At 50.0% G+C, this 144,179-nt stretch overlaps 1 protein-coding gene across 2 annotated transcripts; it reads right to left on the reverse strand.

Moving 5' to 3' along the window:
- Positions 1-20,594: 20,594 nt before the first annotated feature.
- mthfd1b (methylenetetrahydrofolate dehydrogenase (NADP+ dependent) 1b) lies at positions 20,595-110,648 on the reverse strand. Of its 2 annotated transcripts, none has more exons than XM_072494257.1 (28): positions 110,540-110,648; positions 98,062-98,146; positions 93,047-93,106; positions 91,324-91,377; positions 89,944-90,080; positions 88,406-88,506; positions 86,207-86,343; positions 84,033-84,144; positions 81,010-81,137; positions 78,826-78,923; positions 76,931-77,104; positions 76,680-76,816; positions 72,984-73,030; positions 71,806-71,913; positions 71,648-71,722; positions 69,108-69,210; positions 67,002-67,078; positions 66,153-66,293; positions 54,004-54,072; positions 52,083-52,194; positions 42,614-42,753; positions 40,893-40,934; positions 40,483-40,583; positions 39,547-39,724; positions 38,077-38,184; positions 31,536-31,688; positions 23,541-23,650; positions 20,595-20,864 (listed from the first exon to the last, which is right to left on the reverse strand). In XM_072494257.1, exons 1-27 carry the CDS (start codon positions 110,575-110,577, stop codon positions 23,561-23,563), a joined length of 2,805 nt encoding a protein of 934 aa, XP_072350358.1. In that variant the 5' UTR covers positions 110,578-110,648; the 3' UTR covers positions 20,595-20,864; positions 23,541-23,560. The 2 variants fall into 2 exon arrangements, with proteins under 2 accessions (XP_072350358.1, XP_072350357.1); XM_072494256.1 differs by lacking the exon at positions 110,540-110,648 and adding an exon at positions 98,238-98,452.
- Between the last annotated feature and the right edge of the window lie 33,531 nt (positions 110,649-144,179).

A 144,179-nucleotide genomic window follows, 5' to 3' on the forward strand; every position in this document is an offset into this window, starting at 1 on the left:
TGAAGGTGCTGACTCTCACTGGGGAGGGTCCCCCTCCTTTCCTGAAGGTGCTGACTCTCACTGGGGTACGGGGTCCCCCTCCTCCCCTGAAGGTGCTGACTCTCACTGGGGAGGGTCCCCCTCCTTTCCTGAAGGTGCTGACTCTCACTGGGGTACACGGTCCCCCTCCTCTCCTGAAGGTGCTGACTCTCACTGGGGTACAGGGTCTCCCTCCTCTCCTGAAGGTGCTGACTCTCACTGGGGTACGGGTCCCCCTCCTCTCCTGAAGGTGCTGACTCTCACTGGGGTACAGGGTCCCCTCCAGATTGACCATTCTTAATGTCCCTGGATGGGGGGTGTGGGAAGGCTAGTTGACCGTGAAGGGTTTGGGAATGGAAATCCACCCCAGACATTAACTCGGGGGTCTCTCTGACAAAATTCAATGGGGGAGGGTTTGAAAGTCTGGCTGCTTCTCCTCAAAGTTTCAGAGTTCTGAGGATGATGCTTAATCATTTATATATCAACAGAACTGTCAACAACTTCAAATAGTGAAAACAAATTAAATATTTACACTGTGGACACAGAGGGAGCGCACGTCTCTCAGTGTCGTGAGTGATCAGCACGCTCCTCGCTTCACTCACCCTCACTCCACTCACCCTCGCTCCACTCACCCTGACTTCACGCACCCTCGCTCCACTCACCCTCGCTCCACTCACCCTCGCTTCACTCACCCTCGCTTCACTCACCCTCGCTCCTCTCACCCTCGCTCCACTCACCCTCGCTTCACTCATCCTCGCTTCACTCACCCTCGCTCCTCTCACCCTCGCTTCACTCACCCTCGCTCCTCTCACCCTCGCTTCACTCACCCTCGCTCGACTCACCCTCGCTTCACTCACCCTCGCTCCACTCACCCTCGCTCCACTCACCCTCGCTTCACTCACCCTCGCTCCACTCACCCTCGCTTCACTCACCCTCGCTTCACTCACCCTCGCTCCTCTCACCCTCGCTTCACTCACCCTCGCTTCACTCACCCTCGCTTCACTCACCCTCGCTTCACTCACCCTCACTTCACTCAAGGATTTATACCCATTTGGAAGCAAATGGACTTATAAGCGATAGACAGCACGGTTTTGTGAAGGGCAGGTCTTGCCTCACTAACTTGATCGAGTTTTTTGAGGAGGCAACAAAGATGATTGATGAGGGGAGGGCGGTGGATGTTGGATGTCAGTAAAGCCTTTGACAAGGTGCCCCATGGCAGACTGGTACAAAAGGTGAAGTCACACGGGTCAGGGGTGAGGTGGTAAGATGGATACAGAACTGGCTCGGTCACAGAAGTCAAAGGGTAGCAGTAGAGGGTGTTTATCTGAATGGAAGGTTGTGACTACTGGTGTTCCACAGGGATCGGTGCTGGGGCCTCTGTTGTTTGTGGGGTACATAAACGGTTTGGAGGAAAATGTAGCTGGTCTGATTAGAACACCAAGGTTGTTGAAGTGGCAGATAGGGTTGAGGATTGTCAGAGGATACAGCAGGACACAGAGAGGTTGGAGGCTTAGGCAGAGAAATGGCAAATGGAGTTTAATCCGGATAAATGTGAGATAACGCATTTTGGGAGGTCTAACATAGAGGGGAAATATACCGTAAATGGTGAAACTCTTAGGAATATAGAAAGTCAGAGAGATCTGGGCATGCAGGTCCACAGATCTCTGCAGGTGGCAACACAAGAGGACAAGGTAGTCAAGAAAGCAGAGGGAATGCTTGCCTTCATTGGAAGGGTCATCGAGTATAAAAACTGGCAAGTCATGCTATAGCTGTACTGAACCTTGGTAAGGCCACACTTGGAATATTGCGCACAATTCTGGTCGTCACACTACCAGAAGATGTGGAGGTTTTAGAGAGGGTGCAGAGGCGGTTTACCAGGATGTTGCCTGGTCTGGAGGGTGTTAGCTATGTGGAGAGGCCGAATAGACTCGGACTGTTTTCATTAGAATGACGGAGGTTGAGGGGTGACTTGATAGAGGTCTACAAGATTACGAGGGACATGGATAGAGTGGATGGGTATAGAGGGATACGGCACAAGGAAGTGCTGAGGGTTTTGGCAAAGGTTGATAGCATGACCAGTACAGGCTTGGAGGGCCGAAGGGCCTGTCTCTGTGCTGTATTGTTCTTTGTTCTAATGGGACTAAGATTTCACACTGTGGATTTTTTACAAACTATATAAATATCCTTATCGCTACTTCTAAAATGTAAAAACTTTTTCAATGGGTGTAGCCATGTTTGTCTGTCATCCCTGAACAAAAGGAGCTACCATGACAGGAACGAAGAAATTGCACCTCGTTATCTCCGAATCATAGAATCGCCGCAGAGCAGGAGAAGGCCATTTGGCCCATTGAATCTACATTGACCCTCCGAAAGAGCATCCTGCCCAGGTCCACTCCTATGCCTACCCGTCCTATCCCCGTAACCTGACCTGTACATCCCTGGACACTAAGGGACAATTTAGCGTGGTCAATTCGCCATATCCGTACATCTTTGGACTGTGGGAAGCAACCAGAGCACCCAGAGGAAACCCACGCAGACATGGCGGGAACATATGAACTCTACATGGATAGTCACCCAAGGCCGGAATGGAACCTGGATCTCTGGCGCTCTGAGGCAGCAGTGCTAAATGATCCCCTCTGGGCCGCAGAGACCAAATTCAAAGGGAGCTATACAAAGGCCATTTGCATTCCATAACCCAGACTGGGTTAACCAGAGTCTACTATTCTGCTAGGACAAAAGGACCACGGCGTTCCTTTCCATCCTTAATGGCTGGGACTTGGTAACCCTCTTGGGAACCCAGAGGAGGGAGGCACAACCTTTGTCAAAGACAACGTGGAGAGATCTGAGGCATGTGACATGGACCAAGCTTGTGGAACCAGTAATATTGCCTTGTGGAGCTGCCAAGAGATTTCACACAGGGCGAAATGCATTGCGTGCCTGGATCCAAATGTGCGCAGTCCGACCGACCTCAGTCACTATCCCAGGTCAATGGGGGAAGGTAGGTGCCCATTGCAAGGAGGGCCCCAACCTCAGCAAGTGGGAGACCATTCATTCCATAACTGTTATGTTTGTGGGGGCTTTACTCTTATTCACAGTCGAGACAAAGGATAACCAGGTTGCCACACCGTAGGTCACTTAACCAATTGTCAGAGTTTATTTACAGAAGTGTTGTTGCTCGCAGTCAAAGCCGGGAGAGAGAGAAAATCTCCCAAGCGGTTGTGATGATGTCACCACATAATCATGTGACACACTACACAGAGGATATTGGTCTAATGAAAACAGTCCAAGTCTATTCAGCCTCTCCGCATAGCTAATACCCTCCAGACCAGGCAACATTATTAATAATAATAATAATAATCTTTATTGTCACAAGTAGGCTTACATTAACACTGCAATGAAGTTACTGTGAAACGCCCCTAGTCGCCACACTCCGGCGCCTGTTCGGGTACACGGAGGGAGAATTCAGAATGTCCAATTCACCTAACAGCACGTCTTTCGGGACCTGTGGGAGGAAACCGGAGCACCCGGAGGAAACCCACGCAGACACGGGGAGAACGTGCAGACTCCGCACAGACAGTGACCCAAGCCAGGAATCGAACCTGGGACCCCGGAGCTGTGAAGCAACAGTGCTAACCACTGAGCTACCGTGCCGCGTACACGCGTACAACGAACACACAAAGTTAGTATGCAGTTACAACAAGGCACGTTGGCCGTTATTGGCAAGGGACAGGAGTACAAGAACATACAAGACTTGCTACAATTGTAAATGGCTTTGGCGAGACCACAGCTGGAATGCAGCGTGAAGATTTGCTCTCCAAATCGAAGGAGGAATAGACTTGCGTTGGAGGCAGTACAGCGAAGATTCACTAAATTGGTCTGTGATGGGAGTGATGTCGTTTGATGGGAGGTTGACTGAATTGGGTCTATATTCTCTGGAGTTTAGAAGAATGAGAGGTGATCTCATTAAAACCTACAAAACGATAGGCTGGACACGGATAGATTGCTGCCGTTGGTCGGGGAATCTGAAGCACGGGGCACAATCTCAGAATAAGGGAGCCGATTGTTTAGGACTGAGATGAGGAGAAGGTTCTCCCGCTCAAAGGGCTGTGAACACAACGATGGTCCATCGTTGAATATATTGAAGGCTGAGGACAGGCTGATTTTTATTCTCTCCAGAATTAAGGGATACTGGGAGTGGGCGGGAAAGTGGAGGTGAAGCCCAATACCACACACAATCTTATTGAATGGCGGAGCAGACTCGATGGGCCGAATGGTCTCCTCCTGCTTGTATTCTGAGGAGTGTGCCGCTGTCAATATCGCTTTCAAGCAATGAAATTGATATTCAGTGTCGGGGATATCTGTAACGTCTTGTTTTAAAGGCTTTAGTTACACGGCACAATTAGGACCTGACACAGCTGTGCTTTCTGGATGCGGCTTGACAACATTTCAGATTAATTCACAGCGTGGGCAGAGGCAGCGTTTAGTATGAAATGTAAGTTAATGAGTCAGAACTTCCAGAAAACAGTCATTTATATTAAAAAACGTTGCTGCAACACAGCTGGTTTGTTCAAAGCAGAAGCAAAACTTGTATTGCAATACCACCTTTCACGAACTCGGGACATTCCGAAGCTCTTTGAAGTAGAATGAGCCCATTCGGCCCATCGAGTCTGCACCGACCCTCTGAAAGAGCACTCTACCCGTGACCCACTCCCCGTAAACCCCACCAAACCTGAACATCTTTGGACTGTGGGAGGAAACTGGAACATCCGGAGGAAACCCACACAGTCACCCAGGAAAAGAATCGAACCCGGGTCCCTGGCCTTGATGAAGTACAGTCACGGCAGAAACCAGCTACCAGGGCGCCAGGGCGGCGCAATGATTAGCACTGCTGCCTCATGGCGCTGAGGACCCGGGTTCGATCCCGGCCCCGAGTCACTGTCCGTGTGGAGTTTGCACATTCTCCCCGTGTCTGTGTGGGTCTCACCCCCACAACCCAAAGATGTGCAGGTTAGGTGGATTGGCCACGCTAAATTGCCCTTAATTGTGTCATGTGAGAGTACCTTTAAGACATGGATGTTTAAGCAATGTACTTTTAAGAAAACAGTGATGTCAGAGCGTGGGTGGAGCTGAGGTCAGGTCAGCCATTTTGCAGTTTAGTTTTGCAGTTTTTGAAAAAGAGCTGATGTGTGTCTGTGTGTTTCCAGAGAGCTGCAGGTTTTTAGTTTCAGTTTGAAAAGAGCTGGGTGTGTGTCTGTGTTTTTCAGTGAGCTGGATTTGCTGTGATATCTGCCATAAAAGACCATCTCTGGATCATTTGGGTGATTTAAACTCATCATAGTAAAACCTTTAACCTGATGTGATTTTGTTTAAAGGTGTTAAGTCTCTTGGAAGTTTGAAGGAACATTTTAAGGAATTATTTACTGTTGCAATATTTTCGGAGTTATCTTTGAAGTAAGGGGTGTTAAGAGATCAATGTTTATTTAAGATGTTAAGTTGAGTTCATGGAATAAACAGTGTTTTGTGTTTAAAAACCCACGTGTCCCTAATTGTAATCCCCAACACCTAGGGAAAAAGCCGTGTGCTAGAAAAAGCAACAAATCCATTAAGGGGAGAGGTTGGTTGAACTCCATGATACATTTTGGGGTTCTGAAAACACCTCGCCCATAACAATTGGGGGCTCGTCCGGGATAAAAGTCTATCTATTGGATTGGCTTTTGTGAACTTAAAGACAGTGAAGGATTGTTGCTTTTCCGGTATTTTAGTTTAAGTGGGGAGAGTGTTGTGAACAATGGCTCTTTCAGAGGCTCAGAAGTTTTTGGGGGGTGGAGAATGTCACACGTAGTACCTTACGGACAGAAACGAAAAGCAGACTGTTAGATTTGGCAAGAACATTGCAGTTAACATTACCTGACAAAATGCGAAAAGATGAGGTAATTATGGCAGTGGTTAAGCATTTAAAGTTGCCTGAGATACAGTTTGACTCATTGGAAATGGCAAAAATTCAGTTGCAAATTAAACAAATGGAACATGAGAAAGATTTAAAGTGGCTGGAATACGAGAGTGAGAGAGAGGAAAAAGAATGAGAAAGAGAGAGAGGAAAAAGAAAGAGAAAGAGAGAGAGAGGAAAAAGAAAAGGAGAGAGAAGAAAGGAGAAAAGAAAGAATAGCCCTAGCAGAACAAAAAGAAAAAGAAAGGGAGATACAGATCAGGGAAAAAGATAAAGAGAGGGAGTTTGAACTTCAGAAAATGGCCATGAAACATGACAATCAGTTAAAATTGGCAGACGTAAAGGGAAATGTACAGTTGGATTATAGTGATGAGGATAGTGAGAAAGAGCGTCATAGTCGAAGGCTTGGTGGGAATCTATTTAAATATGTTCAAGCATTGCCAAGGTTTGACGAGAAGGAGGTAGACACCTTTTTCATTTCATTTGAGAAGGTAGCTAAACAAATGAAATTGCCACAGGATAAGTGGGTGTTACTGATTCAAACAAAGCTGGTAGGTAGAGCTAGTGAAGTGTTTGCATCGCTACCGGAGGAGGTATCTGGAACGTATGAGGAGGTGAAGAAATCCATCTCAAGTGCATATGAGCTGGTGCCTGAAGCTTACAGACACAGGTTCAGAAATTTAAGGAAAGAATTTGGTCAAACATACATGGAGTTTGAAAGGCTCAAACAGAGTAATTTTGATAGGTGGATAAGGGCTTTGAAATAGACCAAACGTATGAAGCTCTCAGAGAAATTATACTTTTGGAGGAGTTTAAAAATTCAATTCCTGATGTAGTGAGAACTCATGTGGAAGAACAGAGGGTTAAAACTGCGAGATTAGCAGCGGAAATGGCAGATGATTATGAATTAGTTCATAAATCAAAGATTGGTTTCCGACATCAGTTTCAGCCGGTGAGGGATAGAAACTGGGGACATGAGAAATACTCAAGTGGTAAAGGTAAAGGTGATCTGATGGGAGACAATAAAGAGAGTGTACCTCAGATTAAAAAAGAAATCCAGGAGGGTGGAAAAGAAATGAAAAGTTTCAGATGTTTTCACTGTAATAAACTAGGACATGTAAAGTCACAGTGTTGGTGGTTGAAGAAAAGCACTGGGAAGGCTGATGTGGTAAAACAGGATAAGACAGTGGGGTTTGTTAGTGTGGTAAAGGAAAGCCCAAGGGAAGCGAAGGAGATGCAAACGATTGTACAGCCTGTTCAAAAAGTAATTGTTAAGAAGGTGCCAGATGTATTTAAAGAATTTACTTGTGTGGGTAAAGTTTACTCATGTGTATCAGGAGGAGCAGGTAAAGAAGTCACAATTTTAAGAGATATAGGGGCTAGTCAATCTTTAATGGTAAGAGATGAGGAATTATGTAGTTTGGGAAGAATGTTGCCAGAAAAGGTGGTGATATGTAGAATTCAGGGTGAGAGGAGTAGCGTTCCATTATGTAAGGTAAGGTTGGAAAGTCCAGTGAAGAGTGGTGAAGTGGTAGGAGGAGTAATAGATAAACTATCTTGTCTAGGAATACAGTTTATCTTGGGTAATGATGTAGCTGGATCGCAGGTGGGAGTGATGCCTACAGTGGTTGATAAGCCAGTGGAAAATCAGTCAACTGAAGGGTTGAAGGACGAATATCCTGGGATTTTTCCGGATTGTGTAGTAACAAGGTCGCAAAGTCACAGGTTAAGACAAGAGGAGAAATCAAAGAGTGAAGATGAAGTTGAAGTGCAATTATCAGAAACAATTATTGATCAGATGGTTGAAAAAGAACAAGAACAGGTGGAGGATGAGGCGGATATTTTTAGTTCAGGAAAATTGGCGGAGTTACAACAGAAAGATGTAGAAATAAAACGGATATATCAGAAAGCATATACGGAAGAGGAATATGAGAGTATACCAGAGTGTTATTACTGTAAAAATGATGTCTTGATGAGAAAATGGAGACCTGTACATATGCAGGCGGATGAAAAGTGGGCAGAAGTTCATCAAGTAGTATTGCCGGTAGGGCATAGAAAGGAGGTGTTTCGAGTTGCACATGAGGTACCAGTGGGAGGTCATTTGGGAATAAGGAAAACTCAAGCTAAAATCCAGAAACATTTTTATTGGCCTGGACTACATAAAGATGTCGTTAAATTTTGTCAATCATGTCACACATGTCAAGTGATAGGGAAACCTCAAGCAGTGATAAAACCAGCGCCCTGAATACCCATTCCAGCATTTGAGGAACCTTTTACATGGGTCCTAATCGATTGTGTAGGACTGCTTCCTAAAACAAAAAGTGGGAATCAATATCTTTTGACTGTAATGGATGTGTCTACTAGGTTTCCAGAGGCCATTCCAGTACGTAATATTACAGCTAAAAGGATTGTGGAGGAGTTACTTAAATTCTTTACTAGATATGGACTACCCACAGAAATTCAATCGGATCAAGGAACGAATTTTACTTCAAAGTTATTCAAAGAAGTTATGGATAGCTTAGGAATAAAACAATTTAATTTAACTGCGTACCATCCAGAATTGCAGGGAGAGTTAGAAAGGTGGCATCAGACATTAAAGACAATGTTGAGGGCGTATTGTCAAGATTATCCAGAGGATTGGGATGAAGGAATCCCATTTGTATTGTTTGCAATTAGGGATGCACCTCATGAGTCAACCAAATTTAGTCCTTTTGAACTCATTTTTGATCATAAGGTAAGAGGACCACTTAAATTGATTAAGGAAAAATTGGTGGGTGAGAAATCGGAAATTACACTATTGGATTATGTGTCAAATTTTAGGGAACGATTAAATAGAGCAGGTGAATTGGCCAGACAACACCTGAAAGTTGCACAAAATGTGATGAAACGGGTAGCGGACAAGAAATCCAAAGTTCGTAGTTTTGCCAGTGGCGATAAAGTTTTAGTGGTGTTACCAGTGGTAGTTTAAAAGCTAGGTTTTGTGGACCGTATCAGATTGAAAGGAAATTAAGTGAGGTGAATTATGTGGTAAAAACACCAGATAGAAGGAAGACTCACCGAGTGTGTCATGTGAATATGCTTAAAAGGTATTTTGAAAGGGAAGGAGAGAAAAAGGAGGTTTTAATGATTCTAACTCAAAGTGACGAACCAAATCCAGATGACTGTGAATTTGACATACCTCAAATTAAATTGGAAAATGAGGATGTTCTTAAAAATTGGGATGAATTGTTAAGTTACCTTCCAGAGGAAAAACAAACTGACCTGAAAGAGTTATTGATATCACATGGGCAAGTTTGTAGAGATCAATTGGGAAGTACTAAAATGGCTACACATGATGTAGATGTGGGAAATGCTGTTCCAATCAAACAACATCCATAATAGACTTAATCCTTTAAAATTGGCACAGGTTAACAGAGAGATTGAGAGTATGCTGAAGAATGGCATAATTGAAGTGGGTTGCAGCCAATGGAGCTCACCCATAGTGATGGTACCTAAACCAGACAGTACCCAACGGTTGTGTGTGGACTATCGAAAGGTGAATGCAGTTACAAGAACGGACTCTTATCCTGTCCCACCATTGAAGTATTGCATGGAGAAAATGGGACAATCTGCTTTTATTTACAACTTCCAGACATGGAAAGAACATTTAAAACATCGTATGGAGTTCTTCGATTGACTTCAGGAGGGGGGTTTGGTGATGAACCTAGCCGAAAGTGAATTTGGAGAAGCCCGAATCACTTTCCTTGCGGAGTTTCCGATACCCTCAAGACGATGGGAGGCAATGCAATTTCTTAGCATGAATGAATTTGATCGAACCTTTGTGCAAAGGTTTTGTGGCGTGATTACTCCACTGATGGACTTGCTAAAGAAACTTCAAAACTTTCAAGGAACAGCGGACTTTCAACAGGCATTTGACTGCCTGAAAGCTGTGATCACCAATGCTCCTGTATTGGAGAATTGCAAGGGGCTCTGTGGTCAGATTGAACTAAAGTATCTGATTCTAAAGAGAAATGGCGAGGAGTAGAGGAATGGATGGATCGTGCAGAGACTTTGTTCAAAGAGACTGTCAATCGAGAAGGAATTTGGTTGGAGGAAGAAGAGCAAAGAAAAATGGACTATATTATTACACCTGTTTGAGTGTGTTGGTTTCTTTAAATGAAAATGTATATTCGCGGTGCACATTTCTTAGTGGATGGGGCAAAAGTGAAAAAATGAAACCATCTTGAAGTTGATGGTTTATTTATTTTTCTTGGGGGGGAGGTGTCATGTGAGAGTACCTTTAAGACATGGATGTTTAAGCAATGTACCTTTAAGAAAACAGTGATGTCAGAGAGTGGGTGGAGCTGAGGTCAGGTCAGCCATTTTGCAGTTTAGTTTTGCAGTTTTTGAAAAAGAGCTGATGTGTGTCTGTGTGTTTCCAGAGAGCTGCAGGTTTTTAGTTTTAGTTTGAAAAGTGCTGGGTGTGTGTCTGTGTTTTTCAGTGAGCTGGATTTGCTGTGCTATATGCCATAAAAGACCATCTCTGGATCATTTGGGTGATTTAAACTCATCATAATAAAACCTTTAACCTGATGTGATTTTGTTTAAAGGTGTTAAGTCTTTTGGAAGTTTGAAGGAACATTTTAAGGAATTATTTACTGTTGCAATATTTTCGGAGTTATCTTTGAAGTAAGGGGTGTTAAGAGATCAATGTTTATTTAAGATGTTAAGTTGAGTTCATGGAATAAACAGTGTTTTGTGTCCATAATTGTAATCCCACATCTAGGGAAAAAGCCATGTGCTGGGAAAAGCAACAAATACATTAAAGGTGGAGGTTGGTTGAACTCCGTGAGACATTTTGGGGTTCTGAAAACGCCTCGCCCATAACAATTGGAAAAAAAAATAATTGGGCACTCAATTTAAAAAAAAGAAACACAGCAACCAATCTGTACAGAAGATCCTAAATATAGAAATGAAATAGAACAAAGAACAATACAGCACAGGAACAGGCCCTTCAGCCCTCCAAGCCTGCGCCGATAGATGTCCTACGTAGACCAACCTCCTATACCCTGTCTGTTCATGTGCCTACCCAGATAAGTCTTAAAGGTCGCTAACGTATCTGCCTCAACCACCTCACTGGGCCGTGCATTCCAGGCCACCACCACCCTCTTGTGTAAAAAATCTTCCCCTGCACATCTCCACTGAACCTTGCCCCCCTCACCTTGAACCTGTGCCCCCTTGTAATTGTAATTTCCACCCTGGGAAAAAGCCTCGAACTGTTCACCCTATCTACACCCCTAATAATTTTATAAACTTCTATCAGGTCGCCCCTCAGTCTCTGTCTCTCTAGCGAGAACATCCCAGTTTATTCAATCTCTCCTCATAGCTAATACCCTCCAGGCAACATCCTGGTAAACCTTTTCTGTACTCTCTCCAAAGCCTCCTCGTCCTTCTGGTAGTGCGGTGACCAGAATTGGACACAGTATTCCAAATGTGGCCTAACCAACGTTCTATATAATTGTGACATAATTTTCGAGCTTTTATACTCAATACCCCCTCCCATGAAGGCAAGCATGCCGTATGCTTTCTTTACCACCATTTCCACCTGTGCTGCCAGTTTTAAGCATCTGTGGACCTGCACGCCCAGATCTCTCTGTGTCTCTCTGCTCCTGATGGTTCTGCCATTTATTTTATAGCTCCCACCTGAATTGGATCTACCAAAATGCATCACCTCACATTTGTCCAGGTTAAATTCCATCTGCCATTTCTCCGCCCAATCTTGCAGCCTATCTATATCCTGCTGTATTCTCTGACAATCTTCATCACTATCCGCAACTCCTGCAATCTTAGTATCATCCGCAAACTTGCTAATCAGACCCACTACGTTTTCTTCAAAGTCATTTATATATATTACAAAGAGCAGAGGGAATGCTGTAAAAAAATTCGATAGAACATTTCACAGAATAAAACATCTCCACCTCATTATAGGATGTGGAAGCATTGGAAAGGGTGCAAAGGAGATTTACCAGGATGCTGCCTGGTTTGCAGGATAGGTCTTATGAGGAAAGGTTGAGAGGATCTCTGGCTTTTCTCTTTGGAGCGTAGGAGGATGCGAGGCGACTTAATAGAGGTTTATAAGATAATGAGGGGGATAGATAGAGTGGACGTTCAGAGACGATTTCCTCGGGTGGATGTAGCTGTTACAAGGGGGCATAACTATAAGGTTCAGGGTGGGAGATATAGGAGGGATGTCCGAGGTAGGTTCTTTACTCAGAGAGTGGTTAGGGTGTGGAATGGACTGCCTGCTGTGATAGTGGAGTCGGACACTTTAGGAACTTTCAAGCGGTTATTGGATAGGCACATGGAGCACACCAGAATGACAGGGAGTGAGATAGCTTGATCTTGGGTTTCGGGCAATGCTCGGCACAACATCGAGGGCCGAAGGGCCTGTTCTGTGCTGTACTGTTCTATGTGTTTCCCAGGAACATTAGCAAACAGAATTGAACACTGAGCCACATAAGGAGATATTAGGTCAGGTGACAAAAGCTGGGTCAAAGAGGAGTTTCAAGAAGCGTCTTTAAGGAGGAAAGTGAGTTTTAGAGACGGGGGGTGGGGGGGGAAAGAGGTAGGGAGGGAATTCCCGAGTTTATGACCGAGGCAACTGAAGGTAAGGCCTCCAAAGGCAGAGTGATTCACGTCAGGGATGCTCAAGAGAGCAGAAATCTTGGAGGGTTGTGGAAATGGAGGAAGATTGCAGAGGTAGGGAGGGGTGAGGCCACGGCAGGAGGCGAAGAATTTAATATTGACGCGTTGCTTACCCAAGAGCCAACCTCGGTCAGTGGACTCGGGGATGTTAGGGGCCAGGACTTGGCATGAGCTAAGTGACGGGCAGCAGAAATCTGGATGACCTCAGGTTTACCGTGGGTGACAAGGGCAGAGAGCGTTGGAATAGTCGAGTCTACAGATAAAAAAGGCGGATGAGCTGAGACAAGGGGCAGTGATGTCAGAGGTTGGAAATCAGTGGCCTGTGTGATGGCGCGAGTATGAGGTCAGAGTTCATCTCGGGGCCACATGTGACAGCAAGGTTGCGAAGAGACTGGGTCGGAGTTTGGAGAAGATGCAGGAAACAACAGCTTAAGTCTTCCCAATATTTCATTGGTGGAACTTTCTGCTCAGCCGGGACTGGATGTGGGATAAGCAGTCTGATCATTTAGCCACAGTGGAGGAACGGGGCGAGGTGGTGGTACGGGGCGAGGTGGTGGAACGGGGTGAGGTGGTGGAACGGGGCGAGGTGGTGGAACGGGGCGAGGTGGTGGAACGGGGCGAGGTGGTGGTACGGGGCAAGGTGGTGGAATGGGGCGAGGTGGTGGTACGGGGCGAGGTGGTGGTACGGGGCGAGGTGGTGGTACGGGGCGAGGTGGTGGTACGGGGCGAGGTGGTGGAACGGGGCGAGGTGGTGGAACGGGGCGAGGTGGCGGTACGGGGCGAGGTGGTGGTACGGGGCGAGGTGGTGGTACGGGGCGAGGTGGTGGTACAGGGCGAGGTGGTGGTACAGGGCGAGGTGGTGGTACGGGGCGAGGTGGTTGAACGGGGCGAGGTGGCGGTACGGGGCGAGGTGGTGGTACAGGGCGAGGTGGTGGTACAGGGCGAGGTGGTGGTACGGGGCAAGGTGGTGGAACGGGGCGAGGTGGTGGTACGGGGCGAGGTGGTGGTACAGGGTGAGGTGGTGGAACGGGGCGAGGTGGTGGAACGGGGCGAGGTGGTGGTATGGGGCGAGGTGGTGGTGAGGTAGAGCTGGTGGTACAGGACGAGGTGGTGGTACGGGGCGAGGTGGTGGTACAGGGCGAGGTGGTGGTACAGGGCGAGGTGGTGGTACAGGGCGAGGTGGTGGTACAGGGCGAGGTGGTGGTACGGGGCGAGGTGGTGGTACGGGGCGAGGTGGTGGTACGGGGCGAGGTGGTGGTACGGGGCGAGGTGGTGGTACAGGGCGAGGTGGTGGTACAGGGTGAGGTGGTGGTGAGGTAGAGCTGGTGGTACAGGGCGAGGTGGTGGTACGGGGCGAGGTGGTGGTACGGGGCGAGGTGGTGGTACGGGGCGAGGTGGTGGTACGGGGCGAGGTGGTGGTACGGGGTGAGGTGGTGGTACGGGGCGAGGTGGTGGTACAGGGTGAGGTGGTGGTACGGGGCGAGGTGGTGGAACGGGGCGAGGTGGTGGTACGGGGCGAGGTGGTGGTACGGGGCGAGGTGGTGGTGAGGTAGAGCTGGTGGTACGGGGCGAGGTGGTGGAACGGGGCGAGGTGGTGGTACAGGGTGAGGTGGTGGTGAGGTAGTGCTGGTGGTACAGGGCGAGGTGGTGGTACGGGGCGAGGTGGTGGTACGGGGCGAGGTGGTGGTAAGGGGCGAGGTGGTGGTACGGGGTGAGGTGGTGGTACGGGGCGAGGTGGTGGTACAGGGCGAGGTGGTGGTACAGGGCGAGGTGGTGGAACGGGGCGAGGTGGTGGTACGGGGCGAGGTGGTGGTACGGGGCGAGGTGGTGGTGAGGTAGAGCTGGTGGTACGGGGCGAGGTGGTGGTACGGGGCGAGGTGGTGGTACGGGGCGAGGTGGTGGTACGGGGCGAGGTGGCGGTACAGGGCGAGGTGGTGGTACGGGGCGAGGTGGTGGTACGGGGCGAGGTGGTGGTACGGGGCGAGGTGGTGGTGAGGTAGAGCTGGTGGTACAGGGCGAGGTGGTGGTACAGGGCGAGGTGGTGGTACGGGGCGAGGTGGTGGTACGGGGCGAGGTGGCGGTACAGGGCGAGGTGGTGGTACTTGGCGAGGTGGTGGTACGGGGCGAGGTGGTGGTACAGGGCGAGGTGGTGGTACTTGGCGAGGTGTTGGTACGGGGCGAGATGGTGGTACAGGGCGAGGTGGTGGTACGGGGCGAGGTGGTGGTACGGGGCGAGGTGGTGGTACGGGGCGAGGTGGTGGTACGGGGCGAGGTGGCGGTACGGGGCGAGGTGGTGGTACGGGGCGAGGTGGTGGTACGGGGCGAGGTGGTGGTACGGGGCGAGGTGGTGGTACGGGGCGAGGTGGCGGTACGGGGCGAGGTGGTGGTACGGGGCGAGGTGGTGGTACGGGGCGAGGTGGTGGTACGGGGCGAGGTGGTGGTACGGGGCGAGGTGGTGGTACGGGGCGAGGTGGCGGTGAGGTAGAGCTGGTGTCATCGGGGTTGTGTGTGAAAATGAACGCTGTTCTTTCGGATGAGGTCACCGAGCGGTAGCATGTGGATAGGAAATAGGAGGGGCCCTGGAGAGAACGTTGGGGATAGCAGAGATAACGTCCGGGAGCAGGAAGGGAAGCCATTGTACTTTCAGAGGAGTCATGGTCCAGATAAGACATTAACCGCAGGCATCGCCTCCCACTTCAGGTGCACTGAAAAGATTCCGCTGCACTATTCGGAAACAAAAGGGGGGCCTAACCCTGGTACTCATCCCGCAACAAACATGGCCAAAAAAAAAATCCCATGGCTTTTTGTGGGAGCTTGCTGTGTACAAACGGGTTGCCACAATTGTAACATTACAATGATAACTACGCAGTGACCAACCTATTTTTAAAAATTCATTTATGGGATGTGGGCGACGCTGGGCCAATTTTCTTAATCAGAATTGTTGTTGAACTGAGTGTCTCGCTCGGCTATTTCAGAGTCAACCACATTGCTGTGGGTCTGGAGTCACATGCAGGCCAGACCGGGTAAGGACGGCAGATTTCCTTCCCTGAAGGGCATTAGTGACCCTGATGGGGTTTTACAACAATCATACAACCCCGACAGTGCAGAAGGAGGCCATTCGGCCCATCGAGTCTGCACCGAGCCTCTGAAAGAGCACTCTACCCGTGACCCACTCCCCGTAAACCCCACCAAACCTGAACATCTTTGGACTGTGGGAGGAAACTGGAACATCCGGAGGAAACCCACACAGTCACCCAGGAAAAGAATCGAACCCGGGTCCCTGGCCTTGATGAAGTATCTGGTTTACTAGTCCAATGACAATACCACTGTGCCCTTGTCTCACCTTGATTGCAAAGCACTTTGGAATCCTTCCTTCTGCAGAATTGTGGAGCCTTGCAATCAATGTTCACTCGAAATTGTTTTGGAGTACGCTGACCATTTATTTAAGTGAATTTTTTTTTGATGTGTACACCTGGCTGAGTGGATGGCTTGTGCATGGTCTGTGTGGGGGCTTTCGGGTTGCTGTACACAAGCCCATCGTATTGCTGACAGATAAAGTGCTCTCAACTGCTTCTTCCAGGGCGGGATAGAGGGGCAAATGCCCCCAAAACCTGCCTTGTGGCCCAGCATAGCTGAAAAGAGGATATCTGAAGATATCGATTGTGACGGGCACAGGGCTAAATCGCTGGCTTTGAAAGCAAACCAAGGCAGGCCAGCAGCACGGTTCAATTCCCGCAACAGCCGCCCTGAACAGGCGCCGGAATGTGGTGACTAGGGGCTTTTCACAGTAACTTCATTGAAAGCCTAATTGTGACAATAAGCGATTTTCATTTGATTTCATATCAGTCTCAGATTTTACTGGATAGGTTTATTTGGAGGATGTGCACTGTCGATCTACATCTGTCCAGTCATCATCTCCCAGGGACATTCTGCGGAGAGGTCTTAGGGGAACAAAACTCCAATTCAGGTTCAGCAGATGACATTGAGGACACGTCCAAACAGTTCTCCTTCATAGTTTCAAACTCTGGGGTGCGATTCTCCGAATCCCCCACTGGGTCGGAGAATCGCTGGGGGCTGGCGTGAATCCCGCCCCCCGCCGTGTCCCGAATTCTCCGCCACCAGAGATTCGGCGGGGGCAGGAATCACGCCACGCCAGTTGGCGGAAATCGCGCCGGTCGGCGGGCCCAACCCCCGGCGATTCTCCGGCCCGCAATGGGCCGAAGTCCCGCAGCTGTCAACCCATGCCAGCCGGCGTGGATTGAACCACCTTTCTTAACGGCGGGAGCAGACGGCACGGGCGGGCTCCGGGGTCCTGGGGGGGGGAAAGAACGCGGGGCGATCTGGCCCTGGGGGGTGCCCCCACGGTGGCCTGGCCTGCGATCGGGGCCCACCAATCCGCGGGCGGCCTGCGCCGTGGGGGCACTCTTTTCCCTCCGCCTTCGCCATGGTCTTCACTATGGCAGAGGCGAAAGAGACCCCCTCCACTGCGCATGGATGCCGTGAGTGGCCGCTGACGCTCCCGCGCATGAGTCACCCGGCGAAGTCATTTCGGCACCAGCTGGCAGGGCGGAAATCAGTCCGGCTCGGGCCTAGCCCCTCAAGATGCGGAGAATTCCGCACCTTTGGGGCGGCCCGACACCGGACTGATTCGCGCCGTTTTTGGCGCCGGGTAGCGGACATCGCGCCGATTGCGGAGAATCCCGCCCCTGATCTCTACAGTGGAAATCCTTTTCTGGCTCGCTGGAACACCCAGCTGTCTGACAAAATGGGAGGGAGCTGCACAGGAGTCCAGGTGTGAATATTCACAAACCATCTCACGCTGGGCCCGACTCTTTGCCAGAAGATTCCTTGTGTGAGAGGACCCGGATAAAGCAAATAATGATGAGGATGTCCGCGGTGTGGCATTGGTCTTGTCAATATCCACGACATGAAGGTGCTGGAATGTCTCCAGCAGTTTTTCTCTGCATCTTTTCATTGTGTTGAAGACCACAAGGGCAGAGGCAGCTAGTGTAGATATATTTAAGGATAAAGACAGTGAGTGTTCGGAATGGTAGGATAGCTTTGATTGAACTCTGGGATCAATTAGATAGACCAGGGATCTTTCCAACCCTGTACCACTGAGTTGGGCTCCTTTAGCACACGTGTTAGCAATTAGAGATTAGTTATAAATACACGCACCTCCCATGAACAAACATAAGAACAATTTGATACCTCTTCATTATCTACTTCTTTCATTCTCTTCACACAAACCCACCCTCCTCTGCCTACGCCAGGTCCCACAGCCTTTCTTTCTCTCCCCTCAGGCTCCACAGCACCCTCTCTTCTCTGCCCTCTAAAATCCTCCTTCTCTGCCCCGCACACTTTCCACTGCCGGTGTTTGCTGCTCACCCAGAGACCCTCTCCAACACTTGCTGTTGTAAGTGCCTGCATGCCCTTTTGAAGGGGCTTGGCCCAGCAAGAGTCAATGTGGCACTGGAGAATAGCACCACCCACAGTTTGATGTATCGAGTCGCATGGTATGGCCTCAGAACAGAAGCGGCAGAGTGCATATTAACTGGGAATAGTTAAGGATGAACAATAGTGGTTTATGTTTACATATACAAGTCTCAAGACCTCATCATTAAGACATACAAAGAAGGATATTATTTAAAAAAATATTTTGATAAGCAGGTTCTGTTTTGATTAAAAGCTGGGAGAAGGTTAATAGAGACAGCTTGTCTGGGACTGTTGAGAGATAAAAGGGTAAAGGTGCTCGAAGCATGGATTTGTAACGAGAGGCTATGGTGAAGTGGATTTACAAGATTTTTAAAAATTTGCATGAGGACATAGAACATAGAAAATCCAGCACAGAACAGGCCCTTCGGCCCACGATGTTGTGCCGAACCTTTGTCCTAGATTAATCATAGATTATCATTGAGGAGATGGGGAGGGACTTGGCTTTTCAGCTGTGAATAAGTAAACAAGGGAAGGTTATTACAGTTTATTTGACCCGAAAGCAATAGGAAAACATGAAAGATTCGTCAATTTTGGAAAAGTCGAGTTCAAAAGAGGTGCTGAAGACAATGAAGTCGGAGCTAAAAGGGGTGAAGGAAACATGTTGAGCTGAGTTGTGAGACGGTGTGGGTGAGATGTCCTGAGAGCAGCTCTGTGCTGAGAGGTGCGAAACCTGAAACAGACGTCCAGTCAGAGCAGAAAAATCTTTTGTTTCAGAAAGCAGTTTGGTTTCTGAACTTACTTGATTTCCACAGCAGGTGGAAGTGTTTGAGGAGTCACATGGTGTATATTTACTAAAATAACATCATTTTTACCCTGGGTAACATTATGGTAATAGCTGGATTGGATTTGTTTATTGTCACGTGTACCGAGGTACAGTGAAAAGTATTTTTCTGCGAGCAGCTCAACAGATTAAATACATGGGAAGAAAGGGGAATAAAAGAAAATACATAATAGGGCAACACAACATACACAATATAACTACATAAGCACTGGCATCGGGTGAAGCATACAGGGTGTAGTGTTAATCAGGTCAGTCCATAAGAGGGTCATTTAGGAGTCTGGTGACAGTGGGGAAGAAGCTGTTTTTGAGTCTGTTCGTGCGTGTTCTCAGACTTCCGTATCTCCTGTCCGATGGAAGAAGTTGGAAGAGTGAGTAAGCCGGGTGGGAGGGATCTTTGATTATGCTGCCCGCTTTCCCCAGGCAGCGGGAGGTGTAGATGGAGTCAATGGATGGGAGGCAGGTTCGTGTGATGGACTGGGCGGTGTTCACGACTCTCTGAAGTTTCTTGCGGTCCTGGGCCGAGCAGTTGCCATACCAGGCTGTGATGCAGCACGATAGGATGCTTTCTATGGTGCATCTGTAAAAGTTGGTAAGGGTTAATGTGGCCATGCTGAATTTCCTAAGTTTCCTGAGGAAGTATAGGCGCTGTTGTGCTTTCTTGGTGGTAGCGTCGATGTGGGTGGACCAGGACAGATTTTTGGAGATGTGCACCCCTAGGAATTTGAAACTGCCAACCATCTCCACCCCGGCCCTGTTGATGCTGACAGGGGTGTGTACAGTACTTTGCTGCCTGAAGTCAATGACCAGCTCTTTAGTTTTGCTGGCATTGAGGGAGAGATTGTTGTCGCTACACCACTCCACTAGGTTCTCTATCTCCCTCCTGTATTCTGACTCGTCGTTATTCGAGATCCGGCCCACTATGGTCGTATCGTCAGCAAACTTGTAGATGGAGTTGGAACCAAGTTTTGCCACGCAGTCGTGTGTGTACAGGGAGTAGAGTAGGGGGCTAAGTACGCAGCCTTGCGGGGCCCCGGTGTTGAGGACTATTGTGGAGGAGGTGTTGTTGTTCATTCTTACTGATTGTGATCTGTTGATGTTTATAGTTAAAAAATCTATAAGGGAGTTACTGCTCAGTAGTTTACTTGTGTGTCCTAACACCAAGTGGGTATTTTTTGTGGAAGCTTTGCAAGATTGTTCTGTGTAACTTTAATGTTGTGTTCTCAAGTTTCTTTTTTCAATAAAAGTCCTAAAAGTAATATTACTAAAGTTCCATAGTAGCTTTATTCTCCTAGTTTTTAAAATGCAAAAGAAAGGGTTATGATCAGTCAGACAATTTCCCTCTGGGATTTGACTTGCTCAGCAAGCTACGTCTGCTGTGGTCACACCCATAAATGACACATGGTGGTCAGTGGCAGCATCAGAACACAACAATTAGCAGCAAACGTGGGGAGTAATGGGCGATAATTGGAAGAGCAATCCCTTTCAGAATTTTCAAATTCACTAACCTATCTTACCGGCATTTTGACCAGTGGCTTCGGGGGCCACAGTCTGACCCACAGGGCCAGGCAAGCCTGCTCTAAACACGATCAGCTTTGAAACAACGGGAAAAAAAACCCAGATGTATGGGTGGGGATGGAGGCAATGAAACCAACAGAGGAGGAGGAAAAGTTATGAAGCCAATTGTTTATTTTGAATTAGAAACATCAGAACAGTGACAATATATTTTACCCGCACTATATATTGATTGTCAGCGTGAAATTTAAAATTTCTGTTACAGACTTGGTGCATGATCAGTCAGACCACAACATGGTAAGGCAGATTCAGGTATCACATTTTGTACCGCCAGTGTGTCCTCTAGTGCAGATATCGGTCCATCAACTGCCCTCTGGTCTTGCAGCAGCCCATCACAGCACTGGATCATTTCCAACCTCCTGGATACTGTGGGGTAGAGAAACGGTGTGAAAATTACCAGCCGCAGCAACACCTAACCCATCTAGAGTGTCCTAGCTTTGAATTTTCAATACTTGATTTTCCTTTGGTATCATAGAAGAGACAAAATGAAGTGGTAGATAAATAACTGGCATTTGCACTCGTTCTCCTCGGTGCAGAAGAGCCGGGATAAAAAGGTGTTCAGAGTCAAGAAGATTTTTTGTGAATAAGGAGGAACTGTTTCTGTGGCAGAAGGATCGTTAGCAAGAGGACAGGCATTTAATATATTTGCAGAAGAACCAGAGGTGGGGCAGCACGGTGGCGCAGTGGTTAGCACTGCAGCCCCACGGCTGCCGAGGTCCCAGGGTCGATCTCGGCTCTGGGTCACTGTCCGTGCGGAGTTTGCACATTCTCCCCGTGTCTGCGTGGGTTTCGCCCCCACGACCCAAAGATGTGCAGGGTAGGTGGATTGGCCACACTAAGTTGCCCCTTAATTGGAAAAAATTAATTGGGTACTCTAAATTTATAAAGAAAAAAAAAAAGAGGTGACACAAGGAGACTTTTAAAAATATATACAGAGGAATTAACACTAAGAATGACGCCATTTATTAACTTCCAAAAAATGAAATTGGATAAATTTCGAAGGATACAAATTCACAGGGTTGTGGAGAAAGAGTGGGAATGATTGGCCATCAAGAAGCCAGCACAGCTAGATGGGCTGAACGTCCTCTTTCTGTACTGTATCATTCCATGAATCGCAGCAAATCCCAGAGCTCTTCATATATCTATGACATTTTTTTTTGAAACGATGTTGGTTCAGGAATGATCCAATAATGACGGAGTGTTAAACACGCGCTTTGTTAAACACTGGAGTGCTGGTCTAAGTGGCAGGTGTACGTACTCGAGTGGGGCTGAAACCCACAACATTACAACAGAGGGAAAAGTGCTCCCAACTGAGGCAAGCTGACCGTTATCACAACATTCAATACTAAATCCGAAAGGTTGGTTTGGAAGCAAAAGGCCCCTGGGTCAAAGAACCAGCAGAAAGCACAATGACCCAAATGACTTCCTCCGGTGCCTGGACCAGGCTATCAATTGGTTCCGTAGCCGTCACAATTATTGAATTAATAGCCTTGTGGAACCTGAAAGTATTGCCTTGCTTTCTCTACCTCCGAGGACAGGAGGGGCCCTGCTTTGACTTGTCCAATGCACAGTATTAGAATCATTCAACTTACAGTGCAGAAGGAGGCCATCCGGCCCATTGGAAAGGGCACCCTAATTAAGCCCACGCCTCCACCCTATCCCTGTAACCCCACCTAACCTTTTGGACACAAAGGGGCAATTGAGCATGGCCAATCCACCTGACCTGTACATCTTTGGACTGTGGGAGGAAACCCACGCAGACATGGGGTGGGAACGTACAGACTCCACACAGTCACCCGAGGCCGGAATTGAACCCGGGTTCCTGGCGCGGTGAGGCAGCAGTGCTAACTGGGTAAGTCTACAGATTTAATTCCCCTCTCAAATGCACGGTTCCAGCGAGGAACCGAGATGAGGGTTTTGGCCAAGGTTGGTATCGTGACCGGTACAGGCTTGGAGGGCCGAAGGGCCTGTTCCTGTGCGGCATTGTTCTTTGTCCAGAGGCCCAGGCCAAATTTAAATTCAATTAATAAATCCAGAATAAAAAGTTTGCCTCAGTAATGGCGACCATTAAACTGTTGTTTGTTGTAAAAACCCATCTGGTTCACTAATGCCCTTCAGGGAAGGAAATCTGCCGTCCTTACCCGGTCTGGCCTACGTGTGACTCCAGACCCCACAGCAATGTGGCTGACTCTTAACAGTCCCTCACTGAAATGGCCGAACAAGACACTCAGTTCAAGGGCAAATAGGGACGGGTGACAAATGCTGGCCCAGCCAGCACGTCGCATGGAGGAATTAAAAAACGTTCCTCCTTTTAGTTGGGAAAGAACAGACAGCATTGGTCTGCTGTTTCCGTTGCTGGAGATACAGAGCCGTTGCCCTGTCCCATGAACTAGTAATGCAGACAGCGCGAGTCCATCTCCACCGTGGCAGGTGGACAATCGAAATTCCGTTCTGATAAACCTGGAACTGAAAAGCTAGTCCACAAAGCAGGTTTGATTGCTGTGTCACTGCTGTACAGCAGAAAGGAAACCCGCTGTCCTTAACCTCGCCTGGATTCCCAGACCCTACGCCATTTCCCCACAAACATTCCTAACTTCCCGGTGCCCCAGAGAACCACGCAGTTTGCATCAAAACAAAAGCAAATTCCCGCGGATGCTGGAATCGGAAACAAAAACAGAGAGAGGAGGGAGCTAGCGTTTCGTGGCAGGAGGTCTCATCGCCAGAGCCATTCAGACTCGAAACGTTCACTTGGACCTCCCGCCATAGTTTGCATCAAATCTGTGCTGCCAGTGGTTCAAACAGGTGATTCACCAACACCTTCTTAGGGGCAAAATAATGCCAGCCTTGACCAGCGTAAGGAGAGGCGGATGCAACCTTCACACTGTCTGCTTGGGTAGGACTCATCTTTCTGAAGCTTCATGATGGATGCTTCAGGACCCACTTCAGGACTTGTCAGCGTTTCAGTGAGATTCTCATGGAGTGCTGCATTGCCAGAGGTGCCATCAGCAAGTGGTGTGTGAGTGTCATGGAGTTAACCCTTACCTGTCATTCTGGTTTCAGTGTTAGAAAAGTCCATTCACTTCTTCCGTCTCTGGGTCCAAATCAATGTCGTAAAAGCAGGGCCTGGTAGGCAGTCCCGGCATGGTGCTCATCTGCATCACACACACACAGACTGACTCAGAAGATAATTCGGTACAAACACAAAGGGCCAAATGATTCATCAAAGGGAGACAGTGGTGTAGCAGCAATGTCACAGCGCCCGTAATCCAGAGGGGCCCAGGTTAAGTTCTGGGGACAAGTTCAAATCCCTCCGTAGCTGCCCTCTGAAATAACCTGCCAATGGCCTGCATTGACTCTGAAGTAGGCCATTTTCCAAGATCATATTTTTATCTCAACTCATCAAACATTCTTCATTCATTGGACTGTTTTATTGGACCGATTGGCACTGTTTATAATGTGCCCACAATGCAGAAGGGGACACCTGGATGGACATTCGTTTAAATCCCCTTCTGCACAGCTGAGAGACCTTTCATTCGAAATTGATGGAAGACCCTTGTTCTGCCCAGCAACAGCACAAAGCTGCATCTTAAAACGGCCCCCTGGCCAGGAGATCGGGATATCTGCGAGTCAAGACCCTGGCAGTGGGATATATGGCACAACTGTATTGCAAAGAATGAAATAATGTATTAATAAAATGGCCAAGGCAGGCAAAGAAACCAGAATAGGAGGAATAAAGGAAATGTATAAATTAGATTAGCGTCCCCCACACACACAGCAGGACAAAGATGACATTAACACCTCATCTAACAAACACAGAAATAAACGCATAGCACAGCCACAGACATTGGAGGTCAATTTAGTTAAGGAGACACATCAGGGGGATAATGGGAAACACATTAAAGAGGGGAAGGACACTCGGAGCAAGCACAGATAATCTCATCAACACGAACACACTCCATACAGATGCAAATTGACAAAGATGCATATTCTCAGTTTAAACCTGTCCGAGAGATCTAAATCAAAACTACCCTTTAACTATTATGTATGAGCAAATGTTCCCGCTCGAATTTGGATTCCTATAAAAATCCAGAGCGAATGTGTAATTGTCGAGATCAACGTGGGCCAAGCCACTGTTTCTGAGCCGGCTGCGTGGGTCTCCCTGAAGGCTTCAGTAATTGTACAATAAAGAACAACGCTTTGAACCTTGCCTTGAGACTCGGCCTCTTGACTGCACTGGTTCCCTACAACAACTCATTTTAAGAAATCAGCTGAACATCACCTTCTCAGGCATTGGAGGGGGGGGTTGTGGTGCGAGGTGCTGCAGAGGGTGAATGCCTCAACCTCGTCTGCGAGGCTGGGGTCAATACATTTAAAGGTGGTGCACAGGGCAGAGCCGACAAGTTAGGAGGATGAGCCGGTTATTTGAGGGGCTGGAGGACAGTTGCGATCAGTGTGGGGGGAGCACAGCCAATCACATACACATGTTCTGGTCCTGCCTGAAGTTGGGGAAGTTTTGGGGGTCGTTATTCAGCACCACTTCGGTGATCTTGCACTTGGATTTGGAGCCCAGTCCCCTGGGGGCCATATTTGGGGTGTTGGGCTTGCCGTAGTTGCTGACAGGAATCGGGCGGCACGGTAGTACAGCGGTTAGCACTGTTGCTTCACAGCGCCAGGGTCCCAGGTTCGATTCCCGGCTTGGGTCACTGTCTGTGCGGAGTCTGCACGTTCTCCCCGTGTCTGCGTGGGTTTCCTCCGGGTGCTCCAGTTTCCTCCCACAGTCCAAAGATGTACAGGTTCGGTGGATTAGCCATGATAAATTACCCTTCGTGTCCAAAAAGAATAGGTGGGGATACTGGGTTACGGGGATGGGGGTGGAGGTGTGGGCTGAAGTTCCAAGGGCCAGTGCAGACTCGATGGGCCTCCTTCTGCACTGTAAATGCTACGATTCTCCGCCCTGCGCCTCAGTATTCGGGGAGTTTCCGTATTTGGAGAAGGTTAAGGTTACCTTGGAGGGGGGGGGGCGGGGGCGGGGGGGTGAAGGGTTCCAAAAGAGATGGGGTCTGTTTATTCTTATTTTAAAGAGTTGATCACCGTCAGTTGTGGGGGAGGGGGTCTATTCTTTGAGTTTTTGGGGGTGTTGGTTGGTAGAGTGGGGGGGGGGGGGGGGGGGGGGGTCTGAATTGTTTTGGTTTATGTACAAAATGTTAAAAACAGAATAAAAATATTTTGAAAAACACCACTTTCTCAAGGGCAATTAGGGATGGATAATAAATACTGGCCCAGTCAGCGAAACCCACATCCCATCAACGAATAGAAAACAGACTGCACGATGCACAATGACTGCAGCATGATCACTAGATGCTTCCTTACTTGTATTCTCCAACCAGGGAGTGGTGACAAAACCTAACATTTCACACCGTCCTCCTTCTCTCCCCTCCTCTCGTTTCCCCCCCACCCCCTCTTCTCATTCCCTCCCTGCTCCCCTCCCCACCCCTCTTGCTCTCCCCACCTTCCCTCCCCTCGTTTCCCCTGCCTTCCCCTCTTCTCCCCTCGTTCCCCGGCTTTCCTCCCCTTTGTCCCTCTCTTCCCTTCCCTTGTTCCACCTGCTCCTCTCGTTCCCCTGCTTCTCTCTCTTCCCGATTCCCTGCCTTCATTCCCGTACCTCTTCCCTTATTCCCCATGCCTCCACATATTGTTCTCGATAGAGGCAGAGGGGCTGATTTGACCCCATACGTTGAAGCTGGGAGGCTAAATGCACAGACCACGATAAAGGCAGGAATCTGCCCAGTAAGTTAATATCAGTAAATTGCTCATCTTCAACTGTCTTTGGGGGGGGGATTCTCCCTCCCTCCTGACTGTAGGATCGAGGGGGATGGAAGAGGGTTTCTCATCAATGTACTAGCAGTAAATAGAGAATCAAAAATCCAATGTACACCGCACACCTTGTAATCTTAGAACATAGAACATTACAGCACAGTACAGCCTCTTCGGCCCTCGATGTTGCGCCGACCTGTGAAACCACTCAAGCCCATCTACACTATTCCCTTATCGTCCATATGTCTATCCAATGTCCAATACTATTGCAGGCAGGGCATTCCACGCCCTTACTACTCTCTTGAGTAAAGAACCTACCTCTGACATCTGTCCTATATCTATCACCCCTCAATTTAAAACTATGTCCCCTCGTGCTAGACATCACCATCCAAGGAAAAAGGCTCTCACTGTCCACCCTATCTAATCCTCTGATCATCTTGTATGCCTCAATTAAGTCACCTCTTAACCTTCTTCTCTCTAATGAAAACAGCCTCAAGTCCCTCAGCCTTTCCTCATAAGATCTTCCCTCCATACCAGGCAACATTCATGCTAAATCTCCTCTGCACCCTTTCCAATGCTTCCACATCCTTCCTATAATGCGGCGACCAGAATTGCATGCAATGCTCCAAATGCGGCCGCACCAGAGTTTTGTACAGCTCTTCACCTGTCATCCCTTCACCAAGTTCCCCACACCCTTCCTCGTGTAGGTGTGGGCTAGACACGACAGCAAAACTGGAGACTGAAATGCATTATGCTATGTAATAGATACAGAAAGCAGGAGCCCATTATACGATTAGTTTGGCCTGTGTCCGAGAGGTATAAAGACAGTTTTGAACAGCGGATCCAGTTTCTCAGGGATGAATAGGGAATCTCGCGTGGAATAAGTGGCATCAAGTTTAAGTTACGCCATGACTCTTAAAACAGAGAGTGTGACTTTCCTGATCCATTGTCAGTAAAAGGATACCCAGGCTCTCGCGTCACTGCCCAGACAGCTGGCTCCCTCACGCTTCAACAATGCCCATCAATCACTTTGAGCAATGGAATTAGCAAGCTTTTTAGCATGTCTGCTCGAGCCACTACCTGTCTGTCCGTGAAACAGGAGCCTCAGTCCAGATCAATTTGTGCAGCGACATTTATATCGTAACTTAACCTCCTGTCTGGTGTCATCTAATTTGCAGCTGTCTCTCCATCGCCCCCACCCACCCACCCTGGGCGAACAGCATTGTGCTTGGCCAATTAACAACTTTCTGTTCCGTTTTCTCGGTGTGGTAATTACAAGCGATTATAAGTACACAGCTCGGTTCCCAAACCACCCACTCCGGTCAGCTCATTCCTCACTGCCACTGCTCTCAATAAAACAACGTGCATTCACACAGCCCACAGTGCTTCACAGGGATTGGAATCAGAAATTATACTGAATAATGCAAGGAGATAATAGGACAGATTGCCAGTGAAAGGAGAAGTTTAAGGAGCTGAAGACATGGGCCTCCAATGGTGGAGGAGGAGGTTACGAAGGTAGGGAGGAGTGGAGTTATGTAGGGATTCAAAAACCAGGATGAGAATTTGTGTTTCGAATTCCACATTCCCATCTACCCCAGATAATCTTTTGTTCCCTTGCCTAACAAGAATCTATCTATTTTCACCTCAAAATCCACCGGCTCCGAGACAGAGTTCCAAATTCGCACAACCCTCAGAAAATAATTCACCTCATCTCCTTCCTAATCGGGCGACCCCCTAATTTTAAAACACTGCCCCCCTAGTTCTGGACTCACCCACAAGAGGGAACATCCTTTCCACATCCACCTTGTCAACACCGTTCAGGATCTTATAAACTTCAATCAAGTCACCCCCTCACTCTTCTAAACTCCAGCGTAAACTTCTTCTTCGGCGATCACTCGCTAACGAGTTTGATTGCCCACCTGAGAAACTGTGTCGCTGGCTACGGGTTTTGTGGGTCTTTTGTGTGGCTGATGAGCCCAATCCTAGAGCCACATCTTTGACCGCACACTTGGCAGGTGTTTCCGGGAGGTGGGATCGGTCCTTGGACTCTATAATCGCTGGGATTCCTTCCTCAGGCTTCTTTCCCTGGCCTCCTCTTGCCGTCTGGTGTCCTCGAAGAATTGTCCCCTTTCAATCAGGAGTTTCCTCCAAGTAGGTCTCTTCTGAACAAGGGTCTCCCAGTTGACATCTATGTTGTATTTCTTGAGGTAATCCTTCAGGGTGCCTTTGAAGCACTTCCTTTGTCCTCCTCTGGTTCAGGAGCCTTCCTTGAGCTGGAGCAAGAAGATTTGCTTTGGAAGTCGGGACTCTTGAGGCCCAGTGGAGTTGGATTTGGATGATCATGGCCTCAAAAGTGCTCTTGGCTCCTTCAAGGACACTGATGTTAGTACGCCGGTCACCCCAGCTGATGCAGAGAATAGGTCTGGCAGCGTTGATGGTACCTCTCCAGGGCTTTGAGGTGCTGTCTGTATGTTGTGCAGATTCCTGAGCCGTATGGAAGAGTTGGGAGGACCACAGTCTTGTACACGAGGATCTTGGCGTCAGCACGGCTGTCGCGTGGTCAAAGACTCTCTTCCTTAGGTGTCCGAAGGAGATGCTCGCAGACTGGATACAGTGTTGGATCTCTGCATTGATGTCAGCCTTAGAGGAGAGGTGGCTCTCCAGGTATGGGAAATGTTCCACGTTTTGTTTCTCTGTTGGTCTTGGAGGGTGAGATGGGATCTTGCCCTGGAGCGGGTTGGAAAAGAACGTTTGAGGTTGATACCGATTATTTGGGATGTTCCGCAAAAGTGTCAAGCATGGTTTGTAGATTCTCTTCTGGGAGAGTGGAGATGGCGATGTCCTCTGCATAGACGTTCCAGAGCGATGTCCTCTGCCTAGACGTTCCAGAGCGATGTCCTCTGCCTCGACGTTCCAGAGCGATGTCCTCTGCCTAGACGTTCCAGAGCGATGTCCTCTGCATAGACGTTCCAGAGCGATGTCCTCTGCCTAGACGTTCCAGAGCGATGTCCTCTGCATAGACGTTCCAGAGCGATGTCCTCTGCATAGACGTTCCAGAGCGATGTCCGTGTTGTTTTCTTCTTGGATTTCAAATCGGCTGAGGTTAAAAGGTTTTCTGTCCATCCTGTAGACAATGTCCTCCACTGGGAAGCTCGCTCTCAACAAGGTGAAGGATGGTGACGATGAGAAGGGTGGGGGCGATGCCACATCCTTGTTGGACTCCAGTCTAACCGTGAAGATTTCTGTCTGATTTCCGTCGGTGAGGAACGTCACCAACATCTTGTTGTGGAGTCGGAGAGGGATGTCGATGAATTTCTCTGGACTGCTGGCCTTTGACAGTTTCTCCCATAGCACTTCCTGATTGACTCGAGTCAGAAGCCTTGGTCAGATCGATGAAGGCCATGTAGAGTGGTTCCAAACCCCAGCGTAAACATGTCCAGCCAATCCAATCTATTTTCATAAGACAACCCACTCATTGCAAGTTTCAATCTGTTAAACCTCCTCCGCACTGCCCCTAATGTATTTAATCTATCCTTAAATACAGAGACCAAAGTCGGTATGCAGGTATAGCATGTGTTTTATTACACTATTACACAAGTTCAAACAATTGGGTTTAGTAAGTCTCACCGATTAAGTCTAAACAGCACACCTTCATCAGACTTTATAATATAGGAGCGTGGCACTGCTTGTCGTATCACTGTTGCAGCATTCGTTGTCTGACCGTGACTTTTTCTTGTGCTTGTGGTATTGATTCTGTATGTCATCCGCCTTGAAAACCGTTTTGCTTCTTTGTCTTGGAGCAAATACGAATTTGTGAAATTCGTTGGCATGACGTTTGGTTTGACTGAACAGTGTCCATGTTATGTTTCTACTCTTGGCATTGCTTTGGACTGTGCTGTTACTTTGTCCTTTTTTGTACCATGTTATACAGGTTGTTGTTATGCTCAATAACTGTTCCTTGTGGATAACTGGAGTAATTTTTGAAAGTTGTTATCGTCATCAGGTGTCCTTTGTGGTACCGGATGTTTTATTGAGCTTTGTGATTTGAGGTTTGTGTGAAGATCTGATGATTTCAGTTTCTTGCAGGTTGTTTAGAGTAAATGAGGTTTTAATTGATACGGTCTCACTGGACTCGTGTAGTTTTACTTTGATTGCTATGTTCTTTTGTAGTCGAGCTGAGATCTGTCAGTCTCGCTGTGATCTTGCACACCTCGTACGTTGATTGTGATCATATTGTCACTGTTCACATTGTCTTCTTGTTGTTGATTAAATGAGCTGGGTACACTTTCATAGTCTGCTTCTAGTTGCTCAAATAAAGTGGATAGACCTTCATAGTCTTCATGCATGGTTGTCGCTCTGGAGTCTTTAATTGCTTCCATTCTGGAGTCTGTCAACGATCTTTCTGTGGAGGCTTCCATCGCTCTCTGTGGAGACGCGCAGTGTTCTCTCGGTGGAGACGATCAGCGCTCTCTCTACAGAGTCGGTCAGTACTCTGTGTGGCGTTGTTTTCTTCTTGGCTTTGTGACAGGTTGCTGTCATCCAATGTATCAATGATCTTCCATTCCACCATGGTGTTGGATTCATCTACCATGAGTAGAGTCGTATCGCGCTTTTCAACCGTGTTGCTGAGTGATTATCATATCCAAATAACTCAGCCATGTCAGAGTAGTATTCCTCAATAAACAAATCACATTCTTCAGCTTTGGATTTGTTATTGCGATCTTCATGTTTAGTTAACAAATCATCTTCTTTAGCTTTGGATTTGTTAATGAGCTCTTCATGTTGGATGCTTGTTCCAGGGTGCTGCCGAAGTTATTTTCAACTGTTGAAATTCAGGCATTGTTCTGCCGTTCGAGGTAAACAATTTGGGTTTTGTAGCTTTAAAACTCTTATTTTTAATTTTCGGGCAGTTTCCCTTTAAGTGGGCGTGGTCTGAGTCTTCTGACGTCATGGCACTTGTGATGTCATGCGTAGTCATCGACTGTGCATGTGTAAATCGATCTTCATCCAGAGTGCGCTCTTTTTTCAACTGCGCATGAGCTTCCTGGCGCTATTTTTAAGGTTATTCCCCCTTCTTCGAAATAGTTATGCTCGGTGTACCTGACTGAATCCCTTTGAACAATTAGATCACCCCATAAACCTTTAAATTGGAAGGAATCAAAGCGCTACATCTAAACCACCCTCCCTCGTGATTTAACCCTTTTAAGCCCATTCAACACTCACCGTGCCCACGAGGGGGTACAGGAACCCGGCACCAACACTTGCCCGGATGTCCCGGATTGGCAGAACGAACCCCATTGGTGCTCCCTTCTTCTCTGGCATGTGGGATAAGGACAGATGAGTCTTGGCCATGCAGATTGGTAAATCAGCGAATCCCTGAGTGTGAAGGACAGAAGACCAGTTACATTGCGAGAGGTGGAATCGCTTTCACTCACTCACTGCTGATCTAAATACAGATCCCTGACCCTTACACCAGTCATGCTCATCACAGCCTCCGCCACCAGGTAAATGGCACTAACTATCTGCAAGAACCGTAGGACTCAATGATAATGGCACCATTTGTAACGTGTTGAGTGCATTAGCTAATTCAAGCAGTCTCCATGTCTGTAGTAATAGAGATGCGCTGCCAATCAACCGATCGAGCAGTAAAAAAAACAAACAAACAGGCAGACAGTGCAGGGATCCCTCGTGGCCGTTCCCCTTCAAAACAAGTATACCGTTTTGGATGCTGTTGGGGGGGGGGGGGGGGGGGGGGGGGGGGAGATGACCTACCGGGGGAAGGTGCTAGCGGCCAGGTCTCTGGCACTGAGTCTGGCTCTGGGGCTCAGAAGGGAAGGGGGGGAGAATAGAAAAGCAATAGTTGCAGGAGATTCAATGGTTAGGGGAATAGATAGGAGATTCTGTGGTCACGAGCGAGACTCCCGGAAGGTATGTTGCCTCCCGGGTGCCAGGGCCAGGGATGTCTCGGATCGTGTCTTCAGGATCCTTAAGGGGGAGGGGGAGCAGCCAGAAGTCGTGGTGCACATTGGTACCAACAACATAGGTAGGAAAAGGGGTGTGAAGGTAATAAACAAGTTTAGGGAGTTAGGCTGGAAGTTAAAAGCCAGGACAGACAGAGTTGTCATCTCTGGTTTGTTGCCGGTGCCACGTGATAGCGAGGCTAGGAATAGGGAGAGAGTGCAGTTGAACACTTGGCTGCAGGAATGGTGTAGGAGGGAGGGCTTCAGGTATTTGGATAATTGGAGCGCATTCTGGGGAAGGTGGGACCTGTACAAGCAGGACGGGTTGCATCTGAACCAGAGGGGCACCAATATCCTGGGAGGGAGGTTTTCTAGTACTCTTCGGGAGGGTTTAAACTAATTTGGCAGGGGAATGGGAACCGGATTTGTAGTCCAGCAACTAAGGTAGCCGATATTCAGGACGCCAAAGCGTGTAGTGAGGCAGTGGGGAAGGGAACACTGACAAAGGAGAGTACTTGCAGGCACGGAGATGGGTTGAAGTGTGTATACTTCAACGCAAGAAGCATCAGGAATAAGGTGGGTGAACTTAAGGCATGGATCGGTACTTGGGACTACGATGTGGTGGCCATCACGGAAACTTGGATAGAAGAGGGGCAGAAATGGTTGTTGGAGGTCCCTGGTTATAGATGTTTCAATAAGATTAGGGAGGGTGGTAAAAAAGGTGGGGGGGTGGCATTATTAATTAGAGATAGTATAACAGCTGCAGAAAGGCAGTTCGAGGAGTATCACCCTATTGAGGTAGTATGGGTTGAAGTCAGAAATAGGAAAGGAGCAGTCACCTTGTTAGGAGTTTTCTATAGGCCCCCCCAATAGTAGCAGAGATGTGGAGGAACAGATCGGGAAACAGATTTTGGAAAGGTGCAGAAGTCATAGGGTAGTAGTCATGGGCGACTTTAACTTCCCAAATATTGAGTGGAAACTCTTTAGATCAAATAGTTTGGATGGGGTGGTGTTTGTGCAGTGTGTCCAGGAAGCTTTTCTAACACAGTATGTAGATTGTCCGACCAGAGGAGGGGCAATATTGGATTTAGTACTGGGTAATGAACCAGGGCAAGTGATAGATTTGTTAGTGGGGGAGCATTTTGGAGATAGTGACCACAATTCTGTGACTTTCACTTTAGTAATGGAGAGGGATAGGTACGTGCAACAGGGCAAGGTTTACAATTGGGGGAAGGGTAAATACGATGTTGTCAGACAAGAATTGAAATGCATAAGTTGGGAACATAGGCTGGCAGGGAAGGACACAAGTGAAATGTGGAACTTGTTCAAGGAACAGGTGCTACGTGTCCTTGATATGTATGTCCCTGTCAGGCAGGGAAGAGATGGTCGAGTGAGGGAACCATGGTTGACAAGGGAGGTTGAATGTCTTGTTAAGAGGAAAAAGGAGACTTATGTAAGGCTGAGGAAACAAGGTTCAGACAGGGCATTGGAGGGATACAAGATAGCCAGGAGGGAACGGAAGAAAGGGATTAGGAGAGCTAAGAGAGGGCATGAACAATCTTTGGCGGGTAGGATCAAGGAAAACCCCAAGGCCTTTTACACACATGTGAGAAATATGAGAATGACTAGAGCGAGGGTAGGTCTGATCAAGGACAGTAGCAGGAGATTGTGTATTGAGTCTGAAGAGATAGGAAAGGTCTTGAACGAGTACTTTTCTTCTGTATTTACAAATGAGAGGGGCGATATTGTTGGAGAGGACAGTGTGAAACAGATTGGTAAGCTCGAGGAAATACTTGTTAGGAAGGAAGATGTGTTGGGCATTTTGAAAAACTTGAGGATAGACAAGTCCCCCGGGCCTGACGGGATATATCCAAGGATTCTATGGGAAGCAAGAGATGAAATTGCAGAGCCGTTGGCAATGATCTTTTCGTCCTGTCAACAGGGGTGTTACCAGGGGATTGGAGAGTGGCGAATGTCGTGCCCCTGTTCAAAAAAGGGGCGAGGGATAACCCTGGGAATTACAGGCCAGTTAGTCTTACTTCGGTGGTAGGCAAAGTAATGGAAAGGGTACTGAAGGATAGGATTTCTGAGCATCTGGAAAGACACTGCTTGATTAGGGATAGTCAGCACGGATTTGTGAGGGTGAAGGAATCTTTAATTTATAAGTATCTTAACCTGTCGAACTACGCCAAGTTTGGGGGAAACTTAGTTGATGAATCAAGTCCTGGCGCAATACGACAAGTTGTAAGATTTGTAATATTTATAGACTGTGTTAAGTTAGTTATTCGATTCCTTGTATTATTCGACTGTGTAAAGTTGAAGGAATTTATATCATCTCTGCTATTCGGTTATCAGTAGCACTTTGCGAATACTGGAACTCAGCAGAAATTTGCAGTATAAACTCCTCAGGTGCCAAAAAGAATTGTTTTATTTGTAGTCGCTTGATTACAATTTGAAAGTCATTTAAAAGGCAATTCGTAGACAATTCGAAGCTTTCAGAGAATTACAGACATTATCTTTCTTTGCTTAGGCAGACAGCTCGAAAGTAACTTTTTAAAGGTCAAAGTCTGGCAATGAAACATGAAGAGAGAGAGAAAGCTAATCTTCAGCTAAACTCAAACTCAAAGTCAAAAGTGGACTAACATCACTGACACAGACTGTTAAACTGACAACCCCCAAAAGACATAAACTAAAATGGAGACTAGAATCAAAGGACAAAACTGACTAAACTAAACACTAAAACAAAACTTAAGCCACAAAGACAATACTCACAAAGACAACAAAACCCAACCTAACCTAAAATGGCCGGGAGAAACTTTTTAGTTATACACTTTCATATCTGTCTTAAGTCATCTAATTACACCCCAATATAATCCTAATTGGTTTGGGTTAGACTCAAACACATTTGATTTGATGGCAAGCCGTCCATCTTCAATGTGCAACATCAGCTTTTCTGACCTAGCTGTTATCTGCATTGTGAATAATGGTGCCTTCATGTTGCTGTGTATTCAATCCCTTGGCCTTGACAATTAGCACAAGCAGTGTCAAATTGTTTTGCAACTGTGCTTTTTTTAATGTCACACTGTCTTTGAAAATATGCATTTGCCAGAACAACGGACTTCAGTATAAGTGAATTATGCTGTATAAATGGGTATTAAAAACTGGGGCTCAACATTTATGCTTAAACAGCTATCTTTTACCTATACTAGTTGTATTTGAAATACTTGGCTTCTACAGAGGGGTAGGTCTTGCCTTACAAGTCTTATTGAATTCTTTGAGGAGGTGACCAAGCATGTGGATGAAGGTAAAGCAGTGGATGTAGTGTACATGGATTTTAGTAAGGCATTTGATAAGGTTCCCCATGGTAGGCTTATGCAGAAAGTAAGGAGGCATGGGATAGTGGGAAATTTGGCCAGTTGGATAACGAACTGGCTAACCGATAGAAGTCAGAGAGTGGTGGTGGATGGTAAATATTCAGCCTGGATCCCAGTTACCAGTGGCGTACCGCAGGGATCAGTTCTGGGTCCTCTGCTGTTTGTGATTTTCATTAATGACTTGGATGAGGGAGTTGAAGGGTGGGTCAGTAAATTTTCAGACGATACGAAGATTGGTGGAGTTGTGGATAGTGAGGAGGGCTGTTGTCGGCTGCAAAGAGACATAGATAGGATGCAGAGCTGGGCTGAGAAGTGGCAGATGGAGTTTAACCCTGAAAAGTGTGAGGTTGTCCATTTTGGAAGTACAAATATGAATGTGGAATACAGGGTTAACGGTAGAGTTCTTGGCAATGTGGAGGAGCAGAGAGATCTTGGGGTCTATGTTCATACATCTTTGAAAGTTGCCACTCAAGTGGATAGAGCTGTGAAGAAGGCCTATGGTGTGCTCGCGTTCATTAACAGAGGGATTGAATTTAAGAGCCGTGAGGTGATGATGCAGCTGTACAAAACTTTGGTAAGGCCACATTTGGAGTACTGTGTACAGTTCTGGTCGCCTCATTTTAGGAAGGATGTGGAAGCTTTGGAAAAGGTGCAAAGAAGATTTACCAGGATGCTGCCTGGAATGGAGAGTAGGTCTTACGAGGAAAGGTTGAGGGTGCTAGGCCTTTTCTCATTAGAACGGAGAAGGATGAGGGGCGACTTGATAGAGGTTTATAAGATGATCAGGGGAATAGATAGAGTAGACAGTCAGAGACTTTTTCCCCGGGTGGAACAAACCATTACAAGGGGACATAAATTTAAGGTGAAAGGTGGAAGATATAGGAGCGATATCAGAGGTAGGTTCTTTACCCAGAGAGTAGTGGGGGCATGGAATGCACTGCCTGTGGAAGTAGTTGAGTCGGAAACATTAGGGACCTTCAAGCAGCTATTGGATAGGTACATGGCTTACGGTAAAATGATATAGTGTAGATTTATTTGTTCTTAAGGGCAGCACGGTAGCATTGTGGATAGCACAATGCTTCACAGCTCCAGGGTCCCAGGTTCGATTCCCGCTTGGGTCACTGTCTGTGCGGAGTCTGCGAGTCCTCCCCGTGTCTGCGTGGGTTTCCTCCGGGTGCTCCGGTTTCCTCCCACAGTCCAAAGGTGTGCAGGTTGGGTGAATTGGCCAATGATAAATTGCCCTTAATGTCCAAAATTGCCCTTGGTGTTGGGTGGAGGTGTTGAGTTTGGGTAGGGTGCTCTTTCCAGGAGCCGGTGCAGACTCAAAGGGCCGAATGGCCTCCTTCTGCACTGTAAATTCAATGATAATCTATGATTAATCTAGGACAAAGGTTCGGCACAACATCGTAGGCCGAAGGGCCTGTTCTGTGCTGTATTTTCTATGTTCTATGTTTAATCACAGCCTTTCGGCCCATCTACATCCTTCTTTGCTCCTGTTCTCTCTGACAAGCACCATACTGGCTTGGGTCGGCCCTGGGAGGGACAGACTAGATTGAATCACAGAATCATCGGAGACACAAGATGCTACTAATTTAGCCCAGGGCTGGGAGGACATAGAACATTACAGGCCCTTCGGTCCATGATATTTTGCCGATCACTTATCCTAATCTAAGATCAAGCTAACCTACACCCCTTCAATTCACTGCTGTCCAAGAGTCCCTTTAATGTCCCTAATGACTCTGACTCCACCACCTCTGCTGGCAGTGCATTCCACACACCCACCACTCTCTGTGCAAAGAACCTGCCACTGACATCTCCCCTATACCTTCCTCCAATCACCTTAAAATTATGTCCCCTCGTGACAGCCATTTCTACCCTGGGGAAAAGTCTCTGGCTATCCACTCTATCCATGCCTCTCATCATCTTGTACACCTCTATCAAGTCACCTCTCTGCCTTCTTCGCTCCAGTGAGAAAAGCTCGAGCTCCCTCAATCTTTCTTCATAAGACATGCCCTCCAGTCCAGGCAGCATCCTGGTAAATCTCCTCTGTACCCTCTCCGAAGCATTCACATCTTTCCTATAATGAGGCGACCAGAACTGGACACAATATTCCAAGTGTGGTCTAACCAGGGTTTTATAAAGCTGCAACAAAACCTCACGGCTCTTAAACTCAATCCCCCCGTTAATGAAAGCCAACACACTATACGCCTTCTTAACAACCCTATCAACCTGGGTGGCAACTTTGAGGGATCTATGTACGTAGACCCCAAGATCCCTCTGTTCCTCCACACTTCCAAGAATCCTGCCTTTAACCCTGGTATTCAGCATTCCTGAATGGTCACGATCTGTACTTGGTAACGTGTTCAACTGGCCTATACCATTCTGAGTGTGGTCGGTGGGGGTGTGACAGTGCTTGACCAGCTCTCTTACCTGTTTGGTATAAACCTCCACTTTGTACTGTGCCTCAGGGCTGAGCTCCACATCAGCTGCACCATAGATTTTCTGGGCAATGGTTCGGATTTTGTCCACAATGGGGAGCTTTATAAAACAAACAGATCGCAGTTAAAGACTCTTTTGATAAAAGGTGCAGATTTTAAAATGCGTGGAGACAAGAGATAAGTGAACACCTCTGACAACGTTCTTTGTCGGGGCTCTGAACACAAAAGGAACAGGGCGGCACGATGGCACAGTGGTTAGCACTGCTGCCCCACAGTGCCAGGGTCCCGGGTTCAATTCCCACCTTGGGTGACTGTGCGGAGTCTGCACGTTCTCCCAGTGTCTGCGTGGGTTTCCTCCGGGTGCTCTGGTTTCCTCCCACAGTCCGAAGATGTGCAGGTTAGGTGGGATTGGCCGTGATCAATTACCTCTTAGTGTCCAAAGGTTAGGTGGGGTTACTGGGATAGGGCAGGGGGTTGGGCTTAGGTAGGGTGCTCTTTCGAAGGGCCGGTGCAGACGCAATGGGCCGAAATGGTCCCCGTCTGTAGTCCCAACAAATAGTTACTTAAACAAAACAAACCAGCAGTTGGACCCATTGCTGCACTTTCTGTTCTAAATCCACTGACCTTCCCCAGTAACACCCATTCCTTTAGCCCCGGACTGAAATGCTTCCTAAAACTTTGTATCTTACTCCTAACTTCCTCAACAGAATGCTATGGTTGGAAGCAAAGTTAATGCACCGACTCTGTCAATATTGAGTTGGATACAATCTGAAGAAAGAAAATCCAGGCACCACTTCTTGATCTTCAGCAGTATTGATACCATCACCCAATCCAATCCTTTAGAGTTTAATTGGAAGAGCCATGACAAGAGGCTGAGCACTGCCCATCTCCTGACCACCTCAAGTCCTCTCCGCCATGTGCAGGGCTCCGGAGTGCAATGGCATGCTCACAATGCTGCCTGGTTTTATCGAATCACGGATACAATAAGTAACGATTATCAGCATCTTTAGTTTTCTTCACCTTTCCAAATAACTGAAGCATCTTTCCAAATAACTGACCCCCATCCCGGGCTGACCAGGGAGTATAACAGCTGCCCCGAGGCTCCCCATCATTTATATCCGGAGGACAAATAAACATGAAAATAATTTTCTTTCCATGATTGAGTAAATTGCGTTTAATTGTCTGCAGGGGAGGGGGGGGGATTACCTGTGGATTCACTTGTGATGGGACACAGACCAAAAACCTGGAGATTGACAGGGTTTTGTTGGGTAAGGGCTGTGGAGCCAAGGCAGGTAGATGGAGCTCAGATAAGGTCAGCCATTGTCTAACTGAGTGTTGTCACGGGCTCAAGGAACTGAATAACTTCTGCTTATATGTTGCGTTTGAAATTTCACCCAGTTACTCTTTGCAGCAAAAGGATGTTTGCCCAAAGACAACAAGCAGCAGCAAAATGAATTTGTACCTCCAAAGGGTAGAGGAATTTGAAGTCACTCTCCTGCTGAGAAGCTCTCTGTACAGCTTTGGCCAAGTCCACAGCTCCCAGCCCTCCTTCAGCCCAGTGGGTGCATTTCACAGCATCAAACGCGCCCATCTCCTTGGCCGTGCTGCAAACCAGGTCGAGTTCGGCTTCGGTGTCTGATCTGTCGGACGGAAGGAACAGCTGTTAACACAGTGCAACTCTGATCAAAGCAGAAAAGATCAGGCGGCAGAGAACTGGATATTCAAAATCACAGGCGGTATGGTGGTTAAGCACTGCTGCCTCACGGCGCCAGGTACTCGTGTTCGATTCTGACCTCGGGTGACTATCTGTGCGGAGTCTGCACGTTCTCCCCGTGTGCGCGTGGGTTTCCTCCGGGTGCTCCGGATTCCTCCCACAGTCCAAAGATGTGCAGGTTAGGTGGATTGGCCATGCTGAAATTGCCCCTTCGTGTACAAAAAGGTTAGATTGGGTTACAGGGCTAGGCCTGGGTAGGGTGCTCTTTCAGAGGGTCAGTGAAGACCCGATGGGCCGAATGGCCTCTTTCTGCACTGTAGAGATTCTATAGATTCCAAGTCTGACAAGTCTTGTAACAGCAAGATATCAATGAACGTGGCCTATACAGAACAATAGTCTGCACCCTCACCTCCCAGCAGTAGCGGCATACACAAGTACACCCCCCCCACCTCCCAAGAAATTCTCACAAGTTGACTATTCACATCTTTAAGTTCCGCTAGGCCAGGCAGGCAACGCCAGGGTTTAACATGTCATTTGAAGGGTAGCACCTCTATCAATGCAGCAACGTATTTCGTGCTGCAGTGGAGAGTCTGTCTCAGTTCCTGCTCACTTTGTAGAGCAGTCTCAAACTACCCCCCCCCGCAATGCCTCGTCTGTGAACGCTCTTAAGGGGTGAATGCTTACTTGAAGCCATTGACTGCCACCACCACTGCAACTCCGAACATGTTTGCGTTCTCGATCTGCTTACGGAGGTTACTGCAGCCTTTCGCCAACAAGTCCAGGTTCTACACAAAATAGAGGAGAGCTCACAGTCTGGATCGAATAACTCTGTCGCTCAGAAAAGATGGAGAGTGAACTTATCAGCAATTCTGTGGCCTGATTAATCCAGCGTCTGTTTAAAGTTCAACCCTCTCATTTGTAAGACATTGCACGCTGATAGCATTAACTCAAGAACGTTTAAACACTTTAACCTCTACCCACTTCAAATTGTCCCAATTCCCTTTGCCCATCCCAAGAAACTCCAATTTGTTCACCCTTGTCTGCCGAGAGGCCTCAAACCTGGACACGGAGAAATGTAATCCATCAGAATTTACCTCTTCAATATATTCCTTCGGCAGGGGAACGCCTGCTGTCACCTACAATAAAAATGTTAAAACTTGTTTAGAAATATGGCCATGAGACCAAGATTTGTATTTCATCACCAAAGTCCAAATTGCCCCAAAGCACTCTGCAGTCAATCAAGATAATCTGTGAAACGGACTCACTGCTGGGGGAGAAACAACCGCCAATTTGAGAATAAAAAGTTCTCTAAAAACAGCAGTGAGATGATAATCATACCATTTGGTTTTTTTTAAAGTGATGTTCAGGGATATACTTTGGGCAGAAACACTGGGGAGCTCTCTCCACATCCTCTTTGAAATAATGCAATAGAATCCATGATGTCTCTCAGCAGAAAGACAGCACCACAGACAGTGCAGTTTTCCCCCAGTACTGCACTAGATTTTCCACTCCAGTTTCTGGAGTGGGGTTTAAACCTAGGGCCTTCTGGCTCGGAGACGCGCGTGCTCCCCCCCCCCCCCCCCCCCCCCCCGAGACATATTTATAAACGCTATTAAAACCGCTTTTCTGATAAAGCAGCACTTCGGGGTTATGAGCTTAACCCCTTCACTGCTGACTGTCACCCTTGCAGGCTGCTCACAAGCCAAGAATTCTATTAAATCCCAAACTGAGCATTCAACCTTAGTCTCCATCACAAAGGTCACCAAATTCCACCTCATTAATATTCACTCATCATCTGCATCTTCCTCAGTTCACGTGTCGCTGAAACCCTCATTCACACCTTTATCACCAGCACACCCGACTATCCCAATGCTTTCCAGGCCATTCTCTCATCCTAATCCTCCTGTTAATCTCCTCTAAATCTCAGCTACCCAGCACCATGTCTCAGTCACCCCCACTGTGCTCATCGATTGTCGGTCTGGCAATGCCTTGATTTTAAAATCTTCAATCTCCAGTTTCAATCCCTCCATTGCCTCATCCCTCCCCTCCTCGGTGACCTCCTCCTTCTAGCGCAGGAATACCGCTGAATTCTCCATTCCTCTGACCTCTCCATCGTGAGCACCCAGCGCCATGCTCACCTCAGCCCACCGGTGGCAGCCGTGCCAGACTCCACTCACTGCTATTCCCTCCTCGAGTCCCCTCTCCAGCTTTAAGGCACTATTCATGGGCGGCAGGGTAGCACAGTGGTTAGCACTGTTGCTTCACAGCGCCAGGGACCCGGGTTCGATTCCTGGCTTGGATCACTGTCTGTGCGGAGTCTGTACGTTCTCCCCGTGTCTGTGTGGGTTTCCTCCGGGTGCTCCGGTTTCCTCCCACAAGTCCCGAAAGATGTGCTTGTTGGGTGAATTGGACATTGTGTTAATGCAAGCCTACTTGTGACACTAATAAAGATTATTATTATTTAAAACCCACCGTCTGTGGCCAGTCTTTCTGTGGGCATGTTAGGTTGCATCGCAGATCTGGGGAAAAGCCAATAACCATATTAAACCTCACAGCCGTGTTGATGCCGCCGCGTCAAAACTTCTAAAATTGGGCTGTTCGGCCGGGAAAGGCATCGTGAGCTGGAGTGTGCAGCTCGCACTGCCATGTGGCTATTTTCACAATGACCTCAAGTAGCTGCCTGAAATGTCCCCCAAGAGATCGAGTGAAATGGTCAGTATCTCTGGGATCACTGACCATTTATTTCCCTTACACCTCGACGATGTTATTCTACGCTAAAGACAGTACAAAAACAAGTCCCGCTTGTCGCTCTTACCGTGGGTCCACCGCCGTGCATTTTCAGAGCCCTCACCGTGGCAACCAGCACGACTACATGAGGACGCAGGCCCGAGTACCTGCACTTAATGTTGAAGAACTTCTCCATTCCGATATCAGCGCCAAATCCCGCCTCGGTAACTATGTGCAAACAGGAAAATAAAGGAGGCCCGTGGATCGTGAGAAATACACCAAATGAAAAGAGAAATGGGGAGATACATCAGATCAGTGGACATGAGACCAGGAGTTTATAAACCGACGTCATGCGTGAAAGGTTCAGGGCAGCACGATGGTGCAGTGGCTAGCACTGCTGCCTCACGGTGCTGAGGTCCCAGGTTCGATCCCGGCTCTGGGTCACTGTCCGTGTGGAGTTTGCACATTCTCCCCGTGTCTGCGTGGGTTTCGCCCCACAACCCAAAGATGTGCAGGGCAGGTGGATTGGCCGCGCTAAATTGCCCCTTAATTGGAAAAAATGAATTGGGTACTCTAAATCCGGAACGTGGCGACTAGGGGCTTTTCACAGTAACTTCATTGCAGTGTTAATGTAAGCCTACTTGTTACAATAAAGACTGCTTATTTATATTTAAAAATACGCGTGAAAGGTTCTCCCTTCTGATGTCAAGGCCGGTTTGAGTAAATAGCAGTGCTGCAGCAGCAGTTTCCGGCCACCAAGCAGTGTTGGTTGTGAGACGTGCCGACGATCCACAGCACCAAACTGACGGTAAATCTGCCTGGTCTACCCCCGACGGTAAATCTGCCTGGTCTACCCCCGACGGTAAATCTGCCTGGTCTACCCCCGACGGTAAATCTGCCTGGTCTACCCCCGACGGTAAATCTGCCTGGTCTACCCCCGACGGTAAATCTGCCTGGTCTACCCCCGACGGTAAATCTGCCTGGTCTACCCCCGACGGTAAATCTGCCTGGTCTACCCCCTCTGAACCATCATCTTACTGAAGTACGGAGCAGGTTTGACGGGACGAACGACCCATTCCTACTTCTTACGTGGTTATGACTTAGAAGAGCATGTCAAAACACAAAATGGTGCAATTGACAAGTTCCTACCACCCGATCAGATTCTTTGAGTTTAAGATGCTTAAAGGAGTTGGATAGGATTAAAAACGCGATCATTAAATACTTGGCAGTGCCGGTGGGGTGGGCGAGCAGGGCGGCCGCGAAAAAAAAGAGCTCCCGCCGGTGGCCGCGATTCGCGGAAATCCCCGAGACCCCACGCACTCCCCGGCTATCGTCGGCCTTTGGGGCCGCCACGAGCAGCCAGCGGGGCCGGTTTAAAAGCCGGCGAAGAATCCCGCGCGGGTGTCGGGCGGCTGAGGCGCCGGGTCCGGCAGGTCGGAGCAGCGGGGGCGGAGCTACGAAGAGGTCAAGGCGGCAGGCCCGAGCGCCATGTAGGGAGGGTGCTCCATGTCGGATGGCTCCCACCTAGGAAGAAGGAGGTTTGAAGCCTGGTCCCAGGTGAATGTAGAGGAGAAAGAAAGAAGATTCATGGAAGTTTGGTAAAAGTTTTTTTTTCTCAAAAAAGAAGAATTTCAGATTGATGAAGGGCAGAAGGGTGAAGGGGGAGAGAGGAGAAAGGAAAGAAGATAAAAAACAATAAGCCGCTAAAAGATGGGAAAAGCAGCGTCAAAGAAAGGAGGAAACGCGGGTTCGCCGCCGAAGGAGAAGACGAGCAAAAGCAAAAGTGTTGACAGGATGGCGGAAGCCGAACTGCAAGGCGGGGCCGCACTACTTACGGTGGAGAAGATGACCGAGGTGATGGTGGTGGAGCTGGAAAAACGTTTGGTGAGGCACATGGAGATCCTGAGGAAAGAGATGGTGGTCGTGGTGAGGTCATTGTTGGAGGAGGCAATCGGCCCGATGAGGGTGGAGGTGGCAAAGGCATCGGCCGAGGTGAGAGAGCAGGGCGAGAAGATGAAGGAGGTGGAGGAGGCCGTGACACGACACAGCGACCAGGTCACCTCGATGGGGGACGAGCTGTGGAGGGTGGTGGAGGTTAACAGAGGGCTCCGAGCAAAGCTGGAAGACTTGGAAAACCGCTCAAGGCGGCACAATTTGAGAATTGTGGGCTTGCCCGAAGGGACAGAGGGCCCAAGGCCAACGCAATACTTCGCCAAGAAGTTGGCGGAGCTGATGGGGGAGGGCGAGAACCCCACCTTGTACGAGCTAGACCGAGCTCATCGGTCATTAAGGCCGAAGCCCAAAATGAACGAGCCGCCAAGGGCAGTAATTATCTGCTTCCATAAGTTTTGCATGAAGGAGAAAGTATTAAGCTGGGCAAAGCAGAAGCGTGAGGTGCTGTGGGATGGTACTGCGGTTCGGATCTACCAGGACTGGACGGTGGAGTTGGCAAAACGACGAGCAGCGTTTGGGCGAGTGAAGGCGGCTTTGTACAAGAAGGGGGTGCGATTTGGTGTGGTGTACCCGGCGAAGTTGAGAGTAACATATAAAGCCAAAGACTTTTATTTTGAGACAGCGGAGGCGGCTGAGGCATTCGTGAGGGCAGAAGGCTTGGGACAGACGTGAAGAGCGGAACTGGAAGAAAGACTGTGGACTGTGTTTGAGCGGCTGGAAAATGTACAAATGTAACAACTTTCTTTTTACTGATTTGTATTGAAATTTACTTCTCTTTGCATTGTTGCAGAGTTCAAGTTAATGGTGTTCTGTGTTGCGACGGTTAAATGTTATGTTAGTGAATTGTAGGGGTTGGATTGTTGGGTTTGTTTTGGTGTTTCTTTCTCTGGGACTGGGCGGAAGGGGGCGAGAGGTATTGGCGGGGGGAGCCACCCGCGCTAGCTAACTAGAGTCAGTTAGTGAACGGGGGTGAGGTGAGAGGAGGACTGCGGACGTTGGAGCCTGGATAGCAGGCTTCAATGGGCCTACGAGGCGAGCAAGAGGGGGTGGAGGGAGGGATGTTGGGGGATGTTTTGGTAGAGGGGGTTCTTGGGAGGGGGAAGGGGTTCGATGTTAACAATGGACAGGGGCGGGTCAGGCTTGTGGGGCAGGGCCCGGTGGTATGGTGATGGTGGATAAGAAAGGTGGGGGGGGGGTGAGAGACCCCCAGTTAGGATAATCACGTGGAACGTGAGCGGGCTAGGAGGTCCGGTCAAGAGTGCTTCTTGCACATCTTAAAAGTTTGAAAGCCGATGTAGCAATGCTGCAGGAGACTCACTTGAGGGTGAAGGACCAGGTGAGACTTAAAAAGGGTTAGCCAAGTGTTTCACTCCGTATTTGATGGAAGGGCTCGAGGGGTAGCGGTGCTGGTCAGCAAAAGGGTACGCTTCTAGATGGAGGTGGTGGTGGCAGATCAGGGGCGTAGATATGTGATTGTGACAGGGGCATTGGAGGAGAGATTAGTGGCGCTGTTAAGTGCATACGGTCCCAATTGGGACGATGTGGGATTCGCGAGGAAGGTGGTTGGGGCTATTCCTGACTTAGACACGCATGAGCTGATTGGGGGGGGGGGGGGGGGGAGACTGGAACCTGGTGCAGGAGCCAAGGTTGGACAGATCACGGCCGCGCTTGCTGGTCCCATCAGGGGGGGGGGCGAAGGCGCTGGCTGGGCTAATGGTGGAAATGAGAGGGGTGGACCCTTGGAGGTTCCTGCACCCAAGGAAACAGGAGTATTCGTTTTTCTCAGCGGTCCATAAGGTATACTCGCGGATCGACTTTTTTGTGGTGGGGAAGGCTTTGCTGACTGGAGTCAAGGGGTCGGAATACTCTGCAATTGCAGTGTCAGATCACACTCCACATTGGGTGGATATGGTGCTAGAGAAGGGGGCAGCGCAGAGACCGGGGTGGAAACTGGATGTGGGGCTTTTGGGGAACCAAGTATTCTGTGAGAAAATTGAAAAGGTAATTAAGGAATATGTAGATTTTAATTGTACGGGTGAGGTGTCGAAGGCAGTCGTCTGGGAGGCTCTAAAGGCGGTGGTGAGAGGTGAGGTAATTTTGTTTAAGGCTAGGGTGGATAAGGAGGAGAGGTTGGAGCGGCAGAGGGTGTTGGAATCTTGTATTTGAAAGAAGGTTAACTCCTGGCTGGCTCGCCAATTGTTGAGAATCTTTAATTTAAAAGGGATCTCAACCTGCCGAACTACGCCAATTGTTAGAATTTGCAACTGAAGGAATGTTAACTCCTGCCTGACAGTACGCCAAGTTTGGGGGAAGCTTAGTTGATGAATCAAAGTCCTGGCGCAATACGACAAGTTGTAAGATTTGTAATATTTCTGGACTATGCCAAGTTGTTCGATTCCTTGTATTATTCGACTGTGTAAAGTTGAAGGAATTTATATTATCTCTGCTATTCGGTTACCAGTAGCACTTTGCGAATACTGGGACTCGGCAGAAATTTGCAGTTAAAAATTCTCAGGTGCCAATAAGAACTGTTTTATTTGTAGTTGCTGAATTACAATTTGAAAGTCATTTAAAAGGCAATTCGTAGACAATTCGAAGCTTTCAGAGAATTACAGACATTATCTTTTTGCTTAGGCAGACAGCTCGAAAGTAACTTTTAAAAGGTCAAAGTCTGGAAATGAAACGTGAAGAGAGAGAGCTAATCTTCAGCTAAACTCAAACTCAAAGTCAAAAGTACACTACATCACTGACACAGACTGACACAAAGACAAGAATCCCCAAAAGACAAAACTAAAATGGCGGGCGGAAACTTTTCAGTTATACACTTTCATATCTGTCTTAAGTAATTTAATCACACCCCAATATAATCCTAATTGGTTTGGGTTAGACTCAAACACATTTGATTTGATGGCAAGCCGTCCATCTTCAATGTGCAACATCTGCTTTTAATTGTTTCATGTCTACATGTTATGGAATGTGATATTCTGCTAATCTTTACCAGCAATAGACTGGTTTTAAGGTAGCTTAGCTGTTATCTGCATTGTGAACAATGGTGCCTTCATGTTGCTATGGTATTCAGTCCTTGTCCTTGACAATTAGCACAAGCAGTGTCAAATTGTAATGTCACACTGACTTTGAAAATATGCATTTGCCAGAACAACGGACCTCAGTAAAAGTGAATTATGCTGTATAAATGGGTATTTAAAACTAGGGCTTAATATTTATGCTTAAACAGCTATCCTTTACCTATACTAGTTGTATTCGAAATACCTGGCTTCTACAGAGGGTAATAGATGAGATGTTGGAGGTAGATAGGAGGTATGCAGAGGATGGGGATCCGGCAAAGCTGGAAAAGAGGAAGGAACTACAGGCGAGCTTCGACCGACTACCCATCAGGAAGGCGGTGCGCCAACTGAGATGAGCAAGGGGTGCAGTTTATGAACATGGAGATAAGGCGAGGATAGGTCAGCTCCGGAGGGAGGCAGCGGCAAGGGAAATTCTTCAGGTGAAGGATAGGGCAGGGAAGTTGGTGGTGGCCCCAGTGCTGATTAACAAGGTTTTTGAGGAGTTTTATGAGAGGTTGTACAAGTCAGAGCCACCCGGGGGAGACCGTGAGATGCAGGAATTTCTAGATGGGTTGGAGTACCCGAGGCTAGGGGAGGGGGACAGGGCTACATTAGAAGGAGCAATAGTGGAGCAGGAGATAAAGGATGCGATTGGGAGGATGCAATCGGGGAAGGTGGCAGGGCCGGATGGGTTTCCGGTGGAATATTATAAAAAATTTAAGGATAGGTTGGCACCCCTGATGGTGGAGATGTTTGAGGGGGCGATAGGGAAGGGGGTGTTGCCGCAAACCTTGGGGCAGGCATCGATTTCACTGTTACTAAAAAAAGATAAGGATCCGACGGAGTGTGGGTCGTATCGGCCCATATCACTTCTGAATGTCGACGTAAAAGTGTTGGCGAAGGTACTGGCGGGTAGGCTGGAGGAGTGCCTCCCGAAGGTAATAGGGGAGGATCAGACGGGGTTTGTGAAAGGGAGGCAGCTGTTTTCAAACATTAGGAGGGTTTTGAACATTGTTATGGCACCGGCGGAAAGAAAGGAAACAGAGGTAGCTGTGGCATTGGATGCCGAGAAGGCGTTTGATCGGGTAGAATGGGGGTACCTGATGGCAGTGCTGGAGCGGTTTGGGATTGGACCAAGGTTTGTGAACTGGGTAAAGCTATTATATAAGGAATCGAAGGCGAGTGTCCGCACAAATAATATCAGTTCGAGATATTTCTCTCTCCACCGTGGGACTAGACAGGGATGTCCTATGTCCCCCCCTGCTGTTTGCACTTGCGATTGAGCCGTTGGCCATCGCATTGAGAAGTTCGGGAGCATGGAAAGGATAGAGCATAGGGTGTCCTTATATGCCGACGACTTGCTGCTGTATGTGTCGGAGCCGAGTGCGTCGATAGGAGGAATATTGGAGCTACTGCGGGTATTTGGGTCTCTCAGGGTACAAGTTGAACCTGGACAAGAGTGAGTACTTTGTGGTGTCTCGGCCGGGGGTGCGGGCAGGGGTGGGGGGGCTGCCATTCCGTAGAGCAGGGACTCATTTTAGGTATCTGGGGGTGCAGGTTGCCCGGGAGGTGAGGCTTCGTAGGTACAACATCACTAGTTTGGTGGGGAGAGTGAAAGCCGATCTGGCAAGGTGGGACGGCCTTCTTCTGTCACTGGCAGGTCGGGTACAGGCAGTTAAAATGAATGTGTTGCCGCGATTCCTGTTTATTTTTCAATACCTACTGATTTTCCTGCCAAAGACTTTTTTCAGGGAGATTGAGGGAAGGATTACCACATTCATATGGGGAGGGAAGGTGGCCAGAGTGAGAAAGGTGCTGCTACAGAGGGGAAGGCAGGCAGGGGGTTTGGGTCTCCTGAACCTGTTGTACTACTGCTGGGCGGTGAACGTGGAGAAAGTGCGGAGCTGGGTCAGAGGGGTGGATTCTCAGTGGGTCAGAATGGAGGAGAGTTTGTGTAGGGGGTCGGGGCTGAAGGCACGAGCAACAGCGCCGCTCCCGATAGCTCCGGGGAAATATTCAGGGAGTCCAGTAATAATAGCTTCATTGAAAATCTGGAGACAGTTTCGCCAACACTTCGGGTTGGGTTTAGGGTCAAGGGAAATGCCGGTTGGGAGAACCACAGATTTGAGCCAGGGAGGTGGGATGGAAGTTTTCGGAAATGGGAAGAGAAGGGGATTAAGACGCTAAAAGATTTGTTTCTTCGGGGTCGGTTTGCAGGATTGAGGGAGCTGGAAGCGAAGAATGGGCTAGAGCAGGGAGAAGGGTTTAGGTACATGCAGGTTCGGGATTTTGCCAGGAAGGAGATACAGAGCTTCCCAGAGGAACCGGCCTCCGCATTGCTGGAGGAGGTGTTGACGACAAGGGGACTGGAGAAGGGGGCAGTGTCAGCGGTGTACGGAGCTATTCTGGAAGAGGATAAGGCACCACTGGAAGGGATCAAAGCAAAGTGGGAGGAAGAGCTGGGAGAGGTTATAGAGGAGGGGGTCTGGTGTGAGGTGCTCCGGAGAGTGAATGCCTCCACCTCATGTGCGAGGTTGGGGCTGATACAGCTGAAGGTGGTATATAGAGCACACCTCACGAGGACAAGGATGAGCCGATTTTTTTGAAGGAGTAGAGGATGTGTGTGAGCGTTGCGGGGGGGGGGGGGGGGGCCTGCGAATCACGTTCATATGTTTTGGTCCTGACCAAAGCTAGGGGAGTACTGGAAGGAGGTATTTAGGGTAATTTCCAAGGTGGTGCGTGTGAAACTGGACCCGGGTCCCCAGGAGGCCATATTCGGGGTGTCGGACCAGCCAGGGTTGGAAACGGGAGCGGAGGCAGATATCATAGCCTTCGCCTCGTTGATCACCCGAAGGCGGATCCTGCTGGGATGGAGAGCAGCCTCTCCACCCAGTGCCCAGGCGGGGGGACCTGTTGGAATACTTGACCCTTGAGAAGGTTAAGTTCGAACTGAGGGGAAGCTCGGAGGGGTTCTACAAGTCATGGGCACTATTTATTATGCACGTTCAAGAACTGGATAACATTGAACATTAGTTGGGGGGGTGGGTGGGTGGAGAGCTGTGTAGATTAAGGGTGACTATGGGTAATCCCTGATTCCTATTTGTCATTTGTTTATGTAAACATGCGGCTGAGGTTTGGGGGTTAGTGGGCAGATGGGTTTGTTGTTATTATGGGGACTGACATATCTTGCTGATTATTGTTTATTGTTGATGGGTGTAAATGTGGGAGAAAACGTGAAAAAGGAGAATAGAAATATTTTTTTTAAAAAATTAAATACTTGGCAGTCATTGACCTGGAGGGTTTCGCTCTTCACAGTTGGTTCTGGACCTGACATTTCCAGCATTCTCTGTTCTTAGTTTCATATTTATAACCGTCGCGGCTTTTTGCTTTTCTTAAAAGGCACTGACGGGGTAGATAGAGAGAAACTATTCCCTCCGGTGAGGGAGTAAGGAACAAGAGAGAGTGACTGTAAAAATCAGAGCCAGCCTATCTCGGGAGCCCGTCACGCGAAGAGCAGTGGGAAACTGGCATGCTCGCCCACAAAGATCTGCTGGAGCGCCATGCAAAATCCGGAGCACAGACGGATGAGATTTTTTGCAGAGGATTCACACGGACCCGACACGTTAATTCTGTTTCTCTCGGGACAACACGGACGACGCAGTGGTTAGCACTGCTGCCTCATGGCGCAGAGGTCGGTCCAGGTTCGATATCGGCTCTGGGCCACTGTCTGTGTGGAGTTTGCACATTCTCCCTGTGTCTGCGTGGGTTTCACCCCCACAACCCAAAGATGTGCAGGGCAGGTGGATTGGCCACGCTAAATTGCTCCTTAATTGGAAAAAATGAATTGGGTAAACTAAATTTAAAAAAAAGAACAAAAATTCTGTTTTGCTCTCCAGACGCTGCCAGACCCGCTGGGCTTTTCCAGGGAGGTATATATCGATATTTATTGTTGATGAGATTGTTGGCTGTTTGGGATGTAGGAAGTCAAGGCCTGCTTGGTGGAAGTGAGATACAGATCAGCCATAAGAACATAAGCAATAGGAGCAGGAGGAGGCCATTCGGCCCCTCAAGCCTGCTCTCCCATTTGATAGGATCAGGGCGGATCTGATCCTGACCTCAACTCCATTTTCCTGCCTGCTCTCAATTTCCTGACAGACCAAAACTCTACCCAACTCAGCCTCGAATATATTCGCTGACCCGGCCTCCACTGCTCACCGGAGAAGAAATGAATTCCAAACATTAACAACCCTCGGCAAGAAATCCATCCTCACCTGCGTCTTCAAGGGGAGACGCCTTACTGTGAAACTGTGACCTCTACTTTCAGATGTCCCCAACGTGGGGGGAAATTATCCAATTGAACGGCGATGGAATGGGCCAGATGGGCCGAATGGCCTCCTCCTGTTTCAAAAGCTCAAGCTACAGATAAGGAGGGTTCTAGCTGAAGCAGTTGTCGTCTTTGTGCAGCCATCGGGCTGGACAGGTTTCCAATCAGTTTACAAAGAATTAAAACAGGTCAGCCACAAACCTGCCATTACTCACCTACAAAACCACCAGGCCCAACAAGCTTCAACGCTATCTTGTCAGCCAGGATGGAGGAATTTCCGTGTGCGATGTTGGCAAAAGGTCCGGCGTGAACAAACACGGGGGTCCCCTGTGAATAACACGTTAGAAAGAATGAGTCGGTGGCTGTGCCTGGCTGAAAACACAGATACCCTGGTCTAGGAGAACCCTGACCAGACAGACGGCCTGCTTCTTGTGCTGGGAGCTACGCAACGGGTTATTTCCATAATCCAGAGATCCGAAAATTCGACCACAAACACAGGCAGTGATGTGAAAGCAACGACAACTTATATTTATACAGCATCTTTGAACATCATTAAAATACGCCAAGGTGCTTCGGAGAGAGTTATGAAACAAAGTAAAAGGCCGAGCGATGTAAAGGGAAATCAGACGACGTAGCCAGAAGCTTGGGCAATGGGGAAGGTTCTAACTAAGGACAGTCAGATAGAGGGAGAGACGGGGAAGTTGCAGGGAGGGTAATCCGGAGCTCAAAACCCAGGCTACTGAAGGCACCAAGCCACCAATGGTGAAGTGATTAAAAATCAGGGATATCAAGAGGCCAGAAATAAAATAAGGTGGAAATCGCGGGAGGATTGTGAGGCTGGAGGAGATTACAGAAAGAGAGAGGGGGTGAGGCCATGGCAGGGATCTGAAAACAAGGATGATAATTTCAAAATCTACTGGCCCAAAGCTAGCCAGCAAACTGCTCTCATCATTAGCAGCTTCATTTCAAATGCAATGAACTAGGGAAATTACAGGAAAAGACCATCCGATCCATCTCCCCTATCCAGTAAAGCTCTGTGGATAGCTCCGTTTCTCCGGCCCCGCACACACGCCCCCCGGGTTTCCCGACGGGGTGGGAGTGGCCACGATAGGAAGCCCCACTGGCCAGCTGCGGGAACGGGGAATCCCGGTGCCGGCCGGGGGGGGGGGCGCTCCGGAATACGGGGCTGGCGGGACAGGGAATCCCACCCAGGATGTCGGAGTAACTTGCACCCAGCACCCGCTCCTTGGCATCATACATCAGCTGCTCGGTGTTACTTTGTGCTCCCGGTGTCACCTGGGATTGAGGGAGTAACATTGCCTGAGTCAGAAGGTCACGAGTTCGGAAGTCCCACTCCAGAGGCACGAGCGCCAATCTAGACGGATGCTCCCTCTGCAGTACTGAGGGAGTGCTGCCAGGGCACAGGGACCTTCTCTCAGAGAGGGATCTCAAACCCAGCTCTGTTCGGCATGGAAGTAAAAGATTCCACAGCCACTACTTTGAAAAAGAACAGGGGATTTGTCCCTGATGAATATTTATCCCTCACCTGGTCATTCACATTACTGCTGTGGGATGTTGCTGTGTGCAATTAATGCATTGACTACACCCACTTCATTGGTTGCAAAACACTGTGGGACATCCTGAGGTTGTGACAGATACTGTTTCTATAGTATCTGTCCCTCTTGGACCTCATCCTCAAAAAAACAAGAGTAAAAGTATTATTCCACCTTGATCAAAAGGTACCACCTGCCTTTTTTATCCATTTAATATTCCCCCTTAGCTCCAAGTCACTCACCACCCTGACGTGGAAATATATCGGCCATTCCTTCACTGTCGCTGGGGCAATATCCTGGAGCTCCCTCCCTAACAGCACGGTGGGTGTACCTACACCACAGGGATCACAGTGGGGATCAGGAAGACAGCTCACCACCACCTTCTCAAAGGGCAATTAGGGATGGGCAATAAATGCTGGTTTAGCCGGAGGCCCACATCCCGGGAACAAAGAAAGAAAAAGCTACACTAACAGAGAAAGTTACACTTAACTTGGAATTTTAATTAAACATTACTCTCACCCCCACCCCGTCCATGTGACTTTGGCAGCTTCATGTTAGCAGATATGAATGAAACAGCACAAACCTCCAATGTCTGCATGAGGTTGGGTTTGATGGCATCCTTCATTAGAACAGCTAGAGCTCCACTGATTCCCTGGGAGAGAAAAATAATTGATCAGAATCTTTATTAGCATGAGGCAGACTTCCAACACCGAGAAAGGCAGTGTGACTAACTTTCACTGCTACTTACAAACAGATTTGCTTTTAAATATCACAGCACCTCCATTTCCAAGTGTTTTGTAAAATAAATTTAAAGTACCCAAATATATTTTTTTCCAATTAAGGGGGAATTTAACGTGGCCAATCCACCTACCCTGCACATCATTGGGTTGTGGGGGTGAGACCTATGCAGATACGGGTAGAATGTGCAAGCTCCACACGGAGAGTGACCCAGGATCGAACCGGAGGGGATGAGGCACTTCCTAGGGGGGCTGAATTTCCCGAAGGTGGACGGGGAGCTGGTAGAAAGGCTGGAGGCCCCGATCAGGATCGAAGAGATAGCGGAGGGGCTGAAGGCCATGCAGTCGGGTAAAGCCCCGGGGCCGAACGGGTACCCAGTGGAGTTTTATAAAAAGTTCTCTGGGATATTGGGGCTGCTGCTGACGAGGACATTCAATGAGGCAAGGGAAAGAGGGGTGCTGCCCCCGACGATGTCACAGGCCACGATCTCGCTGATTCTGAAGCGGGACAAGGATCCGGAGCTGTGTGGGGCCTACAGGCCTCCCTATTGAGTGTGGACGCCAAACTGCTGGCCAAAATGTTGTCCTCTAGGACTGTGTTCCGGACGTGATTGGGGAGGACCAGACAGGGTTCGTTAAGGGTGGCCAATGTAAGAAGGCTGCTAAACGCGATCATGATGCCCTCAGAAGGTAGGGAGGTGGAGGTAGTAGTTGCAATGGACGCAGAGAAGACTTTTGATCGAGTAGAATGGGAATATCTGTGGGAGGTACTGGGACGGTTCGGATTTGGGCGGGGCTTTATTGACTGGGTCAGGTTGCTGGATCAGGCTCCTGTGGCGAGCGTATGGACAAACAGGACATCAAACTATTTTAGGCTACATCGGGGCACGAGACAGGGATGCCCCCTCTCCCCACTGTTGTTCGCGTTAGCTGTAGAGCCGTTGGCAATTGCACTATGTATTGGACACAGTAGAGGGATGCAAGAAATCATGAGGATTCTGGGGGAATTTGGCCGGTTCTCAGGGTACAAACTAAATATGGGTAAAAGCGAGATGTTTGCGATCCAGGCAAGGGGACAGGAGAGGCGATTGGGGAGCTGCCGTTTAGAGTGGTCGGGGGAAGCTTTGGGTACCTAGGCATCCAAGTGGCGCGGGAATGGGAACGGCTGCACAAACTAAATCTGGCCTGACTAGTAGAACAAATGAAGGACGATTTTTGGAGGTGGGACGCGCTCCCATTGTCACTAGCTGGGAGGGTACGGACGGTGAAGATGACGGTCCTTCCGAGATTCCTGATTGTGTTTCAGTGTCTTCCCATCTTTATTCCGCAGACTTTTTAAAAATGGGTTAACAAAGTTATCACCGGCTTTGTGTGGGCGGGCAAGACCCCGCGAGTAAAAAAGGGGATGCTTGAGCGGAGCCGGGCTGCCGCTGCCAAACTTCAGTAACTACTATTGGCCGGCGAATATAGCCATGATCAGGAAGTGGGTGGTGGGGGAGGGTCAGCATGGGAGCGTATGGAGGCGGCTTCATGTAAGGGCACCAGCTTGGGGGTGTTGATAACGGCGCCTCTACCGTTCCCGCCGGCACGGTACTCCACCAGCCCCGTGGTGGTGGCGGCCCTGAGAGTCTGGGGGCAATGGAGGAAACGTGGGAGCAGAGGGAGCATCGGTCTGGTCTCCAATTTGTAATAATCACCAGTTTGCCCCGGGGAGGCTGGATGGAGGGTTTCGGAGATGGCGGAGGTCAGGAATTGAGAGGATGGGGGATATGTTTATAGAGGGGAGCTTTCCTAGCTTGAGGGAGCTGGAGGAGAAATTTGGATTGGCGAGGGGAAATGAATTCAGGTACCTGCAGGTGCTGGACTTCTTACGTAGGCAGGTCTCAACCTTCCCGCTCCTACCGCTAAGGGGGATACAGGACAGGGTAGTTTCCAGAGGGTGGGTGGGAGAAGGGAAGGTCTCTGACATCTCTCAGGAACTTATGGTGTCAGAGGAGACACAGACTGAGGAGCTGAAGCGCAAGTGGGAGGAGGAGCTGGGAGGAGAGATAGAGGATGGTCTCTGGGCGGACGCGCTGAGTAGAGTCAACGCGTCCACAACATGTGCCAGGCTCAGCCTGATACAGTTTAAGGTTGTGCGGCTCACGTGACAGTGGCCCGGATGAGCAGGTTCTTTGGGGTAGAAGACAGGTGTGCAAGGTGTACGGGAGGGTCAGCGAACCATGTCCACATGTTCTGGACATGCCCAAAGCTCAGGGGATTCTGGCAGGGGTTTGTGGACGTCATGTCCACGGTGTTAAAAACAAGAGTGTCACTGAGTCCAGAGGTGGCGGTTTTCGGGGTGTCAGAAGATCCGGGAATCCAGGAGGAGAAAGAGGCAGACGTCTGGCCTTTGCTTCCCGGGTAGCCCGGAGACGGATATTATTAGCTTGGAGGGACTCAAAGCCCCCAAAGTCGGAGACCTGGCTATCGGACATGGCTAGCTTTCACTGTTTGGAGAAAATCAAGTTCACATTGAGGGGGTCACTGTTGGGGTTTGCTTGCAGAAAATTGTTAGCAGAAAAGGGGGGGGGGGGGGGGTTAGTTCAGCTTAGAGTAGGGGGTTAATAAAGGTGGGACTTGTAAGGGAGGAAGCAGGCTTTTTGCACTATGTTTATAGATTCATTTACATTGTTCATTTTGTCGTTGTTGTAAAACCAAAAATACCTCAATAAAATTGTTTATTAAAAAAAAAGAAAGTGTGAGGAACTTGAAGAACGGCCGATTTGGAAAAACAGAATGATTGGTATAACTCCAGGCGTAGAGTCAAGACGCCAGCCTCCCTTAATACCAGGCCAGAAGATCTGGATTCAGGATCGAAGATCTGAAGGCACAGTCCTTGAATGGACGAACAGCCACGTTCCTATTTCGTCCAAAGGCCATTGGGCATTTTCAGAAGATTCAGGAAAGCCCTGACCTGGTTAGTGCCCATGAGAAGATGTTTTGATCACCAGATGCTTTAGGATGAAGGTCCAGAGAATACACCAATCAACACACAGAATCTTGACCCATCCAATAAACTGGCCCAGGTCATCACCTCTGTTCAACTCCACCAACAAGATCAGGGATAGTTGCGACGGCACCTCAAACACTTAACCAGTGAACATCAGATTTTGGGAGTGGTAGTGTCAATAGTTTACCATTGTTATGAAAGAAGTTGACATTATACTGGGGGGGGGGGGGCAGTATAATGGGTTAACAGGCGTGGTAATCAGTCAGTGATGTGCATCATGATGCTGCAGTTTCTGTGTCGGGCAGGTGGAACAGTTGGCACCCAAGAGGGATGCGCCAAATGATAGCTCATCATGCATATAGTGTAAATAAAGGAGTAAACTTCCTAAGTCAGACCAGAGTTATTCACGACCAACATACAAAACAATCTGCCTCTTAACTCCAGGTGTACGACCAGCGTCAATGTGGAGAAACCGATCTTCTCCTCTCATTTCCTATTGGTACACTCATGCTGGGATGTATCTCTCCTCTTGGTCTACTCTTCCTGTGTGCACCAAGGACAGTAACACAAAGAGGCCATCCCTTTGCCAGGGCCATCAGAGCCCAGCTCTTATCCATCAAAGCCCAGGTGCCAGCCCAAATGATCAACTCAGAGAACTTGGGAGGATAAAAGCAAATTACTGCGGATGCTGGAATCTGAAACAACAACAGAAAATGCTGGACAATCTCAGCAGGCCCGACAGTATCTGTATAGAGAGAGAGAAGGCAGCGAACGTTTCGAGTTTGGGTGACTCTTTGTCAAAGCTGGGGAGAACTGGAAATGGGGTCAGATTTATCCTGGAGAGGGGGGGGCATGGGGCGGTGGGGCTGGATGGGGGGGACGGGGGACAGCGATAGGTGGAGATAGACAGAGATGTAGAAGACAAAATAATGTAATAGTAATAAAAATGGGGATGATTAAGGCCAAGAAGGGTGGGTTGTCACATGAAGAAATTAGAATTACAAACCCACTGACCATTACAAACCATTACAAACCCACCGACTCCCACAGCTCCCTCGACTACAGCTCTTCACACCCCACATCCTGTAATGTCTCCATCCCATTCTCCCAGTTCCTTCCCTCAGTCACATCAGTTCCGATGATGCCACTTTCCAAAGCGGTGCTGCTGACATGTCTTTGTTCTTCCTTAATCGTGGTTTCCCACCCACTCTGGTCGACAGGGCTCTCAATCGTCTCGGACACATCTCCCGCATCTCTGCCCTCACCCCCTCCCTTCCCTCCCAGAACCAGGAGAGGGTCCCCCTTGTCCTCACCTTTCACCCCACCAGGCTCTGCATTCAAAGGATCATCTGCAACCCGTTCCTCCAACTCCAGCGTGATGCCGCCACCAAGCACATCTTCCCCTCACTCCCCATCAGCATTTCGCAGGGACCGTTCCCTCCGGGATACCCTGGTCCACTCCTTCATCACCCCCAACACCTCAATCTCTTCCCACGGCACCTTCCCATGCAATGGCAGAAGGTGTAAAACACCTGCCCCGTTACCTCCTCATCATCTCAGGCCCTGAACACTCTTTTCAACTGAGGCAGCGCTTCACGTGCGCCTCCTTCAATCTGGTCTATTGCAATTGCTGCTCCCAATGCGGTCTACTCTACATTGGAGGGACTCAGAGGAAACATGACATGGTTTGGGCGGGTAAGTGTCGACTCAGCATGTCTGATCCTTGAAAGAGATAGCACGGGCACAATGTTTGAATGGCTTCGTCTGCTGCAAGTTTCTAATGTTCTGCACAAAACAAATGTTATAGGCTAGAGTGGAGAGCATGGTGCAAATTGCTGCCATTTCACCCTCTTTACAGACATACAGTTGTTAGCCGCTGCTTTGTAATGAAATTTCAACTCTTCAAAAATATAGAACAATTTACTAATTAAGTCAGAGATAGAATCGTATTACAAACATCGCAATCACGCTCACTTTCTGCTCACTCAGCCACAATGCAATTGAATTCAGAGACCTGCACAAACCTCACATCAGGACATGGCCCCAAGATTACATTTTGTCAAAGGTAATTGGTTTTGATTGTCTCATTTCCTCGGTCTCTCGCTCTCTCTCTACATAAAAAGATAAAATCCACTTGTGCTACGGTGGGGCAGCACGGTAGCACAAGTGGCTAGCACTGTGGCTTCACAGGGCCAGGGTCCCAGGTTCGATTCCCCGCTGGGTCACTGTCTGTGCGGAGTCTGCACGTTCTCCCCGTGACTGCGTGGGTTTCCTCCGGGTGCTCCGGTTTCCTCCCACAGTCCAAAAACGTGCAGGTTAGGTGGATTGGCCATGATAAATTGCCCTTAGTGCCCAAAAGGGTTAGGAGGGCTTATTGGGTTACGGGGATGGGGTAGAAGTGAGGGCTAAAGTGGGTCGGTGCAGACTTGATGGGCCAAATGGCCTCCTTCTGCACTGCATGTTCTATGATTAACTACTTACTTACCTTGCAGGTCAGCTGTTTAGTTCGGGAGAGAGAGCCGGGACCTTAGAAACAGCGCGGGAATTTGAAAAAGCGCGGGAGCTGCGAGGCAGAGGGGACCGTTTAAAAGGTCGCTGCCTGGGTGAGGTAAGTACTGATTAACTACTTACTTACCTTGCAGGTCAGCTGTTTAGTTCGGGAGAGAGAGCCGGGACCTTAGAAACAGCGCGGGAGCTGCGAGGCAGAGGGGACCGTTTAAAAGGTCGCTGCCTGGGTGAGGTAAGTACTGATTAACTACTTACTTACCTTGCAGGCCCAGTCGACTTCAGCAGGAGCGGAGCAGGCTAGTCCATTTCAGCGGGGGCAGTGCGGAAGTGATTTCTGGGAGGTAAGTCTCTCCTTTAAATTTTAGTGTTTAAGGTGGGAACAGGAAGTCGACCCGCAGACTTCTGGGAAGACCCTCACCAATAAATTCTGGTGGAGAGGAAACCCGAGACACTACACGTGTAGTGTCTCCCACCCGCCCTCCTCCTCTAACCTAATAATAAAACCCATTGGTGTGAGGTAAGTACCATATTTTATTGTTATTAATTTTTTTATTTTTTAAAAAAAATTTAATTTAGTTGTCAGCCAGATCTTGGTAGAAAGTTAGAGGGATGGCAGGGAAGGGAGTGCAATGTTCCTCCTGCAGGATGTTTGAGGTGAGGGATGCCGTTAGTGGCCCTGCTGATTTTACCTGCAGGATGTGCTGCCTTCTCCAGCTCCTCCAAGACCGAGTTAGGGAACTGGAGCTGGAGTTGGAAGAACTTCGGATCATTCGGGAGGCAGAGGGGGTCATAGATAGCAGCTTCACGGAATTAGTTACACCAAAGATTGGAGATAGATGGGTAACTGTAAGAGGGACTGGGAAAAAGCAGTCAGTGCAGGGATCCCCTGCGGTCATTCCCCTGAGAAACAAGTATACCGCTTTGGATACTTGTGGGGACGACGACTTACCAAGGGTAAGCCATGGGGTACGGGCCTCTGGCACGGAGTCTGTCCCTGTTGCTCAGAAGGGAAGGGGGGAGAGGAGCAGAGCATTAGTAATTGGGGACTCGATAGTCAGGGGCACAGATAGGAGATTTTGTGGGAGCGTGAGAGACTCACGTTTGGTATGTTGCCTCCCAGGTGCAAGGGTACGTGATGTCTCGGATCGTGTTTTCCGGGTCCTTAAGGGGGAGGGGGAGCAGCCCCAAGTCGTGGTCCACATTGGCACTAACGACATAGGTAGGAAAGGGGATAAGGATGTCAGGCAGGCTTTCAGGGAGCTAGGATGGAAGCTCAGAACTAGAACAAACAGAGTTGTTATCTCTGGGTTGTTGCCCGTGCCACGTGATAGTGAGATGAGGAATAGGGAGAGAGAGCAATTAAACACGTGGCTACAGGGATGGTGCAGGCGGGAGGGATTCAGGTTTCTGGATAACTGGGGCTCTTTCTGGGGAAGGTGGGACCTCTACAGACAGGATGGTCTACATCTGAACCTGAGGGGCACAAATATCCTGGGGGGGGAGATTTGTTAGTGCTCTTTGGGGGGGTTTAAACTAATGCAGCAGGGGCATCGGAACCTGGATTGTAGTTTTAGGGTAAGGGAGAATGAGAGTATAGAGGTCAGGAGCACAGATTTGACGTCGCAGGAGGGGGCCAGTGTTCAGGTAGGTGGTTTGAAGTGTGTCTACTTCAATGCCAGGAGTATACGAAATAAGGTAGGGGAACTGGCAGCATGGGTTGGTACCTGGGACTTCGATGTTGTGGCCATTTCGGAGACATGGATAGAGCAGGGACAGGAATGGATGTTGCAGGTTCCGGGGTTTAGGTGTTTTAGTAAGCTCAGAGAAGGAGGCAAAAGAGGGGGAGGGGTGGCGCTGCTAGTCAAGAGCAGTATTACGGTGGCGGAGAGGATGCTAGATGGGGACTCATCTTCCGAGGTAGTATGGGCTGAGGTTAGAAACATGAAAGGAGAGGTCACACTGTTGGGAGTCTTCTATAGGCCTCCAAATAGTTCTAGGGATGTAGAGGAAAGGATGGCGAGGATGATCCTGGATAAGAGCGAAAGTAACAGGGTAGTTATTATGGGAGACTTTAACTTTCCAAATATTGACTGGAAAAGATATAGTTCGAGTACATTAGATGGGTCGTTTTTTGTACAGTGTGTGCAGGAGGGTTTCCTGACACAGTTTGTTGACAGGCCAACAAGAGGCGAGGCCACATTGGATTTGGTTTTGGGTAATGAACCAGGCCAGGTGTTGGATTTGGAGGTAGGTGAGCACTTTGGGGACAGTGACCACAATTCGGTGACGTTTACGTTAAGGATGGAAAGGGATAAGTATACACCGCAGGGCAAGAGATATAGCTGGGGGAAGGGAAATTATGATGCCATTAGACGTGACTTGGGGGGGATAAGGTGGCGAAGTAGGCTGCAAGTGTTGGACACACTGGATAAGTGGAGCTTGTTCAAGGATCAGCTACTGCGTGTTCTTGATAAGTATGTACCGATCAGGCAGGGAGGAAGGTGACGAGTGAGGGAACCGTGGTTTACCAAAGAAGTGGAATCTCTTGTTAAGAGGAAGAAGGGGGCCTATGTGAAGATGAGGTGTGAAGTTTCAATTGGGGCGATGGATAGTTACAAGGTAGCGAGGAAGGATCTAAAGAGAGAGCTAAGACGAGCAAGGAGGGGACATGAGAAGTATTTGGCAGGAAGGATCAAGGAAAACCCAAAAGCTTTCTATAGGTATGTCAGGAATAAGCGAATGACTAGGGAAAGAGTAGGACCAGTCAAGGACAGGGATGGGAAGTTGTGTGTAGAGTCTGAAGAGATAGGCAAGATACTAAATGAATATTTTTCGTCAGTATTCACTCAGGAAAAAGACAATGTTGTGGAGGAGAATGCTGAGCTCCAGGTAAATAGATTAGATGGCATTGAGGTACGTAGGGAAGAGGTGTTGGCAATTCTGGACAGGCTGAAAATAGATAAGTCCCCGGGACCAGATGGGATTTATCCTAGGATTCTCTGGGAGGCCAGGGAAGAGATTGCTGGACCATTGGCTTTGATTTTTATGTCATCATTGGATACAGGAATAGTGCCAGAGGACTGGAGGATAGCAAATGTGGTCCCTTTGTTCAAAAAGGGGAGCAGAGACAACCCCGGCAACTATAGACCGGTGAGCCTCACGTCTGTAGTGGGTAAAGTCTTGGAGGGGATTATAAGAGACAAGATTTATAATCATCTAGATAGGAATAATATGATCAGGGATAGTCAGCATGGCTTTGTGAAAGGTAGGTCATGCCTCACAAACCTTATCGAGTTCTTTGAGAAGGTGACTGAACAGGTCGATGAGGGTAGAGCAGTTGATGTGGTGTATATGGATTTCAGCAAAGCGTTTGATAAGGTTCCCCACGGTAGGCTATTGCAGAAAATACGGAGGCTGGGGATTGAGGGTGATTTAGAGATGTGGATCAGAAATTGGCTAGCTGAAAGACGACAGAGGGTGGTGGTTGATGGGAAATGTTCAGAATGGAGTTCAGTCACAAGTGGAGTACCACAAGGATCTGTTCTGGGGCCGTTGCTGTTTGTCATTTTTATCAATGACCTAGAGGAAGGCGCAGAAGGGTGGGTGAGTAAATTTGCAGACGATACTAAAGTCGGTGGTGTTGTCGATAGTGTGGAAGGATGTAGCAGGTTACAGAGGGATATAGATAAGCTGCAGAGCTGGGCTGAGAGGTGGCAAATGGAGTTTAATGTAGAGAAGTGTGAGGTGATTCACTTTGGAAGGAATAACAGGAATGTGGAATATTTGGCTAATGGTAAAGTACTTGAAAGTGTGGATGAGCAGAGGGATCTAGGTGTCCATGTACATAGATCCCTGAAAGTTGCCACCCAGGTTGATAGGGTGGTGAAGAAGGCCTATGGAGTGTTGGCCTTTATTGGTAGAGGGATTGAGTTCCGGAGTCAGGTCATGTTGCAGCTGTACAGAACTCTGGTACGGCCGCATTTGGAGTATTGCGTACAGTTCTGGTCATCGCATTATAGGAAGGACGTGGAGGCTTTGGAGCGGGTGCAGAGGAGATTTACCAGGATGTTGCCTGGTATGGAGGGAAAATCTTATGAGGAAAGGCTGATGGACTTGAGGTTGTTTTCGTTGGAGAGAAGAAGGTTAAGAGGAGACTTAATAGAGGCATACAAAATGATCAGGGGGTTGGATAGGGTGGACAGTGAGAGCCTTCTCCCGCGGATGGAAATGGCTGGCACGAGGGGACATAGCTTTAAACTGAGGGGTAATAGATATAGGACAGAGGTCAGAGGTAGGTTCTTTACGCAAAGAGTCGTGAGGCCGTGGAATGCCCTACCTGCTACAGTAGGGAACTCGCCAAAATTGAGGGCATTTAAAAGTTTATTGGATAAACATATGGATGATAATGGTATAGTGTAGGCTAGATGGCTTTTGTTTCGGTGCAACATCGTGGGCCGAAGGGCCTGTACTGCGCTGTATTGTTCTATGTTCTAAAAAGCTGCAAATGCAAACATCAAAACCAGAAAAATGGGAAGCATCTCATTCTGGTTATTATAGAGCAAGCTTAATTGCATCTTAAATGCCCATCCCATTGATGAGAGCCAAGATCAAACTAGGAGAGCCCAAGCACATCCTATAAATTAGATCCCAGGCATACAGACCAGATTGACGATAATGTGCTATCATATCTCTCAAAACGTTCCACGGAATGATTTACTGTGGATCACAGTTAGCCGGTGCCGGAGGTCAAGATTACAGGAGAGTGAATATTTTTAGGGAGGGGAGACGAGTATTGGGAAAGATGGACACAACATTTGTGCCAATAACAGGCCATTCAGCCCGTCAATCTCTGTCTGTCTGGAATCTATGTATTATCTTCTTGTCTTGCCACTCCCTTTCTCCACATGATTCACAACCACCATCCCATTCGGTGCTGTTAAATATTAATGGAAGGCCCAGATTACATTGTTGGGAAGTATATAAAGCTGTTCACATTGGAGACAATGGCAGCAACATCTGTAGTTACAGTGGTTCGACTACTAATCTCCAAAGTCACAGGAAGTTGTTGAGACTGTCAAGTTGCAAACAGTTATGTTTTAAACTGTCCATTTAATTCCAAGAATGAATTGGGGTCCAAGGAATAACTAATCAGTATTTCATCCCAGACACAAGGCTCATGTGATTCACATTGCCATGGAGATCGACTTTAAGGGGTTTCTAGGATATCCCTGAAGTTACAGAAATAGCTGGTCTGCCAAGATCCAGGAGAGAGGGAGCATTGAGAAGACAAAGGTCTCTGCGGTTCACCACACGGGATCACGGGTGGGAGATCGGGGTGAGGAAACCAAATTCACGAGGATTTGAAACAGTCTTGGGATCCGGGGAAGGCCATTTAGGACGGACAGGAGGAGAAATTCCTTCATTCTGAAGGCTGTGGTGGCCAAATCACGGAGTATACTCAAGAAGGAAATAGATAAGATTTCTAGACTCGAAAGGTGTCGAGGGGTATGGGGAGCGTGGAGTACGGTGTTGAGATAGAGGATTAGCCATGATCATAATGAATGGCAGAGCAGACTCGAAGGGCCAAATGGCCTGCTCCTGCTCCTATTTTCCGTGCTTCTATGAGACAAGGCTGGTAGATTTTCCTAGCTTGGTGTAGAGGAAGAATCTCCAGGAAGAACCCTCACTGTGGAAGACAGTTCTGGGGTTAAAGGTTACCAGGCTGGGAAAGGAAAGGAACCAAAGTGAATTGTTGAAAGCCAACAACAACTTTGTACAGGGTCAAGGAAAATCGAATGTCTACTTAAGGGACAACGTAACGTATATTGCGAAGTGGGTTTTTGGGTGTGTTAAAAGAGACAAGTTCTGTTTTGCATTTTAAGTATAGGTTGCCAACAAAAATTTAGTGAAGTCATTTGTGCTTTTACAGTAAAAGTATTAACACCTAAAATCTTGTTGCGTCCATCTTTCAGCTATTAACTGGAAGTTCAGATTTAAAAAAAAAGTTATTGGTCTGTACAGGGGATCGTAACAATCGAAATCCAACAGTAGATAAATCAGCAACTGTTGGGCCCCCACCTCATTTCCAATTTCCCTTCAGTCTTTTCCAAGGATGTGCGCGGGGGGGGGGGGCTGAAAGGACGTTTATTTAATGGAGGTATTGGCCGTTGGATAGGAGGTTAGTCCAAGATTTCAAATCTTGTGGGCGTTAAAACTCCTGTGGCACTGCTCAAGAAGCAGAAGCGCCCTCCAGTGTCTTGGCCAACATTCTACCCTCAACCAACAAATAAACCAGGTTGATTGATCATGTACTGCCTGGCTGCTTGTGGGGCCTTGCTGTGTGTAAAATGGCTTTCCCACAATCATTGTTACTCTGCTTGAAAGCAATTAGCTGTTTGCAAAATGTTGAAAGATTATTACCGGGGGGGGGGGGGGGGGGGGGGGGGGGGGGGTTGGCCAGTTTCCGATCCAAAGTGACATTGAATATTGACGTACCAAATCGTCTGTGGTGACTGGCTCTCCTTTCTTGCTAGAAGCAACCACCATCTTCCCCAGTCGCTCCCTCATGTCCTTCAAACTATCGGTCAATGCCAGCACTGCCATGATCTCACTTGCCACTGTGATGTCGAACTGTGTCTAAAATAAGCAAACAAAAAAGCATCCCACTCATCAATCCTTTGACTTAGCCCAAGACATTGCATTAAATAAACCAGATTTTTGATGACACACGCTCCTTAGATAAGACGTTATCGGAGAACATGTAACAGTTAAGCTGTGGGCCTGGGGTCAGCTGTAGGCCACACATGGCAAGGACAGCACTAACTTCCTTTTGGGAAGGAAATCTGAACAATCATAACTAGCTTTCATTTTTAAAAAAAATTAATTGAATTTATTAATGTAATTTAAATTCTGCCAGCTGCCTTGGAGGGATTTGAACCCGTGCCCGCACAACATTGGCCTGGGCCCATGGATTATTAGTCCAGTGACATTGTCACTCTGCCCAAGCCTAGCCGCCTCGCCAGATTTAAGGGGAAGCTTTAAGGGGAAGCTAAGTCAATACGAGGTTGAGAGGGATAGAAGGATACTCGGATAGAGTGAGGTGAAGAGGTGTACATCTGCGTGGAGCATAAATGCTGGCATTAGAACAGTTGGGCTGGAGTCCAGTTTCTGTGCTGTCGATGAGATTTATGATGGGACACCCCCTCTTCATGAAATGCTCCACCTATGACTCACCCAGACAGAAATGGACAATTTGGCGGCCGACCCAAGGAGCAGGCTGGTCTCTCTTGAGCCTGCCTTTCACCGTGAGGAGGGTGAGGAGAGGGAAGAAACTAAAAGGCTTACCGTTCTCGTGTATCCCTTCTCGGTACTGGACTGGCCAATCGTGATCTTCCTAAGGAACCTGTCGTTCGTATCCATCACTTGAAAACACAAAATTGGCGTGTGAGAGACACTGACACGGTGAACGAGCATGTCCCAGTGCTGACAAAACATCGCTGATCTACAACGTTAACTCGGTTTCGCTCTGCTCAGTTGCTGCCAGAGCTTTTGAGCATTTCCCCTTCTTATTTATGAATGAACACATCACACTGTGAGGCAGAATCAGTAGCTAAGCCAATGCTCCTCGCAGTAAAATCACAATTTAGGAGCAAGCAGGATTTTTTAAATATATAAATTTAGAGAACCCAACCCCCCCCCCCACCAATTAAGGGGCAATTTAGTGTGGCCAATCTACCTAACCAGCACATCTTTGGGTTGTGGGGGTGAGACCCACGCAGACACGGGAAGAATGTGCAAACTCCACACGGACAGTGACCCAGGGCCGGGTTCGAACCCGGGTCCTCAGCGCCGTGAGGCAGCAGTGCTAACCACTGCGCCATCGAGTCGCCCCAGAAAGCAAGATTCTATCGCAGACTGCAGCAGCGACAGAGTGAGTGAGAAGAAAACCCTGGTTAGATTTCTCTGATTAAGTCCCAAATTTCAGCTCTGGCCACAACAACAACTTGTTTTTTTTAATAGCACCCAAAATCTGATAGATATCCCAAGGAGCTTCACAGGAGTGTATGAAGTGTTATGGGCCAGGGTTTAGGGAACCCCAAAGTGTATCATGGAGATCACCCGATCCACAACATTTAATAGATTGTGGTATGGGGAGCACACGGCCCACTCTACAGGTGTGGTACAGCAAAAATGGAAAAGTATTTTTTAAAGCAAAACAATGTTTATTTTATTAACTCAGTCAACCTTTTTAAAACATAGTGAACATCTTAGCAACCATTAATTCAAATACAACCCCCAAAGAATACAACACGCTAAGTAATCCTTACACTTTCCTTTTAACATCCATAAGACAAAAGACCCTTTTTAACAGAGATCAGGTTTAATTCTCTACTGAGAGCAGTTAGCACTTTGAAATCACCAAATTGATTTGGAGACAGTCTTTAGTTTGCAGAGAGAGATCCTTATGTAGCTCCTTGCTTTGCCTGCAGCTAGCCAGCTCTCAAATCGAAACGAAAACACAGCCTGTAGCAAACAGCCTAAAACGAAAGTAAAAGCAGACAGACAGCCCAGCTTCACCCTCTCGGACATCACTGCAGCTCTCTAATAAACACCCATTCCTTAAAGGTACACCCACTACAGCTATTCGATTAAAAACCCATTTCTTAAAGGTGCTCTCACATGACAGAAGCAAAATCCAATATCGAGCCACAAAAGGAGTTTTTATGTCAGGTGGTCATACGGATAGATCTGAAAGCAGGAAAGTGAGGTGAGGAGGTGGAGGGGTTTAGTGATGGAATTACAGAATTTAGAGCCGAGGCATAGAATGGTTATGGCGCGGAAAGCCACACGGCTCATCAAGTCTGTGCTAGCTCCCTCCAAAGATGATTTGTAGCTAGTTCCACTGCCCAACCCCTGAAATAAATTCCAAGATGAATATGTGACTGGATACAGAGAATGCTCAGATACACATGCCTGGCTACATAAAAAAAAAAAACTAGGATACAGAAAAACCTGCCAGTAAATGGGAAATAGAGGGGAGGCAATAGCCAGGTAAGTGCAGAGTCGCAGTCAGGTGATCTGGTGCAGCCAGGAAGGAGTATCGACAAAATATTGTTCACAGTTAAGGAAGGGTTCAGGAGAGGCAATTGTGCTTCGGGGGGGGGGGGGGGGGGGGGGGGGGGGGGGGAAAGAGGGGGGAGAGAGAGAGAGAGAGAGAGAGAGAGAGAGAGAGAGAGAGAGAGGGGGGGGGAAGGAGAGAGAGAGAGAGAGAGAGAGAGAGAGAGAGAGAGAGAGAGAGAGAGAGAGAGAGAGAGAGAGAGAGAAAAAAAAGAGAGACACACACAATTCTCACACAGCCAGCTGTGTATGAGGCCACCGTATTCACAAGAACATGAATCACATCCAGAAGGTTTCGCTTGAACACACCGCAGGGTAGAAGTGGTTTAATACCTCGTTGCCATGTGATGGTGTCAGGTTGAATATCCAGCCTCACAAAGCTAGCTATTTCTTCATTAGTCAGTGAATTGGGCTTAGTTTTGTTAATTCCAAGTTTCTGGGGAAGGGAAAAACAAAATTGCAGATCAAGAACTGTAATGATTAGCTAGCCAGCTGAGCTGGACATGCGATGAATCACGGTGCAGGTACTGTTAAATGAGGGACAACTGCTCGCACCCAGAGGGCTGTGCCTGGCAGTACCCGGTCTGACTGGACTGAGATGAGAAGTTTCTGTTTTGGCATTCTCTATCCCAGAGCTCAGTCACCTGAGTATTTTCAAGTCCGAGATTGATATGTTCTGGATTAGGGGCATCAAGGGATATGGGGTTATTGTGGCAAGGAGTAGTTGAGGTCAAAGATCCGCTGGGTGGAAGTCTAGGACTAGGCCTGGAAGCGACATAACCAAAAAGACAGCCAGATCTTTCAGGAGTGAAATTAGGAAAAACTTGTACGCAAGTTTGGAACTTGACACTGGATCAACTTTTTGAGTTTAAATCAGCAATTGATAGATTTGTTAACCAAAGGTGTTAAGAGACATGGGGCAAAGTTAATTTATATGGAGTTAGTTCACAAATTAGCTATCTCACTCATTGAATGCCAGAACAGGCTTGAGGGGCTGAATGGCCTCCTCCGATAGGAAAGTAAGTTGCGAAGAGGACTACAAATAGGGAGGCTACAAATGGATATAGGTAGATTAAGTGAGTGGGTAAAAATCTGGCAAGTGGAGTATATGTGTGAAAATGTGAAATTGTCCATTTTCGCAGGAAGAATAAAAGACAAGCTCATTATCTAAATGGTGAGAAATTGCAGAGCTCTGGGCTGGGATTGTCCCACCCGGTGTCGGGTCGTTGAATCCCCGGGGGGGGGGGGGGGGGTGTGGGGGGGCTTGAGAATCGCGCCACGACACCGGCTTGCCGATTCTCGGGCGCCTGCGGGATCGCCGCTACGCCGTCGGGGGCCGTTGAAAGTGCCCCCCCCTCCCCCAGCGATTCTCTGGGCCTCGACGGGCCGAGTTCCCGCCGGTGTGGGTTACGTATGGTCCTACCCGGCGGGACCTCGGAGTTCTGTCTGTGGGGGCCGTCCTGGTGGGGGGTTGGGGGTATCCGACCCGGGGGGGGGGGGGGGGGCTGGGTCCTCCACGGTGGTGTGGCCCGCGATCGGGGCTCACCGATCGGTGGGCAGGGTAGTTGCGTGGGGGCCTATGTTCCTCGGCGCGGAGACGGGAACCCACGCGCATGCGCAAACTCGTGCCAGCCGTGGCAAGCGCATGCGCAAACTCACGCTGCCGGCCGTGGCACGCCGGCTTTCGGCCGCCGGAGCTGCGGAGACCACTCTGGCGCTGTACTAGCCCCCTGGGAAGGGATGGAAAGCTGCCAGGTGAGGCCCGTTGACGCCACTTTTAACAGCGGCGTCAGAACTTGGCCGCAGGATTGGAGAATCCGGGCTCTGAGGTGCAGAGGGATCTGGGTGTCCTAGTGCATGAATCACAACAGGTTGGTATCCAGGTACAGCAAGTAATTAGAAAAACTGATAGAATGGTATTGCTTGTGGTGAGCAGAATTGATTGCTAAAGTATTGAGATTATGATTCAGTTATACAGTTTATTGGTGAGACCACATCTGGTCTCTTAAATAAGGTCTCCTTATTTAAGGAAATGTGTAAATGTGTCAGAAGCAGTTCAGAGAGGGTTTACCAGACTAATACCAGGATTGGGTGGGTTGTTTATGAGGAAAGGTCAGACAGACTCGGCTGGTACCTGCTGGAGTTTTAGAAGAGTGAGAGGTGACGTGATTGAAACGTACAAGATGCTGAGGGGTATTGACCGGGTGGATGGGGGAGGATGTTTCCTCTGGTGGGAGAACCTAGAACCAGTGTTCACTGTTTAAAAATAAGAGGTCGCCCATTTAAACAGATGAGGCAGAAGTTTTTCTCTCAGAGGGTCGTGAACTCTGGAGCTCTCTTCTGCAAGGGGTGGCACGGTAGCACAGTGGTTAGCACAGTTGCTCCACTGCACCAGAGTCCCAGGTTCGATTCCCGGCTTGGGTCACTGTCTGTGTGGAGTCTGCACGTTCTCCCAGTGTCTGCGTGGGTTTCCTCCGGGTGCTCCGGTTTCCTCCCACAAGTCCCGGAAGATGTGCTTGTTAGGTGAATTGGACATTCTGAATTCTCCGTGTGTGTACCCGAACAGGGGCCGGAATGTGGCGACTAGGGGCTTTTCACAGTCACTTCATTGCAGTGTTAATGTAAGCCTACTTGTGACAATATTAAAGATTATTATAAAGGGGTGAAAGCAGAATCTTTAAATATTTATAAGGCAGAGGTGGATAGATTCTTGATGAGCAAGGGGTGAAAGGTTATCAGGGGTGGGCAGGATGCAGATGTGAGGTGACAATCTGATCAGCCATGATCTTATTAAATAGTGGAGCAGGCTCGAGGGGCTGAATGGTCTCCTCCTGCTCCTTGCTCGTGTTCCAATTCTGGTGTTAGACTCGTACCTGCAGTCTCCTCAGCTGAATCTGGCTGAATATCCGGACTCCTTTATTAGAAGGAACCAGGCGATCATACAGAGCCTGCAACAAGAGAAAGGCAGAGCGTCAGATTATTCATTTCCAACGCCGCTGTGTGCAGACAGAGTCTTCGAAGGCAACGATACCTTGTCAGATTGCGTGGCCTCGTGGAACATGCGCGCGTCGATGGCGGCAGCGACCAGGTTGTTGGCTGCAGTGATGGCGTGGATGTCGCCGGTCAGGTGAAGGTTGAACTGCAAGAACAAAAAACACGGAGATAGCTTCGGCAGAAAGCCTACCCGAGACAGGATCAGCTCTCCCTCTGCTCAGCGATGTACCTGATCTCAGTTCTACCAGCAGCTGCGAGGCAGCAAGCAGGAGTGTCTGGATTAAATGTTGTGTCCCTTGGTCAGAAATGCTTCCCAGCACTGGGCATTTCACAAAGCTGAATGTCAACAGGGGGTGGGAAGGGGGAGGGTTCAAAAAAAGGATACAATTTTAAGGAGGGGATGGTGAAGAGGGAAGACCAGGGAAGTTAATGACAAGGAGACAATATTGGGGAGAAAATTAAATGGTGAGGATGAAGATTGCTCAGTGACTTTATAGAGGGGAATATCAGAAGAGAGCTTAGTTGGCTACTTTGGGGTTGGCATCATTTGCAGATTTGGGATTACTCAGCAACCTGGTTACAAGCAGGGCGGCACAGTGGTTAGCACTGCAGCCTCACAGTGCCAGGGACCCGGGTTCAATTCCAGCCTCGGGTAACGGTCTGTATAGAGTTTGCATGTCCTCCAGTATCCGCGTGGGTTTCCCCCAAGCGCAGCGGTTTCCTCCCACAGTCCAAAGATGTGCAGGTCAGGTGGACTGGCTAAATTCCCCCTTAGGGTGGGGTTACAGGAATAGGGTGGGGGATTTGGGTCGGTGCAGACTCGATGGGCCGAATGCCCTCCTTCTGCACGGTAGAGATTCCACGGGAGAGTCACTCCGCTTGCACCTCAACCCTCTCCAAAGATGAAGGAAGACAAACTCTCCCTGGGGCTATTCGGAGCATCACTAGGAAAACTCCTACAACCAGGATCCATCCTTAATGTCTCCTGGGCTCCCAAGGGGGGGGGGGGGATGAAAAGGGTAAAGAAAAAGGAGTTACAGCTACACAAGGGACAGACACAAATTCTGAAAACATGGGGAACATAACAAGTCTTTTATTACAAATATTTCTGTAATTAAAATTGAACCATGAATTTGCCAATTCTTGGAAGAGTGGCTTCTCAGGTACAAGAGATGGAAAGCTGCAAGTCAGCATCCTAACACAGGGATATCTTACCTCTTCCATTGGGATAACCTGGGAATAGCCACCACCTGCTGCTCCACCTGGAACACAGCAACAGACAGATTGCAGTCAATGGGGCCAGTGGTTTCGTAGCTCTGAGATTATTCGATTAAAAGGAAAGGATTTGTCTTCATAAGAAATAGAAACAGTATTAGGCTATTCATTCCTCTGAGCCCACTTCGCCATTTAACATCATGGCTCACAACATCACCATCCCACCCTATACGCATGACCAACAATGCCCTTAGGACACAAAAATCTATCTTTGATATAATGACTGAGGACCGAATATAGGCCTCTGAGGTACAGAATTTCAAAGATTCACAACACAGTGAAGACATTTCATTGAATTCATAGAATTTACAGTGCAGGAGGCCATTCGGCCTATCGAATCTGCACTGGCCCCTGAAAGAGCACCCTACTGAAGCCCACACCTCCACACTACCCCATAATCCAGTAACTCCACCTAATTTTTTTTTTGGATACCAAGGGGCAATTTAGTATGGCCAATCCACCTAACCTGCACATCTTTGGACTGTGGGAGGAAACCGGAGCACCCGGAGGAAACCCACGCAGACACGGGGAGAACGTGCAGTCTAAGCACAGACAGTGACCCAAGCCGGGAATTGAACCTGGGACCTTGGTGCTGTGAAGCAACAGTGCTAACCACTGTGCTACCGTGCTGCCCAAATTTCTCCTCATCCCAGTTCTAAATGGGTAACCCCTTATCCTTCTTCGGTGTAGATTAACTATGAACGTATTGTAGGGTGGCAAAGTGCTTGGCACTGCTGCTGCTCAGCCCCTGGGACCTGGGTTCAATCCCAACCTTGGGTCACTGTCTGTGCGGAGTCAGCACGTTCTCCCCGTGTGTGTGTGGGTTTCCTCCGGGTGCTCCGGTTTCCTCCTACAGTCCAAAGATGTGCAGATTAGGTGGATTGGCCGTGATAAATTGCCCTTCGTGTCCAAAAAGGTTGGGTGAGGTTATGGGGATGGGGCGCTGGAATGGGCCGAGGTCGGGTGCTCTTTCCAAGGGCCGGTGCAGACTCGATGGGCCGAATGGCCTCCTTCTGCACTGTAGGGATTCTAGGAGTGGTTGTTGAAACAGACCCGAGGGGTTGCTCCTCTTTCTATGATCGTGCAGATCCTCTGGAATTCCCCCATTGATTGTCTAGGGTTTAGGTGGATCTCAGATTGTCTGATGGGCAAGCAGAGCTCTCCCTGCTGAAACAAAAGGTCAGGTCACAGTCCGAGGATTCTGCACCCCTCAGCCCCACCCAGTCAGTGATCGTTTTTGTAGAATCTTTAATGCAGGAAAACATCCCAGAGCAGACCAGAGGCGCGATCAAAACTAGCGCAAAGGGTGAATGAAATGCTTGAGTGAGTTTGCCGTTTTCTTCCTGGGGCAGGGATCCAGAACGGTTTCTGATTAATAAACACATTAACAATGCACTTTACGGGACCAACACGCACTTGGAATAATCTGACAGGTACTCAGCACATTCACATCGGACACCCAGAACTGGATGCAGGTTGAGGAAACCTTGCTGAAGAAGCTCGGGATGTTCCGGACATGTTGTTCCGTGTGCCTGACACCACCTCCAGAAGCTCCACTCGGAGCCCGTTTGCAGCAGGAGATTCCCAATAAGGCAGCGGGAATGCTTTCGGGATTGCTTCAAAGTGTTCCTGAAGAGGGCAGAGGAAGGGAACATCAGGCGGGTAGTGTCCAGGCGGTGTTTTACAACAAAACACCAACATGACCGATCGGAACGACGACCGAAAGCTCTTTGTCGGTGGCCTCAGCTTTGATACAGACGAGCAGGCCCTGGAGGCGGTGTTCTTCAAGTACGGCGACGGTGTCGATGCTCGAGTGATCAAAGGTAAGAGCACCATGACATCCCGCGGCTTCGTCACCTTCGGGAACTCGCAGAACGCCATGAAGGCGCTGAACGGATGGACCATGCCGAGAAGAAGTCGGGCGACGGCGGCTACAGAGGAAGCCGTGGGGCGGCGGTGGCTACCGCCGTGGCGGACGAGGCGGCTACGGCAGCTCCAACTACAAGCAATACGAATACAAGGGAAGCGGCAACTCCCGTGGCGGCAACTACCAACGTTACAGCTCCAGATGGGGATAGCGGCCAGCCAGACATTTTCCAGGTCGTCATGATCATCGGTCGCTTAACTGTTTCTGAAGAGACTGTTTTGGGGGGCGAACGCCGTCTAATGTCTTGAATTCAATCTTGCTTATTCGGGACGCTGTCTAACTTCTCCACACCCACACACACCTAGTCTAGAATGGCAGTAAAGGGGCTTTCAATCCAACTGGGGGCCATGTTCTGAAATTTAAGAGCTATTGTTCAAAAGAACCTTCATTAATTCCGCCACAATAACTTAACGTTTATTCAGTTGTTTAAGTAAAAAAAAAAAAAAAAAAAATCACAATTTTTTTCTTTACTATTTGGGTAAGTTGCACTTAGTACGTACTTGCAATTTTATCCTCTGGGTTTTTGCATGCTTTTCCCAGTATTGGGATTCGATGGTGCTGTGCCCTGACATTCCTCGGTTTTTGCTGTGGTGGTTCTAAAATGGCGCATTCACCTTGCGCACAGACTCCATGCTGGAGTCTCCCTCCACAACGTGCTCCCGCCCGCCTGGCTGGCCGCAGTAACCTCCTGGGCCGCCAGGGCAAGCCTTACCTTGGCGCCTATCTTCGTCCAATTTTGGAAGTGGGATTTCTCCCCCCCCCCCCCCTTATTGGGTGGGAGGGTGTCTGTTTCGACTTTTCTTTTCCAAAGAATAACCTGGGATAGCCCCGGTGTTTCTGCCGATTGGGAAAACACTAGCAATTTCGAGATTATCGTGTGTGAACAAATGTTTCTCAAACTTGTGTCTGCTGTTACAGAAAATACCATGCATTAGCGATTGCCGGGCTTTAACAATCTGGGGGAGGAGGGGGGTGGGGTTGTGACACGATCCATCAATTATAATTTTTACTTGCCTAGCATTTTGTGGGTCGTGTTTTAAAAAAAAAAAAATCAGACAGACAAACTGCTTTCTGTGTAACCTTAAAAGACTGGTGCCAACCCAGCTGGAGCGCCACTGTGCTCACTGTTCTTGGTTTGGCCCCTGGTTCATCCAGTAATTAGCCTGCAGTAAAATATTATGCCATCCTATTCTGGACAATACAATATCCTCTCTTTAAACTAATATTGAGTTTTTTAAAATTGCATACTGCTAGGAAGTTGAAAGCTGTTTCTATTGAATTTTCAAGAGTTGCATGGACTGTTTTTGCACAACAAACTTGCCGCTTTGGAGACTGATGTCAAATGAAAAAATAAAGTGTTGAAATGTTCAAAAAAAAGTGTTGCTGAAGTGATCAAACATCCCCACCGACTCCTGGGAGACTCTGGCTTGTGAATGACAAAAATGGAGGCGGTTGATTTGGGAAGGCACCAAACATATTGAGAGACGGTGTTGAAAATGTGTGGAGGTGACGTTGAGGCATCAAGAGGGAGTGCATAAACCTCCAAACAACCCAACTACCCAACCCTCCAACTGCCCTCCCACCCGCTGGACACACTGGACTTACCAGGAATCTCAGAACCCACTGAAGCAGGGCATCCTCGAACCGAGGGACTGCTGAAGGAGGAGGAGGAGGAGGAGTAGGTTGAGGAAGCTAGCGATGGAGATTACCTTTGATGCCAAAGGTTGGGCCTTGCGATGGCTGCCGAACACAAGCGAAAACATTGATGTCCAGGTGGGCGCCAATGGCCTGAGCCAGGCCGATTGTGGTGGTGCTCTTGCCTTCGCCAAGAGGCGTGGGGGTGATGCTGCAATAAAAAAAACGTCATTTTAGAAAGACACCCAATATCTTTTCATCCTCCCCCAGCGTCCCCTCCACAACAAAGGCTTGACTCGGGAGATTTTAAGACCAGTGTACGTACCCTGTGACAACAACATATTTCCCGTCCGGCTGGTCCTTCAGCCGCCCGAGCGTGGAGAGAAGCACCTTTGCCTTTGACTTTCCGTAGAGTTCCACTTCATCTGATAACAAGCCCACTTCCTTAGCCATGCGGCAGATGTGCTTTGGTGTGCCAGACCGTGAAATCACAATGTCACTGGTGGGAAATAACGGGTTTTCAAAATTAAAACAAAACCCAAACATCGGTACCTGGTTTAGCACAGTGGGCTAAACAGCTGGCTCGTAATGCAGAACAATGCCAGCAGCGCGGGTTCAATTACCATACCGGCCTCCCCGGACAGGCGCCGGAATGTGGCGACTAGGGGCTTTTCACAGTAACTTAATTGAAGCCTACTTGTGACAATAAGCGATTATCTCGTACACCTTGCACCGCTGCAGTAACCTTGGATTCTCATCACCGCTAACGGAGATTCTGACACATGCCAGTGGTTACTGGCAGTCCTCCAGCTAGTCACCCAAGTGATAGTGGCTGAGTGGGCAGCACTCTCCCATTTCAGAGTCAGAAGGCGACACGAAGCATCCGCTTTAATTGTTCTGCTAACCCAAGGGTTTCACATGAATCACTGAACGGTTACAGCACAGAAACGGAACTTTCAGCCAAGCTGCCACTGTCCACCCTCTGCAATCTAGTTATTCCCACACCCCCACCCTCCCCACAGAGTAGGTTTCCTCTTCCCTTCTGGTGCTTATCCAATTTTCCTTTGAAAACTGGTTTAGCTCACCTCACCACACTGACAGGCAACGTATTCCTGTTTTTAACCGCTCGCTGCACAAAGACTTTCTCATGTTCTTTTGACAATCACTTTAAAATCTGTGTTCGGTGGTTCCCTATCCATCTGCCACAGGAGACGGTTTTTCCCCATCTACGCTGTGGAGGTCCCGGATTGTTCGAAAGGGGAGCAAACGAGACTCGCTAGTAAATGTATGGATTTATTTGCTTGTACAGAATCCAGTTTCCACTTTAACTTTGATCAAACATGCAGACCTGCACCAAGGACAGGAGCAGCAGATACCTGGGAACCCCACCACCTGCAGGTTCCTCTCCAAATCACTCATCACCCTGGACTTGGAAATATATCAGCCGTTCCTTTACTGTCGCTGGGGCAAAACCCTGAACTCCCTCCCTAACAGCACTGTGGGTGTACCTACAGCACAGGGACTGCAGCGGTTAGCCCAATTGCTTCACAGCTCCAGGGGTCCCAGGTTCGATTCCTGGCTTGGGTCACTGTCTGCACCTTCTCCCCGTGCCTGCGTGGGTTTCCTCCGGGTGCTGCGTTTCCTTCCACACTCCAAAGATGTGCGGGTTAGGTGGATTGGCCACGCTAAATTGCTCTTAAGTGTCCAAAAAGGTTAAATGGGGTTACTGGGATAGGGTGGAGGCATGGGTATGAGTAGGGTGCTCTTTCCAAGGGTTGGTGCAGACTCAATGGGCTGAATGGCCTCCTTCTGCACTGCAAATTCTATGAAGAAGGCAGCTCACCACCATTTTCTCAAGGATGGGGAACCGTTCAGTGATTCATGTGAAACCCTTGGGTTAGCAGAACGATTAAAGCGGATGTTTCGTGTCTCCTTCTGACTCTGAAATGGGAGAGTGCTGCCCACTCAGCCACTATCACTTGGGTGACTAGCTGGAGGACTGCCGGTAACCACTAGCATGTGTCAGAATCTCCGTTAGCGGTGATGAGAATCCAAGGTTACTGCAGCGGTGCAAGGTGTACGAGATAATCGCTTATTGTCACATGTAGGCTTCAATTAAGTTACATTTATGGATGGGGAATAAATGCTGGCCGAGCCAGGGACACTCACATCGCATGGAAGAATAAAGTAAATAAGAGCGGAGAGAGCTCGCACACCTACCTGGGCACCGGCTCCACACGGTTAAGCTTTGTGTAGTGAATGGGCCACTTGCCCGGCTTGCTCTTCTCCAAGTAGCGTTTTGCACCCGCCACCGTGTTCTGTCACAGAGTCAAGAATACCATTTCCATCAACACAGGAAGTTCTGCACTGTGGTCTTTTCTTTTGTAAAGGTCTACCCTGACCACCCTCCTCTTCAAACGGTGTCACAGGAAACAGCAGCCTCCCAATACCCCACCCGGGAAGCCCACTCATCTTGAGAGCCCAGTGAGGTGCGACAGGCCACCTGCGAGATTCGTGCCTCACCACACACGTACAGACAGACGCAGTACCCCGCAGGCTCAGAGGGCCGAAACCAGCCATCAGCTGTACACTGGAGATCCCTTCTGGGACTATCCGAGATTGTAGGCTCGAAACTTCAAGACGCAGTTTACTCAACCACAGAGTGAACAGAGCAGGCACAAGCACTTGTCCGTAAGACAGGTGTAGGCCATTTGGCCCCTCGAGCCAATAATAGGCAGGGTTCTGAGGAAGGACCAGGGAGTGGGGCTAATAGACTTTCTACCAGCTAGTACAGACACAAAGGGCTGAATCTGTGCTTGGTGCTTTTATGAACATGCCCGTATCCTTCTCTTCAGCTACTGCTCCTTGTTGCTGAATGTACTCTCAGCTGCCAGTGCACTCTGCTATCCACTCCAACTGGACAACTCAAAAACTAACTCTAGCTAGAACAACTCCATTGGAAGCACAGACCGTTAATAGGCATGCACAGTATTGGTACAATGCAGTTGTTCTAGGTTGGGTAGGAGAGAGGAATGAATGGCGGGTGGGTGGGGGGGGGGGGGGGGGGGGGGGGTGGGGGGGGGGGGGGGGGAAGGGAAACAATAAACTTCTGGGCCCAGTGCAGATGCGATGGGCCTTCCCTGTGCTGTAGACCTCTTTTGACTCTCCGAGCTGTGCCAGCACTCTAGCATTTGCCCAGTGCTGGGCAATGATGATGGCGATTGAAATTGTGCGTCAGGGCAGTGGCGATATCTGCACCACAGGAGAGGGAGTAGAGTTAGTCGGAAAGTCGCCGAGAAATTAGCGGCTCAATTAGGCGGTGCCCTGGGTTGTTACAGTACAAATACTGGATACTCCAGAGGATAGGTCGAGTGATCAATAACGTCTTGCAAGACAATGTCTATCAGAGGTTATGATGTTTTGCAATACAAAGTGTTGTGGGGAACTTTACCTACACGGCTTTCATTAAACATCAGCACAGAAACAGGTCTTTCAGCACAACCGATCTGGTCTAAACCGGTGTTTACGCTCCTCACCAGCCTCCTCCCATTCTATTTAATTCATTTAACCCTTAGAAGCAGAACTTCCTAATCTTTTCTCCCTCATGTGCACGGTATGGCACGGTAGCACAGTGGTTAGTACTGTTGCTTCACAGCGCCAGGGCTCCAGGTTAGATTCTCGCTTGGGTCACTGTCTGTGCGGAGTCTGCACGTTCTCCCCGTGTCTGCGTGGGTTTCCTCCCACAGTCCAAAGATGTGCTGTTAGGTGAATTGGACATTCTGAATTCTCCCTCTGTGTACCCAAACAGGCGCCGGAATGTGGCGACTAGGGGATTTTCACTGTAACTTCATTGCAGTGTTAATGTAAGCCTACTTGGAGGCAGCACGGTGGTGCAGTGGTTAGCACTGCAGTCTCACGGCGCTGAGGTCCCAGGTCCGATCCTGGCTCTGGGTCACTGTCCGTGTGGAGTTTGCACATTCTCCCCGTGTTTGCGTGGGTTTCGCCCCCACAACCCAAAGATGTGCAGAGTAGGTGGATTGGCCACGCTAAATTGACCCTTAATTGGAAAAAATGAATTGGGCACTCTAATTTGTTTTTAAAAAAGTAAGCCTACTTGTGACAATAATAAAGACCATTCTATTTTGTGTGTTCATCCAGCTTCCCCTGAGTTATTTGCACCAACCACTCCCTGGTAGCGTGTTCCACATTCTCACTACTCTCTGGGTAAAGTTTTTAAACCGCTGCCTCGTGTCGTCTCCGTGAAGGAGCTAGAGTCTACGCGATTGCCACAAATAAACCGTGAATTTCACTCTGGGCTTGCACACTGGCCCTCGCAGAGGTGGCCGATTCTCTCCCTGAACCAATCTCTCCCAAAGGTCAGATTAATAAGATGAGCGGACTCACGGCCATCAGCATACAGACAGTCATCGGTCCCACTCCACCAGGCACAGGGGTGATGTACGAAGCTACCTGCTTGGCCTCACTGTAAGCCACATCGCCAACCACACGCTTTCCACTTGCCTTTGTGCTGTCTGAAACCAAACAGTGGGCAAAGTTACATCAACATTGGTACTAGTGAGGGGAGAAGATAACCAGGACTCGCGGGATTCATACAATTAATAACTGACACTCAACTGTGAGGAATGTAAGAAGTCATATTTTTTGCAGTAATGTTACTAAAACCTGGCTAAAATACATAGACAGTATAACTACTACAGCGGCAATTAAGGTGTCATAAAAGTGAGATAATCATTGATTTGCAAGTGAAGTGTTCCACTAATAGATCTGGGGAACTATTTACTTGATTACAGATAGCTAGCTAATGGAATATTGTTTAAGTTTGAAGGACCCCTTGGGTGCAGATAATTTATGAGGGGTATTGAGTTTGGTCCTGGCTAAACAATTCAAGGGACATCTTGCAAGAAGATACAAGAGAATGCCTTGTGCTTTGGGTACAGATGATATTGTTAATGGGAGGAGCCAGGACTGTCTCAAGAGTCAGTAGGTCGTAGAACTCTCATCTGAACAGAGGTGTTTCAGTTTGGTCCGTAAATAATTATTTACAGTGCAGAAGGCCATTTGGCCCATCGAGTCTGCACAGGCCCTTGGAAAGGGCACCTTACAGCCCATGGCTCCACCCATAACCCCACCTTACCTTTTGAACACTAAGAGGCAATTTAGCATGGCCTATCCACCTAACCTGCACATCTTTGAACTGTGGCAGGAAACCGGAGCACCTGGAGGAAACCCACGCAGACACGGGGAGAACATGCAAACTCCACACAGTTGGCCGAGGCCAGAATTGAACCCGGGTCCCTGGAGCTGTGAGGCAGCAGTGCTAACCACTCTGCCACCGTGCTGCCCACTAGGTTCTTTCTGCAAAGATTCTTCACAGAGAAAAGTAAAACCTTGGTTATTAACTTTATTAATGAGCGGCATTTAATAGGTATTGATTTGCTTAATTGGAATATAGTGGCAGGTTTACGAAGTAAGGTTTCTTCTTTTACTTGAGTACTGTTATAACTGTAAACTGCAAAACTTTTTCCTTATTGCTAATGTGGATAATTCTGTGATGAATGAAGGTGCGTTTAAACATTAAAGATACTTTTTGGTCAGTGTTATCACTTCTGTGGAGCAGCAGCAAATTGAAAATAGTTGGGTTCCCATCTGGGATCAAAAGAACATAAGAACTAGGAGCAGGAGTCGGCCACCTGGCCCCTCGAGCCTGCTCCACCATTCAATGAGATCATGGCTGATCTTTTGTGGACTCAGCTCCACGTTCCGGCCCGAGTACCAAAAAACTATTTATCTTGATCCGAACACAATCGAGGCAGAGTGGGGAGCAGTCCTGCCTGAGCCAGAAGTGCCAGGTTAGAGTCCCACTCCAGAACCCGGTGGCCAAGGAATGTGCGTTCATAACAGGGGCAAATTGGTTGATTATCAATCTACAAATCCTTCCAACACACACTCAAGAGCCGAGGGGCGTTTCAGGGGAAGCTTGAAAAATAAACGAGGGAGAAAAGAGGCAGGATATACATTTGGTGAGGAATGGGAGGAAGCTCATGTGGAGCATAAACGTCAGCTTGGGCCAGTTTGGCCAAATAGCCCGTTTCTGTGTAATTCTATTTAACTTCGGGATAAGGATTGGCTCTAAGGGCTGGGTCGGTCGGGCTGGGGTGCGAAGTGGGGCTGGGCACGTGCTGCGGCTGGACGAGGCGCCGCCCTCCGGGGCGGTGGCGACTCTGGACGCGCGCCGGGCCCTTCCTGTGGATCGCGGTGCTCATCGGACTCCTCGGCAGGCGAGTGGCCTCGGCCGGCACCTAGCTGAGTCCACAAAGATCAGCCATAATCTCATTGAATGGCGGAGCAGGCTCGAGGGGCCAGATGGCCGACTCCTGTTCCTAGTTCTTATGTTCTTAACAGCGCCATTTGTTTATGTAGTGCCATCAACTCAGTAAAACGTCCCAAAGTGCTCCATGGGACATTGGCAGGCTGGAGGAGGTTTCAGAGGTGATGCAAGGGAGGGATTTAAGAACTTTAGGATGTAAATCGAGGCGCCGCTGGGTTGAAGTCGGTGTCAGTCGGTGCGCAGAGCGATGGGTGAATGGGACTTGGTGCAACTTAGAGCAGGGGCAGCTGAGTTTTAGATGAGCTCAAACGCAGAGATACAAATTCATGGATTAAGAAATTTATGCAACTAGTATGGCTACTATTTGCGAAGATCCTTCTGGCATCCTAGCCAATTTCTCAATCAACATCAGAAAGAGAGATTATCTGGTCATTATTTAACTGCTGTTTGTGGGAGATTGCGGTGCACAAATTAGCTTCTGTGTTTCCTGAATGACAACAGTGACTATGCTTCAGAAGTACTTACATGGCTGGGAAGCACTTTGGCGGTGCCCTGTTTCCATTCTAGATGTGCAAGATCTTTCTATCTAATGGGCCATGAAGAAGGAGGTGGAGGTAGTTTAGAGAGAGCTCAATGGCCCTCAGGGGCTGGTTTAGCACACTGGCTAAATCACTGGCTTTTAAAGCAGACCAAGGCAGGTCAGCAGCACGGTTCAATTCCCGTACCTGCCTCCCCGAACAAGCGCCGGATTGTGGCGACTAGGGGCTTTTCACAGGAACTTCATTTGAAGCCTACTTGTGACAATAAGCGATTTTCATTTTCATCACTTCACCAAAAGGGAAGGAGAGCAGATCCCTGGCTCGAGAGCTGCCCCACTCACAGGGCAACTATTGTCCTCTCTGCTCAAAGACCTGCGGCCCCAGGATTGTCCAGCCGAGTTGCCAGAGGACACGCAGGTCACCAACTCCAGCGGACGTCATCGTTGCTTCGGGGGACTGACGGTGATGACCGAAGAGAAGTAAACCCCCCCCCCACACACACACACAAATTATTTTCACACCCAGACCCCTGCCCTCACCGGGAATGTGGTTTATCCCACAGTCGATGACGACAGCTCCAGGTTTGATCCAATTTCCTTTCACCATTTCAGCTTTTCCAGCTCCAACCACCAGAATGTCCGCCCTCCCAACCTAAAGACAAAGATAGAGCTTTCAGATCGGGAGCATGGGGTGAAAAATCATGCAGTTAGCTGCCCGTTGATCTGACTCGGGTGACTCCTGTGATCGGACCTGGTCTTGCAGGTAGGCAGAGATAGATGGCAATTTACCGTCTAACCATTTTCAGCTCCCGTCAACAAAAAGAACGCACATTTCTATAGCCATTACTGCCGTAAAATGTCTGAAGGTGCATCGCAGGAGTGTTGCCAGGAAACATCCACACTTGTGGGTGCAGACAGGAGGGGCCGAATGCCGTCTTTCTGCCCTGTAACAATTCTGTGACTCTGAGGCGCATACGCAGATATTAGGACTAAGGAGCAAACAAAGGTCTTGGTCAAAGAGGTCACTTTTAATGAGCAACTTCAAAGCAGCAGAGAGAGGGCTGGAGAGGTTTGGGGAGAGTAGTTACCCTGATTTGCGGAAGGCATGGCCACCAATAGCAAATGAAGGAAGTGGGGAAGGCCACAAGAACACCGGAGGAGCACGGCGGTCACAGGTGCTGAGGGTGCGGGGGGTTATAGGGCTGAAGGAGGTTACAGGGATCGAGGCATTAGAGGAATTTGAACACTAGGATGAAAATGTTGATGGACTGAGAGGCGCACCTTATTTTAAGAAGGAAATAATTAGTTATGTGAGAGGGGTGGGATGGAAAGGGGAAAAATGCAAACAGATTGCCAAATAAATCCATTAGTCGTGCCAGCTGACGATTCACAGAAATCAGCTTGCTGATGCCACCTTGTGGTGGAATTACTCAAACACTGTTTATCAACAGACACCGGGGGCTGGAGTCATTGCAGTCCCTCGCGGGCTGAAACGTAGCATCTGGGCTCGCCTACTCAAGACAGAGTGCCTGGCAGTGGGGAAAACCTCCTGCGATTTATTTGGAGGTGGGAACAGGCTCAAGGCGGAATCACACACACCCACGGCTAACAAATTGTCCCCGAGCTCACTGGAATCCCGTGGCTCAGGGATTCAGTGCAAGTGTCACAGAATTACCAATTCCTCTGAAGGGCACTGGGAAAGGGAGGGGGTTCCGTTGAAATGAAACTGTAGTGCCTGATGGGAGGGAAGGAAATTGGGACTGAAAGGCACACCCGGCACACCCACCTCCCCCCCCCCGTGACCTGGATCCCACTCTACAATCCGAGGCCTCGCCCTGGCTGCCTTACCGACAGCCGCCACCACCCCTGCTCGTGATGGAGAGCTGCCAGTATCCCAAGTGGCTGTCAGCTCTTGGGAGAGCGTAGCATTCCAGTCCCCGTGTCCCCGAATCCCAGGGGGAGGCCCAACGCTGCTTAGTCAAGGGCCGGACAGGCACCCAATCTGGCCGGGCCTTCCCCTCAGATGCTACGCGGAGCTAACACCAGCTTCCCGGGGTTGTGAAAGGATCAGGAACAGGAGGGCACAGATTTAAAGTAACTGGTAAAAGGCACAAAAGTGATACGAGGAGAAATCTCCTTCACACGGCGAGTGATTGGGGTTTGGAACCCACTGCCCGAGAGTGTGGTGGAGGCTGGTTCATCCACAACAAATGAAAAGGGAATTAGATGTTATCTGAAAAGGAAGAAAGTGCAGGGTTACGGGGAGAAGGCGGGTGAGTGGTACTGGACGAGTTGCTCATTCGGAGAGCTGGTGCAGACACGATGGGCCGAATGGCCTCCTTCGATACTGTACCAATTCTGCGATACTGTGGCGTTAAACTTCGCTGCAAACTTCGCTGCACATTTCTCTACCCAACACCTTACAGGGAAACAACATTGCGACAAAGATGGGAGTGGTTCAAGAAGGCAGGTCACCACCTCCTCAGGTCAACCGGCAATGGGCAAGAGATGTGGCCTGCGTCACCCACAACCTTTATCCCTTTGAATCACTTACCCCCAACATGCCCATCAGTGTCAGGCACAACCTCATCAGCTCTTCCAAGACAAGACTCTTCACCCACTCTCCCCCAGCCCCCTCAGCTGAGAATGGGAAGATTTTGTGCACGCAAGTTTATTTGGTCCTCGCTATCGCCGACGGCAGCAGACTCCCTTACCTCTCCCTGGAGGTCAACTGTCTTAGAATGGCACGTGGTTACGGTGGCATGGTTTGACACCAGGAGGTCACGCATGGGAGCACCAACAATCTTGCTCCTTCCAATAACGACAGCCCGAGATCCAGCCAGCTTCACACCTGCGATAGCAGAGCATTCAGTGTTAGAAGCCAGCCGTGTTTTTACACAGAGGGTGGTGAGTGCCTGGAACGTGTAGCCAGGGGAGGTTGTAGAAGCAGATACATTAACGGCGTTCAAAAGGCATCTTGACAAACACATGGATAGGACGGGTATAGAGGGATACGGCACAAGGAAGTGCTGAGGGTTTTGGCCAAGGTTGGCATCATGACCGGTACAGGCTTGGAGGGCCGAAGGGCCTGTTCCTGTGCTGTTTTGTTCTTTGTTCTAAATTAATACCGTTTTGGAAACAGCGCCTAAAACATTAGAATCATACGCCACAGTAGGCTGTCCGAGTCCACTGTACCTGTGTCGGCTCTTTGAAAAAGATATCCAATTAACCTCAAATTTTCCTTCTTAAATATTTATGCAAGATACTTTTGGAAGTAGAATCTGCTTCTGTCAAACAAGTGCGTTCCAGATCACAACAACCGCTGTGTAATTTGGACATTCTGAATTCTCCCTCTGTGTACCCGAACAGGCGCCGGAATGTGTCGACGAGGGGATTTTCACAGTAACTTCGTTGCAGTGTTAATGTAAGCCTACTTGTGACACTGATAAAGATTATGAAATAATTTCTCCTAACCGCCCTCTAGATTCTTTTGCCAAGTAGTTTAAAATCGCTATCCTCTCATTACCAACCCCCGCTGCCATTGGGTGGGTGTGGAGGAGGTGTTTCTGTTTGTCGGAAAATCTAGACCTAGGGGGTCACTTTCCCCAAATAAAGGGGTTCCCCATATAAGACGGAGATGAAGAGAATTTGTTTCTCTCAGAGAGGGAGGGGGGGTGAGTCTCTGGAACTCTCTTCCTCAAAAATCAACGGGAAGCAGAGTCTTTGAATATTTTTAAGACAGAGCGAGATACATTCTTGATTAACGAGGGGGGTGAAAGGTTACCATGGGGGGTGGGCAGGAACCTGGGGTTGAGGGTACAATCAGATCAGCCACGATCTTATTGAAGGCGGAGCAGGCTCGAGGGGCCAAGTGGCCTCCTCCTGTTCAGTGTCCGACGTTAAGTGTGTTCCAATGTCAGGTCTGCAGATTTATCAGGAAAAGTGATTTTCCAGCAATTGTGTGACATGTTCTTTGTTTTATTTCATTGGGGCGCGAGATACTTCTGGACATTCTATAAATCACAAGACTTTCTTCTTCTAATTTTTGTCTTGTATGTTTGGAATTGTACTCGCGCCAACGTTAAACATTTACCTGCATTATTTTAGGCTCAGTTTTAATGAGGAAGTATAATAACCAACTGCAGTCACCACTCTCCCACGACCTCTGCTACAAAGTACCCACGTGGTTAACAGGCATGGTTAGGTTTGGGCTGGAGTAATTAGCTCCGGGTTTGAATGGTCTGTGCACACCTCACGCAGCGTCAGGAATATAGAAACAGCAGGAAGCTGGTTAACAGGAGGGTCTGTTTTGCAATTTGAATTAGATTGTGGCTGACCTGCCTCTCATTTCCAGAACCATTTTGTAACCCTCAAGACACTCGACTAACAAAAAGTTTTAAAAAATAAATATTCAGGAGCAGTGGGTTGACCCAATCTCATCCAATTCAAGCTCCCCGTGAACGCTTCTGGTCTCCATATTGTGAAAAAAGAATAGAGGCACTGGGGAAAGTATCAAAAAGGGCGATTCTGGAACAAATGTATTTGAGCACATGAGTGAGAACTAGAGGTTTATGTTGAACAAGTTAGAGGAGGAAGAATGGAATGAAGCTCGTGTAGACAATAAGCACCAACATGGAATCTGAACTAGGGGGTGACAAGCTCAGGATAAAGAACTGGGATAAGGAGAAACGTCTCATTTTTGTATCAAATCTTTGGAATTTATTTTTTTACTGCGAGCGCTGTAGTTCCGGAGGTGCTGAAAATATTTCAGACTGAGCTCAACATGACTTGAGAATCAGGGCTCTGGGGTCTGTGGGAAAGTTCATGTAACAATGCAGTTGTGATCTTAGTGGATGTCAGAGCAGGCATGGCTCCTGCTCCCCATTTCCTCACCAATCAGACGCTGTCCCTACCTGTCTGTTTAATCAGCTCCAGGCAGCCATTGGGTGTACAGGGTATGAAGCAATCGCCCAGGTCTCCTCGAGCCAGTTTCCCCGCGTTAATACTGGTTAATCTGGAAAGAACAATTTGTCAACGCGGTGTTTAGAAAACAACTGCATCTCCTGTGAATCCAGACCATTAGACCACCTTAAGAATACCTCACCAGAAACCCGTTGTACAAGCGCACTGACAACCTGTAGCTTCTAACCCCGCTGAAACAGTCTGAAGTGCTCAGTAATGCACTGGAGTGTCTGATCAGAATTCAGGCATAGAATCCCTAGTGCAGAAGGAAGCCATTCGGCCCATCGAGTCTGCGGCAACCATCCGAAAAAGGGCTCTAACGAGACCCACTCCCCCGCTCTATCCCTGAAACCCCGTGCATTGATCGAGGCCAATCCACCGAACCTACACATCTTCGGACACCAAGGGGCAATTGATCAAGGCCAATCCACCAAACCTGCTACTTGCCATCCTTCCTCTTCTTCCAAACGTATTCTGCTGCGTAAAGAAGTTATCCCCCCCCCCCCCCCAAAATATCACTTCTCAGCTCAACTAGGGAATGGTGAATAAATGCCAGCCTGACCAGGGTCATTCACATGCCGAGAATTAATTTATGCCCGTCAGATCATCATAACATATCAATCGGGGAATGTCCCGTATCTGCTCAGGAGCCATAACTTTAACCTGATCTGAGAGCCGATTCAGATCCACAGCATTCTGCCAAAACTGCCAGTTCAGACTACAGTCGTGGCCCTCATTAGAATCATAGAATTTACAGTGCAAAAGGAGGCCATTTGGCCCATCGAGTCCGCACCGGCCCTTGGAAAGAGAACCCTACTTAAGCCCACACCTCCACCCAATCCCCTTAACCCAGTAACCCCACCTAACCTTTTTGGACACGAAGGGCAATTTAGCACGGCCAATCCCCCTAACCTGCACGTCTTTGGACTGAGGGGGGAAACCGGAGCACCCGGAGGAATCCCACGCAGACACGGGGAGAACGTGCAGACTCCGCACAGACGGTGACCCAAGCCGGGAATCGAACCTGGGACCCTGGAGCTGTGAAACAACTGTGCTAGCCACTGTGCTCGAGGGCTGCCCCTCGGGTACACAGAATACATTCCATCCTGAATTCTGATATTTTTTCTCTGAATCAATGAGAATAAAAAAAAACCCACAGATGATCTGGTCGTTATCACACTGCAGTTTGGGGTGGGCTTGTGTGCAGATTGGTTGTTGCATTTCCTCCATCACAACAGTGACTACATTTCGAACAAGTATTTAATTGGCTGTTTGGGGCATCATTAAGTCATGAAGGATTGTAGAGAAACACGGAGTGTTTTGTACCAGAAATGCCTTCCTAATCCCTTCAAACCAGAACTCTTCTTTATTGATTAGCTCAGATATCAACTGCGCCATCCAGTCGAGCACTGGCCCGCGCTGACCCTCACTGAAGATTCCACAACCTCGGATGCACCTCATGACTGACAGAAAACCACTCGATCCTTACCCATCAACGTCCTTCTCAGGGGCAACTGCATTTGTTACTTTTTCAACGTCAATTGGGTTAATGGAGTCCAGTGGGAGCTGAACAATGAGTCCATGCACAGCGGGATCCTCATTAATGTGGGTGATGTTACTCAGCACCTGTGCATATCAAAAACAGGCCGATTAGCAAGAGGACCAGAATCCAGTCAACACAGCAAAACACCTCGGAAACATAGAACATACAGTGCAGAAGGAGGCCATTCGGCCCATCGAGTCTGCACCGACCACCCTATCCCCATCCAACCTTTTTTTGGTCACTAAGGGCAATTTATCATGTCCAATCCACCTAACCTGCACGTCTTACGACTGTGGGAGGAAACCGGAGCACCCGGAGGAAACCCACACAGACACGGGAAGGATGTGCAGAATCCGCACAGACAGTGACCCAAGCTGGAATCGAACCTGGGACCCTGGAGCTGTGAAACAACTGTGCTATCCACTTGTGCTAACGTGCTGCCCCAACAGGATCGCTGCCCCATAGATTCCCAAACACACGCCGAACAGGATCACTGCCCTCACCTCCAGACTCCCCAAAGCCTGTCCACCATTACAAGGCACAAGTCAGGAGTGTAATGGAATACTCTCCACTTGCCTGGATGAGTGCAGCTCCGACAACACTCAAGAAGCTCAACACTATCTAGGCAAAACCGTTCACTTGATCAGCATCCTGTGCACCACCTTAAACACACACTCTCCCACCACAGACACAGTGTCAGCAGTGTGCATTGTATTCAAGCAGTACTGCAACAACTTTCCCAGGCCCCTGCAGCAGCACTTTCCAAGCCTGTGATCGCTGCACCTGGGGAGGAGAAGGACAGCAGATACCTGGGAACACCATCACCTACAAGTACCCCTCCAAGTCATATATCATTCTGACTGGGAAATATATCACCGTTCCCTATGTCGCTGGGTCAAAATCCGGGAACTCCCTCCCTATCAGCACTGTGGTGTACCTACACCACATGGACTGCTGCAGGTTAAGCCCTTCAGTAACATGACCCTGCAGTTTTGTCTCTGAAGAACCACCTTGAGTTTGTGTTGAGTTAGCTGATCCTCACGGAGGTCCAGTTTGTTGTGTGGCCTCCTGGATTAGGGAGGGGTGAAACCAAACCTGGGTCCTGGGAGCGAGGATGGAACCAGGCATCCCAGGTTAAACATTCTGCTGATGTTCAACATCTGGATTCGCACATGAGGGGGGAATCACTTGTAACACATACCGTGAAGGAGGAAAGAGGAGTGGTTAAGGATGAGGAACCCCACTATCCCAGCAGGAATCAGTGCCCTCAGAGTGTGGGGAGAGAAACATTTGTTGGAGATAGAGTAAGTTGGAGTTTATTCTTGCCTCATCTTCGGTGGCAGTTTTTGGCAGCCTTACATGGTTGGCATTCATCCCGATCTGCAAGGAGAAATAAGTATCAACGCCAGGACAAACAGCAAGACAGAACTGTGAAACGTTACTGATTATAAAACTCAAAACACTGCGTAGTGCCTTCACGAGCATCTGAACACACTGGCCTCACGGAGCAGCAGAGCTGGGCTTTTGTTCTCAATGTAGCCCTGGTGGCCACCACCCAACCTCAGCTCTTGGAAATACACGGAGTAGAGGCTGGGGGAGAGGGGAGAGGGGAAACTGGCCGTCGCTGGCTGGCTTTCTATCATACAACCCCGATCACATCAGCCAGTGGTAGCAATCGGAGATTCCATCAAATCAACAGCAGAAACGGGTTATTCTGCTGAAATGGTGCCCGATTTAAACGGCACAAACACCTCCTCCCATCCTACTTCATCTCACCCTGTCAATCTAAACACCTAATCCTTTCTCCCTCGGGTATATATCCAGCTTTCCCTTAAACGCACCAATGCGATTCACCTCAATTTTTGTCTTTATTCTTTCACGGGGAGCGGCCATCGCTGGCTGGGCCAGTGTTAACTTTCATCCTCAATAGGGATTTTCAACGACCGTAGGTTCACGGTCAGCATCACCAAGACCAGCTTTGTGTTCCAGATTGATTAATTTAATTCAATTTCCACCAGCTGCTGTGATGGGATTTGAACCCATGTCCCCAGAGGCCTGGGCCTCTGCATTACTTGTCCAGTGACATGACCACTACACCAGTGTCTCCGTCAAACACCCGAGGTAGCAAATTTCACATTCTAAATCACTGTTAGATTTATTAGTGACTAAATTTTATGACCTCTAGTTTTGGTGTCTTTCTTCTAATGTTCACACTAATAATAATAATAATTATTGTCACAATTAGGCTTACATTAACACTGCAATGAAGTTACTGTGAAAATCCCCTAGTCACCACACTCCGGCACCTGTTCGTGTACACGGAGGGAGAATTCAGAATGTCCAATTCACCTAACAGCACGTCTTTCGGGACTTGTGGGAGGAACCCGGAGGAAACCCACGCAGACACGGGGATAACGTGCAGACTCCGCACAGACAGTGACCCAAGCCGGGAATCGAACCTGGGGCCCTGGAGCTGTGAAGCACTAGTGCTAACCTCTGTGCTACCATACCTCCCTATCAAACGCTGCCCTCTCTATTCAGCCACTCCTCAACTTGGCTCTGTTCCAGAGTAAAGAGCCTCAGCCTCTTCAATCTTTCACAATGGTATAACCTCTCAGCCCTGGTGTCATTCACATTTTTGAACTTTCTCCAGTTCCTCTGTATCCTTTTCACAGTACTGAGACCAGGGGCGGGATTGTCAGAGACCTCAGCCGCGTGGTTCCCGGCGGTAGGAGGCAGAATGCTGTTCGCTGGCCGCGGGATTCTGCTCTTCCCATTGAAGCCCCCCCACCACGCTGCCGGGAAACCGCAGGCAGAGGTGGTCTCAAAGTGTGGTTGACGCAAGATTGTACAAAAGTTTATTATTACGTCTCTGCTTTTAAAGTTGGATTTGCAGAAGGAATTGTATTGTGCGGGAGCGAGACCCAGAGAGGAGGGGAAAAAAGGACCCAGACACGCAGGGGAAGATTATTGACACCTGTTTCAATAAACAGCAAATACACATAATCGTCTTTGATTACAGTGTAACAGAGTTGATACAGATTCCTACCTCAGCTGCAGCCTTAAGCTTCATACTGATGTACAGGTTCGAATCATCTCTGTCCCCAACCTAGAGAGGGAAGAGGAGAGAGTACAGTGGTGGATGAGGGGGGGGGGTGAAAGAGAGGCAGAAAGAGTGGGGAAGGAAGGGGAGGCGGGAGGGTGATGAGATGGAAGGAATTGAAAGGAAGAGAGATATTAATGAGAAGCTGAAAAAAAAACACACGTTAAAGAGGCTGGCAATGGCACTGGATGATGCCACTGCCTTTTTCACCATTAGGAACTGGATTCACACCAGGAGCAGATTGATACAACAAACGTTCCCATGTCTGTTGCTTGTTACATCCTAAGATTTGGAGCCCCCTTCCCCCAACCATACTGCATTTGATCCGGAATTGTACAGTGTGGAGAGTGGACGCCCCGGAATGTTTAAATATCGCACTTCAAAGAGACAAACCCACCAATTGTGCTGGTCCACACCCGAGCAATGAGCACAGTAAAGGCAGGCTCAATCTAGCTGGTCAGGCAAAGAACAAAGAAATGTACAGCACAGGAACAGGCCCTTCGGCCCTCCAAGTCTGTGCCGACCATGCTGCCCGTCTAAACTAAAATCTTCTATACTTCCTGGGTCCGTATCCCTCTATTCCCATCCTATTCATGTATTTGTCAAGATGCCCCTTAAATGTCACTATTGTCCCTGCTTCCACCACCTCCTCCGGTAGCGAGTTCCAGGCACCCACTACCCTCTGTGTAAAAACACTTGCCTCGTACATCTACTCTAAACCTTGCCCCTCTCACCTTAAACCTATGCCCCCTAGTAATTGACCCCTCAACCCTGGGAGAAAGTCTCTGACGATCCACTCTGACTATGCCCCTCATAATTTTGTAAACCTCGATCAGGTCGCCCTTCGACCTCCATCGTTCCAGTGAAAACGAGCAGAGTTTATTCAACCTCTCCTCATAGCTAATGCGCTCCATACCAGGCAACATCCTGGTAAATCTCTTCTGCACCCTCTCTAAAGCCTCCACATCCTTCTGGTAGTGTGGCGACCAGAATTGAACACTATACTCCAAGTGTGGCCTAACTAAGGTTCTATACAGCTGCAACATGACTTGCCAATTCTTATACTCAATGCCCCGGCCAATGAAGGCAAGCATGCCGTATGCCTTCTTGACTACCTTCTCCACCTGTGTTGCCCCTTTCAGTGACCTGTGGACCTGTACACCGAGATCTCTCTGACTGTCAATACTCTTGAGGGTTGACGTGGAAGGGCACGGGGAGATACGATCAGGTTAATGGGTCCTTGGTGTGTGGGGGGAGGGCCCCGAGTGCTCGGGTGGGAGAGACAGGCGCCAAGGGCACGGGCCAGCGTAGGTCAGGGGGCACCAGGGAGAGGAGGAGGAGAGGCGGGCAAGGGCCAGGCGCGGGGCTGGCCTGGCAGGTCAGGCCTCGGGGGGTGAGGGAGGTTAGGGGGGTCAGACGGGAATGGGAGCAGAGGAAACTTAAGGGGCATGGGGTGGGGGGGGGGGGGGGGGGTGTCGAGGGATCCCCTGGGGGAAGAGAGTCGCTGCGGACTCTCAGGGAGTGGTGCAGGAAACCGATAGCAGCAGCACCCGAGGGGGGGGGGGGGGGGGGTTAGAGCCACGTTAGTTTAGTTGAACACATGGGGCATGTCAAACAGAGCTGACAGGGGAAATGCTTTGTTAACATGTTTATTCTTTCCCGCTGTTTGTTTTCACTATGTTAAGGCGCTTTGCAAAGGCCCTGTTTTCTCTCTGGAAATGTAACAAATTTGTTTGGAATACAAAATTTCAAAAAAATAAAATAAAAAATACTCGAGGGTTCTACCATTCACTGTATATTCCCTACCTGCATTAGCCCTTCCAAAATGCATTACCTCACATTTGTCCGGATTAAACTCCATCTGCCATCTCTCCGCCCAAGTCTCCAAACAATCTAAATCCTGCTGTATCCTGTGACAGTCCTCATCGCTATCCGCAATTCCACCAACCTTTGTGTCGTCTGCAAACTTACTAATCAGGCCAGTTACATTTTCCTCCAAATCATTTATATATACTACAAAGAGCAAAGGTCCCAGCACTGATCCCTGTGGAACACCACTGGTCACAGCCCTCCAATTAGAAAAGCATCCTTCCATTGCTACTCTCTGCCTTCTATGACCTAGCCAGTTCTGTATCCACCTTGCCAGCTCACCTCTGATCCCATGTGACTTCACCTTTTATACCAGTCTGCCATGAGGGACCTTGTCAAAGGCCTTACTGAAGTCCATATTGACAACATCCACCGCCCTACCTGCAATCATCTTTGTGACCTCCTCAAAAAACTCTATCAAGTTAGTGAGACTCGACCTCCCCTTCACAAAACTGTGCTGCCTCTCGCTAATACGTCCACTTGCTTCCAAATGAGAGTAGTTCCTGCCTCGAGGAATTCTCTCCAGTAATTTCCCTACCACTGACGTCAGGCTCACCGGCCTGTAGTTCCCTGGATTATCCTTGCTACCCTTCTTAAACAAAGGAACAACATTGGCTATGCTCCAGTCCTCCGGGACATCACCTGAAGACAGTGAGGATCCAAAGATTTCTGTCAAGGCCTCAGCAATTTCCTCTCTTGCCTCCTTCAGTATTCTGGGGGAGATCCCATCCGGCCCTGGGGACGTATCCACCGTAATATTTTTCAAGACGCCCAACACCTCGTCTTTTTGGATCTCAATGCGACTCGGGCGATCTACACACCCTTCTCCAGACTCAACATCCACCAGAGTTCCAACCAGGCAACTGCACCAGGAAAGAAAAAGCTGCAAATTCACAGTACCAATAGAGTTCACGGTGAATTCCCACACTGTATTCGACAACACCGACCGACCCCCCCACCCCCCACCCCCCCCCCTCTCCCCACCCCCCCACCTGCCTCAAGGAAAATCAAAAGAAAAAAATAACAGCTGCTTGCAGATTTCATTGCAATGGGTTTCCAAACTGATAATATTTTACCCACATTGGAAATAATGATAGCGCAGTGCCATTTATTGCCTGTTGTACTTTGGGGTGCTCGAGGCAATCATCAATGCAAATCCTTCACTGGTAACAGGTGCTCTCTGGAATTCTGTTAGGGCTGGACAGACTGGATGCAGGAATGAATGTTCCCTCTGGCTGCGAAGGGTCCAGGACACCGGGGGGGGGGGCACAGTCTCAGTACAAAGGGTAGGTCATTTAGGGCCTAGAAGAGGAGAGAGCGTTGTAGTGAGAGAGAGGAAGCTGCTGCGATTAAACACAAGAGTGTCAACACCACTGTGAGAAGCTGCTACTGGGGACATGCTACTGTGGTAGTTAAACAGAGCTCGCAATCCGTGTGGTGAACTGAGCTGCCTTACCCTACCACTGAGCAGCTGTGTGGGTGCATTCATGCTGTTTCTAACGCTGCCTGCTCACGTTAACGTGGTGGAGCCCTATTCGGAATAGGGTGGTGAAGCTGTGGAATTCTCTGCCACAGAAGGCTGTGGAGGACAATCACTGAATGTATTCAAGGAAATGGATTTCTAGACTAAAGGCGTCAAGGGGTATGTGGAGAGAGGAGTGTGGCAGAAGAGGTGCAACATCACCCATGATCATGCTGAGTCCCGGAGCAGGCTCGATGGGTCAAATTGCCTGTTCCCATTTCCCATGTTTCTTTCCCCTGGAATAAAGGACCGAGTTAATCTCCCGCTGCTAACTGCTTTATTCAAAATAGGGTTGCATCAAGTTAACGCTAGCAGGCAGCATTAAAAACAGCATGAACACACCCACCCAGCTGCCCAATGACATGGCAGGGCAGCTCAATTCACCGCAGATAGGGAGCTCAGTATCAATTTTACACGAACATGTCCCCAGCCAGCCAGCTTCTCACAATGCTGTTGACTCACATCTGCTTCCTCTCTCACTAACACACGCTTTGCTCCTTTTCCAACCATTCCTTTTCCTCAGGTTAAGCTTTTGACTGGCAAATGACATGCCAGCAACTGTCTTGAGTTTCACAGAGCATCTGTTAATTAGTGGCACACCCATCGTACTCTGCCAAACCTGCTAAACCATAAGGATATAGGAGCAGAATTAGCCCATTCGGCCCATCGGGTCTGCTCCACCATTCGATCATGGCAGATGTGTTTCTCATCCCCGTTCTCCTGCCTTCTCCCCATAACCCCTGGTCCCCTTATTAATCAAGAACACCAGATTTGTGTTTGAGGTGCTGTTGCCCACAGGGCTACAGACCAAGAGCTGGAAGGTGGAATTGGACAGAATAGTTCTTTCTTAGAAGATAAGAATTTGGGGCAGGAGTCGGCAATTTAGCCTCTCGAGCCTGCTCCACCATTCAATACGATCTCATCATGGCCTCCTGCCCATTCTCCATAACCCTTCAACCCATTACTAAAAGTTTGTCTAGCTCCTCCTTAAATTTACTTACTGTCCCAGCATCCACCGCACTCTGGGGTAGCGAATTCCACAGATTCACAACATAGTTTCTCCTCAAATCGGTTTTAAATTTGCTACCGCTTATCCTGAGACTGTGACCTGTCATTTTAGAATGCCCCACAAGAGAAAGCATCAGCTCCACGTCTCCTTTATCCATAACTTTTATCATCTTATATACATCAATTAGATCTCCCCTCATTCTTCTAAACGCTAGATAGTGTGGGCCTAAACTGTTCAATCTCTCTTCATACTACAAACCCCTCATCTCTGGAATCAATCTAGTGAACCTCCTCTGCACTGCCTCCAATGTCACTACATCTTTCCTCAAAAAAGGGGACCAAAACTGTGCGCAATACTCCAGGTGCGGTCTCACCTTGTACAGTTGCAACAACACTTCCTTAACTTTCTTCCTGAACTTAACTTAACTTCCTTAGCTAGAAATGCCAACATTCAATTCGATTTATTACCTGCTGACTCACACCAATTCGTTACGTATCTGCAATAGCGAAATGGACGAGAGTCAAACCGTTTCTCTCCAAGTAATCGACATTTGACACTCACCTGCAGAATAGCCAGTCCCGGCCGGAAGTCAGGAGCCTGTTCCTTCATCTGAATCACTTCATTCTTCAATCGCTCCCTGACTTGTCTGTGGACAGGAAGATGGGGATCACTCACTTGTTCACTGGACCTCTCTCAATGCAAAATAAAACTCTTGGACAGACACTGCGGTTACTCACGATGAGGTTTTAGCACCGGACAGAACACTGGCTACTGTCCTCGCTACACCCACATTCCTCAATGGATTTACTGGGTAGCAAAGTAGGTCAGCCAGCCTGGAGTGCCAGCCACGGTGGGCAGCGAGAGAGAGAGAGAGAGTTCCCCTGTGCATTTCCAATGGAAACACAGAGAATGACACCAGGAGAAGAACGGCGCAATGTGCCAATATTCAGTTTGAAGAGCGGAGCGCACTGGACTATGGAGCTTGTTGGAACAGCATTGAGTTGTTTGCTTGGTCATTGCCTGTGAATTCAGTAACAATTTGCAGATGTATTCCTCTCCTTGTGTCCCCCCACTCCCCTCCCACACAAATCCTTCAGTAGCTTATCGCACCATTGATTAGAATACAAGCAGCACTTCAGTAGAAGTCAAAAGCCTGTACGTTTTAAGATTACTTTATGTCTTTTAATGAAGCTTTTGCAGAATCAAGGCCACCCAGCCAGGGCTAGGTCCAAATTCCTCTATTGCAACTGTCCTTATGGGTTGAACTTTAACAGGCTAGCAATAAAACAAACATCTCTGGTCAGGGCCACTTTAGATGGAAGAGGCAAAGGGAAACATAAGGGAGAGAGTTTCACAACCCTTTCTCTAAAGGGAGAGATAATGGGCAGAATTCTCCGGTCCGCCAGCCGTGTTTTTCCCGGGCGTCGCGCCCTCACCGGCAACGGGTTGCTCCGTTTCCACTCCACACTGCCGGGAAATCCGCAGGCAGGGGTGCGCTGACGGTGGAACATGCTGATGGGAAACCCGCGGACGGGGGGTGCGCTGACGGTGGAACACGCTGCCGGGAAACTCGCAGGCAGAGGTGCGCTGACGGTGGAACCCGCGGACGGGGGTGCGCTGACGGTGGAACACGCTGCCGGGGAACGCGGACGGGTGTGCGCTGACGGTGGAACACGCTGCCGGGGAACGCGGACGGGGGTGTGCTGCCGGTGGAACACGCTGCTGGGAAACCCGCGGACGGGTGTGCGCTGACGGTGGAACACGCTGCCGGGGAACCCGCGGACGGGTGTGCGCTGACGGTGGAACACGCTGCCGGGAAACCCGCGGACGGGGGGGTGCGCTGACGGTGGAACACGCTGCCGGGGAACCCGCGGACGGGGGGTGCGCTGACGGTGGAACACGCTGCCGGGAAACCCGCGGACGGGTGTGCGCTGACGGTGGAACACGCTGCCGGGGAACCCGCGGACGGGGGGGGCGCTGACGGTGGAACATGCTGCCGGGTAACCCGCGGACGGGTGTGCGCTGACGGTGGAACACGCTGCCGGGGAACCCGCGGACGGGGGGTGCGCTGACGGTGGAACACGCTGCCGGGGAACCCGCGGACGGGGGGGCGCTGACGGTGGAACACGCTGCTGGGAAACCCGCGGACGGGTGTGCGCTGACGGTGGAACACGCTGCCGGGGAACCCGCGGACGGGGGGGTGCGCTGACGGTGGAACACGCTGCCGGGTAACCCGCGGACGGGGGGGGGCGCTGACGGTGGAACACGCTGCCGGGTAACCCGCGGACGGGGGGGGGGGGCGCAGACGGTGGAACACGCTGCCGGGGAACCCGCGGACGGGGGGGGGGCGCAGACGGTGGAACACGCTGCCGGGGAACCCGCGGACGGGGGGGGGCGCAGACGGTGGAACACGCTGCCGGGGAACCCGCGGACGGGGGGGGGGCGCAGACGGTGGAACAAGCTGCCGGGGAACCCGCGGACGGGGGGGGGGCGCAGACGGTGGAACACGCTGCCGGGGAACCCGCGGACGGGGGGGGCGCAGACGGTGGAACACGCTGCCGGGGAACCCGCGGACGGGGGGGGGGGGGGGGGCGCTGACGGTGGAACACGCTGCCGGGGAACCCGCGGACGGGGGGGGGGCGCAGACGGTGGAACACGCTGCCGGGGGGGCGCTGACGGTGGAACACGCTGCCGGGGAGGGCGCTGACGGTGGAACACGCTGCCGGGGAACCCGCGGACGGGGGGGGGGCGCTGACGGTGGAACACGCTGCCGGGGAACCCGCGGACGGGGGGGGCGCTGACGGTGGAACACGCTGCCGGGGAAACCCGCGGACGGGGGGTGCGCTGACGGTGGAACACGCTGCCGGGGAACCCGCGGACGGGGGGGGCGCTGACGGTGGAACACGCTGCCTGGGAAACCCGCGGACGGGGGTGCGCTGACGGTGGAACACGCTGCCGGGGGTGCGCTGACGGGGGGGGGGCGCTGACGGTGGAACACGCTGCTGGGAAACCCGCGGATGGGTGTGCGCTGACGGTGGAACACGCTGCCGGGGGAACCCGCGGGCGGGTGTGCGCTGACGGTGGAACACGCTGCCGGGGAACCCGCGGACGGGGGGGGGGGTGCTGACGGTGGAACACACTGCTGGGAAACCCGCGGACGGGGGGTGCGCTGACGGTGGAACACGCTGCCGGGGAACCCGCGGGCGGGGGGGGGGGTGCTGACGGTGGAACACGCTGCCGGGGAACCCGCGGACGGGGGTGCGCTGACGGTGGAACACGCTGCTGGGAAACCCGCGGACGGGTGGGGGGCGCTGACGGTGGAACACGCTGCTGGGAAACCCGCGGACGGGGGTTGCGCTGCCGGGAAACCCGCGGACGGGGGGTGCGCTGCCGGGAAACCCGCAGACGGGGGGGCGCTGACGGTGGAACACGCTGCCGGGGAACCCGCGGACGGGGGTGCGCTGACGGTGGAACACGCTGCCGGGGAACCCGCGGACGGGGGGGGGGGGGGGCGCTGACGGTGGAACACGCTGCTGGGAAACCCGCGGACGGGGGTTGCGCTGCCGGGAAACCCGCGGACGGGGGGTGCGCTGCCGGGAAACCCGCAGACGGGGGGGCGCTGACGGTGGAACACGCTGCCGGGGAACCCGCGGACGGGGGTGCGCTGACGGTGGAACACGCTGCCGGGGAACCCGCGGACGGGGGGGGGGGGGGGCGCTGACGGTGGAACACGCTGCTGGGAAACCCGCGGACGGGGGGGGGGGGGCTGACGGTGGAACACGCTGCTGGGAAACCCGCGGACGGGGGGGGGGCGCTGACGGTGGAACACGCTGCTGGGAAACCCGCGGACGGGGTGGGGGCGCTGACGGTGGAACACGCTGCCGGGGAACCCGCGGACGGGGGGGGGGGGGGGCGCTGACGGTGGAACACGCTGCTGGGAAACCCGCGGACGGGGGGGGGGGGGGGCGCTGACGGTGGAACACGCTGCCTGGGAAACCCGCGGACGGGGGGGGGGCGCTGACGGTGGAACACGCTGCTGGGAAACCCGCGGACGGGGGGGGGCGCTGACGGTGGAACACGCTGCCGGGGAACCCGCGGACGGGGGGGGGGGGCGCTGACGGTGGAACAGAGGATCCCGCCAACGGAGAATTCAGCCCAATCTGTTTAGCGTGTGTCAGACGTTACTCCATCAGTAGCACTCGCATCTCAAAGCACATGGTTCCGGGTTCAAATCCCACGTCCAGGGCTCGAGCACACAAATCTAGGCCGACACTCCAGGGCAGTACTGAGGGAGTGCTGCACTACTGCACCTTTTAGTGGTAAGTACTGTAGCACAGTGGTTAGCATTGTTCCCCACAACGCCAGGGTCCCAGGTTCGATTCCCACTTGGGTCACTGTCTGTGCGGAATCTGCACGTTCCCCCGTGTCTGCGTGGGTTTCCTCCGGGTGCTCCGGTTTCCTCCCACAAGTATTGAAAGACGTGCTTGTTAGGTGAGTTGGACATTCTGAATTCTCCCTCTGTGTACCCGAACAGGTGCCGGAGTGTGGTGAAAAGGCACTTTTAACAGTAACTTCATTGTTAATGTAAGCCTACCTGTGACACTAATAACGATTATTATTATTATTAGACATCAAACCGAGGTGGACAGGGGCGAAGCCCTAATCCAGCTACTTGCCTGCTCCAAAAACCAATTCAAATTGAATCCAATTCATGGTCACCACAAGAGACATACCAGATCTGAGCCAAAAGGCAGAGCAGATACTACACTTGATCTTAGTGCTCATGTACAGACATGCTGACTCGAAACATTCAGCGACTGCAGGGGGCCCCACGCTGTCAACTGTGGCTCTGTCTGCCGTCCACGCTTCATGCAAAACATCAGGGTGCAGAATTTGACGAGCAGGGGTGTTATCCCCAGAAACCTGGGCAGTACTTATCTCGGTCTGTACCGTCGTCACATTGCTGTTTGTGGGATCTTGCTGCGTTTCCTACATTACAACAGCGGCATTGCTTCATAAATGCTTTGTTGGTTGCAAGGTGCTTTGGGATGTCTTCCGGCCGTGGAAGGCGCTACATCAATAAAGGTCTTTGTTTTTTTTATTAAAGATGCAATACAACTCCACCTTTCAATTCACCACTCTGGTAGCAATCAGCTCACTGCAGGAGTTTGATTCCTGCCTAACTTTGTGCTGATTGAGCTCTATCAGGGCCTGCTTGCTCGATCTGCATTCTCGTGTGCAATGCTCACACACACGGATGAACTGTCGCGAAAATGCAACCCAGCACAATGTCTATCGGACCAGCAGGGAGAAAACCCAGGAGGGAGAGAAAGGCTGTGTGGGGACCACGGTCTTTGCAGGAGGGAAAAGACCAAGGATTTTTTTTTTAAGTGAGCAATATTAAATGCTTGCAAATGAAATGGAAAGTTCCGAAAACGTGACCACACTCGTGATCTGAAAAGAACAAATTTATAATTAAATTTGCTGATGTAATTTTAGAAGAATCGTCATGTGACAATGATAATTAAATTCCAGGCTAACAAAGGGTGGACTGTGTTGAGCACCCACCCCCCCCACCCCGTATAGAGTAGATATTCCGTCTCTCAAAGTCTCTCTGAAGTTCGAGTCTATTTCACCACTTCTCCCAATCCCCTGCACATCACGGACCAACTCAAGGTCATCCTATTAAAAAAAAACCTGTGAGCTGCCGTGGGCCGTTATGATTTCAGTGTGCAGCAATTCTGCACGAGCAATGCTCTGGGGTAGACTTTACTGAGATTCACCCCCATTGCCAAGCACCCATTGCACTAACGTGACAGGTAAACTTCAAACAAAGACAAAGCACCATGACGTCTCCCCTGACTGTAATCAACACACAATGACATAGACACATGCAAGGGCAGAGAGAGAGAGAGACACTCGTGCGCACACACAGTGCAACTTGAATGATTTAATTCCCTGTCCGCAGGAGAGTTGGAGACTTTGAGAGACAAAGTAAAGTCACACCATACTCCGTTGAGCACAAGTCAGGTGAGTTTAACACGCCGTAAGCAATAATCCCCAGGCCACGAGTAAAATTTTAGCAACCAAACAACTTGTGGCCCAATGGAAGTGCGGCTGTCTGGCTTTACTCAACATCTCTGCAGGGCTGCTAACTCACAGAGCTTAACTAACAGCAAACAGAGTCCTGTATTTAAATCTGTATGGTTCCTCATTTGCTACTGACCCGTACCCCGTACAGTGATAACACATGACTAATATAAACCCCACTCCCTCACACTCAACCCACCTTTAGTTGGATCCAGAAATCAGATCAGTAGTTGGAAGCAAAAAATGCTAATTTTATCAACTTTTTAGTTGCTCTTTGGTATTTTCTAACTCATTCCCAATCCGCAGACTTATTTCAATTCTTTGAGTTATATAGCTCATCTTTCAATCTAATACTTTTAATCAAAACTTTAACTTCTTGAGTAATCCACAGGTGAGTATTTCTTGCTGAGATGTTGCTGGTTAAGGGAATTTTAAAAGAAAATTCATTTCCAGGATGTGGGCGTCGCTGGTTAGGCCAGCACTGATTGGCCATCCCTAGTTGCCCTTCAGAAGGTGGGGGTGAGCTGCCTTCTTGAACCGCTGCAGTCCTCGAGGTGTAGGTACACCCACTGTGCTGTTAGGGAGAGTTTCAGGATGTTGCCCCAGCGACAGTGAAGGAACGGCGATATATTTCCCAGTCAGGGTGGTGAGTGACTCGGAGGGGAACCTCCAGGTGGTGGGGTTCCCCAGGTATCTGCTGCTCTTGTCCTTCTAGATGGTAGTGGTCGTGGGTTTGGAAAGTGCTGGCTAAGTAACCTTACTGAGCTACTGCAATGCCTCTTGTAGATGGTACACACGGCTGCTACTGTTGGTCGATGGTGGAGGGTTTGAATGTTTGTGGAAGGGTGGGCAAACAGTGGGGCTGCTTTATCCTGGATGTTGAGCTTCTTGAGTGTGGTTGGAGCTGCGCTCATCCAGGCAAGTGGAGAGTATTCCATTACACTCCCGACTTGTTCATTGTAGATGGTGGACAGGCTTTGTGGGGTTAGGTGAGTTACTCGTCGTAGGATTCCCAGCCTCTGACCTGCCCTAGTAACCACAGTATTAAAATGTGGCTAGTGCAGTTTAGTTTCTGATCAATGATAACCCCCAGGACGTTGATTAGAATATATTTTGTTAATGAAATATTTTTTAGTTGAACATTTTGAATAATTTCTTCAGTTACTGCAGTGTTTGCACCACCTGCTGCCATATCTGTCTAAAGGTCTCATTTAATTTCTTACTAATTTAGTAAATAGCCAGTTCCAGCCAGAAGTGGCAGCAGGGTCACGTGAATTGATGTGAAGTGCCGACCAGGGACGTGTCTTTGCCCTCAAAGTAGAGAGCAGAGTTGCTTCGATTTTGCAGCTGTTGGCAAGCAAGGGAAATTAATTGTGAAGATCAATGTTTTTTTTTGTTTAAAGTAAGAGATTGCCAGAGACTCAAATAGACAATTTATCTATTGGATAGGATCTCACAACAGAATCTGGAGAGAGCTGCCCAGGAGAGTCCAGGACAGGACAGAGCAGTGCTGGCGTTAAGAGCGCCAGGGCTTCTGGTTAACAGCCCTGAAAAAAAAACTCAGAACAAAGAAGATTTCTTGAGTTATAGTTTTGTCAATTGTGACAATGCAAATAAAGAGGCAAAGCCCATGTGCGCTATATGCAGGGAAGGACTGGCAAATGAGAGAAGTTTCAGAATCCGAAAAAGAAATGATGGATGAAAAAGTATTTTTGAGGTTGAGAGCCCAGAGTCAGTTATTAACTTACCGCTGACTCCAAGTGAAAAGACTACGCTGCTGTAGCTGACCATGATACCATATTAAAAACATGCCAAAAAATCCAAGAGGTTGTCAGCATTTTGGAGTAGCTTCTTCCAGGAGTATCCAGTGCTGAGTAAAACAAGCATTTTGTTGCTATTGCCCTTCAGAACAACCTGCATGTGCGAGGTTGGATTTTCCATTTTCTAAAGATGAAGACAGCACAAAGGAACTGGCTGAAGCCTGCAGCTGTTAATACGCATCGCCCTCTCCTCCTTTGAACCAGATACAAGTGAGATCGTGAGGACAAAGCAGGCTCCCCTTTTGTATGAAAAGGTAGGTGAACAAGGCGCGTGTCACGAAGGTTGGTCGGGTGCCAAAACTGGTTCCCGGGGAAAATACATTTTTATTTTAGACTACCCAATTCATTTTTTCCAATTAAGGGGCAATTTAGCATGTCCAATCCACCTACCCTGCACATCTTTGAGTTGTAGGGGCAAAACCCACGCAGACACGGGGAGAATGTGCAAACTCCACACGGATAGTGATCCGGGGCCGGGATCGAACCTGGGACCTCGGCGCCGTGAGGCAGCAGTGCTAACCCACCGCCACCGTGCTGCCCGCGGGGAAAAGAAAATATGAAAAATACTGCTGGGTGACATCCCAAAAGTGCTTTACAGTCAATGAATTACTTTTGAAACAGCAACATTTTTCTAATGTTGGAAATGCGACTCCCAATTGGGCACAGCAAGATGCCACAGACAGCAATGTGATCAATTTGAGTGGCGTCGGTAGAAATATTAGCCAGGGCTCCCCACGGTGAACTTATTTCCTTCAAAACGGTGCCATGAAATCTTTCACACCCACCAAGGAGGTTGGTGGGGTTCAGCAACCATCTGAAAGATGGTCCCTCTTGACAGTGCAGCACTCCCATCAGTATCGTGCTGGGAGGGTCAGCCCACCATGAGGTACTCGGAGTAGGGCCAAAATCTACATTTGCTGATCAGGAGGTGAAAGAGAGTTACTTTTGGCCCAGTCAGCATTGTCGTCCTGCAAGAGCCCTCTCGGGGTCAGTCACACAATGGGAAGAGCTCAAGTTTAACTACAATTCCATCCTTCCCACTGCTCTGCTTCCACTGAGGCGCACATTCTGTCACTTGGGCTAGGCTGGCTGCTCTTGTTCTTGTGTGGTGGGTTCAAAAACCACTTTCAAGCTGGGCTGAGGGTTAGGGGTATTGAGGTATTTAATTCCTGGTATGCAGAGGAGGAGTGTCAGCGTTAACACACGTTGCCCACTCTCGGTGGTGGATCAATTACCGGAGACACGTTTTCTAAGAGCACTTTGGTTTAAAAGAGTAATTTCCTCCTTCCAAAGTGGTATGAAATGGTAGCACAGTGGTTGGCACTGTTGCTTCACAGGGCTAGGGTCCCGGGTTCGATTTCCACTTGGGTCACTGTCTGTACGGAGTCTGCACGTTCTCCCCGTGTCTGCGTGGGTTTCCTCCGGGTGCCCCGGTTTCCTCCCAAAAGACGTGCTGTTAGGTGAATTGGACATTCTGAATTCTCCCTCTGTGTACCCGAACAGGCGCTTTTCACAGTAACTTCGTTGCAGTGTTAATGTAAGCCTACTTGTGACAATAATAAAGAGTTAAGAGAAAGAATTGGGCTGCTCATTTTCTTCACTTAATCAATTGATCCTCAGCAAAAATAATATTTTTCTGGGAACAAAAGGTTTGATATTGGTTGGGCTAATATTTCTGCGTTCATAATCCAAGTCATTGGCAAATTTGGACTCGGAGTTAATTTTTAATCGCATTACTAACGACGCAGTCTTAACTTCGCTCCACAGAATCGCTTTAATTCAACAAGCCCCGCCCGTGTTAATTTCAATGCTGCTGATTTGCAAACAGTGCTGGAGGGTGCACAGTAACAAGACACAGAAGAAAAGTGTTACCCTGCTTTGTCTGAAAGAGCCAGTGTGTTTAACCTGGTTTAAGCAGCTCCTTTGTACTCCATGCCTGTGGTACAGCAATAGCAAAAGCTCAGGGTCATTTGCTCGATATCGATATAGTGCAAGTGTGGTGGAGACTGAACTGCCTTTCAGAGAAATTAAACAGAGGCCTATCGAACTGGATGTTAAAGATCCCAGAGTACACTAAAGAACAGCCGAGTTCCTCCTGACGACATTTGTGACACTGCCGATCACGTTTAGAACCTGCTCATCACGTTTAGAACCTGCACGCTTAGAAAATCTGCTCGGTACTCCACAGAGAAAACAGGAGAGACTAGGAGCTGGTGACTTTGGGGCATAGAAACAAAAGGAAATAATTTAGCTTTCTGAGCCTATTTCACCATTCAATGAGACGATTTGTCATCTAACTCCATATACCCACCTTTCCCCATAACAATTAATACCTTTGGTTAACAAAGATCTATCAATCTCATCTTTAAAATTAACTGATATGGCATCAATTCAAAGATGAACATCTCCCACCATTTGGGTCTGCAACGGTTTCCTAATTTCACCCTGATAAGTTCAGCCTATATCCCTAATCCGAGACTCCCCAATCAGTGGGAATAGGTTTCTCCCTCTCAGGAAAGCACAACAGCACCTATACTTCCTCAGGAAATTCGGCATGCCCACATTGACTCTTACCAACTTTTACAGATGCACCATAGAAAGCATCCTATCGGGCTGCATCACAGCCTGGTATGGCAACTGCTCTGCCCAGGACCGCAAGAAACTTCAGAGAGTCGTGAACACCGCCCAGTCCATCACACAAACCTGCCTCCCATCCATTGACTCCATCTACACCTCCCGCTGCCTGGGGAAAGCGGGCAGCATAATCAAAGATCCCTCCCACCCGGCTTACTCACTCTTCCAACTTCTTCTATCGGGCAGGAGATACAAAAGTTTGAGAATATTCATGAACAGACTCAAAAACAGCTTCTTCCCCTCTGTCACCAGACTCCTGATTGACCTTATGGACTGAACTGATTAATACTACACCCCTACATGCTTGACCTGATGCTGGTGTCTATGTATTTACATTGTGGACCTTGTGTTGCCCTGTTATGTATTTTATTTTTATTTTCATGTACTAAATCTGTTGAGCTGCTCGCAGAAAAATACACGTGACAATAAACCAATCCAATTCCCCCCCCCCTTTTATGTCCCTTAAATATCTTGAAAAGTTTGATCAAATCACACCTTCGCCATCGAAATTCCAGATAATACAGCCCTAGTTTGTGAGATCACTTCTTGTAATTTAACCGTGGTTAAATTTGACTTGGTTTCAAAGCATGCCTGTATGGTAGACACTTCTGAGAATGGGGCTGACACGTTTCAATGTGAAGGTGCTGGTTGTCCACTGAAGGGAGACTCACCAGATGTGCACCATGGAGTCTCTTGTTAGCAGATCCGAGATGAAAAGGTGGCAGTTCAGACGAGGTACTTTGCTGTGCTCCTTCGCATCCCATTGCCCTTCCGCACCCCCCACCCAGGCTTCAATTTTGAGTGCATTCTATCACCAAATGCAAGTTCAAGTCATGAGTTTTCTGCAGCTTGGGCGCACTGCCCTGCTGTCAACCCTGCCTGCTCTCTGTCTCCATCAGCAAACCCAGAACCTTTGTTCAAATGCGACTTTGAAATCCCTAAACTTCTAAGGACGTCAATGCTGCTTCGTCACCGAACTAAAAACTGTTAAATGCAGCTATAATAGACACAACATGCTGGCAAGGTTCAGCAGGTGAAGCAGCAGTTGTGGAGAGAGGGAACGCCGTGTGACGCTTTTCATTTCCCATTTCCAGCATCTGCAGTATTTGGCTTTTATTTTAGGGTTAAACTCAGCTGCCTGGGCCCAGAAGTGGATTTCTCTTCCTGAATCACTCTGGTCCAGGCTTTGGCCATCTTTTCAAATATCACCTCGGGTGTAAGGTTGTGTTTGATACCCCCTGTGGAATGCCTTCTGATGTTTTACTATAAAGGGTTATATAAATGCCAATCATTGTTGCTGTGACTGTCTCCCCGATCTCCCATTATTGCCATCTGCATTATCCTGCACCCCTACGCCTTCCACCACCTCTGGCTGGGTGACCCCCAGGCGAAGGTGCCGCCATGCTGAGCACCCTTGCCAGAGCAGCACGGCACCCCACCATTCTGATCGCCTCCTTGCTCTTCATTCCAATGGACATGCAGCTAGCAGTATGTTCTGATGGGTTTGAGACTCACCCACCTTCCACCCCCATTTTTAAACCTGCTTGAGCCCATCCGTGTCCCAAGTTGCCACAACGTGACCCATGTCAAGTGTTTCTCACCAGTGCCTCCCCCCACCTCCTCTTTATCACCAGAACTTTTCTAGCCTCACCCTGCGGGGTAATCTGGACAATGGAACCACTCACAGACAACCTTTTAACTGTGGGCCAGACCTGAGCCCATCATCAACCTCCCCATGGAGCACCCACGCCCGGGCAGCACCCACGCCCGGGCAGCACCCACGCCCGGGCAGCACCCACGCCCGGGCAGCACCCACGCCCGGGCAGCACCCACACCCGGGCAGCACCCACACCCGGGCAGCACCCACACCCGGGCAGCACCCACACCCGGGCAGCACCCACACCCGGGCAGCACCCACACCCGGGCAGCACCCACACCCGGGCAGCACCCACACCCGGGCAGCACCCACACCCGGGCAGCACCCACACCCGGGCAGCACCCACACCCGGGCAGCACCCACACCCGGGCAGCACCCACACCCGGGCAGCACCCACACCCGGGCAGCACCCACACCCGGGCAGCACCCACACCCGGGCAGCACCCACACCCAGGCAGCACCCACACCCATGGGCAGCACCCACACCCATGGGCAGCACCCACACCCAGGCAGCACCCAGAGCCGGGCGGCAGCACCCAGAGCCGGGCGGCAGCACCCACACCCGGGCAGCACCCACACCCGGGCAGCACCCACACCCGGGCAGCACCCACACCCGGGCAGCACCCACACCCGGGCAGCACCCACACCCGGGCAGCACCCACGCCCGGGCAGCACCCACACCCGGGGCCTGTCACAGGTAGTCGCGCGCTCGCTGAGACCCTGCCGAGCGCCCCATGCCGGCGGGGAGGAGTCGCAGCTTCACCGCCTCAACGTGCCGCTGAGGGGAAGTCCCGCTGGGTGACGGGGGGAGTAAGCCCCAGCCCCGGTGCACACTCACGCTGCCAGGTCCTTGCCACTCAGCACCGTGCCCTCCATCCGGGACCGCGCTGCCGCTGGGACTGAGCGCCGAGCGGGGAGGAGGAGGGAGGCAGCCCGCCCTCGCGCACTCACCCCGCCCACCCGGCTCTCCGCCAATCCCCGCGCCCAGAGACCAACCCCGCCCACCCGGCTCTCCGCCAATCCCCGCGCCCAGCGACTAACCCCGCCCACCCAACTCTCCGCCAATCCCCGCGCCCAGCGACTAACCCCGCCCACCCAACTCTCCGCCAATCCCCGCGCCCAGCGACTAACCCCGCCCACCCGGCTCTCGAACAATCCCCGCGCCCAGCGACTAACCCCGCCCACCCGGCTCTCGAACAATCCCCGCGCCCAGCGACTAACCCCGCCCACCCGGCTCTCCGCCAATCCCCGCGCCAGCGGCTAACCCCGCTCACCCTGCTCTTCGCCAATCACCGTGCCCAGCGGCTAACACCGCCCACCCGGCTCTCCGCCAATCCCCGCGCCCACCGTCTATCCCCGCCCACCCGGATTTCCGCCAATCCCCGCGCCACCGTCTTTCCCCGCCCACCCATCTCTGCCAATCCCGCGCCCAGCGGCTAACCCCGCCCCCCCGGCAACGTGTAATCCGCGTGCAACCCGCAGCCCCGCCCGAGACCCCCCCCCCCAATCCCAACTCTCAGGCTCCGCCCCTGGCCCAGCCCCGCCCCTGGCCCAGCCCCTCCACAAGCCCCGCCCCCTCCCGGTCCCTCAGGCTCCGCCCCACCCCACCCCAGGCCCTGTCCTCTCCAGGCCCCGCCCCTGGCCCAGCCCCTCCACAAGCCCCGCCCCCTCCCCAGGCCCCGCCCCTGGCCCAGCCCCTCCACAAGCCCAGGTCCCTCCCCTCCCCAGACCCCTCCCTCCCCAGGCCCTGTCTCCAGGTTGCAGCAGACTCTCAGGTTGAGCCAGCAGCAGCACCAATGGGCAGAGCGGCCTCTGGCTCTGTGGGCAGATTTACATTTATTTACATAAATGGTGATTTTTTTTGCAGCAGATTTGGAGAGATTGCGTTGTCCCTGTGGCAGCAGCATGCAAACCTCGACAAATCGTCATTGGTTACAGTGCAGAACAAGGCCAAACAAGAGCAGCATAGGGCGTTGTGAATAGTGTTCTTACAGTCCAAGGGGGAGTCGTTGAGGAGTCTTGTAGCTGTGGGGAAGAAGCTTTTTGTAAGGGCCACGAAGAATCCAGCACGAGTTTTAAGGATACAAAGTAATAACATTTATTTACTATAACAATATATACATAACAGTAGCAGGAACTTCCCTTGCTACTTTCTCCTTCCTGCTGGTTCCTGAACTGGCCAGCTTATTTATACTAGGAGTTTCTCCGCCCCCCTCATTGGGGAAGTTCATACTCCCACAGGATTGTGGGATAGTCATTAGTCCCCAGCCAATCGTAAGTAGGCAGGTTATAACATCCCTCCCTCCCAAAGTCCAAGGAATCCACCGAAGACCCTGGTGAAGGAAGGTGTCGGACTCGTTTGGCCGCAGGCCGGACGCCATTTGCACGCGGCGCTGGATCAGGAGGCGTGTAACGAGACGGAGACCGGCGCTTCCGTGATGAACGGCACGGTTGTACATCCACGGCCCGTGGACCCAAGGATTCCCCCTCTGATGCATCCTGTGTCTCCATCTCGGAGTCAGAGTCTGCTGCCTCCGTCATGTCAGCGTCTCTATCTCCATTTGGTCCCGTAACGACCTGCGCAGGCTTCGAGTGAGGCACCAGTGGAAGATTTTGACGACTACCTTCCCTTGTCTCTGGTCTTTGCGGCTGTTGAAATGAGCTCCGGGGGCGGGGAATCTTTTGAGGGGATGATCTTCTGGACAGGACGTGGTCTACATGTTTTCGCTGGAGACGACCCTGGGCTTGCACTTGGTAAGATTATAGGGCCCGTTTGCCGAATCGGACGATGCCGAGACAATCCCTGTCCCTGCCGTTCTTGTGTGCGGCGTACTTTTGCGCCAATGCCCGGGAAAACCATACTAAGGCGGGTGCGGAGTCTCCGGCCCATTAGGAGTTTTGCGGGAGCTACCCCAGTCACTGCATTGGGGGGGGGGGGGGGGTGGTCCTGTACGTAAACAAAAAGCGAGCCAGTCTCGTGTCCATTGATCCGGAAGACTGCTTCTTTAGGCCTCTTTTGAATGTCTGCACTGCACGCTCTGCCAACCCATTTGAAGCCGGGTGGTAAGGGGCAGTGCGGATATGGCGGATGCCGTTCATCTTTGTAAACCTAGCAAACTCCTCACTCGTGAATGGAGTGCCATTATCCGTGACCAGCACCTCGGGGAGGCCATGCGTACTAAACGATAAACGCATCTTTTCAATTGTTGCGCAGGACGTTGTCCCCTGCATCTTATGCACCTCCAGCCATTTGGACTGGGCGTCAATTAGTAGAAGGAACATGGATCCCTGAAAAGGGCCTGCGAAATCTGCATGCAAGCGTGCCCAAGGCCGCCCTGGCCATTCCCAGTGATGTAGGGGCGCGGCCGGCGGAAGCTTCTGATGCTCCTGGCAAATGGAGCAGTTTTGGGCCACCTTCTCAATGTCGGTGTCGAGGCCTGGCCACCAGACATAACTCTGGGCCAACATTTTCATCTTGGTCACGCCTGGATGCCCATTGTGCAAGTCTGATAATATCAGCTCCTGGCCTTTTTCCGGGACAATCACACGCGTCCCCCACAAGAGGATGCCGTCTTCCACGCTGAACTCTGACAGCTTGGAGGAAAATGCCCGCAACTCGCCTGGGAGCTGTCTATGCTGCCCACCATACAGGACTATGTGCCGAACCTTTGACAGGACTGGCTCCGTCTGGGTCCACTCACGGATCTGTGATGCCGTGACAGGCAACGTGTCCATAAAATTTAGGGTTGCAACCACCTCACCGGTCGTGGGGGTCGACATGGGGCCGGTCGATAAAGGCAATCGGCTCAGTGCGTCGGCATTTGCTATCTGCGTTCCTGGTTTGTGCTCCAGAGAATACTCATATGCAGCAAGCAACAAAGCCCAGCCCTGGATCCGTGCAGAAGCAATGGGCGGTATTGGTTTATCCTCTCTGAAGAGTCCCAGCAGGGGCTTATGATCAGTCACGATAGTGAAATGGCGGCCGTACACATACTGGTGGAAGCGTTTCACCGCGAAAACCACTGCCAGGCCCTCCTTCTCGATCTGCGCGTACTTTTTCTCCACTGCAGTCAATGTGCGGGAGGCGAAAGCTATCGGTCGCTCGGCCCCGTTCTCCATCTTGTGGGACAGGACGGCCCCAATACCATACGGGGATGCATCACATGTGACGAGCAAAGGCTTTCCCGGATCATAGGGGGTCAGTAACCCAGACGACGACAATTGTTGCTTTACCCGCCGGAAAGCGGTTTCTTGCGGCTGACCCCAAACCCAGGTGTGATTTTTCTTTAGCAGCAGGTGTAAGGGGGCCAGCGTAGTTGCCAGATTGGGGAGGAACTTCCCGTAATAGTTTACGAGACCGAGAAAAGAACGAAGATGCGAAGTGTCAGTCGGGGTGGGGGCATGTTGAATTGCATGCACCTTCTCTGCGATGGGGTGCAGACCCTCGCGGTCCACCCGATAACCTAGGTAGACTACTTCTTTTGCCTGAAATACGCACTTTGTGCGACGTAAACGGACTCCAGCCTCCGAAAGGCGTCTAAGGACAGCCTCCAGATTTTCCAAATGTTCTTGCTCCGACGTCCCTGTAATCAACACGTCATCTAGGTAGACAGCCACACGTGGTAAACCTCTCAAAATGCCCTCCATAACACGCTGAAAAATTGCGCAGGCAGAGGATACTCCAAAGGGCAACCGTGTATATACGTACAGGCCCCGGTGTGTATTCATTGTTACACATGGTCGGGAGGCAGGGTCCAGCTCCAACTGCAGGTAGGCGTGACTCATATCTAATTTTGTGAATGAGAGTCCACCTGCAAGTTTCGCGTAGAGATCCTCTATGCGAGGCATTGGATATCGGTCGAGTCGGGAAACTGTATTCACTGTAAGTTTATAGTCGCCACACAAGCGAACTGTGGCATCTGGCTTCATTACTGGTACAATTGGTGCTGCCCAGTCAGCAAAACGGACGGGCCTGATAATACCCAAACTCTCCAAACGAGTGAGCTCCCCTTCTACCTTCTCGAGCAAGGCGTCAGGCACTGGGCGCGCCCGGAAATAGCGCGGCGTGGCTCCTGGTTCAACTTGGATACGGGCTACGGCCCCTTTTATTTTCCCCAAACCAGGCTGGAATACCTCTGGGTATCGTCCTAGCACCTCAGTCAACCCTCCAGAAACTGTTTGGAGGATGTGCTGCCATTGCAACCGCAAATGGCACAACCAGTCCCGACCCAACAGGCTGGGCCCATGGCCACGCACTACGATAAGTGGGAAACGCCCCTCCTGGCGTCCATAGACAACAGGGGTCATTGTCGTTCCTGCAATGTCCAGTGGTTCCCCCGTGTAGGTGGCCAACCTGGCCTGTGAGTCAGTTAATGTAAGGGTCTGTATACCCTGCTTGATGCGGTCGAATGTCCTCTGGGCGATCACGGAGACCGCTGCGCCAGTATCCAACTCCATCTCCAGCGGGTGGCCATTGACCCGTACTGTCACCTTAATGGGGGCCACACGGGGAGCTGCCACACAATGCAGCTGCAGGCAGTCGTCCTCCGTCTCCACGTCCTCAGGAGTGGTCGCCGCAGGTTCATCCACATGGAAGGTACGGCCTCTGGGCTGGTCCCAGTTACGGCCCCTGGGCTGGTCCCAGTTTCGGTCGGAACGATGGCGCCTCTGGCGTCCCCAGGACCGCCGTCCGCGACGGGGTCGGCGCCTACAAGTCTGACAAGGACATGGCTCCTCATCCATTGGCTCTGGAGAAGGCTCCCTTCGGGGAGGAATGTCCGATGGCCACTGGCGTCGGTCCGGACGTTGCCTCACCCAAGGTACCGCAGGAGTGCGGGGGGACGTTTTTGGGCGGAAAGGGTTGCGCCCCAAGGCATGCACTTCCATTCCCTGTAGCTCCTGTACTCCTCGCTCTGCGCTCTCTCGGGACAAGACTATTTGTATCGCCTGTTGAAAAGTCAATGTTGGCTCCGCTAACAACTTTCTCTGGGTGGCTGCATTGTTAATACCGCAAACCAAACGGTTGCGTAACATTTCTGACAAGGTCTCACCATAGTCACAGTATTCCGCGTAGCCTGGATAAACAAAATCGGCAAGGGATTCTCCAGGGGTCCTCTCAGCGGCATTAAACCGGTAACGCTGGACTATCGTGGACGGGGTTGGGTTAAAGTGTTGCCCCACTATATTCACAAGTTCGTCAAACGTTTTGGTGTCCGGCGCAGCTGGGTACGTATGGCTCCTAATCACCCCAAACGTATGCGGGCCGCAGGCGGTGAGCAATATGACCACCTGGCGCTCGTTTTCGGTGATATTGTTTGCCCGGAAATAGTAACGCATCCGTTGTGTGTACTGGTTCCAGCTTTCCAGCGCAGCATCAAAAACATCCAAACGTCCGTACAGAGGCATGGTATAATAGAAAACAACTTCCAACCTGTATCCAACAAAAATCCAGGCAGGTGGCTTCAGCAGTGTAGACAGCTATTCACTTTAACCTTCGTCGCCAGTTTTGTAAAGGCCCCGAAGAATCCAGCACGAGTTTTAAGGATACAAAGTAATAACATTTATTTACTATAACAATCTATACATAACAGTAGCAGTAACTTCCCTTGCTATTTTCTCCTTCCTGCTGGTTCCTGAACTGGCCAGCTTATTTATAGTAGGAGTTTCTCCGCCCCCCTCATTGGGGAAGTTCATACTCCCACAGGATTGTGGGATAGTCATTAGTCCCCAGCCAATCGTAAGTAGGCAGGTTATAACAAAGCTGTTCCTATGTCTGGATGTGCGAGTCTTCAGGTGTTTAGGTGTTTAGGTGTTTTAGTAAGCTCAGAGAAGGAGGCAAAAGAGGGGGAGGTGTGGCGCTGCTAGTCAAGAGCAGTATTAGGGTGGCGGAGAGGATGCTAGATGGGGACTCATCTTCCGAGGGATGTAGAGGAAAGGATGGCGAGGATGATCCTGGATAAGAGCGAAAGTAACAGGGTAGTTATTATGGGAGACTTTAACTTTCCAAATATTGACTGGAAAAGATATAGTTCAAGTACATTAGATGGGTCGTTTTTTGTACAGTGTGTGCAGGAGGGTTTCCTGACACAGTTTGTTGACAGGCCAACAAGAGGCGAGGCCACATTGGATTTGGTTTTGGGTAATGAACCAGGCCAGGTGTTGGATTTGAAGGTAGGTGAGCACTTTGGGGACAGTGACCACAATTCGGTGACGTTTACGTTAAGGATGGAAAGGGATAAGTATACACCGCAGGGCAAGAGTTATAGCTGGGGGAAGGGAAATTATGATGCCATTAGACGTGACTTGGGGGGGATAAGGTGGAGAAGTAGGCTGCAAGTGTTGGACACACTGGATAAGTGGAGCTTGTTCAAGGATCAGCTACTGCGTGTTCTTGATAAGTATGTACCGGTCAGGCAGGGAGGAAGGTGCCGAGCGAGGGAACCGTGGTTTACCAAAGAAGTGGAATCTCTTGTTAAGAGGAAGAAGGAGGCCTATGTGAAGATGAGGTGTGAAGTTTCAGTTGGGGCGATGGATAGTTACAAGGTAGCGAGGAAGGATCTAAAGAGAGAGCTAAGACGAGCAAGGAGGGGACATGAGAAGTATTTGGCAGGAAGGATCAAGGAAAACCCAAAAGCTTTCTATAGGTATGTCAGGAATAAGCGAATGACTAGGGAAAGAGTAGGACCAGTCAAGGACAGGGATGGGAAGTTGTGTGTAGAGTCTGAAGGGATAGGCGAGATACTAAATGAATATTTTTCGTCAGTATTCACTCAGGAAAAAGATAATGTTGTGGAGGAGAATGCTGAGCTCCAGGTAAATAGATTAGATGGCATTGAGGTACGTAGGGAAGAGGTGTTGGCAATTTTGGACAGGCTGAAAATAGATAAGTCCCCGGGACCTGATGGGATTTATCCTAGGATTCTCTGGGAGGCCAGGGAAGAGATTGCTGGACCATTCGCTTTGATTTTTATGTCATCATTGGCTACAGGAATAGTGCCAGAGGACTGGAGGATAGCAAATGTGGTCCCTTTGTTCAAAAAGGGGAGCAGGGACAACCCCGGCAACTATAGGCCGGTGAGCCTCACGTCTGTAGTGGGTAAAGTCTTGGAGGGGATTATAAGAGACAAGATTTATAATCATCTAGATAGGAATAATATGATCAGGGATAGTCAGCATGGCTTTGTGAAGGGTAGGTCATGCCTCACAAACCTTATCGAGTTCTTTGAGAAGGTGACTGAACAGGTAGACGAGGGTAGAGCAGTTGATGTGGTGTATATGGATTTCAGCAAAGCGTTTGATAAGGTTCCCCACGGTAGGCTATTGCAGAAAATACGGAGGCTGGGGATTGAGGGTGATTCAGAGATGTGGATCAGAAATTGACTAGCTGAAAGAAGACAGAGGGTGGTGGTTGATGGGAAATGTTCAGAATGGAGTTCTGTCACAAGTGGAGTACCACAAGGATCTGTTCTGGGGCCGTTGCTGTTTGTCATTTTTATCAATGACCTAGAGGAAGGCGCAGAAGGGTGGGTGAGTAAATTTGCAGACGATACTAAAGTCGGTGGTGTTGTCGATAGTGTGGAAGGAAGTAGCAGGTTACAGAGGGATATAGATAAGCTGCAGTGCTGGGCTGAGAGGTGGCAAATGGAGTTTAATGTAGAGAAGTGTGAGGTGATTCACTTTGGAAGGAAAAACAGGAATGTGGAATATTTGGCTAATGGAAAAGTTCTTGGAAGTGTGGATGAGCAGAGGGATCTAGGTGTCCATGTACATAGATCCCTGAAAGTTGCCACCCAGGTTGATAGGGTGGTGAAGAAGGCCTATGGAGTGTTGGCCTTTATTGGTAGAGGGATTGAGTTCCGGAGTCAGGAGGTCATGTTGCAGCTGTACAGAACTCTGGTACGGCCGCATTTGGAGTATTGCGTACAGTTCTGGTCACCGCATTATAGGAAGGACGTGGAGGCTTTGGAACGGGTGCAGAGGAGATTTACCAGGATGTTGCCTGGTATGGAGGGAAAATCTTATGAGGAAAGGCTGATGGACTTGAGGTTGTTTTCGTTGGAGAGAAGAAGGTTAAGAGGAGACTTAATAGAGGCATACAAAATGATCAGAGGGTTAGATAGGGTGGACAGTGAGAGCCTTCTCCCGCGGATGGAAATGGCTGGCACGAGGGGACATAGCTTTAAACTGAGGGGTAATAGATATAGGACAGAGGTCAGGGGTAGGTTCTTTACGCAAAGAGTAGTGAGGCCGTGGAATGCCCTACCTGCTACAGTAGTGAACTCGCCAACATTGAGGGCATTTAAAGGTTTATTGGATAAACATATGGATGATAATGGTATAGTGTAGGTTAGATGGCTTTTGTTTCGGTGCAACATCGTGGGCCGAAGGGCCTGTACTGCGCTGTATTGTTCTATGTTCTATGTTCTATGACTTCTGTATCTTCTGCCTGATGGAAAGGTCTGGAAGAGGGCACAGCCTGGGTGGGAGGGATCTCTGATAATGCTGTCTGCCTTCCTGAGGCAGCGGGAGGTGTAGACAGAATCAATGTGGGAGTCATGATGTGGAGGTGCCGGCGTTGGACTGGGGTGAGCACAGTAAGAAGTCTTGCAACACCAGGTTAAAGTCCAACATGTTTGTTTCAAACATTAGTATTTGGAGCACTGCTCCTTCCTCAGGTGACTTCTTAATGTCGGAGTGGCAAGCTTGTGTGAAGCGTTGGGCTGAGTACACCACAGTCTGGAGTTTCTAGCGATCTTGGACCGAGCAGTTGCCATACCAGGCTGTGCTGCAGCCGGATAGGATGCTCTCTATCGCACATCTGTCTCTTGCCCCGCCAGTCACGCTCTTGCCCCGCCAGTCACGCTCTTGCCCCGACAGTCACGCGCTTGCCCCGCCAGTCACGCGCTTGCCCCGCCAGTCACGCGCTTGCCCCGCCAGTCACGCGCTTGCCCCGCCAGTCACGCGCTTGCCCCGCCAGTCACGCGCTTGCCCCGCCAGTCACGCGCTTGCCCCGCCAGTCACGCGCTTGCCCCGCCAGTCACGCGCTTGCCCCGCCAGTCACACTCTTGCCCCGCCAGTCACACTCTTGCCCCGCCAGTCACACTCTTGCCCCGCCAGTCACACTCTTGCCCCGCCAGTCACACTCTTGCCCCGCCAGTCACACTCTTGCCCCGCCAGTCACACTCTTGCCCCGCCAGTCACACTCTTGCCCCGCCAGTCACACTCTTGCCCCGCCAGTCACACTCTTGCCCCGCCAGTCACACTCTTGCCCCGTCAGTCATGACCTGCCGTACCAGTGCAGTCACCATTAACATAGAACATAGAAAATACAGCACAGAACAGGCCCTTCGGCCCACGATGTTGTGCCGAACCTTTGTCCTAGATTAATCATAGATTATCATTGAATTTACAGTGCAGAAGGAGGCCATTCGGCCCCTTGAGTCTGCACCGGCTCTTGGAAAGAGCACCCTACCCAAACTCAACACCTCCACCCAACACCAAGGGCAATTTGGACATTAAGGGCAATTTATCATGGCCAATTCACCTACCCTGCACATCTTTGGACTGTGGGAGGAAACCGGAGCACCCGGAGGAAACCCACGCAGACACGGGGAGGTCGTGCAGACTCCGCACAGACAGTGACCCAAGCCGGAATCGAACCTGGGACCCTGGAGCTGTGAAGCAATTGTGCTATCCACAATGCTACCGTGCTGCCCTTAAGAACAAATAAATCTACACTATATTATTTTACCGTAATCCATGTACCTATCCAATAGCTGCATGAAGGTCCCTAATGTTTCCGACTCAAATACTTCCACAGGCAGTGCATTCCATGCCCCCACTACTCTCTGGGTAAAGAACCTACCTCTGATATCCCTCCTATATCTTCCACCTTTCACCTTAAATTTATGTCCCCTTGTAATGGTTTGTTCCACCCGGGGAAAAAGTCTCTGACTGTCTACTCTATCTATTCCCCTGATCATCTTATAAACCTCTATCAAGTCGCCCCTCATCCTTCTCCGTTCTAATGAGAAAAGGCCTAGCACCCTCAACCTTTCCTCGTAAGACCTACTCTCCATTCCAGGCAACATCCTGGTAAATCTTCTTTGCACCTTTTCCAAAGCTTCCACATCCTTCCTAAAATGAGGCGACCAGAACTGTACACAGTACTCCAAATGTGGCCTTACAAAAGTTTTGTACAGCTGCATCATCACCTCACGGCTCTTAAATTCAATCCCTCTGTTAATGAACGGGAGCACACCATAGGCCTTCTTCACAACTCTATCCACTTGAGTGGCAACTTTCAAAGATGTATGAACATAGACCCCAAGATCTCTCTACTACTCCACATTGCCAAGAACTCTACCGTTAACCCTGTATTCCGCATTCATATTTGTCCTTCCAAAATGGACAACCTCACACTTTTCAGGGTTAAACTCCATCTGCCACTTCTCAGCCCAGCTCTGCATCCTATCTATGTCTCTTTGCAGCCGACAACAGCCCTCCTTACTATCCACAACTCCACCAATCTTCGTATCGTCTGCAAATTTACTGACCCACCCTTCAACTCCCTCATCCAAGTCATTTATGAAAATCACAAACAGCAGAGGACCCAGAACTGATCCCTGCGGTACGCCACTGGTAACTGGGATCCAGGCTGAATATTTGCCATCCACCGCCACTCTGACTTCTATCGGTTAGCCAGTTCGTTATCCAACTGGCCAAATTTCCCACTATCCCATGCCTCCTTACTTTCTGCATAAGCCTACCATGGGGAACTTTATCAAATGCCTTACTAAAATCCATGTACACTACATCCACTGCTTTACCTTCATCCACATGCTTGGTCACCTCCTCAAAGAATTCAATAAGACTTGGAAGCCAAGACCTACCCCTCACAAATCCGTGCTGACTATCCCTAATCAAGCAGTGTCTTTCCAGATGCTCAGAAATCCTATCCTTCAGTACCCTTTCCATTACTTTGCCTACCACCCAAGTAAGACTAACTGGCCTATAATTCCCAGGGTTATCCCTAGTTCCTTTTTTGAACAGGGGCACGACATTCGCCACTCTCCAATCCCATGGTACCACCCCTGTTGACAGTGAGGACGAAAAGATCATTGCCAACGGCTCTGCAATTTCATCTCTTGCTCCCCATAGAATCCTTGGATATACCCCGTCAGGCCCGGGGGACTTGTCTATCCTCAAGATTTTCAAAATGCCCAACACATCTTCCTTCCTAACAAGTATTTCCTCGAGCTTACCAATCTGTTTCACACTGTCCTCTCCAACAATATTGCCCCTCTCATTTGTAAATACAGAAGAAAAGTACTCGTTCAAGACCTCTCCTATCTCTTCAGACTCAATACACAATCTCCCGCTACTGTCCTTGATTGGACCTACCCTCGCTCTAGTCACTCTCATATTTCTCACATATGTGTAAAAGGCCTTGGGGTTTTCCTTGATCCTACCCGCCAAAGATTGTTCATGCCCTCTCTTAGCTCTCCTAATCCCTTTCTTCAGTTCCCTCCTGGCTATCTTGTATCCCTCCAATGCCCTGTCTGAACCTTGTTTCCTCAGCCTTACATAAGTCACCTTTTTCCTCTTAACAAGACATTCAACCTCTCTTGTCAACCATGGTTCCCTCACTCGACCATCTCTTCCCTGCCTGACAGGGACATACATATCAAGGACACGTAGCACCTGTTCCTTGAACAAGTTCCACATTTCACTTGTCCTTCCCTGCCAGCCTATGTTCCCAACTTATGCACTTCAATTCTTGTCTGACAACATCGTATTTACCCTTCCCCCAATTGTAAACCTTGCCCTGTTGCACGTGCCTATCCCTCTCCATTACTAAAGTGAAAGTCACAGAATTGTGGTCACTATCTCCAAAATGCTCCCCCACTAACAAATCTATCACTTGCCCTGGCTCATTACCCAGTACTAAATCCAATATTGCCCCTCCTCTGGTCGGACAATCTACATACTGTGTTAGAAAAGCTTCCTGGACACACTGCACAAACACCACCCCATCCAAACTATTTGATCTAAAGAGTTTCCACTCAATATTTGGGAAGTTGACTACTACCCTATGACTTCTGCACCCTTCCAAAATCTGTTTCCCAATCTGTTCCTCCACATCTCTGCTACTATTGGGGGGCCTGTCGAAAACTTCTAACAAGGTGACTGCTCCTTTCCTATTTCTGACTTCAACCCATACTACCTCAATAGGGTGATACTCCTCGAACTGCCTTTCTGCAGCTGTTATACTATCTCTAATTAATAATGCCACCCCCCCCCCCCCCCTCTTTTACCATCCTCCCTAATCTTATTGAAACATCTATAACCAGGGACCTCCAACAACCATTTCTGCCCCTCTTCTATCCAAGTTTCCGTGATGGCCACCACATCATAGTCCCAAGTACCGATCCATGCCTTAAGTTCACCCACCTTATTCCTGATGCTTCTTGTGTTGAAGTATACACACTTCAACCCATCTCCGTGCCTGCAAGTACTCTCCTTTGTCAGTGTTCCCTTCCCCACTGCCTCATTACACGCTTTGGCGTCCTGAATATCGGCTACCTTAGTTGCTGGACTACAAATCCGGTTCCCATTCCCCTGCCAAATTAGTTTAAACCCTCCCGAAGAGTACTAGAAAACCTCCCTCCCAGGATATTGGTGCCCCTCTGGTTCAGATGCAACCCGTCCTGCTTGTACAGGTCCCACCTTCCCCAGAATGCGCTCCAATTATCCAAATACCTGAAGCCCTCCCTCCTACACCATTCCTGCAGCCACGTGTTCAACTGCACTCTCTCCCTATTCCTAGCCTCGCTATCACGTGGCACCGGCAACAAACCAGAGATGACAACTGTGTCTGTCCTGGCTTTCAACTTCCAGCCTAACTCCCTAAACTTGTTTATTGCCTCCACACCCCTTTTCCTACCTATGTCGTTGGTACCAATGTGCACCACGACTTCTGGCTGCTCCCCCTCCCCCTTAAGGATCCTGAAGACACGATCCGAGACATCCCTGGCCCTGGCACCCGGGAGGCAACATACCTTCCGGGAGTCTCGCTCGCGACCACAGAATCTCCTATCTATTCGCCTAATCATTGAATCTCCTACAACTATTGCTTTTCTATTCTCCCCCCTTCCCTTCTGAGCCCCAGAGCCAGACTCAGTGCCAGAGACCTGGCCACTAGCACCTTCCCCCAGTAGGTCATCCCCCCCAACAGCATCCAAAACGGTATACTTGTTTTGAAGGGGAACGGCCACGAGGGATCCCTGCACTGTCTGCCTGTTTGTTTTTTTCCCCCTGACTTTAACCCAGCTATTCTTGTCCTGTACCTTGGGTGTGGTTACCTCCCTGTAAATCTTCTAATCACCCCCTCTGCCTCCCGGATGATCCAAAGTTCATCCAGCTTCAGCTCCAGTTCCCTAACACGGTCTTTGAGGAGCTGAAGTTGGGTGCACTTCCCGCAGGTCTAGTCAGCGGGGACACCGGTGGTATCCCTCACCACCCACATCCTACAGGAGGAGCATGTAACTGGCCTAGCCTCCATCCCCTCTTGCCTGACAGAATATAGCTGCCCTGTGGACCAACTAGATCTCCGCCCTCCGACTCTGCTCCCAGTCAGCTGCACTCTCTGTACATTCCTGGCTCTCTTCTCACTCTTTGCGGAAATGTCAGAAACAAAATGAAAGGAGCACCTTATTCCCTCCTCACCTAACTCCCTCGGTCACCAAACTCTCACTATCGCACTCAAATGCACCAAATTCAGCACTCCCTCGGTCACCAAACTCTCACTATCGCACTCAAATGCACCAAATTCAGCACTCCCTCGGTCACCAAACTCTCACTATCGCACTCAAATGCACCAAATTCAGCACTCCCTCGGTCACCAAACTCTCACTGTCGCACTCAAATGCACCAAATTCAGCACTCAGTGCAAACAAAGTCTGCACTGTAGGGGATCACTTTTATACTGTGAATCTAGCCTCTGAAAACTGGCCTAATCCAATTAACTAATTAACAAGCTCCAGCTGCAAGTGCCTACAAGTAGAAGCCGGTTTAAAGCTGATTGAAAATTCACCTTCTTCTAAACCAAACAGCAACTTTTAAGTTAATTAACTAAATAAAAGAAAAACTAAACTTTAGATAAAAATGATGCCTTATACTCCCTCAGTCACCAAACTCTCACTATCGCACTCAAATGCACCAAATTCAGCACTCAGTGCAAACACCATTATTTCACTTTGGGTTTTTGCAATGCACTGGAATCCAATTCCACATCCAGGATCTAATTGGCAGTGACTATCAGCATGAAAGGATTTACCTGTAAACAGTCAGGTTGGATACCCAGGAAGTAGACATGGGCTCTCAAAGTGTTATCAACTAATGGAATGGTGGTCACAGTAAGTGAGGGAGGACCTTGCATTTATATAGCACCTTTCATGAGCTCAGGATGTCCCAAAGCGTATTTGAAGTGCAGTGAAGAACAAGATCGCATAAATAGAAGCAGGAGTGAGCCATTCAGCCCCTCGAGCCTGATCCACCGTTTGATAAGGTCATGGCTGATCTGATTGTAGTCGTATCTCCACTTTTCTGTCTCCTCCCCCATCACCCTCAACTCGCTTGTCAATCAGAACTCAAGCTCAACTTCGAATGAATTCAATGACCCAGCCACCACTGTTCCCTGGGATCACTTTTATAATGCAGGAAAATCAGCAGCTGGTTTGTGCACAGCAAGCTCGCACAAACAAGGGTCTGATATTGGCCAGTAAATCGGTTCTTCACTTTCCAGTTTCCTGAAATGTTAACTCTGTTTCTCTCTCTGCTGAGTATTTCCAGCATCTGCAGTGTTTTGTTTGTGTCTGCAACTCCCCAGCTCTACTTTCAAGTGACGCCTTGGGATTTTTTAGATTTACTTGAGAGGGCAGAGGGGACCTGGGTTAAACAGCTCATCTTAAAGTTCACAGGCCTTCAAGAAGGAAGCAAATGCCTGAGGGAGGTAGGCAATGGGGTGGTGTTGGCTGAATGGGCATCACACAACCACACTCAGGCTTCTTCGTCACAACCATCATTTTATTTGTTGTCGCAGCCAGTCTCCAGCATTGTGCAATTCCTTGTGTCAACAATCGTACGGCTTTTTCTTAAAGTGAAATTACATCTCCCTTCATTCCAATCAGTGGAACAAACACAAGCTAACCGGACTTCGACTAAATTGAGCTGAATCCTCCGTGTCAATCCGGCCAGAGGTGGCGATGTTCGCTGATGATTGCACAATGTTCAGCGCCATTCGCGACTCTAGGAGACTGAAAGAGTCCGTGTCCGAATGCAACAAGACCTGGACAACTTTCAGGCTCGGGCTGATAAGTGTCAAGTAACATTCGTGCCACACATGTGTCAGGAAATGACCATCTCCAACAAGAGAGAATCTTAACCATCGCTCCCTTGACATTCATTGGCATTATCCTCGCTGGATGTCCCACTATCAACGTCTTGGAGGTTACCATTGATCAGAAACTGAATTGGACCAGCCATATAAATACTGTGGCTACCAGGGCAGGTCAGAGGCTGGGAATCCTGTGGAGAGTAACTCACCTCCTGACCCCCCAAACCCTGTCCACCATCTACAAGGCACAAGTCAGGAGTGTGATGGAATACTCTCCACCTGCCTGGATGAGCGCAGCTCCAACAACACTCAGGAAGCTCGACACCATCCAGGACAAAGCAGCCCCGCTTGATTTCTCCCCCTTCCACAAACATTCAAACTCTCCACCATCGACGCACAATGGCAGCTGTGTGCACTGTCTACAAGATTCACTGCAGTAACTCACCAAGGTTCCTCAGACAACACCTTCCAAACCCACGACCACTACCATCTAGAAGGACAGGAGCTGCAGATACCTGGGAACCCCACCACCTGGAGGATCCCCTCCAAGTCACTCACCACCCCGACTTGGAAATATATCGGTCGTTCCTTCACTGTCGCTGGGACAACATCCTGGAATTCCCTCCCTAACAGCACAGTGGGTGTACCCAAACCCCACTTCAGCGGTTCAGGAAACAGTTTAACACCGCCTTCTCAAGGGCAACTAAGTTTGGACAATAAATGCTGGCCTTTGTCAGCGACACCAGGTCCTGTTAAAGAATAAGAAAAAGAAATGGCCATAGCTCTGACAACAGACTGTCAGATATTTCTATTGTTCGTGTTGTTGGGGAAGCTGCCATAGTTCGATGTCGAGATTAACAGCTGGTGCCGTGTAAATGGTTGTGATGCCACCAACAATGGATCTCTCAGGGAGAAGTTGTCTGTGGGTGACGGTCTGATGGGGGGGCTACATGGTCTACCTCATGTTCCTCATGGTTCACCTGTGGAGTAAGTGGCCACATCGACCCTGGCCTGTCTTCAAGTGGCCACATCGACCCCGGCCTGTCTTCAAGTGGCCACATCGACCCCGGCCTGTCTTCAAGTGGCCACATCGACCCCGGCCTGTCTTCAAGTGGTCACATCGACCCCGGCCTGTCTTCAAGTGGTCACATCGACCCCGGCCTGTCTTCAAGTGGCCACATCGACCCCGGCCTGTCTTCAAGTGGTCACATCGACCCCGGCCTGTCTTCAAGTGGTCACATCGACCCCGGCCTGTCTTCAAGTGGCCACATCGACCCCGGCCTGTCTTCAAGTGGTCACATCGACCCCGGCCTGTCTTCAAGTGGTCACATCGACCCCGGCCTGTCTTCAAGTGGCCACATCGACCCCGGCCTGTCTTCAAGTGGTCAGTGTTTCTGTGGAAGTTTCAAACCTGGGACTTCACCACTCGGGTCAGGTACCAGGTTGCTATCAGTTATGTTCGCAGTCAACCAGAAGGTGCACCCTCGAGAGGTGGGGCTGCCGTCAGTTTGTTGGATGCGTTGCGAGTTCCAGTAGAGAATATGGGATTCCAGACGGGTGTATGTTTTTTTTGAGGTTTTGTATCAACGGGCATGCTTCGTTAGCAGTCAGTCGGCGGCATTCTTTCAGGAGTGGGCATCAGGAGGTTCAAAGCGTGCTAGCACAGGAAAGCACTTGATCCGTGTTGGTCGCAATGTCCCAGAAAGAATGCTCAGCCTCATGTCTTCCCAGAGGTGGACATCTCCCACATTTGTGTGGTGGTTCCTGATCCAGGTTGTGCAGAAGAACTCTTCGGCTGCGTAGGCCAGGGCGAGTAAAGCAATCTGTAGTTTGTTGTCTCTGCTGCCCAAGGTGATTCCCGCCAGTTTCAATCCGAGATGTACTCTCATTTCTTGGGATGGAGCCAGCGACCTTCACATGGACCTCCTGTTGAGTTTTTCAACTTGAAACCCTGTGAACTAATCCTGTAAATAAGGAGGCCAAACCCTGGCCTCCAGACTCGTGGTACGAACCATAGAAGCCCACTGGGAGATTGTTCCATCTCTGTGCTAATTTGCTCTCGAATGGACTGATTTCCTACATAATCTCACAGTTCAAAGTTTTTCCTTGTCAGGTTTTGCTGCTGTTATGACTTTAGACCTGACCTCCAAGTTTTTGGAACAAACCTGTTGGGGACTGACGCCATTTTTCTAGTGTAGACAATGTTTGAGATACAAGATGGAATTCAATGTTGCCAGGTGTGAGGCTATCCATTTTGGGAGGAATAACAGCAGAATGGATTATTATTTAAACGGTAAGATGTTAAAACATGCTGCTGTGCAGAGGGACCTGGGTGTGCTGGTGCACGAGTCGCAAAAAGTTGGTGTGCAGGTGCAACAGGTGATTAAGAAGGCTAATCGAGTTTTGTCTTTCATTGCTAGAGGGATGGAGTTCAAGACTAGTGAGGTTATGCTGCAATTGTACAGGGTGTTGGTGAGGCCGCATCTGGAGTATTGTGTTCAGTTTTGGTCTCCTTACCTGAGAAAGGACATATTGGCACTGGAGGGAGTGCAGAGGAGATTCACTAGGTTGATCCCAGAGTTGAGGGGATTAGATTATAACGAGAGGTTGAGTAGACTGGGACTGTACTCATTGGGGTTTAGAAGGATGCGGGGGGGATCTTATTGAGACATATAAAATTATGAAGGGAATAGATAGGATAGATGCAGGCAGGTTGTTTCCACTGGTTGGGGAAAGCAGAACTAGGGGGCATAGCCTCAAAATAAGGGGAGGTAGATTTACGACGGAGTGTAGGAGGAACTTCTTCACCCAAAGGGTTGTGAATCTCTGGAATTCCTTGCCCAGTGAAGCAGTTGAGGCTCCTTCTTTAAACTTTTTAAGAAAAAGATAGATGCCTTTCTAAAGAATAAAGGGATTCGGGGATATGGTGTACGGGCCGGTGAGTGGAGCTGAGTCCACAAAGATCAGCCATGATCTCATTGAATGGCGGAGCAGGCTCGAGGGGCCAGATGGCCGACTCCTGTTCCTAGTTCTTATGTTCTTAAGACACTTGCTCGGTGCACAAAGCCACAAGGTTCCACAGGTTTTGGACAAACAAAAAATAAATTTACTGTCCAAGGTCAGAAAGATAAAACAATTTACAATATCTATCCTAAACTCTTAACATTCAGAATTAACATGAGGTACAGGCAGACTGTGTTCGAACACATCACACTGTACAATAAAATAGCAAATGCAACCAAGACAGATTCCCTGGATTTCTCAGCCGCCCATTCAGACGTCAGTAAACACTGTGAGTCAACCAATCCCGTTGAAACCCTGTCTCTCTCACAAGGGAACCCAAACATTTCACTTTCAAAGATCAAGCCTCTGAAACCACTCCAAGTCGGACTGCCTCAACAAAGAGTCCAACGTTATCTCCGTTTATCTCTCCACAGATGCCGCCAGACCTGCCGAGTTTATCCAGCGTTTTCTGTTTTTATTTCAACTTTCCAGCATCTGCGTATTTTGCTTTTATTTGGTGTAGGAATGAGGTGGGTTAAGTGGGCCAACAGTCTGTGGGGGGCGTGGGAACATTTGGGTAACAGTGATCATCATATCATAAGATTTACATTTGTAATGGGAAAGAGCAAGGCACAACATAAGAGCAGGGATGTTATGCTGGAACTGTATAAAACACCAGTTCGGCCATAGCTGGAGTGCCGTGTAAGATTTTGGTCACCATGTTACATGCAGGATGTGACTACGAGAGAATCTACGAGGATGCTGACAGAAATGGCGAATTCTAGCAAAGAGGAGAAATTGGTTAAGCTGGGCTTGTTTTCCATGGAGGTGGTTGAGGTTTGTGAGATACTGAGGGGCGTAGATAGAGTGGAATGGAAAGACCTTTTCAATTCGCAGAGAGGTCAACAATCAGGGGGGTAGATTTAATGTAATTGGTCGAGGACGAGAGGTAAATTAAGGAGAATTTCCTTTACTCAGAATCTGGAATTCACAAGAGGCAGAAACCCTCGTTGGTTAAAAAATGCTTGGATTATGCACTTGAAATTTCATAACCCACAGGCTAAAGATTGAGACTAGTCAAGGGGATTCGACTCTTCAGCTGTAATTTGGCTGGCACAGACTTAATGGGCTGAACAGCCTCCTTTTGTGCTGTAACTCTCTACGAATCCATCAATAATTGTACCATCTCTATGGTCGTCTAATGTTTCGGGAGCGGTACAAACTGGACCTTGATCTTTGAGCTCCTTGTGATGATGTTGCCTCAGCCTTCACCCCGCATGAAGGGCATGAAAATAAAACGTGTTTGTTTAGAATGGTTAATTCAACAGAGACTGGGACCCAGCCCAGAGGCATTATCTCGCGAATGCTGATACAGATTCCAAAAGATTTATTTCCCCAGATTAACGTGCTATCTACGTTGGATAGTCAATAAAAGCCCCACGAATTGAAGTGTCGCCAAATACATAAAAAATAACCTGTAACCTTTCAAGAGATACAATCGTTGGCGTGAAAGGCAGACTGAGAATAGATTCCAAAAATTCATAAAATACACAATCAAATGTTTGAGAGTTAAACTGTGGGGGCATTGGCATCATCCAAACTACGGAAAGAATTATATTTCACTCAATCCCACCCACATGGCCCCAGACAATCAGAATATTGCACAATACTAACAATGTTAACACAGGCGTAACACATTAAAGCTGAGTTGGTAAAGTTTTTTTCATCAAATACTTTTATTCTCCTTTTTCACATTTATCAGATTTACAACAACAAATAATTAACACTAACAACAAATACAATGGCAATCCCCTAGCCAGCAATCCCCTCATCCCACCCACCCTCAAACAGCTCCCGACATTCGGAATACAAGTCACCAAAGAATCATCATTAATTTATACATTCCAACATCCCCTCCCCCCCAACACCCCCCCCCCCCCCCCCCCCACCCCCCAATGTTCGATGTCATCCAATTCATGAACATGCATGATGAACCCAGGCCCATGAGTTGCAGAAACCTTCCATCCTCCCCCTCAAATCGAACATGACTTTCTCCAGCGTTAAGAACTCCAGCAGATCCCTCCGCCGCCCCCGGGCGTAGGGCGGAGGAGCCGGCCTCCACCCCAACAGGACCCACCTTCGGGCGATCAGCGAGGCGAAGGCTGAGACATCTGCCTCCGCGCCCGCTTCCAACCCTGGCTGATCCATACAAGCCATAGAATATGGCTTCGAGGGGACCTGATTCGAGGCTCACTTGCACCACCTTTGAGGTTACCCTAAAGACCTCCCTCCAATACCCCTCCAGTTTTGGGCAGGACTAAAACATATGAACGTGATTTGCAGACCCCCCCCCCCCTCCCACAGCGTTCACAAACATCCTCTACCCCTTCAAAACGTCAGCTCATCCTCGCCCTTGTGAGGTGCGCCCGCCCTGTACACCACCTTCAACTGCATCAGCCCCAATCTTGTGCATGAAGTTGACGCATTCACCCTCCGTAGCACCCTACATCACAACCCCTCCTCCATGCCCTCCCTCAACTCTGCCTCTCACTTTGCCTTAATCCCATCCAGTGATACCTTTGAGTTGGTAAAGTTAATTAACTGTGATGTTTCTACATTTGAGGCTCCTGTTTGCCGACAATGCCAGGTCTTGCTGGACCTTTACACCCATTGTGGCAATATTGCCTGCAGGGTTTTCACCCTTCATGACTGATGTGTTGGGTGCTCTGGATCCGTGGAACACATACAGGCCACCAACACTTAAAATAGTGCAGCACTATTTTATTAAGTTAGAAACTGTTGAACATACTTTCACTGTGGGTTAACACGATGTTAGATTAAACTAAAAACCTATGCCTGTCCGAACCAGTCTATGCACTCAGCACATGGTGAGGATCTGTGCTGTAAGCTGTAAGCTCTGTCCTTGTAGGAGGCTGCATCCCGAATGAGCGGGAACTCAGATGCCCCCTGTCTTTATAGTGAGTGTGCTCTAACTGGTGATTGGCTACGGTGTTGTGTGTGTTGATTGGTCTTGCTGTGTGTCCATCAGTGTGTGTATCTGCACCATGATATCATAGAATTTACAGTGCAGAAGGAGGCCACTCGGCCCATCGAGTCGGCACCGGCTCCTGGAAAGAGCACCCTACCCAAGGCCAACACCTCCAGCCTATCCCCATAACCCAGTAACCCCACCCAACACTAAGGGCAATTTTGGACATTAAGGGCAATTTATCATGGCCAATCCACCTAACCTGCACATCTTTGGACTGTGGGAGGAAACCGGAGCACCCGGAGGAAACCCATGCAGACACGGGGAGGATGTGCAGACTCCGCACAGACAGTGACCCAAGCCGGAATCAAACCTGGGACCCTGGAGCTGTGAAGCAATTGTGCTATCCACAATGCTATCGTGCTGCCCCTATACTGGTGTATATCATGACAGCCCCCCTTTGAGAAAAGAATGTATGTGTGTGGCAATAAATAATGTGTGGTGAGAATGTTCCTAATTACGTGTGGGGTGCGAAGACATATTTACATAGAGAAGGGTTTGAATGGCTTGCTCGCTGGGAAGTGTTTAGAGGCAGTAATAAGAGTGTGTTGATGGCAGGTAGGTTTGGTGGGTGCAATGGGAGTGAGGTAGGTGGGAGGAGCATGTAACTGGGGAAGGGATGAGGAGGAGGCACCCACCCCCTCCCCAACAATCCTCACCTCAGTAGTGTGAAAGTGCAGGTGACTCCTTTCCCTGCCACTCTGCACCTCGCACCTGTAGTGATCTCTATGTGTGCATGTACACAAGGGGTTAATGTGTAATCAGTAGCACCACATGATCACTAGAGGGCTGGACCAACAGGGGTATAAAAAGCACCCACTTTGGGTCTCTCTCTCTCTCTCTTGGGTGCACTGTGACCAGGGCAATAGCAGACGAGTTTGACGAATGTGATATAAAATAGTTACTTTAGAGATATTAGTTACTGTAATGTAGAGATAGGCCAGTCTCATTCTGGTGAGTTCACAGACAAAGGATTTCAGACCGCATGGCAAAGCAAGGAGGAGGTGTGTCCACCAAAGGAGGAGAAAAGGATGCTGGGTAATAAGGGGGCCAGAGGAAGGGATGAGAAGTGAGCCAATCAGAATGTATGACCAGGTCAGGAGGGGTATAGGATGACCGATGGGAATCGTGTATGTGAAACTTGATACCATTTGAATTTATTTGCAGAAATCCCTTTGTCTCTTTGTTCATTCGCTTTTCCGGGGTGTAGGAGACTAGATGTGTCCTATGCCTCTGTGAAATGAATCAGGCTTGCAAGCCAAATAAAATAACTAATGCTGTACCTGCAAATCCATCTCGACTTTTATTGAGGCCAGACTGACGGGTAAAGAAATTTATGTTTTGTCAAGTTCAGATGGCTAGTGGAGTTACGTATAGTTACCGTAGTTAGATCTTGTTAACCTTATCACTAGTATCAAAGTTAAAGTAAAGAACTCATGTAAATATTGTTGTAGTTACTCAATAAACCTTTTGTTACGACTGGACGAGTTTGAATCTTCTTCATCGAGATTCAGAAGACCTCATCACTAACCAAGGATTGAGTAGCACATGTTACCTACCACACAGGTAACAAAACAGCGCCTGAGGAAAGGTGTGAGAAGTTAAAGGAGGCCGATGAAGGAGTGAAATGAAGACAGTTGACCAGATGAAAGCGAAACCACATTCTCTGATTTATGTCTAAATCGAATGCAATTCCTACAGTCATATGTTTAATGGTAACTCCTTACGTGGGGAGAGCTTGAGCCTCTGAGTCAGCTCTGGGTTCGAGTCACTGATGGCCAAAGAAGGTGTGTTTATAACATGGCCAAAAGGTTGATTATCAACTTGCAAATCCTTCCAAAATATGCCAATGTCAGTGGGTAAGAGAGGCAGATTCCTGACCAGACATGGGATGGAAGGAAAATTGGAGCCTCTACCATCAGTATCCATCGCTCTCTGGGCAGTAGTGACAGCAACTTGGATTCCCTGAGTGAACACACACGCACACACACAGCTCCCTGAGTAAACCCATCACACACTGCAATGACATCCAGGCGAGCGGTGTATAATCACCATTTTTCAGCATGATGGAAGAGGAATTTAGGATTAAAGTAAGGAACAAATGCATGATTTACATTAGCTGCCCTACAGATTGGAGGGTGGCTAATGTAACCCCACTCTTTAAAAAGGGAGGTAGAGAGAAAACAGGGAATTATAGACCAGTCAGCCTGGCGTTGGTATTCGGGAAAGTTCATTCTCAAAGATTTGATAGCAGAGCATTTAGAAAACAGAGGCAGGATCGGACAGAGCCAGCGCGGATTTACAAAGGGGAAACCATGCTTGACAAATCTACAGGAATTCTTCGAGGATGCAACTGTTAGAGTGGGTGAGGGGGAGCCAGTGGATGTGGTGTATCTGGACTTTCAGAAAGCTTTCGACAAAGTCAACATAAGATATTAACGTAAAATTAAAGTGCATGGAATTGGGGGCAGTGTATTGAGACGGAGAGAAAAACCAGTTGGCAGACAGTTGGTAGGAATTAACGGGTCTTTTTTTTCAGAGCCAGTAACTAGTGGGGTACCGCAGGGATGGGGGCTGGGACCCCAGCTATTCACAATATAGATTAATGATTTAGATGAGGGAACTAAATATCCTCGTCTGGATTCTCTGATTTCTGAGTCTAATCGCCGACACGAACGGAGAATCCGTATCGATTCACAACAAGAAAATCGGTGCGAACCCCTCACCGATTCTGGTACCGGTGAGGGACTAGCACCAGTACCACGTGAAACTCCCGTAGGCGGGAGAATGACCGGGTCCCAGGCATGTGCAGGGCTGACGACCAGCACGGGTCGCGCAGTAAAACATGGCGCTGGCCACGGCTGAACCCTAACCCGCTCACCGTGACCCCGCAGCCCACCCTCTGGCCACTCCCCACCAGACCCCGCAGCCCTAGCAAAAGCCCCCCCCCCTGCCCCCGCGGCCAGCGGCACCGATCCCGGCCGAGTGTGGCGGCGCTGAACGCTATCTGCAGCCGACACATCGGATTTCCGACTGCCGGCACCACAAGTCCCGTTTGGAACTCGGCCCATCGGCAGTGCAGCATCGTGGGTGGGCCGGATGATGAAGCACCAACGGCGTTAAAACTGCGCGTGGCACGCGTCACGATGCCGCTGGTTTGAGGGGGCGGAGCATGGCGGGCTGGCATCAAACCGGCCCCAGCCCCGATTTCGGCGTCAGGCTACGGAGAATCCAGCCCCATTTCTCCAGATTTACAGATGACACAAAGCTGGGTGGGAGGGTGAGCTGTGAGGAGGATGCAGAGACGCTTCAGTGTTATTTGGATAAGTTGAGTGAGTGGACAAATGCATGACAGATGCAGTATAATGTGGATAAAAGCGACGTTATCCACTTTGATAACAAAAACAGGAAGGTAGATTATCTGAATGGCTATAGACTGAGAGAGGGGAATGTGCAACGAGATCTGGGTGTCCTCATACACCAGTCGCTGCAGGTGGTAAAGAAGGCAAATGGTATGCTGGCCTTCATAGCGAGAGGTTTCGAGTATAGAAGCAGGGATGTGTTGCTGCAATTATACAGGGCCTTGGTGAGGCCACACCTGGAATACTAGGTGTAGTTTTGGTCTCCTTATCTGAGGAAGGATGTTCTTGATGTGAACCTGTGGAATTTGCTTCCACAGAAAGCAGTCGAGGCCAAAATATTGTGGGCGCGATTCCCCGGAAAGACTGCGGTGGCGAGCAGGGACTGCCGCGAGCATCCCGACGCCCAGCTCAACGAGGCCAGCAACTCTATTCAACGTTAATTGGTCCACTTAACTAGGCCCCACGGGCTTCTCGTGCAAATGAAGGCTCGCCAGCTGATTCGCCGGCACCCCGCTCGCCAGCCCCCCGCTAACAACGTCAAGCAGCCAACCCAAGCCAGCTTCAAACAATGGTGCCGAGGAGGCTGGCCCCTAGATCAGGGGAGGCTCCTAGATGCGGTGGAGGCCAGAAGAGATAGCTACAATACATTTTGCAGATATACTATCTTTCATAGAATCATAGAATCCCTACAGTGCAAAAGGAGGCCATTCGGCCCATGGAGTCTGCACTGACCCTCTGAAAGAGCACTTCACCCAAGCTCATTCCCCTGCACTATTCCATTAACCCCATAATCTAACCTACACATATTTTTTGGACACTAAGGGCAATTTATCATGGCCAATCGCCCTAACCTGCACATCTTTGGACTGTGGGAGGAAACCGGAGCACCCGGAGGAAACCCTCGCAGACACGGGGAGAATGTGCAGACTCCGCACAGACAGTGACCCAAGCCGGGAATTGAACCTGAGACCCTGGCCCTGTGAAGCAACTGTGCTAACCACTGTGCCACCAGCCCATTCTTAGCCGCCACCTCCCCAGCTTCCCAGGAGAACACCTCAGGGGAGAGCTCCGAGGAAGATACGATCGAGGTGTCACAGCCGTCATCCCCACCCTCCACCAGCGCAGATACACACCCCTCGGTGGGAAATGTTAGTGGACAGGCTTCGGGGGCACAATCTGGTGAGAACCACACTAGCTGCTGATGTACATCAGGTGGAGGCAGGAACCCCCCCCAGGCGAGGCAGGAGTCGGAGAGCTGCTGGATCCCAGGACCCAGCTGGGTCCCAGCCTGATGCTGAGCCTCTGGGAGAGGTCTGCCCGGAGCTGATGGAGACCATAGTGGGCGGCCGGGACAGAGAGAGATGTCACCGACACTCCAGCAGGTCCATAGCCGATTGGAGGAGTCCCAGAGGCTACGGGCACAGGAGATGTCGCCGGCAATGTGTGGCACCGAGGCCAACACTGCCAGGGTGGTGACCGCAGTGGGGAGCCTGGTGCACCACGTTGGCATCATCAGGGAAGTTGTGTCCAAGGTGTCGCGCAGTCGGTGATGACCATGGCTGAGGGTCTCGGCAGAATGTCCGACTCGCTGGGGGACGTGACCCAGTACCAGGCTGACCTTGGTGAGGTTCTGTGGGACATGTCCCGCTCTCAGATGGGAATGGCCGAGGTGCTGCGGAGCTTGTCCCAGTCACAGCTTGATGCACTATCAATTACGACAAGACGAGAGTAGAATGTAATCGAGACTTTATTACACAGAGATGTGTGGCCTCCTACAGCAGCTTACGAAATGGCTGCTGTACGGAGAGCACACACATTTATACTCCGCCTACTGGGCGGAGCCAGCAGGCAGGGATCTACCCCCGTACCAGTAGTACAAGGGCCTTACCGTAATACCCGTATATACAATATCATTCAACAGTGGTGACTACCACATTCACCCCCTGTTAAAAATGAGTCCAGCGGGGGGGGTGGAAAACTATATACATAAAGATTGGTTTTAAAATTACAGAGAAGGTTACAAATTTAGGCGATCAGGCGCCTTGATCCGTCGTTGAGAGCGCCGCAGTGCTGGTGGCGACTCAGGCGTCGGCTTGGTCTTCGGTGACTCCGGGAGCGTGCCGACATCCTCTTCATCCCCGGGTGGGACCAAGGGGAGGACGGATTGTCCTGGAGCGGGGGCTGCGGTGGGGTGCGCTGGGGGAAGGGAGGGTGGCGCCGGGGCAGAGGGGGGGGGACTCAGCTGGTGCAGATCCCTGAGGTACACTGTGTCTTGGCAGCCGTCGGGGTACGCTAGGTAGGGGTACTGCGGGTTTGCGTGGAGTAGCTGTACCCTCTCAACCAACGGGTCCGCCTTGTGGAGCCGCACGTCCTTGCGGAGGAGGACGGGTCCTGGAGCTGCCAGCCACATTGGGAGCAAAACTCCGGAGGTGGACTTCCTGGGGAAGGCAAAGAGACGTTCATGGGGGGTTTCGTTAGTCGCGGTGCACAGGAGCGACTGAATGGAGTGAAGTGCGTCGGGGAGGACCTCCTGCCAGCGGGAGGCCGGGAAATATCTGGACGGTAGGGCCAGCTGGACGGCCCTCCAGACCGTCCCATTCTCCCGCTCCACCTGCCCGTTTCCCCGGGGGTTGTAGCTGGTCGTCCTGCTCGAGGCAATGCCCCTGTTGAGCAGGTACTGGCACAGCTCCTCGCTCATAAATGAGGGTCCCCGGTCGCTGTGGACGTAGGCGAGGAAACCAAACAGAGCGAAGATGGTGCTGAGGGCTTTGATGACGGTGGCAGACGACATATCGGGGCATGGGACGGCGAAGGGGAATCGGGAATACTCGACCACATTAAGAAAGTACGTGTTGCGGTCGGTGGAGGGGAGGGGCCCTTTGAAATCCACGCTGAGGCGTTCAAAGGGGCGCGAGGCCTTCACCAGGCGCACACGGTCTGGCCGGTAGAAGTGCGGTTTACACTCCGCGCAGACCTGGCAATCTCTGGTGATAGCCCTGACTTCCTCGATGGAGTAGGGCAGATTGCGGGCCTTAATGAAGTGGTAAAAGCAGGTGACCCCTGGGTGACAGAGATCATCGTGCAGGGTCCGGAGTCGGTCCACTTGTGCGCTGGCACATGTACCTCGGGACAGGGCATCGGAGGGCTCGTTGAGCTTACCGGGGCGATACAAAATCTCGTAATTGTAGGTGGAGAGCTCGATCCTCCACCTCAAGATTTTATCATTTTTGATCTTACCCCGCTGTGTGTTGTTAAACATGAAGTGGAGATGCCGGCGTTGGACTGGGGTGAGCACAGTACGAAGTCTTACAACACCAGGTTAAAGTCCAACAGCTTTGTTTCGATGTCACTAGCTTTCGGAGCACTGCTCCTTCCTCAGGTGAATGAAGAGGTCTGTTCCAGAAACACATAAAGAGACAAATTCAAAGATGCCAAACAATGCTTGGAATGCGAGCATTAGCAGGTGATTAAATCTTTACAGATCCAGAGATGGGGTAACCCCAGGTTAAAGAGGTGTGAATTGTACCAAGCCAGGACAGTTGGTAGGATTTCGCAGGCCAGATGGTGGGGGATGAATGTAATGCGACATGAATCCCAGGTCCCGGTTGAGGCCGCACTCATGTGTGCGGAACCTGGCTATAAGTTTCTGCTCGGCGATTCTGCGTTGTCGCGGGTCCTGAAGGCCGCTTTGGAGAGTTCCCTCCAAAGCGGCCTTCAGGACCCGCGACAACGCAGAATCGCCGAGCAGAAACTTCTCGCCAGGTTCCGCACACATGAGTGCGGCCTCAACCGGGACCTGGGATTCATGTCGCATTACATTCATCCCCCACCACCTGGCCTGCGAAATCCTACCAACTGTCCTGGCTTGGTACAATTCACACCTCTTTAACCTGGGGTTACCCCATCTCTGGATCTGTAAAGATTTAATCACCTGCTAATGCTCGCATTCCAAGCATTGTTTGGCATCTTTGAATTTGTCTATATATGTGTTTCTGGAACAGACCTCTTCATTCACCTGAGGAAGGAGCAGCGCTCCGAAAGCTAGTGACATCGAAACAAACCTGTTGGACTTTAACCTGGTGTTGTAAGACTTTGTACGTTAAACATGAAGGCTACCGACCGTTGGTCAGTGAGGAGAGTGAACCTCCTGCCGGCCAGGTAATGCCTCCAATGTCGCACAGCTTCAACGATCGCTTGGGCCTCCTTTTCGACGGAGGAGTGCCGAATTTCGGAGACACGGAGGTCGCGGGAAAAGAATGCCACGGGCCTGCCTGCCTGGTTGAGGGTGGCGGCCAGAGCGACGTCTGATGCATCGCTCTCGACTTTGATGGGGAGCGTCTCGTCGACTGCGTGCATCGCGGCCTTGGCGATGTCGGCCTTGATACGGTTGAAGGCCTGGTGAGCCTCGGCCGTCAGTGGGAAACCGGAGTGGATGAGTGGGCGGGCCTTGTCCGCATAGTTTGGGACCCACTGGGTGTAATAAGAAAAGAACCCCAGGCATTGTTTGAGGGCCGTGGGGCAGGGGGGAGTGGGAGTTCCATGAGGGGGCGCATGCGATCGGGGTCGGGCCCTAGAACTCCGTTCTGAACCACATAGCCGAGGATGGCTAATCGGTTTGTGCTGAACACGCACTTCTCCTTGTTGTAAGTTAGGTTGAGGAGTGTGGCGGTGTGGAGAAATTTGGAAAGGTTAGCGTCATGGTCCTGCTGGTCGTGGCCGCAGATGGTGACGTTGTCCAGGTACGGGAAAGTGGCCCGCAGTCCGTACCGGTCAACCATTCATAGTATCATAGAATTTACAGTACAGAAGGAGGCCATTCGGCCTATCGAGTCTGCAGCGGCTCTTGGAAAGAGCACCCTACCCAAGCCCACACTTTTACCCTGTCCCCGTAACCCAGTAACCCTTTTTGGACACTAAGGGCAATTTATCATGGCCAATCCACCTCACCTGCACGTCTTTGGACTGTGGGAGGAAACTGGAGCACCCGGAGGAAACCCACGCACACACGGGGAGAACGTGCAGACTCCGCACAGACAGCGACCCAAGCCGGGAATCGAACCTGGGACCCTGGAGCTGTGAGGCAGCAGTGCTGACAGTGCTGACAGTGCTACCGTGCTGCCCCAGGCTATTCTTAGCCTGCTCAAGTGAACAGCTTCTTCTACAGTGTTAACTCTGTGTCTTTCATCTGACATCCAAAAACTGGCCAAACTCTTCAAATAGTCAGTAACGCACACATCACAGTATCCTACAAAAGCTTTCTCCCGTTGGAAGACCGAGACCCCGTTGGTGACGCCGAAGAGAACCCTAAGGAAATGGTAAAGGCGGCCGTCTGCTTCAAACGCGGTGTACGGGTGGTCCGCCTTGCGAATGGGGAGCTGGTGGTCAGCAGATTTCAGGTCCACTGTCGAGAAGACCCGGTACTGTGCAATCTGATTGACCATATCAGATATGCGTGGGAGGGGGTACGTGTCGAGCTGCGTGTACCGATTGATGGTCTGACTGTAGTCAACGACCATCCTGTTTTTTTCCCCGGTTTTCACCACTACCACTTGGGCTCTCCAGGAGCTGTTGCTGGCCTCTATGATGCCTTCCCGTAGCAGTCGCTGGACCTCAGACCTGATGAAGGTCCTGTCCTGGGCACTGTACCATCTGCTCCTGGTGGCGACAGGTTTGCAATCCGGGGTGATGTTTGCAAACAGGGAAGGCGGGTCGACCTTAAGGGTCGCGAGGCCGCAAACAGTAAGGGGTGGTAGGGGCCGCCGAATTTCAGGGTTAGGCTCTGGAGGTTGCACTGGAAGTTCAGGCCGAGTGGCAAGGCAGCACAGAGGTTGGGGAGGACGTAGAGCCGGAAGCCGCTGAACTCTATGCCCTGGACGGTGAGGGTGGCGATGCAGTATCCCCGGATCACCACGGATTAAGATCCGGAGGCCAGGGAGATTCTTTGGTTAGCGGGGTGTACCGCGAGGGAGCAGCGCCTTACCGTATCGGGGTGGATGAAGCTCTCAGTGCTCCCGGAGTCCAGAAGGCAGGATATCTCATGCCCGTCGACCTTCACCTTTGTCGAAGCGGTCGCGAGGTTGTGCGGTCGAAACTGGTCGATTGTGACCAAGGCGAGACGCGGCTGGTCGGCGGCGGTTGCAGGCGATGAGCGGCCCGATGAGGTGCCCGACGGGCAGGGTCCTGAGGCGGGGAAGATGGCGGCGCCCACGGGCCGCACGTGGGGGGTGCTGGGAAAATAGCGGCGATTGAGTGGGCCTGGCACACCGCAGCGAAATGTCCCTTCTTGCCACAGGCCTTGCAGAGCGCGCTCCGCACTGGGCAGCGCTGCCGGGGGTGTTTTGTCTGTCCGCAGAAGTAGCACTTAGGCCCCCCGGAGTTGGTTGCCTGCCGCGTGGTTCAGGCATGGGGTTGGCTGAGGGCAGTCGCTGATGGGGTCCATGATGGGGTGGCCGCTGGCCGGGTCCACGATGCACAGGCGGGGTGGGCCGTGCGCTCGGGGGCATAAGCCTGGACGTTGCGTGAGGCAACCGTGAGCGAGAGCGCTAGTTTCCTGGTCGCCGCGAGGTCAAGCGTGGCCCCTTCTAAGAGGCGCTGACAGATGTAGGCCGACCCTATGCCCGTAATGAACACGTCTCTCATTAGCAGGTTCGAATGTTCAGTGGCCGAAACGGCCTGGCAGTCACAGTCTCTGACCAGGGCGAGCAGGGCACGCCAGAAATCTTCCACAGACTCACCGGGAAGTTAGTGCCGCGTGGACAGGGGGTGCCTGGCGTAGATCCTGTTGGTCTGCTGAGCGTAATTCTCCTTCAGTAGCGCCATGGCCTCTGCGTAGGTCGGCGCGTCCTGGACGAGGAGAAAAACATCGGAGCTCAGCCGCGTGTACAGAATCTGGAGCTTCTGTGCTTCTGGGATTGGGTCTGTTGCAGACCCGATGTATGCGTCAAAGCAAGTTAGCCAATGTGCAAAGTCCTTTTTGGCGTTGTCTGCTTGAGGGTGCAGCTGCAGGCGATCCGGCTTGATGCGGAGATCCATCTCTGTAAAATCTCTGTGTAATAAATTGATGCACGATCAATTACGACGAGACGAGAGTAGAGAGTAATCGAGACTTTATTACACAGAGATGTGTGGCCTCCTACAGCAGCTTACAAAATGGCTGCTGTTCGGAGAGCACACACATTTATACTCTGCCTACTGGGCGGAGCCTGCAGGCAGGGATCTACCCCCGTACCTGTAGTACAGGGGCCTTACCGTAATACCCGTATATACAATACAATACAACAGTGGTGACTACCACACAGGTGGGCATTGCCGAGGCATTGCAGAACATGGCCCAATCACTGAGGAGCATCGCTGAGGGCGTCGACACGATAGTGCGGACCATGGGGACCCGCCAGGGCTGGCAGAGCCAGATGATGCAGGGGCAGCCGGGGCTCGAACCAGCTGCCAGTCCGTCCCAAGGTGAACCCCAGGGCCCTATGGGCACCGATCAGGAGGAGGAGTCGCTGGGTGCCAACCCGGACCGGTCCCATGGAGTGGTGACAGTGGCCATCAGCTCCCCCGAGTTCCACCCCTCCGATGAGGCCACGTCTCGCAGCCAGAACAGGGCGGCACACAATAAACACCCTTGTGCACAACCAGTATGACGCCTCTGTCACTTTCTTCTGCAATGTGAGCTGACCTCTGAACCCTTGGCCCATCTCTCCAGGCTCCCCCCCGCCCCCCTGGTCCCTGTGTGCAGGTGATGGGTGGGAGCGAGCACTCAGCAGACAGGCAGGGGTCAGACTGTGGGAAAGGTTGAGGAGCACCAGCGCTCATCTCTCTGCGGGCTATCACCCCCCCCCCCCCCCCCGCACCATCCCCGTGCCCTCGACAGTGACCCACTGACGGTGCGACACAGTCCCCCCACCCTGGAGTGATGTGACACAGACCCTGGCAGGGTAGAAGGTGGGGGTGGGGAAGGTAGCGATGACGGATCACGCTAAGTGAATCCCCGGCTCTCTGGGATTGCTAGACCTTCGCCGCTGCTGCCTGTTACCCTCCAGCCCTGCTGGACCAGCGCCACCTCATCATCCTCATCTTCATCCTCCTCCTCGGTGGCCGCATGTTCCTCATCACCAACCTCCAGCACGTGGCTCCGTGGCCCTGGCCCTGCTCAGTCACAGACCAAGTGGCCACACGAATCTCGTTGTACCAGATCACCGTCTCGGTCTCCGGCCTCCGTACTGGCGTCATCAGCCAGGTCCTCCGCGGGTACCCCTTATCCCCCCAAGAGCCAGCCGCCCATCCTGGGGTGCTCCTCAAAGAGGCCGGGGATGACCGACTGCCCCAGGATGCAGCTGCCGTGGACGCTCCCCGGGAAGCGTGCACACACGTGCATGATCGTCATGTGGTGGTCACACAGGAGCTGTATGTTCAGGGACTGGAACCCCTTCCTGTTAATGTAGGGCACTCGCAGATGGCCCGGTGAGCGCAGGGCAACCCGTGCGATCCACTACCCCTGACCTGGGGCATCCTGGTGATGGCGGAGAATCCTGCAGCCTGGACATCCCGTTGGGCTTGGTCCATGTCAAAGTTGATGTAGTTTTCCGCCCAGGCATACATGACATCGGTAACCTGTTCGATGCATCTGTGGGCTGTGCGTGCGAGATGCCACATAGGCCTTGCTCGA

This window comes from Scyliorhinus torazame, chromosome 2, assembly GCF_047496885.1.
Source record: "Scyliorhinus torazame isolate Kashiwa2021f chromosome 2, sScyTor2.1, whole genome shotgun sequence".
In the NCBI taxonomy this organism is placed as follows: Eukaryota; Metazoa; Chordata; class Chondrichthyes; order Carcharhiniformes; family Scyliorhinidae; genus Scyliorhinus; species Scyliorhinus torazame.

Bases quoted from the DNA above. Each gene is read 5' to 3' on its own strand.
- mthfd1b (XM_072494256.1), bottom strand. From the start codon at position 98,389: ATGCACAGGGGAACTCTCTCTCTCTCTCTCGCTGCCCACCGTGGCTGG. The intron at 54,073-66,152 runs GTACGTCAATAT...TTTCTCTCCCAG, and splicing joins CAGTCACCACAGACGATTTG to GGAATCAGTGGAGCTCTAGC. The intron at 39,725-40,482 runs GTAAGCATTCAC...TCCGTCCGACAG, and splicing joins GTGGCAGTCAATGGCTTCAA to ATCAGACACCGAAGCCGAAC.